This window comes from Vicugna pacos, unplaced genomic scaffold (assembly GCF_048564905.1).
Source record: "Vicugna pacos unplaced genomic scaffold, VicPac4 scaffold_20, whole genome shotgun sequence".
In the NCBI taxonomy this organism is placed as follows: Eukaryota; Metazoa; Chordata; class Mammalia; order Artiodactyla; family Camelidae; genus Vicugna; species Vicugna pacos.
In genome coordinates this window covers 20,325,058-20,469,236 of record NW_027328741.1, presented here as the reverse complement: position 1 = coordinate 20,469,236, position 144,179 = coordinate 20,325,058, and positions in this window count along the sequence as shown.

The window sequence follows — 144,179 nt, the reverse complement described above, 5'->3', positions numbered from 1 at the left end:
ATTTACTCTGACTTTATAGGTTTTTCCTATCACCAGGTTCTAAAATCGGACATTTGGCACCAGAAAACACTCTTTGAGCGAATTCTCACAAATACACATATAATTTACATTGTTTACATAACCATTACATTCCGTACTACGAGCATGTTTCATGCATCTCGGATTCCTCAAACATGCATTTCTGAATAGTGAACATGCGCATGACTGATGTTTCAACCACCAAACAAGTTACCTATGCACTCTGAAATATTTTCTTTGACTTTGTAGCTTCTTCCTATCACCAGTTTCAAGAATCACACTTTGATCCCACAAAAACCCTCTTGGAGCGAATTCTTCCCTAGACATATGTAATTTGCATAGATTCCATCTACATGATATTCCGTGTTCCGTACATGCTACATACATGACGGCTTTGACAAACATGCATTCCTGAGTTGAGATCATGAGGATACTAATCTTTCATCCTCTATAAAAGTACTATATTCATCTAGACACGTGTACACATTTTCACAATCTTTCCCTAACACCAGGTTCGAATTCGTTCATTTTTCACAGAAAAATAGTTCTGGAGCATTTTCCACCTAACAGATATGTAATTTACATGTATTCCAACAACATGGCATTCCGGGTTCCGTACATGCTACATGCATGACGGATTCGGCAATCATGCAGTTCTGACTTGTGAGCATGTGGATTACTGACCTTTCATCCACCAAACAATGCGTATATACACTTAGAATTATTTACTCTGACTTCATAGATTTTTCTATCACCAGGATCTAAAATCGGACATCTGGCACCAGAAAACACTCTTTGAGCGAATTCTCACCAATACACATGTAATTTACATTGTTTACATAACCATGGCATTCCGTATTACGAGCATGTTTCATGCATCACGGATTCCTCAAACTTGAATTTCTGAGTTATGAACATGTGCTTGACAGATGTTTCAACCACCAAACAAGTTACTATTGCACTATGAAATATTTATTTTGACTTCGTAGCTTCTTCCTATCACCAGTTTCAAGAATCACACTTTGATCCCAGAAAAACCCTCTTGGAGCGAATTCTTCCCTAGACATATGTAATTTGAATAGAATCCATCTACATGATATTCCGTGTTCCTTACATGCTACATACATGACGGCTTTGACAAACATGCATTCCTGAGTTGAGAGCATGTGGATTACTAATCTTTCATCCTCTATAAAAGTACTATTTTCATCTAGACACGTGTACACATTTTCACAAGCTTTCCCTAAAACCAGGTTCGAATTCGTTCATTTTTCACAGAAAAATATTTCTGGAACGATTTCCACCTTACAGATATGTAATTTAAATGTATTCCAACAACATGGCATTCCGGGTTCCGTACATGCTACATGTATGATAGATTTGGCAGTCATGCGTTTCTGACTTGTGAGCATGTTGATACAGACCTTTCAACCTCCGAACAAAGTGTATATAGACTTAGAAATATTTACTCTGTCTTCATATGTTTTTCCTATCACCAGGTTCTAAAATCGGACATCTGGCACCAGAAAACACTCTTTGAGCGAATTCTCACCAATACACATGTAATTTACATTGTTTACATAAGCATGGCATTCCGTATTACGAGCATGTTTCATGCATCTCGGATTCCTCAAACATGCATTTCTGAATAGTGAACATGCGCATGACTGATGTTTCAATCACCAAACATGTTACCTATGCACTCTGAAATAATTACTTTGACTTTGTAGCTTCTTCCTATCACCAGTTTCAAGAATCACACTTTGATCCCACAAAAACCCTCTTGGAGCGAATTCTTCCCTAGACATATGTAATTTGCATAGATTCCATCTACATGTTATTCCTTGTTCCGTACATGCTACATACATGACGGCTTTGACAAACATGCATTCCTGAGTTGAGAGCATGTGGATTACTAATCTTTCATCCTCTATAAAAGTACTATTTTCATCTAGACACGTGTACACATTTTCACAAGCTTTCCCTAACACCAGGTTCGAATTCGTTCATTTTTCACAGAAAAATAGTTCTGGAGCGTTTTCCACCTAACAGATATGTAATTTACATGTATTCCAACAACATGGCATTCCGGGTTCCGTACATGCTACATGCATGACGGCTTCGGCAATCATGCAGTTCTGACTTGTGAGCATGTGGATTACTGACCTTTCATCCACCAAACAATGCGTATATACACTTAGAATTATTTACTCTGACTTCATAGATTTTTCTATCACCAGGTTTCTAAATTGGACATTTGGCACCAGAAAACACTCTTTGAGCGAATTCTCAAAAATACACATGTAATTTACATTGTTTACATAACCATGGCATTCCGTATTACGAGCATGTTTCATGCATCTCGGATTCTTCAAACATGCATTTCTGAATAGTGATCATGCGCATGACTGATGTTTCAACCACCAAACAAGTTACCTATGCACTCTGAAATATTTTCTTTGACTTTGTATCTTCTTCCTATCACCAGTTTCAAGAATCACACTTTGATCCCACAAAAACCCTCTTGGAGCGAATTCTTCCCTAGACATATGTAATTTGCATAGATTCCATCTACATGATATTCCGTGTTCCGTACATGCTACATACATGACGGCTTTGACAAACATGCATTCCTGAGTTGAGATCATGTGGATACTAATCTTTCATCCTCTATAAAAGTACTATATTCATCTAGACACGTGTACACATTTTCACAATCTTTCCCTAACACCAGGTTCGAATTCGTTCATTTTTCACAGAAAAATAGTTCTGGAGCATTTTCCACCTAACAGATATGTAATTTACATGTATTCCAACAACATGGCATTCCGGGTTCCGTACATGCTACATGCATGACGGATTCGGCAATCATGCAGTTCTGACTTGTGAGCATGTGGATTACTGACCTTTCATCCACCAAACAATGCGTATATACACTTAGAATTATTTACTCTGACTTCATAGATTTTTCTATCACCAGGATCTAAAATCGGACATCTGGCCCCAGAAAACACTCTTTGAGCGAATTCTCACCAATACACATGTAATTTACATTGTTTACATAACCATGGCATTCCGTATTACGAGCATGTTTCATGCATCACGGATTCCTCAAACTTGAATTTCTGAGTTATGAACATGTGCATGACAGATGTTTCAACCACCAAACAAGTTACCTATGCACTATGAAATATTTATTTTGACTTCGTAGCTTCTTCCTATCACCAGTTTCAAGAATCACACTTTGATCCCAGAAAAACCCTCTTGGAGCGAATTCTTCCCTAGACATATGTAATTTGAATAGAATCCATCTACATGATATTCCGTGTTCCTTACATGCTACATACATGACGGCTTTGACAAACATGCTTTCCTGAGTTGAGAGCATGTGGATTATTAATCTTTCATCCTCTATAAAAGTACTATTTTCATCTAGACACGTGTACACATTTTCACAAGCTTTCCCTAAAACCAGGTTCGAATTCGTTCATTTTTCACAGAAAAATAGTTCTGGAACGATTTCCACCTTACAGATATGTAATTTAAATGTATTCCAACAACATGGCATTCCGGGTTCCGTACATGCTACATGTATGATAGATTTGGCAGTCATGCGTTTCTGACTTGTGAGCATGTTGATACAGACCTTTCAACCTCCGAACAATGTGTATATAGACTTAGAAATATTTACTCTGTCTTCATATGTTTTTCCTATCACCAGGTTCTAAAATCGGACATTTGGCACCAGAAAACACTCTTTGAGCGAATTCTCACAAATACACATGTAATTTACATTGTTTACATAACCATGGCATTCCGTATTACGAGCATGTTTCATGCATCTCGGATTCCTCAAACATGCATTTCTGAATAGTGAACATGCGCATGACTGATGTTTCAACCACCAAACAAGTTACCTATGCACTCTGAAATATTTACTTTGACTTTGTAGCTTCTTCCTATCACCAGTTTCAAGAATCACACTTTGATCCCACAAAAACCCTCTTGGAGCGAATTCTTCCCTAGACATATGTAATTTGCATAGATTCCATCTACATGATATTCCGTGTTCCGTACATGCTACATACATGACGGAATCGACAAATATACATTCCTGAGTTGAGGGCATCTGGATTACTAATCTTTCCTCCTCTATAAAAGTACTATTTTCATCAAGACACGTGTACACATTTTCACAAGCTTTCCCTAAAACCAGGTTCGAATTCGTGCATTTTTCACAAAAAAATAGTTCTGGAGCGATTTCCACCTAATAGGTATGTAATTTACATGAATTCCATCAACATGGCATTCCGGGTTCCGTACATGCTACATGCATGACGGATTCGGCAATCATTCAGTTCTGACTTGTGAGCATGTGGATTACTGACCTTTCCTCCACCAAACAATGCGTATATACACTTAGAATTATTTACTCTGACTTCATAGATTTTTCTATCACCAGGTTCTAAAATCGGACATCTGGCACCAGAAAACACTCTTTGAGCGAATTCTCACCAATACACATGTAATTTACATTGTTTACATAACCATGGCATTCCGTATTACGAACATGTTTCATGCATCACGGATTCCTCAAACTTGAATTTCTGAGTTGTGAACATGCGCATGACTGATATTTCAAACACCAAGCAAGTTACTTATGCACTATGAAATATTAATTTTGACTTCGTAGCTTCTTCCTATCACCAGTTTCAAGAATCACACTTTGATCCCAGAATAACCCTCTTGGAGCGAATTCTTCCCTAGATATATGTAATTTGAATAGTTTCCATCTAAATGATATTCCGTGTACCTTACATGCTACATACATGACGGCTTTGACAAACATGCATTCCTGAGTTGAGAGCATGTGGATTACTAATCTTTCATCCTCTATAAAAGTACTATATTCATCTAGACACGTGTACACATTTTCAAAAGCTTTCCCTAACACCAGGTTCGAATTCGTGCATTTTTCACAAAAAAATATTTCTGGAGCGATTTCCACCTAATAGGTATGTAATTTACATGAATTCCATCAACATGGCATTCCGGGTTCCGTACATGCTACATGCATGACGGATTCGGCAATCATGAAGTTCTGACTTGTGAGCATGTGGATTACAGACCTTTCACCCTCCGAACAAGGCGTATATAGACTTAGAAATATTTACTCTGACTTTATAGGTTTTTCCTATCACCAGGTTCTAAAATCGGACATTTGGCACCAGAAAACACTCTTTGAGCGAATTCTCACAAATACACATATAATTTACATTGTTTACATAACCATTACATTCCGTACTACGAGCATGTTTCATGCATCTCGGATTCCTCAAACATGCATTTCTGAATAGTGAACATGCGCATGACTGATGTTTCAACCACCAAACAAGTTACCTATACACTCTGAAATATTTTCTTTGACTTTGTAGATTCTTCCTATCACCAGTTTCAAGAATCACACTTTGATCCCACAAAAACCCTCTTGGAGCGAATTCTTCCCTAGACATATGTAATTTGCATAGATTCCATCTACATGATATTCCGTGTTCCGTACATGCTACATACATGACGGCTTTGACAAACATGCATTCCTGAGTTGAGATCATGTGGATACTAATCTTTCATCCTCTATAAAAGTACTATATTCATCTAGACACGTGTACACATTTTCACAATCTTTCCCTAACACCAGGTTCGAATTCGTTCATTTTTCACAGAAAAATAGTTCTGGAGCATTTTCCACCTAACAGATATGTAATTTACATGTATTCCAACAACATGGCATTCCGGGTTCCGTACATGCTACATGCATGACGGATTCGGCAATCATGCAGTTCTGACTTGTGAGCATGTGGATTACTGACCTTTCATCCACCAAACAATGCGTATATACACTTAGAATTATTTACTCTGACTTCATAGATTTTTCTATCACCAGGATCTAAAATCGGACATCTGGCACCAGAAAACACTCTTTGAGCGAATTCTCACCAATACACATGTAATTTACATTGTTTACATAACCATGGCATTCCGTATTACGAGCATGTTTCATGCATCACGGATTCCTCAAACTTGAATTTCTGAGTTATGAACATGTGCATGACAGATGTTTCAACCACCAAACAAGTTACCTATGCACTATGAAATATTTATTTTGACTTCGTAGCTTCTTCCTATCACCAGTTTCAAGAATCACACTTTGATCCCAGAAAAACCCTCTTGGAGCGAATTCTTCCCTAGACATATGTAATTTGAATAGAATCCATCTACATGATATTCCGTGTTCCTTACATGCTACATACATGACGGCTTTGACAAACATGCATTCCTGAGTTGAGAGCATGTGGATTACTAATCTTTCATCCTCTATAAAACTACTATTTTCATCTAGACACGTGTACACATTTTCACAAGCTTTCCCTAAAACCAGGTTCGAATTCGTTCATTTTTCACAGAAAAATAGTTCTGGAACGATTTCCACCTTACAGATATGTGATTTAAATGTATTCCAACAACATGGCATTCCGGGTTCCGTACATGCTACATGTATGATAGATTTGGCAGTCATGCGTTTCTGACTTGTGAGCATGTTGATACAGACCTTTCAACCTCCGAACAAAGTGTATATAGACTTAGAAATATTTACTCTGTCTTCATATGTTTTTCCTATCACCAGGTTCTAAAATCGGACATTTGGCACCAGAAAACACTCTTTGAGCGAATTCTCACAAATACACATGTAATTTACATTGTTTACATAACCATGGCATTCCGTATTACGAGCATGTTTCATGCATCTCGGATTCCTCAAACATGCATTTCTGAATAGTGAACATGCGCATGACTGATGTTTCAACCACCAAACAAGTTACCTATGCACTCTGAAATATTTACTTTGACTTTGTAGCTTCTTCCTATCACCAGTTTCAAGAATCACACTTTGATCCCACAAAAACCCTCTTGGAGCGAATTCTTCCCTAGACATATGTAATTTGCATAGATTTCATCTACATGATATTCCGTGTTCCGTACATGCTACATACATGACTGCTTTGACAAACATGCATTCCTGAGTTGAGAGCATGTGGATTACTAATCTTTCATCCTCTATAAAAGTACTATATTCATCTAGACACGTGTACACATTTTCACAAGCTTTCCCTAACACCAGGTTCGAATTCGTTCATTTTTCACAGAAAAATAGTTCTGGAGCGTTTTCCACCTAACAGATGTGTAATTTACATGTATTCCAACAACATGGCATTCCGGGTTCCGTACATGATACATGCATGACGGATTTGGCAATCATGCAGTTCTGACTTGTGAGCATGTGCATTACTGACCTTTCCTCCACCAAACAATGCGTATGTACACTTAGAATTATTTACTCTGACTTCATAGATTTTTCTATCACCAGGTTCTAAAATCGGACATCTGGCACCAGAAAACACTCTTTGAGCGAATTCTCACCAATACACATGTAATTTACATTGTTTACATAAGCATGGCATTCCGTATTACGAGCATGTTTCATGCATCACGGATTCTTCAAACTTGAATTTCTGAGTTATGAACATGTGCTTGACAGATGTTTCAACCACCAAACAAGTTACTATTGCACTATGAAATATTTATTTTGACTTCGTAGCTTCTTCCTATCACCAGTTTCAAGAATCACACTTTGATCCCAGAAAAACCCTCTTGGAGCGAATTCTTCCCTAGACATATGTAATTTGAATAGAATCCATCTACATGATATTCCGTGTTCCTTACATGCTACATACATGACGGCTTTGACAAACATGCATTCCTGAGTTGAGAGCATGTGGATTATTAATCTTTCATCCTGTATAAAAGGAATATTTTCATCTAGACACGTGTACACATTTTCACAAGCTTTCCCTAACACCATGTTCGAATTCGTTCATTTTTCACAGAAAAATAGTTCTGGAGCGTTTTCCACCTAACAGATATGTAATTTACATGTATTCCAACAACATGGCATTCCGGGTTCCGTACATGCTACATGTATGACGGATTTGGCAATCATGCGTTTCTGACTTGTGAGCATGTGGATTACAGACCTTTCACCCTCCGAACAAGGCGTATATAGACTTAGAAATATTTACTCTGACTTTATAGGTTTTTCCTATCACCAGGTTCAAAAATCGGACATTTGGCACCAGAAAACACTCTTTGAGCGTATTCTCACAAATACACATGTAATTTACATTGTTTACATAACCATGGCATTCCGTATTACGAGCATGTTTCATGCATCTCGGATTCCTCAAACATGCATTTCTGAATAGTGAACATGCGCATGACTGATGTTTCAATCACCAAACATGTTACCTATGCACTCTGAAATAATTACTTTGACTTTGTAGCTTCTTCCTATCACCAGTTTCAAGAATCACACTTTGATCCCACAAAAACCCTCTTGGAGCGAATTCTTCCCTAGACATATGTAATTTGCATAGATTCCATCTACATGTTATTCCTTGTTCCGTACATGCTACATACATGACGGCTTTGACAAACATGCATTCCTGAGTTGAGAGCATGTGGATTACTAATCTTTCATCCTCTATAAAAGTACTATTTTCATCTAGACACGTGTACACATTTTCACAAGCTTTCCCTAACACCAGGTTCGAATTCGTTCATTTTTCACAGAAAAATAGTTCTGGAGCGTTTTCCACCTAACAGATATGTAATTTACATGTATTCCAACAACATGGCATTCCGGGTTCCGTACATGCTACATGCATGACGGCTTCGGCAATCATGCAGTTCTGACTTGTGAGCATGTGGATTACTGACCTTTCATCCACCAAACAATGCGTATATACACTTAGAATTATTTACTCTGACTTCATAGATTTTTCTATCACCAGGTTTCTAAATTGGACATTTGGCACCAGAAAACACTCTTTGAGCGAATTCTCAAAAATACACATGAAATTTACATTGTTTACATAACCATGGCATTCCGTATTACGAGCATGTTTCATGCATCTCGGATTCTTCAAACATGCATTTCTGAATAGTGATCATGCGCATGACTGATGTTTCAACCACCAAACAAGTTACCTATGCACTCTGAAATATTTTCTTTGACTTTGTATCTTCTTCCTATCACCAGTTTCAAGAATCACACTTTGATCCCACAAAAACCCTCTTGGAGCGAATTCTTCCCTAGACATATGTAATTTGCATAGATTCCATCTACATGATATTCCGTGTTCCGTACATGCTACATACATGACGGCTTTGACAAACATGCATTCCTGAGTTGAGATCATGTGGATACTAATCTTTCATCCTCTATAAAAGTACTATATTCATCTAGACACGTGTACACATTTTCACAATCTTTCCCTAACACCAGGTTCGAATTCGTTCATTTTTCACAGAAAAATAGTTCTGGAGCATTTTCCACCTAACAGATATGTAATTTACATGTATTCCAACAACATGGCATTCCGGGTTCCGTACATGCTACATGCATGACGGATTCGGCAATCATGCAGTTCTGACTTGTGAGCATGTGGATTACTGACCTTTCATCCACCAAACAATGCGTATATACACTTAGAATTATTTACTCTGACTTCATAGATTTTTCTATCACCAGGATCTAAAATCGGACATCTGGCCCCAGAAAACACTCTTTGAGCGAATTCTCACCAATACACATGTAATTTACATTGTTTACATAACCATGGCATTCCGTATTACGAGCATGTTTCATGCATCACGGATTCCTCAAACTTGAATTTCTGAGTTATGAACATGTGCATGACAGATGTTTCAACCACCAAACAAGTTACCTATGCACTATGAAATATTTATTTTGACTTCGTAGCTTCTTCCTATCACCAGTTTCAAGAATCACACTTTGATCCCAGAAAAACCCTCTTGGAGCGAATTCTTCCCTAGACATATGTAATTTGAATAGAATCCATCTAAATGATATTCCGTGTTCCTTACATGCTACATACATGACGGCTTTGACAAACATGCTTTCCTGAGTTGAGAGCATGTGGATTATTAATCTTTCATCCTCTATAAAAGTACTATTTTCATCTAGACACGTGTACACATTTTCACAAGCTTTCCCTAAAACCAGGTTCGAATTCGTTCATTTTTCACAGAAAAATAGTTCTGGAACGATTTCCACCTTACAGATATGTAATTTAAATGTATTCCAACAACATGGCATTCCGGGTTCCGTACATGCTACATGTATGATAGATTTGGCAGTCATGCGTTTCTGACTTGTGAGCATGTTGATACAGACCTTTCAACCTCCGAACAATGTGTATATAGACTTAGAAATATTTACTCTGTCTTCATATGTTTTTCCTATCACCAGGTTCTAAAATCGGACATTTGGCACCAGAAAACACTCTTTGAGCGAATTCTCACAAATACACATGTAATTTACATTGTTTACATAACCATGGCATTCCGTATTACGAGCATGTTTCATGCATCTCGGATTCCTCAAACATGCATTTCTGAATAGTGAACATGCGCATGACTGATGTTTCAACCACCAAACAAGTTACCTATGCACTCTGAAATATTTACTTTGACTTTGTAGCTTCTTCCTATCACCAGTTTCAAGAATCACACTTTGATCCCACAAAAACCCTCTTGGAGCGAATTCTTCCCTAGACATATGTAATTTGCATAGATTCCATCTACATGATATTCCGTGTTCCGTACATGCTACATACATGACGGAATCGACAAATATACATTCCTGAGTTGAGGGCATCTGGATTACTAATCTTTCCTCCTCTATAAAAGTACTATTTTCATCAAGACACGTGTACACATTTTCACAAGCTTTCCCTAAAACCAGGTTCGAATTCGTGCATTTTTCACAAAAAAATAGTTCTGGAGCGATTTCCACCTAATAGGTATGTAATTTACATGAATTCCATCAACATGGCATTCCGGGTTCCGTACATGCTACATGCATGACGGATTCGGCAATCATTCAGTTCTGACTTGTGAGCATGTGGATTACTGACCTTTCCTCCACCAAACAATGCGTATATACACTTAGAATTATTTACTCTGACTTCATAGATTTTTCTATCACCAGGTTCTAAAATCGGACATCTGGCACCAGAAAACACTCTTTGAGCGAATTCTCACCAATACACATGTAATTTACATTGTTTACATAACCATGGCATTCCGTATTACGAACATGTTTCATGCATCACGGATTCCTCAAACTTGAATTTCTGAGTTGTGAACATGCGCATGACTGATATTTCAAACACCAAGCAAGTTACTTATGCACTATGAAATATTAATTTTGACTTCGTAGCTTCTTCCTATCACCAGTTTCAAGAATCACACTTTGATCCCAGAATAACCCTCTTGGAGCGAATTCTTCCCTAGATATATGTAATTTGAATAGTTTCCATCTACATGATATTCCGTGTACCTTACATGCTACATACATGACGGCTTTGACAAACATGCATTCCTGAGTTGAGAGCATGTGGATTACTAATCTTTCATCCTCTATAAAAGTACTATATTCATCTAGACACGTGTACACATTTTCAAAAGCTTTCCCTAACACCAGGTTCGAATTCGTGCATTTTTCACAAAAAAATATTTCTGGAGCGATTTCCACCTAATAGGTATGTAATTTACATGAATTCCATCAACATGGCATTCCGGGTTCCGTACATGCTACATGCATGACGGATTCGGCAATCATGAAGTTCTGACTTGTGAGCATGTGGATTACAGACCTTTCACCCTCCGAACAAGGCGTATATAGACTTAGAAATATTTACTCTGACTTTATAGGTTTTTCCTATCACCAGGTTCTAAAATCGGACATTTGGCACCAGAAAACACTCTTTGAGCGAATTCTCACAAATACACATATAATTTACATTGTTTACATAACCATTACATTCCGTACTACGAGCATGTTTCATGCATCTCGGATTCCTCAAACATGCATTTCTGAATAGTGAACATGCGCATGACTGATGTTTCAACCACCAAACAAGTTACCTATGCACTCTGAAATATTTTCTTTGACTTTGTAGCTTCTTCATATCACCAGTTTCAAGAATCACACTTTGATCCCACAAAAACACTCTTGGAGCGAATTCTTCCCTAGACATATGTAATTTGCATAGATTCCATCTACATGATATTCCGTGTTCCGTACATGCTACATACATGACGGCTTTGACAAACATGCATTCCTGAGTTGAGATCATGTGGATACTAATCTTTCATCCTCTATAAAAGTACTATATTCATCTAGACACGTGTACACATTTTCACAATCTTTCCCTAACACCAGGTTCGAATTCGTTCATTTTTCATAGAAAAATAGTTCTGGAGCATTTTCCACCTAACAGATATGTAATTTACATGTATTCCAACAACATGGCATTCCGGGTTCCGTACATGCTACATGCATGACGGATTCGGCAATCATGCAGTTCTGACTTGTGAGCATGTGGATTACTGACCTTTCATCCACCAAACAATGCGTATATACACTTAGAATTATTTACTCTGACTTCATAGATTTTTCTATCACCAGGATCTAAAATCGGACATCTGGCACCAGAAAACACTCTTTGAGCGAATTCTCACCAATACACATGTAATTTACATTGTTTACATAACCATGGCATTCCGTATTACGAGCATGTTTCATGCATCACGGATTACTCAAACTTGAATTTCTGAGTTATGAACATGTGCATGACAGATGTTTCAACCACCAAACAAGTTACCTATGCACTATGAAATATTTATTTTGACTTCGTAGCTTCTTCCTATCACCAGTTTCAAGAATCACACTTTGATCCCAGAAAAACCCTCTTGGAGCGAATTCTTCCCTAGACATATGTAATTTGAATAGAATCCATCTACATGATATTCCGTGTTCCTTACATGCTACATACATGACGGCTTTGACAAACATGCATTCCTGAGTTGAGAGCATGTGGATTACTAATCTTTCATCCTCTATAAAAGTACTATTTTCATCTAGACACGTGTACACATTTTCACAAGCTTTCCCTAAAACCAGGTTCGAATTCGTTCATTTTTCACAGAAAAATAGTTCTGGAACGATTTCCACCTTACAGATATGTAATTTAAATGTATTCCAACAACATGGCATTCCGGGTTCCGTACATGCTACATGTATGATAGATTTGGCAGTCATGCGTTTCTGACTTGTGAGCATGTTGATACAGACCTTTCAACCTCCGAACAAAGTGTATATAGACTTAGAAATATTTACTCTGTCTTCATATGTTTTTCCTATCACCAGGTTCTAAAATCGGACATTTGGCACCAGAAAACACTCTTTGAGCGAATTCTCACAAATACACATGTAATTTACATTGTTTACATAACCATGGCATTCCGTATTACGAGCATGTTTCATGCATCTCGGATTCCTCAAACATGCATTTCTGAATAGTGAACATGCGCATGACTGATGTTTCAACCACCAAACAAGTTACCTATGCACTCTGAAATATTTACTTTGACTTTGTAGCTTCTTCCTATCACCAGTTTCAAGAATCACACTTTGATCCCACAAAAACCCTCTTGGAGCGAATTCTTCCCTAGACATATGTAATTTGCATAGATTCCATCTACATGATATTCCGTGTTCCGTACATGCTACATACATGACTGCTTTGACAAACATGCATTCCTGAGTTGAGAGCATGTGGATTACTAATCTTTCATCCTCTATAAAAGTACTATATTCATCTAGACACGTGTACACATTTTCACAAGCTTTCCCTAACACCAGGTTCGAATTCGTTCATTTTTCACAGAAAAATAGTTCTGGAGCGTTTTCCACCTAACAGATATGTAATTTACATGTATTCCAACAACATGGCATTCCGGGTTCCGTACATGATACATGCATGACGGATTCGGCAATCATGCAGTTCTGACTTGTGAGCATGTGGATTACTGACCTTTCATCCACCAAACAATGCGTATATACACTTAGAATTATTTATTCTGACTTCATAGATTTTTCTATCACCAGGTTCTAAAATCGGACATCTGGCACCAGAAAACACTCTTTGAGCGAATTCTCACCAATACACATGTAATTTACATTGTTTACATAACCAAGGCATTCCGTATTACGAGCATGTTTCATGCATCACGGTTTCCTCAAACTTGAATTTCTGAGTTATGAACATGTGCATGACAGATGTTTCAACCACCAAACAAGTTACTATTGCACTATGAAATATTTATTTTGACTTTGTATCTTCTTCCTATCACCAGTTTCAAGAATCACACTTTGATCCCAGAAAAACCCTCTTGGAGCGAATTCTTCCCTAGACATATGTAATTTGAATAGAATCCATCTACATGATATTCCGTGTTCCTTACATGCTACATACATGACGGCTTTGACAAACATACATTCCTGAGTTGAGAGCATGTGGATTATTAATCTTTCATCCTGTATAAAAGGAATATTTTCATCTAGACACGTGTACACATTTTCACAAGCTTTCCCTAACACCATGTTCGAATTCGTTCATTTTTCACAGAAAAATAGTTCTGGAGCGTTTTCCACCTAACAGATATGTAATTTACATGTATTCCAACAACATGGCATTCCGGGTTCCGTACATGCTACATGTATGACGGATTTGGCAATCATGCGTTTCTGACTTGTGAGCATGTGGATTACAGACCTTTCACCCTCCGAACAAGGCGTATATAGACTTAGAAATATTTACTCTGTCTTCATAGGTTTTTCCTATCACCAGGTTCATAAATCGGACATTTGGCACCAGAAAACACTCTTTGAGCGAATTCTCACAAATACACATGTAATTTACATTGTTTACATAACCATGGCATTCCGTATTACGAGCATGTTTCATGCATCTCGGATTCCTCAAACATGCATTTCTGAATAGTGAACATGCGCATGACTGATGTTTCAATCACCAAACAAGTTACCTATGCACTCTTAAATAATTACTTTGACTTTGTAGCTTCTTCCTATCACCAGTTTCAAGAATCACACTTTGATCCCACAAAAACCCTCTTGGAGCGAATTCTTCCCTAGACATATGTAATTTGCATAGATTCCATCTAAATGAAATTCCGTGTTCCGTACATGCTACATACATTGCGGATTTGACAAACATGCATTCCTGAGTTGAGAGCATGTGGATTACTAATCTTTCATCCTCTATAAAAGTACTATTTTCATCTAGACACGTGTACACATTTTCACAAGCTTTCCCTAACACCAGGTTCGAATTCGTTCATTTTTCACAGAAAAATAGTTCTGGAGCGTTTTCCACCTAACAGATATGTAATTTACATGTATTCCAACAACATGGCATTCCGGGTTCCGTACATGCTACATGCATGACGGATTCGGCAATCATGCAGTTCTGACTTGTGAGCATGTGGATTACTGACCTTTCATCCACCAAACATTGCGTATATACACTTAGAATTATTTACTCTGACTTCATAGATTTTTCTATCACCAGGTTTCTAAATTGGACATCTGGCACCAGAAAACACTCTTTGAGCGAATTCTCAAAAATACACATGTAATTTACATTGTTTACATAACCATGGCATTCCGTATTACGAGCATGTTTCATGCATCACGGATTCTTCAAACATGCATTTCTGAGTTGTGAACATGCGCATGACTGATGTTTCAACCACCAAACAAGTTACCTATGCACTATGAAATATTTATTTTGACTTCGTAGCTTCTTCCTATCACCAGTTTCAAGAATCACACTTTGATCCCAGAAAAACCCTCTTGGAGCGAATTCTTCCCTAGACATATGTAATTTGAATAGAATCCATCTACATGATATTCCGTGTTCCTTACATGCTACATACATGACGGCTTTGACAAACATGCATTCCTGAGTTGAGAGCATGTGGATTACTAGTCTTTCATCCTCTATAAAAGGAATATTTTCATCTAGACACGTGTACACATTTTCACAAGCTTTCCCTAACACCAGGTTCGAATTCGTTCATTTTTCACAGAAAAATAGTTCTGGAGCGTTTTCCACCTAACAGATATGTAATTTAAATCTATTCCAACAACATGGCATTCCGGGTTCCGTACATGTTACATGTATGACGGATTTGGAAATCATGCGTTTCTGACTTGTGAGCATGTGGATTACAGACCTTTCACCCTCCGAACAAGGCGTATATAGACTTAGAAATATTTACTCTGACTTTATAGGTTTTTCCTATCACCAGGTTCTAAAATCGGACATTTGGCACCAGAAAACACTCTTTGAGCGAATTCTCACCAATAGACATGTAATTTACATTGTTTACATAACCATGGCATTCCGTATTACGAGCATGTTTCATGCATCTCGGATTCCTCAAACATGCATTTCTGAATAGTGAACATGCGCATGACTGATGTTTCAACCACCAAACATGTTACCTATGCACTCTGAAATATTTACTTTGACTTTGTAGTTTCTTCCTATCACCAGTTTCAAGAATCACACTTTGATCCCACAAAAACCCTCTTGGAGCGAATTCTTCCCTAGACATATGTAATTTGCATAGATTCCATCTACATGATATTCCGTGTTCCGTACATGCTACATACAAGACGGCTTTGACAAACATGCATTCCTGAGTTGAGAGCATGTGGATTACTAATCTTTCATCCTCTATAAAAGTACTATATTCATCTAGACACGTGTACACATTTTCACAAGCTTTCCCTAACACCAGGTTCGAATTCGTTCATTTTTCACAGAAAAATAGTTCTGGAGCGTTTTCCACCTAACAGATGTGTAATTTACATGTATTCCAACAACATGGCATTCCGGGTTCCGTACATGCTACATGCATGACGGATTCGGCAATCATGCAGTTCTGACTTGTGCGCATGTGGATTACTGACCTTTCATCCACCAAACAATGCGTATATACACTTAGAATTATTTACTCTGACTTCATAGATTTTTCTATCACCAGGTTCTAAAATCGGACATCTGGCACCAGAAAACACTCTTTGAGCGAATTCTCACCAATACACATGTAATTTACATTGTTTACATAACCATGGCATTCCGTATTACGAGCATGTTTCATGCATCACGGATTCCTCAAACATGCATTTCTGAGTTGTGAACATGCGCATGACTGATGTTTCAACCACCAAACAAGTTACCTATGCACTATGAAATATTTATTTTGACTTCGTAGCTTCTTCCTATCACCAGTTTCAAGAATCACACTTTGATCCCAGAAAAACCCTCTTGGAGCGAATTCTTCCCTAGACATATGTAATTTGAATAGAATCCATCTACATGATATTCCGTGTTCCTTACATGCTACATACATGACGGCTTTGACAAACATGCATTCCTGAGTTGAGAGCATGTGGATTATTAATCTTTCATCCTGTATAAAAGGAATATTTTCATCTAGACACGTGTACATATTTTCACAATCTTTCCCTAACACCATGTTCGAATTCGTTCATTTTTCACAGAAAAATAGTTCTGGAGCGTTTTTCACCTAACAGATATGTAATTTATATGTATTCCAACAACATGGCATTCCGGGTTCCGTACATGCTACATGTATGACGGATTTGGCAATCATGCGTTTCTGACTTGTGAGCATGTGGATTACAGACCTTTCACCCTCCGAACAAGGCGTATATAGACTTAGAAATATTTACTCTGACTTTATAGGTTTTTCCTATCACCAGGTTCAAAAATCGGACATTTGGCACCAGAAAACACTCTTTGAGCGAATTCTCACAAATACACATGTAATTTACATTGTTTACATAACCATGGCATTCCGTATTACGAGCATGTTTCATGCATCTCGGATTCCTCAAACATGCATTTCTGAATAGTGAACATGCGCATGACTGATGTTTCAATCACCAAACAAGTTACCTATGCACTCTGAAATAATTACATTGACTTTGTAGCTTCTTCCTATCACCAGTTTCAAGAATCACACTTTGATCCCACAAAAACCCTCTTGGAGCGAATTCTTCCCTAGACATATGTAATTTGCATAGATTCCATCTACATGATATTCCGTGTTCCGTACATGCTACATACATGACGGCTTTGACAAACATGCATTCCTGAGTTGAGAGCATGTGGATTAATAATCTTTCATCCTCTATAAAAGTACTATATTCATCTAGACACGTGTACACATTTTCACAAGCTTTCCCTAACACCAGGTTCGAATTCGTTCATTTTTCACAGAAAAATAGTTCTGGAGCGTTTTCCACCTAACAGATATGTAATTTACATGTATTCCAACAACATGGCATTCCGGGTTCCGTACATGCTACATGCATGACGGATTCGGCAATCATGCAGTTCTGACTTGTGAGCATGTGGATTACTGACCTTTCATCCACCAAACAATTCGTATATACACTTAGAATTATTTACTCTGACTTCATAGATTTTTCTATCACCAGGTTTCTAAATTGGACATCTGGCACCAGAAAACACTCTTTGAGCGAATTCTCAAAAATACACATGTAATTTACATTGTTTACATAACCATGGCATTCCGTATTACGAGCATGTTTCATGCATCACGGATTCCTCAAACATGCATTTCTGAGTTGTGAACATGCGCATGACTGATGTTTCAACCACCAAACAAGTTACCTATGCACTATGAAATATTTATTTTGACTTCGTAGCTTCTTCCTATCACCAGTTTCAAGAATCACACTTTGATCCCAGAAAAACCCTCTTGGAGCGAATTCTTCCCTAGACATATGTAATTTGAATAGAATCCATCTACATGATATTCCGTGTTCCTTACATGCTACATACATGACGGCTTTGACAAACATGCATTCCTGAGTTGAGAGCATGTGGATTACTAATCTTTCATCCTCTATAAAAGGAATATTTTCATCTAGACACGTGTACACATTTTCACAAGCTTTCCCTAACACCAGGTTCGAATTCGTTCATTTTTCACAGAAAAATAGTTCTGGAGCGGTTTCCACCTAACAGATATGTAATTTACATGTATTCCAACAACATGGCATTCCGGGTTCCGTACATGCTACATGTATGACGGATTTGGCAATCATGCGTTTCTGACTTGTGAGAATGTGGATTACAGACCTTTCACCCTCCGAACAAGGCGTATATAGACTTAGAAATATTTACTCTGACTTTATAGGTTTTTCCTATCACCAGGTTCAAAAATCGGACATTTGGCACCAGAAAACACTCTTTGAGCGAATTCTCACAAATACACATGTAATTTACATTGTTTACATAACCATGGCATTCCGTATTACGAGCATGTTTCATGCATCTCGGATTCCTCAAACATGCATTTCTGAATAGTGAACATGCGCATGACTGATGTTTCAATCACCAAACAAGTTACCTATGCACTCTGAAATAATTACTTTGACTTTGTAGCTTCTTCCTATCACCAGTTTCAAGAATCACACTTTGATCCCAGAAAAACCCTCTTGGAGCGAATTCTTCCCTAGACATATGTAATTTGCATAGATTCCATCTACATGATATTCCGTGTTCCGTACATGCTACATACATGACGGCTTTGACAAACATGCATTCCTGAGTTGAGAGCATGTGGATTAATAATCTTTCATCCTTTATAAAAGTACTATATTCATCTAGACACGTGTACACATTTTCACAAGCTTTCCCTAACACCAGGTTCGAATTCGTTCATTTTTCACAGAAAAATAGTTCTGGAGCGTTTTCCACCTAACAGATATGTAATTTACATGTATTCCAACAACATGGCATTCCGGGTTCCGTACATGCTACATGCATGACGGATTCGGCAATCATGCAGTTCTGACTTGTGAGCATGTGGATTACTGACCTTTCATCCACCAAACAATGCGTATATACACTTAGAATTATTTACTCTGACTTCATAGATTTTTCTATCACCAGGTTTCTAAATTGGACATCTGGCACCAGAAAACACTCTTTGAGCGAATTCTCAAAAATACACATGTAATTTACATTGTTTACATAACCATGGCATTCCGTATTACGAGCATGTTTCATGCATCACGGATTCCTCAAACATGCATTTCTGAGTTGTGAACATGCGCATGACTGATGTTTCAACCACCAAACAAGTTACCTATGCACTCTGAAATATTTATTTTGACTTCGTAGCTTCTTCCTATCACCAGTTTCAAGAATCACACTTTGATCCCAGAAAAACCCTCTTGGAGCGAATTCTTCCCTAGACATATGTAATTTGAATAGAATCCATCTACATGATATTCCATGTTCCTTACATGCTACATACATGACGGCTTTGACAAACATGCATTCCTGAGTTGAGAGCATGTGGATTACTAATCTTTCATCCTCTATAAAAGGAATATTTTCATCTAGACACGTGTACACATTTTCACAAGCTTTCCCTAACACCAGGTTCGAATTCGTTCATTTTTCACAGAAAAATAGTTCTGGAGCGTTTTCCACCTAACAGATATGTAATTTACATGTATTCCAACAACATGGCATTCCGGGTTCCGTACATGCTACATGTATGACGGATTTGGAAATCATGCGTTTCTGACTTGTGAGCATGTGGATTACAGACCTTTCACCCTCCGAACAAGGCGTATATAGACTTAGAAATATTTACTCTGACTTTATAGGTTTTTCCTATCACCAGGTTCTAAAATCGGACATTTGGCACCAGAAAACACTCTTTGAGCGAATTCTCACAAATACACATGTAATTTACATTGTTTACATAACCATGGCATTCCGTATTATGAGCATGTTTCATGCATCTCGGATTCCTCAAACATGCATTTCTGAATAGTGAACATGCGCATGACTGATGTTTCAACCACCAAACAAGTTACCTATGCACTCTGAAATATTTACTTTGACTTTGTAGCTTCTTCCTATCACCAGTTTCAAGAATCACACTTTGATCCCACAAAAACACTCTTGGAGCGAATTCTTCCCTAGACATATGTAATTTGCATAGATTCCATCTACATGATATTCCGTGTTCCGTACATGCTACATACAAGACGGCTTTGACAAACATGCATTCCTGAGTTGAGAGCATGTGGATTACTAATCTTTCATCCTCTATAAAAGTACTATATTCATCTAGACACGTGTACACATTTTCACAAGCTTTCCCTAACACCAGGTTCGAATTCGTTCATTTTTCACAGAAAAATAGTTCTGGAGCGTTTTCCACCTAACAGATGTGTAATTTACATGTATTCCAACAACATGGCATTCCGGGTTCCGTACATGCTACATGCATGACGGATTCGGCAATCATGCAGTCCTGACTTGTGCGCATGTGGATTACTGACCTTTCATCCACCAAACAATGCGTATATACACTTAGAATTATTTACTCTGACTTCATAGATTTTTCTATCACCAGGTTCTAAAATCGGACATCTGGCACCAGAAAACACTCTTTGAGCGAATTCTCACCAATACACATGTAATTTACATTGTTTACATAACCATGGCATTCCGTATTTCGAGCATGTTTCATGCATCACGGATTCCTCAAACATGCATTTCTGAGTTGTGAACATGCGCATGACTGATGTTTCAACCACCAAACAAGTTACCTATGCACTATGAAATATTTATTTTGACTTCGTAGCTTCTTCCTATCACCAGTTTCAAGAATCACACTTTGATCCCAGAAAAACCCTCTTGGAGCGAATTCTTCCCTAGACATATGTAATTTGAATAGAATCCATCTACATGATATTCCGTGTTCCTTACATGCTACATACATGACGGCTTTGACAAACATGCATTCCTGAGTTGAGAGCATGTGGATTACTAATCTTTCATCCTCTATAAAAGTACTATATTCATCTAGACACGTGTACACATTTTCACAAGCTTTCCCTAACACCAGGTTCGAATTCGTTCATGTTTCACAGAAAAATAGTTCTGGAGCGTTTTGCACCTAACAGATGTGTAATTTACATGTATTCCAACAACATGGCATTCCGGGTTCCGTACATGCTACATGCATGACGGATTTGGCAATCATGCGTTTCTGACTTGTGAGCATGGGGATTACAGACCTTTACCCTCCGAACAAGGCGTATATAGACTTAGAAATATTTACTCTGACTTTATAGGTTTTTCCTATCACCAGGTTCTAAAATCGGACATTTGGCACCAGAAAACACTCTTTGAGCGAATTCTCACCAATACACATGTAATTTACATTGTTTACATAACCATGGCATTCCGTATTACGAGCATGTTTCATGCATCACGGATTCCTCAAACATGCATTTCTGAGTTGTGAACATGCGCATGACTGATGTTTCAACCACCAAACAAGTTACCTATGCACTATGAAATATTTACTTTGACTTTGTAGCTTCTTCCTATCACCAGTTTCAAGAATCACACTTTGATCCCAGAAAAACCCTCTTGGAGCGAATTCTTCCCTAGACATATGTAATTTGCATTGATTCCATCTACATGATATTCCGTGTTCCTTACATGCTACATACATGACGGCTTTGACAAACGTGCATTCCTGAGTTGAGAACATGTGGATTACTAATCTTTCATCCTCTATAAAAGTACTATTTTCATCTAGACATGTGTACACATTTTCACAAGCTTTCCCTAACACCAGGTTCGAATTCGTTCATTTTTCACAGAAAAATAGTTCTGGAGCGTTTTCCACCTAACAGATATGTAATTTACATGTATTCCAACAACATGGCATTCCGGGTTCCGTACATGCTACATGTATGACGGATTTGGAAATCATGCGTTTTTGACTTGTGAGCATGTGGATAACAGACCTTTAACCCTCCAAACAAGGCGTATATAGACTTAGAAATATTTACTCTGACTTTATAGGTTTTTCCTATCACCAGGTTCTAAAATCGGACATTTGGCACCAGAAAACACTCTTTGAGCGAATTCTCACAAATACACATGTAATTTACATTGTTTACATAACCATGGCATTCCGTATTACGAGCATGTTTCATGCATCTCGGATTCCTCAAACATGCATTTCTGAATAGTGAACATGCGCATGACTGATGTTTCAACCACCAAACAAGTTACCTATGCACTCTGAAATATTTATTTGACTTTGTAGCTTCTTCCTATCACCAGTTTCAAGAATCACACTTTGATCCCACAAAAACCCTCTTGGAGCGAATTCTTCCCTAGACATATGTAATTTGCATAGATTCCATCTACATGATATTCCGTGTTCCGTACATGCTACATACCTGACGGCTTTGACAAACATGCATTCCTGAGTTGAGAGCATGTGGATTACTAATCTTTCATCCTCTATAAAAGGAATATTTTCATCTAGACACGTGTACACATTTTCATAAGCTTTCCCTAACACCAGGTTCGAATTCGTTCATTTTTCACAGAAAAATAGTTCTGGAGCGTTTTCCACCTAACAGATGTGAAATTTACATGTATTCCAACAACATGGCATTCCGGGTTCCGTACATGCTACATGCATGACGGATTCGGCACTCATGCAGTTCTGACTTGTGAGCATGTGGATTACTGACCTTTCATCCACCAAACTATGCGTATATACACTTAGAATTATTTACTCTGACTTCATAGATTTTTCTATCACCAGGTTCTAAAATCGGACATCTGGCACCAGAAAACACTCTTTGAGCGAATTCTCACCAATACACATGTAATTTACATTGTTTACATAACCATGGCATTCCGTATTACGAGCATGATTCATGCATCACGGATTCCTCAAACATGCATTTCTGAGTTGTGAACATGCGCATGACTGATGTTTCAACCACCAAACAAGTTACCTATGCACTATGAAATATTTATTTTGACTTCGTAGCTTCTTCCTATCACCAGTTTCAAGAATCACACTTTGATCCCAGAAAAACCCTCTTGGAGCGAATTCTTCCCTAGACATATGTAATTTGAATAGAATCCATCTACATGATATTCCGTGTTCCTTACATGCTACATACATGACGGCTTTGACAAACATGCATTCCTGAGTTGAGAGCATGTGGATTACTAATCTTTCATCCTCTATAAAAGGAATATTTTCATCTAGACACGTGAACACATTTTCACAAGCTTTCCCTAACACCAGGTTCGAATTCGTTCATTTTTCACAGAAAAATAGTTCTGGAGCGTTTTCCACCTAACAGATGTGTAATTTACATGTATTCCAACAACATGGCATTCCGGGTTCCGTACATGTTACATGCATGACGGATTTGGCAATCATGCGTTTCTGACTTGTGAGCATGTGGATTACAGACCTTTCACCCTCCGAACAAGGCGTATATAGACTTAGAAATATTTACTCTGACTTTATAGGTTTTTCCTATCACCAGGTTCTAAAATCGGACATTTGGCACCAGAAAACACTCTTTGAGCGAATTCTCACCAATACACATGTAATTTACATTGTTTACATAACCATGGCATTCCGTATTACGAGCATGTTTCATGCATCTCGGATTCCTCAAACATGCATTTCTGAATAGTGAACATGCGCATGACTTATGTTTCAACTACCGAAAAAGTTACCTATGCACTCTGAAATATTTACTTTGGCTTTGTAGCTTCTTCCTATCACCAGTTTCAAGAATCACACTTTGATCCCACAAAGCCCTCTTGGAGCGAATTCTTCCCTAGACATATGTAATTTGCATTGATTCCGTCTACATGATATTCCGTGTTCCTTACATGCTACATACATGACGGCTTTGACAAACGTGCATTCCTGAGTTGAGAACATGTGGATTACTAATCTTTCATCCTCTATAAAAGTACTATTTTCATCTAGACACGTGTACACATTTTCACAAGCTTTCCCTAACACCAGGTTCGAATTCGTTCATTTTTCACAGAAAAATAGTTCTGGAGCGTTATCCACCTAACAGATATGTAATTTACATGTATTCCAACAACATGGCATTCCGGGTTCCGTACATGCTACATGTATGACGGATTTGGAAATCATGCGTTTCTGACTTGTGAGCATATGGATTACAGACCTTTCACCCTCCGAACAAGGCGTATATAGACTTAGAAATATTTACTCTGACTTTATAGGTTTTTCCTATCACCAGGTTCTAAAATCGGACATTTGGCACCAGAAAACACTCTTTGAGCGAATTCTCACAAATACACATGTAATTTACATTGTTTACATAACCATGGCATTCCGTATTACGAGCATGTTTCATGCATCTCGGATTCCTCAAACATGCATTTCTGAATAGTGAACATGCGCATGACTGATGTTTCAACCACCAAAAAAGTTACTTATGCACTCTGAAATATTTACTTTGACTTTGTAGCTTCTTCCTATCACCAGTTTCAAGAATCACACTTTGATCACACAAAAACTCTCTTGGAGCGAATTCTTCCCTAGACATATGTAATTTGCATAGATTCCATCTACATGATATTCCGTGTTCCGTACATGCTACATACATGACGGCTTTGACAAACATGCATTCCTGAGTTGAGAGCATGTGGATTACTAATCTTTCATCCTCTATAAAAGGAATATTTTCATCTAGACACGTGTAAACATTTTCATAAGCTTTCCCTAACACCAGGTTCGAATTCGTTCATTTTTCACAGAAAAATATTTCTGGAGCGTTTTCCACCTAACAGATGTGAAATTTACATGTATTCCAACAACATGGCATTCCGGGTTCCGTACATGCTACATGCATGACGGATTCGGCAATCATGCAGTTCTGACTTGTGAGCATGTGGATTACTGACCTTTCATCCACCAAACAATGCGTATATACACTTAGAATTATTTACTCTGACTTCATAGATTTTTCTATCACCAGGTTCTAAAATCGGACATCTGGCACCAGAAAACACTCTTTGAGCGAATTCTCACCAATACACATGTAATTTACATTGTTTACATAACCATGGCATTCCGTATTACGAGCATGTTTCATGCATCACGGATTCCTCAAACATGCATTTCTGAGTTGTGAACATGCGCATGACTGATGTTTCAACCACCAAACAAGTTACCTATGCACTATGAAATATTTATTTTGACTTCGTAGCTTCTTCCTATCACCAGTTTCAAGAATCACACTTTGATCCCAGAAAAACCCTCTTGGAGCGAATTCTTCCCTAAACATATGTAATTTGAATAGAATCCATCTACATGATATTCCGTGTTCCTTACATGCTACATACATGACGGCTTTGACAAACATGCATTCCTGAGTTGAGAGCATGTGGATTACTAATCTTTCATCCTCTATAAAAGGAATATTTTCATCTAGACACGTGTACACATTTTCACAAGCTTTCCCTAACACCAGGTTCGAATTCGTTCATTTTTCACAGAAAAATATTTCTGGAGCTTTTTCCACCTAACAGATATGTAATTTACATGTATTCCAACAACATGGCATTCCGGGTTCCGTACATGCTACATGTATGACGGATTTGGCAATCATGCGTTTCTGACTTGTGAGCATGTGGATTACAGACCTTTCACCCTCCGAACATGGCGTATATAGACTTAGAAATATTTACTCTGACTTTATAGGTTTTTCCTATCACCAGGTTCTAAAATCGGACATCTGGCACCAGAAAACACTCTTTGAGCGAATTCTCACAAATACACATGTAATTTACATTGTTTACATAACCATGGCATTCCGTATTACAAGCATGTTTCATGCATCTCGGATTCCTCAAACATGCATTTCTGAATAGTGAACATGCGCATGACTTATGTTTCAAACACCCAACAAGTTACCTATGCACTCTGAAATATTTACTTTGACTTTGTAGCTTCTTCCTATCACCAGTTTCAAGAATCACACTTTGATCCCACAAAAACCCTCTTGGAGTGAATTCTTCCCTAGACATATGTAATTTGCATTGATTCCATCTACATGATATTCCGTGTTCCTTACATGCTACATACATGACGGCTTTGACAAACATGCATTCCTGAGTTGAGAGCATGTGGATTACTAATCTTTCATCCTCTATAAAAGTACTATTTTCATCTAGACACGTGTACACATTTTCACAAGCTTTCCCTAACACCAGGTACGAATTCGTTCATTTTTCACAGAAAAATATTTCTGCAGCGTTTTCCACCTAACAGATGTGTAATTTACATGTATTCCAACAACATGGCATTCCGGCTTCCGTACATGCTACATGCATGACGGATTCGACAATCATGCATTTCTGACTTGTGAGCATGTGGATTACTGACCTTTCATCCACCAAACAATGCGTATATACACTTAGAATTATTTACTCTTACTTCGTAGATTTTTCTATCACCAGGTTCTAAAATCGGACATCTGGCAACAGAAAACACTCTTTGAGCGAATTCTCACCAATACACATGTAATTTACATTGTTTACATAACCATGGCATTCCGTATTACGAACATTTTTCATGCATCATGGATTCCTTAATCTTGAATATCTGAGTTGTGAACATGTGCATGACTGATGTTTCAACCACCAAACAAGTTACTTATGCACTCTGAAATATTTATTTTGACTTCGTAGCTTCTTCCTATCACCAGTTTCAAGAATCACACTTTGATCCCAGAAAAACCCTCTTGGAGCGAATTCTTCCCTAGACATATGTAATTTGAATAAATTCCATCTACATGATATTCCGTTTTCCGTACATGCTACATACATGACGGCTTTGACAAACATGCATTCCTAAGTTGAGAGCATGTTGATTACAAATCTTTCATCCTCTATTAAAGGAATATTTTCATCTAGACACGTGTACACATTTTCACAAGCTTTCCCTAACACCACGTTCGAATTCGAGCATTTTTCACAGAAAAATAGTTCTGGAGCGATTTGCACCTAATAGGTATGTAATTTACATGAATTCCATCAACATGGCTTTCCGGGTTCCGTATATGCTACATGTATGACGTATTTGACAAACATGCATTCCTGAGTTGAGAGCATGTGGATTTCTAATCTTTCATTCTCTACAAAAGGAATATTTTCATCTAGACACGTGTAGAAATTTTCACAAGCTTTCCCAAACACCAGATTCAATTCGTGAATTTTTCACAGAAAAATAATTCTGAAACGATTTCCACCTCACAGATATGTAATTTACATGTATTCCAACACCATGGCATTCCAGGTTCCGTACATTTTACATGTATGACGGATTTGACAATCATGCGTTTCTGACTTGTGAGCATGTGGATTAAAGATCTTTCACCCTCCGAACAAGGCGTATAAAAACGTAGAAATATTTACTCTGACTTCATAGGTTTTTCCTATCACCAGGTTCTAAAATCGGACATTTGGCACCAGAAAAAACTATTTGAGCGAATACTCACCAATATACATGTAATTTACATTGTTTACATAACCATGGAATTCCGTATTACGAGCATGTTTCATACATCACGGATTCCTCAAACATGCATTTCTGAGTTGTGAACATGCGCATGACTGATGTTTCAACCACCAAACAAGTTACCTATGCACTCTGAAATATTTACTTTGACTTTGTAGCTTCTTCCTGTCACCAGTTTCAAGAATCACACTTTGATCCCACAAAAACCCTCTTGGAGCGAATTCTTCCCTAGACATATGTAATTTGCATAGATTCCATCTACATGATATTCCGTGTTACGTACATGCTACATACATGACGGATTCGACAAATATACATTCCTGAGTTGAGGGCATCTGGATTACTAATCTTTCCTCCTCTATAAAAGTACTATTTTCATCTAGACACGTGTACACATTTTCACAAGCTTTCCCTAACACCAGGTTCGAATTCGTTCATTTTTCACAGAAAAATAGTTCTGGAGCGTTTTCCACCTAACAGATATGTAATTTACATGTATTCCAACAACATGGCATTCCGGGTTCCGTACATGCTACATGCATGACGGATTCGGCAATCATGCAGTTCTGACTTGTGAGCATGTGGATTACTGACCTTTCATCCACCAAACAATGCGTATATACACTTAGAATTATTTACTCTGACTTCATAGATTTTTCTATCACCAGGTTTTAAAATCGGACATTTGGCACCAGAAAACACTCTTTGAGCGAATTCTCACCAATACACATGTAATTTACATTGTTTACATAACCATGGCATTCCGTATTACGAGCATGTTTCATGCATCACGGATTCCTCAAACATGCATTTCTGAGTTGTGAACATGCGCATGACTGATATTTCAACCACCAAACAAGTTACTTATGCACTCTGAAATATTTACTTTGACTTCGTAGCTTCTTCCTATCACCAGTTTAAAGAATCACACTTTGATCCCAGAAAAACCCTCTTGTTGCGAATTCTACCCTAGAGATATGTAATTTGAGTAGATTCCATCTACATGATATTCCGTGTTCCTTACATGCTACATACGTGACGGCTTTGACAAACATGCATTCCTGAGTTGAGAGCATGTGGATTAAAAATCTTTCATCCTCTATAAAAGGAATATTTTCATCTAGACCCGTGTACACATTTTCACATGCTTTCCCTAACACCAGATTCGAATTCGTGCATTTTTCACAGAAAAATAGTTCTGGAGCGATTTCCACCTAATAGGTATGTAATTTAAATGAATTCCATCAACATGGCTTTCCGGGTTCTGTACATGCTACATGTATGACGGATTTGACAAACATGCATTCCTGAGTTGAGAGCATGTGGATTACTAATATTTCATCCTCTATAAAAGGAATATTTTCATCTAGACACGTGTACAAATTTTCACAAGCTTTCCCTTACCCCAGGTTCATATTCGTGAATTTTTCACAGAAAAATAGTTCTGGAGCGATTTCCACCTAATAGGTATGTAATTTACATGAATTCCATCAATATGGCATTCCGGGTTCCGTACATGCTACATGCATGACGGATTCGGCAATCATGCAGTTCTGACTTGTGAGCATGTGGATTACTGACCTTTCATCCACCAAACAATGCGTATATACACTTAGAATTATTTACTCTTATTTCGTAGATTTTTCTATCACCAGGTTCTAAAATCGGACATCTGGCAACAGAAAACACTCTTTGAGCGAATTTCCACCAATACACATGTAATTTACATTGTTTACATAACCATGGCATTCCGTATTACGAACATGTTTAATGCATCATGGATTCCTCAATCTTGAATATCTGAGTTGTGAACATGCGCATGACTGATGTTTCAACCACCAAACAAGTTACTTATGCACTCTGAAATATTTATTTTGACTTCGTAGCTTCTTCCTATCACCAGTTTCAAGAATCACACTTTGATCCCAGAAAAACCCTCTTGGAGCGAATTCTTCCCTAGACATATGTAATTTGAATAGATTCCATCTACATGATATTCCGTGTTCCGTACATGCTACATACATGACGGCTTTGACAAACATGCATTCCTAAGTTGAGAGCATGTTTATTACTAATCTTTCATCCTCTATTAAAGGAATATTTTCATCTAGACACGTGTACACATTTTCACAAGCTTTCCCTAACACCACGTTCGAATTCGAGCATTTTTCACAGAAAAATAGTTCTGGAGCGATTTACACCTAATAGGTATGTAATTTACATGAATTCCATCAACATGGCTTTCCGGGTTCCGTATATGATACATGTATGACGTATTTGACAAAAATGCATTCCTGAGTTGAGAGCATGTGGATTTCTAATCTTTCATTCTCTACAAAAGGAATATTTTCATCTAGACACGTGTAGAAATTTTCACAAGCTTTCCCAAACACCAGGTTCAATTCGTGAATTTTTCACAGAAAAATAGTTTTGAAACGATTTCCACCTAACAGATATGTAATTTACATGTATTCCAACAACATGGCATTCCGGGTTCCGTACATTCTACATGTATGACGGATTTGACAATCATGCGTTTCTGACTTGTGAGCATGTGGATTAAAGACCTTTCACCCTCCGAACAAGGCGTATATAAACGTAGAAATATTTACTCTGACTTCATATGTTTTTCCTATCACCAGGTTCTAAAATCGGACATTTGGCACCAGAAAAAACTATTTGAGCGAATACTCACCAATATACATGTAATTTACATTGTTTACATAACCATGGAATTCCGTATTACGAGCATGTTTCATACATCACGGATTCCTCAAACATGCATTTCTGAGTTGTGAACATGCGCATGACTGATGTTTCAACCACCAAACAAGTTACTTATGCACTCTGAAATATTTACTTTGACTTTGTAGCTTCTTCCTATCACCAGTTTCAAGAATCACACTTTGATCCCACAAAAACCCTCTTGGAGCGAATTCTTCCCTAGACATATGCAATTTGCATAGATTCCATCTACATGATATTCCGTGTTACGTACATGCTACATACATGACGGATTCGACAAATATACATTCCTGAGTTGAGGGCATCTGGATTACTAATCTTTCCTCCTCTATAAAAGTACTATTTTCATCTAGACACGTGTACACATTTTCACAAGCTTTCCCTAAAACCAGGTTCGAATTCGTGCATTTTTCACAAAAAAATATTTCTGGAGCGATTTCCACCTAATAGGTATGTAATTTACATGAATTCCATCAACATGGCATTCCGGGTTCCGTACATGCTACATGCATGACGGATTCGGCAATCATGCAGTTCTGACTTGTGAGCATGTGGATTACTGACCTTTCATCCACCAAACAATGCGTATATACACTTAGAATTATTTACTCTGACTTCAAAGATTTTTCTATCACCAGGTTCTAAAATCGGACATCTGGCACCAGAAAACACTCTTTGAGCGATTTCTCACCAATACACATGTAATTTACATTGTTTACATAACCAAGGCATTCCGTATTACGAACATGTTTCATGCATCACGGATTCCTCAAACATGCATTTCTGAATAGTGAACATGCGCATGACTGATGTTTCAACCACCAAACAAGTTACCTATGCACTCTGAAATATTTTCTTTGACTTTGTAGCTTCTTCCTATCACCAGTTTCAAGAATCACACTTTGATCCCACAAAAACCCTCTTGGAGCGAATTCTTCCCTAGACATATGTAATTTGCATAGATTCCATCTACATGATATTCCGTGTTCCGTACATGCTACATACATTACGGCTTTGACAAACATGCATTCCTGAGTTGAGATCATGTGGATACTAATCTTTCATCCTCTATAAAAGTACTATATTCATCTAGACACGTGTACACATTTTCACAATCTTTCCCTAACACCAGGTTCGAATTCGTTCATTTTTCACAGAAAAATAGTTCTGGAGCGTTTTCCACCTAACAGATATGTAATTTACATGTATTCCAACAACATGGCATTCCGGGTTCCGTACATGCTACATGCATGACGGATTCGGCAATCATGCAGTTCTGACTTGTGAGCATGTGGATTACTGACCTTTCATCCACCAAACAATGCGTATATACACTTAGAATTATTTACTCTGACTTCATAGATTTTTCTATCACCAGGATCTAAAATCGGACATCTGGCACCAGAAAACACTCTTTGAGCGAATTCTCACCAATACACATGTAATTTACATTGTTTACATAACCATGGCATTCCGTATTACGAGCATGTTTCATGCATCACGGATTCCTCAAACTTGAATTTCTGAGTTATGAACATGTGCATGACAGATATTTCAACCACCAAACAAGTTACCTATGCACTATGAAATATTTATTTTGACTTCGTAGCTTCTTCCTATCACCAGTTTCAAGAATCACACTTTGATCCCAGAAAAACCCTCTTGGAGCGAATTCTTCCCTAGACATATGTAATTTGAATAGAATCCATCTACATGATATTCCGTGTTCCTTACATGCTACATACATGACGGCTTTGACAAACATGCATTCCTGAGTTGAGAGCATGTGGATTATTAATCTTTCATCCTCTATAAAAGTACTATTTTCATCTAGACACGTGTACACATTTTCACAAGCTTTCCCTAACACCAGGTTCGAATTCGTTCATTTTTCACAGAAAAATAGTTCTGGAACGATTTCCACCTTACAGATATTTAATTTAAATGTATTCCAACAACATGGCATTCCGGGTTCCGTACATGCTACATGTATGATAGATTTGGCAGTCATGCGTTTCTGACTTGTGAGCATGTTGATACAGACCTTTCAACCTCCGAACAATGTGTATATAGACTTAGAAATATTTACTCTGTCTTCATATGTTTTTCCTATCACCAGGTTCTAAAATCGGACATTTGGCACCAGAAAACACTCTTTGAGCGAATTCTCACAAATACACATGTAATTTAAATTGTTTACATAACCATGGCATTCCGTATTACGAGCATGTTTCATGCATCTCGGATTCCTCAAACATGCATTTCTGAATAGTGTACATGCGCATGACTGATGTTTCAACCACCAAACAAGTTACCTATGCACTCTGAAATATTTACTTTGACTTTGTAGCTTCTTCCTATCACCAGTTTCAAGAATCACACTTTGATCCCACAAAAAACCTCTTGGAGCGAATTCTTCCCTAGACATATGTAATTTGCATAGATTCCATCTACATGATATTCCGTGTTCCGTACATGCTACATACATGACGGAATCGACAAATATACATTCCTGAGTTGAGGGCATCTGGATTACTAATCTTTCCTCCTCTATAAAAGTACTATTTTCATCAAGACACGTGTACACATTTTCACAAGCTTTCCCTAAAACCAGGTTCGAATTCGTGCATTTTTCACAAAAAAATATTTCTGGAGCGATTTCCACCTAATAGGTATGTAATTTACATGAATTCCATCAACATGGCATTCCGGGTTCCGTACATGCTACATGCATGACGGATTCGGCAATCATGAAGTTCTGACTTGTGAGCATGTGTATTACAGACCTTTCACCCTCCGAACAAGGCGTATATAGACTTAGAAATATTTACTCTGACTTTATAGGTTTTTCCTATCACCAGGTTCTAAAATCGGACATTTGGCACCAGAAAACACTCTTTGAGCGAATTCTCACAAATACACATATAATTTACATTGTTTACATAACCATTGCATTCCGTACTACGAGCATGTTTCATGCATCTCGGATTCCTCAAACATGCATTTCTGAATAGTGAACATGCGCATGACTGATGTTTCAACCACCAAACAAGTTACCTATGCACTCTGAAATATTTTCTTTGACTTTGTAGCTTCTTCTTATCACCAGTTTCAAGAATCACACTTTGATCCCACAAAAACCCTCTTGGAGCGAATTCTTCCCTAGACATATGTAATTTGCATAGATTCCATCTACATGATATTCCGTGTTCCGTACATGCTACATATATGACGGCTTTGACAAACATGCATTCCTGAGTTGAGAGCATGTGGATTACTAATCTTTCATCCTCTATAAAAGGAATATTTTCATCTAGACACGTGTACACATTTTCACAAGCTTTCCCTAACACCAGGTTCGAATTCGTTCATTTTTCACAGAAAAATAGTTCTGGAGCGTTTTCCACCTAACAGATGTGAAATTTACATGTATTCCAACAACATGGCATTCCGGGTTCCGTACATGCTACATGCATGACGGATTCGGCAATCATGCAGTTCTGACTTGTGAGCATGTGGATTACTGACCTTTCATCCACCAAACAATGCGTATATACACTTAGAATTATTTACTCTGACTTCATAGATTTTTCTATCACCAGGTTCTAAAATCGGACATCTGGCACCAGAAAACACTCTTTGAGCGAATTCTCACCAATACACATGTAATTTACATTGTTTACATAACCATGGCATTCCGTATTACGAGCATGTTTCATGCATCACGGATTCCTCAAACATGCATTTCTGAGTTGTGAACATGCGCATGACTGATGTTTCAACCACCAAACAAGTTACCTATGCACTATGAAATATTTATTTTGACTTCGTAGCTTCTTCCTATCACCAGTTTCAAGAATCACACTTTGATCCCAGAAAAACCCTCTTGGAGCGAATTCTTCCCTAGACATATGCAATTTGAATAGAATCCATCTACATGATATTCCGTGTTCCTTACATGCTACATACATGACGGCTTTGACAAACATGCATTCCTGAGTTGAGAGCATGTGGATTACTAATCTTTCATCCTCTATAAAAGGAATATTTTCATCTAGAAACGTGAACACATTTTCACAAGCTTTCCCTAACACCAGGTTCGAATTCGTTCATTTTTCACAGAAAAATAGTTCTGGAGCGTTTTCCACCTAACAGATGTGTAATTTACATGTATTCCAACAACATGGCATTCCGGGTTCCGTACATGCTACATGTATGACGGATTTGGCAATCATGCGTTTCTGACTTGTGAGCATGTGGATTACAGACCTTTCACCCTCCGAACAAGGCGTATATAGACTTAGAAATATTTACTCTGACTTTATAGGTTTTTCCTATCACCAGGTTCTAAAATCGGACATTTGGCACCAGAAAACACTCTTTGAGCGAATTCTCACAAATACACATGTAATTTACATTGTTTACATAACCATGGCATTCCGTATTACGAGCATGTTTCATGCATCTCGGATTCCTCAAACATGCATTTCTGAATAGTGAACATGCGCATGACTGATGTTTCAACCACCAAAAAAGTTACCTATGCACTCTGAAATATTTATATGACTTTGTAGCTTCTTCCTATCACCAGTTTCAAGAATCACACTTTGATCCCACAAAAACCCTCTTGGAGCGAATTCTTCCCTAGACATATGTAATTTGCATAGATTCCATCTACATGATATTCCGTGTTCCGTACATGCTACATACATTACGGCTTTGACAAACATGCATTCCTGAGTTGAGATCATGTGGATACTAATCTTTCATCCTCTATAAAAGTACTATATTCATCTAGACACGTGTACACATTTTCACAATCTTTCCCTAACACCAGGTTCGAATTCGTTCATTTTTCACAGAAAAATAGTTCTGGAGCGTTTTCCACCTAACAGATATGTAATTTACATGTATTCCAACAACATGGCATTCCGGGTTCCGTACATGCTACATGCATGACGGATTCGGCAATCATGCAGTTCTGACTTGTGAGCATGTGGATTACTGACCTTTCATCCACCAAACAATGCGTATATACACTTAGAATTATTTACTCTGACTTCATAGATTTTTCTATCACCAGGATCTAAAATCGGACATCTGGCACCAGAAAACACTCTTTGAGCGAATTCTCACCAATACACATGTAATTTACATTGTTTACATAACCATGGCATTCCGTATTACGAGCATGTTTCATGCATCACGGATTCCTCAAACTTGAATTTCTGAGTTATGAACATGTGCATGACAGATATTTCAACCACCAAACAAGTTACCTATGCACTATGAAATATTTATTTTGACTTCGTAGCTTCTTCCTATCACCAGTTTCAAGAATCACACTTTGATCCCAGAAAAACCCTCTTGGAGCGAATTCTTCCCTAGACATATGTAATTTGAATAGAATCCATCTACATGATATTCCGTGTTCCTTACATGCTACATACATGACGGCTTTGACAAACATGCATTCCTGAGTTGAGAGCATGTGGATTATTAATCTTTCATCCTCTATAAAAGTACTATTTTCATCTAGACACGTGTACACATTTTCACAAGCTTTCCCTAAAACCAGGTTCGAATTCGTTCATTTTTCACAGAAAAATAGTTCTGGAACGATTTCCACCTTACAGATATGTAATTTAAATGTATTCCAACAACATGGCATTCCGGGTTCCGTACATGCTACATGTATGATAGATTTGGCAGTCATGCGTTTCTGACTTGTGAGCATGTTGATACAGACCTTTCAACCTCCGAACAATGTGTATATAGACTTAGAAATATTTACTCTGTCTTCATATGTTTTTCCTATCACCAGGTTCTAAAATCGGACATTTGGCACCAGAAAACACTCTTTGAGCGAATTCTCACAAATACACATGTAATTTAAATTGTTTACATAACCATGGCATTCCGTATTACGAGCATGTTTCATGCATCTCGGATTCCTCAAACATGCATTTCTGAATAGTGTACATGCGCATGACTGATGTTTCAACCACCAAACAAGTTACCTATGCACTCTGAAATATTTACTTTGACTTTGTAGCTTCTTCCTATCACCAGTTTCAAGAATCACACTTTGATCCCACAAAAAACCTCTTGGAGCGAATTCTTCCCTAGACATATGTAATTTGCATAGATTCCATCTACATGATATTCCGTGTTCCGTACATGCTACATACATGACGGAATCGACAAATATACATTCCTGAGTTGAGGGCATCTGGATTACTAATCTTTCCTCCTCTATAAAAGTACTATTTTCATCAAGACACGTGTACACATTTTCACAAGCTTTCCCTAAAACCAGGTTCGAATTCGTGCATTTTTCACAAAAAAATAGTTCTGGAGCGATTTCCACCTAATAGGTATGTAATTTACATGAATTCCATCAACATGGCATTCCGGGTTCCGTACATGCTACATGCATGACGGATTCGGCAATCATGCAGTTCTGACTTGTGAGCATGTGGATTACTGACCTTTCATCCACCAAACAATGCGTATATACACTTAGAATTATTTACTCTGACTTCATAGATTTTTCTATCACCAGGTTCTAAAATCGGACATCTGGCACCAGAAAACACTCTTTGAGCGAATTCTCACCAATACACATGTAATTTACATTGTTTACATAACCATGGCATTCCGTATTACGAACATGTTTCATGCATCACGGATTCCTCAAACTTGAATTTCTGAGTTGTGAAAATGCGCATGACTGATATTTCAAACACCAAGCAAGTTACTTATGCACTATGAAATATTAATTTTGACTTCGTAGCTTCTTCCTATCACCAATTTCAAGAATCACACTTTGATACCAGAATAACCCTCTTGGAGCGAATTCTTCCCTAGACATATGTAATTTGAATAGTTTCCATCTACATGATATTCCGTGTACCTTACATGCTACATACATGACGGCTTTGACAAACATGCATTCCTGAGTTGAGAGCATGTGGATTACTAATCTTTCATCCTCTATAAAAGGAATATTTTCATCTAGACACGTGTACACATTTTCACAAGCTTTCCCTTAACACCAGGTTCGAATTCGTGCATTTTTCACAAAAAAATATTTCTGGAGCGATTTCCACCTAATAGGTATGTAATTTACATGAATTCCATCAACATGGCATTCCGGGTTCCGTACATGCTACATGCATGACGGATTCGGCAATCATGAAGTTCTGACTTGTGAGCATGTGTATTACAGACCTTTCACCCTCCGAACAAGGCGTATATAGACTTAGAAATATTTACTCTGACTTTATAGGTTTTTCCTATCACCAGGTTCTAAAATCGGACATTTGGCACCAGAAAACACTCTTTGAGCGAATTCTCACAAATACACATATAATTTACATTGTTTACATAACCATTGCATTCCGTACTACGAGCATGTTTCATGCATCTCGGATTCCTCAAACATGCATTTCTGAATAGTGAACATGCGCATGACTGATGTTTCAACCACCAAACAAGTTACCTATGCACTCTGAAATATTTTCTTTGACTTTGTAGCTTCTTCTTATCACCAGTTTCAAGAATCACACTTTGATCCCACAAAAACCCTCTTGGAGCGAATTCTTCCCTAGACATATGTAATTTGCATAGATTCCATCTACATGATATTCCGTGTTCCGTACATGCTACATATATGACGGCTTTGACAAACATGCATTCCTGAGTTGAGAGCATGTGGATTACTAATCTTTCATCCTCTATAAAAGTACTATTTTCATCTAGACACGTGTACACATTTTCACAATCTTTCCCTAACACCAGGTTCGAATTCGTTCATTTTTCACCGAAAAATAGTTCTGGAGCGTTTTCCACCTAACAGATATGTAATTTACATGTATTCCAACAACATGGCATTCCGGGTTCCGTACATGCTACATGCATGACGGATTTGGCAATCATGCAGTTCTGACTTGTGAGCATGTGCATTACTGACCTTTCCTCCACCAAACAATGCGTATGTACACTTAGAATTATTTACTCTGACTTCATAGATTTTTCTATCACCAGGTTCTAAAATCGGACATCTGGCACCAGAAAACACTCTTTGAGCGAATTCTCACCAATACACATGTAATTTACATTGTTTACATAAGCATGGCATTCCGTATTACGAGCATGTTTCATGCATCACGGATTCTTCAAACTTGAATTTCTGAGTTATGAACATGTGCTTGACAGATGTTTCAACCACCAAACAAGTTACTATTGCACTATGAAATATTTATTTTGACTTCGTAGCTTCTTCCTATCACCAGTTTCAAGAATCACACTTTGATCCCAGAAAAACCCTCTTGGAGCGAATTCTTCCCTAGACATATGTAATTTGAATAGAATCCATCTACATGATATTCCGTGTTCCTTACATGCTACATACATGACGGCTTTGACAAACATGCATTCCTGAGTTGAGAGCATGTGGATTATTAATCTTTCATCCTCTATAAAAGTACTATTTTCATCTAGACACGTGTACACATTTTCATAAGCTTTCCCTAACACCAGGTTCGAATTCGTTCATTTTTCACAGAAAAATAGTTCTGGAGCGTTTTCCACCTAACAGATGTGAAATTTACATGTATTCCAACAACATGGCATTCCGGGTTCCGTACATGCTACATGCATGACGGATTCGGCACTCATGCAGTTCTGACTTGTGAGCATGTGGATTACTGACCTTTCATCCACCAAACTATGCGTATATACACTTAGAATTATTTACTCTGACTTCATAGATTTTTCTATCACCAGGTTCTAAAATCGGACATCTGGCACCAGAAAACACTCTTTGAGTGGATTCTCACCAATACACATGTAATTTACATTGTTTACATAACCATGGCATTCCGTATTACGAGCATGATTCATGCATCACGGATTCCTCAAACATGCATTTCTGAGTTGTGAACATGCGCATGACTGATGTTTCAACCACCAAACAAGTTACCTATGCACTATGAAATATTTATTTTGACTTCGTAGCTTCTTCCTATCACCCGTTTCAAGAATCACACTTTGATCCCAGAAAAACCCTCTTGGAGCGAATTCTTCACTAGACATATGTAATTTGAATAGAATCCATCTACATGATATTCCGTGTTCCTTACATGCTACATACATGACGGCTTTGACAAACATGCATTCCTGAGTTGAGAGCATGTGGATTACTAATCTTTCATCCTCTATAAAAGTACTATTTTCATCTAGACACGTGAACACATTTTCACAAGCTTTCCCTAACACCAGGTTCGAATTCGTTCATTTTTCACAGAAAAATAGTTCTGGAGCGTTTTCCACCTAACAGATGTGTAATTTACATGTATTCCAACAACATGGCATTCCGGGTTCCGTACATGTTACATGCATGACGGATTTGGCAATCATGCGTTTCTGACTTGTGAGCATGTGGATTACAGACCTTTCACCCTCCGAACAAGACGTATATAGACTTAGAAATATTTACTCTGACTTTATAGGTTTTTCCTATCACCAGGTTCTAAAATCGGACATTTGGCACCAGAAAACACTCTTTGAGCGAATTCTCACAAATACACATGTAATTTACATTGTTTACATAACCATGGCATTCCGTATTACGAGCATGTTTCATGCATCTCGGATTCCTCAAACATGCATTTCTGAATAGTGAACATGCGCATGACTTATGTTTCAACTACCGAAAAAGTTACCTATGCACTCTGAAATAATTACTTTGGCTTTGTAGCTTCTTCCTATCACCAGTTTCAAGAATCACACTTTGATCCCACAAAGCCCTCTTGGAGCGAATTCTTCCCTAGACATATGTAATTTGCATTGATTCCGTCTACATGATATTCCGTGTTCCTTACATGCTACATACATGACGGCTTTGACAAACGTGCATTCCTGAGTTGAGAACATGTGGATTACTAATCTTTCATCCTCTATAAAAGTACTATTTTCATCTAGACACGTGTACACATTTTCACAAGCTTTCCCTAACACCAGGTTCGAATTCGTTCATTTTTCACAGAAAAATAGTTCTGGAGCGTTTTCCACCTAACAGATATGTAATTTACATGTATTCCAACAACATGGCATTCCGGGTTCCGTACATGCTACATGTATGACGGATTTGGAAATCATGCGTTTCTGACTTGTGAGCATATGGATTACAGACCTTTCACCCTCCGAACAAGGCGTATATAGACTTAGAAATATTTACTCTGACTTTATAGGTTTTTCCTATCACCAGGTTCTAAAATCGGACATTTGGCACCAGAAAACACTCTTTGAGCGAATTCTCACAAATACACATGTAATTTACATTGTTTACATAACCATGGCATTCCGTATTACGAGCATGTTTCATGCATCTCGGATTCCTCAAACATGCATTTCTGAATAGTGAACATGCGCATGACTGATGTTTCAACCACCAAAAAAGTTACTTATGCACTCTGAAATATTTACTTTGACTTTGTAGCTTCTTCCTATCATCAGTTTCAAGAATCACACTTTGATCACACAAAAACTCTCTTGGAGCGAATTCTTCCCTAGACATATGTAATTTGCATAGATTCCATCTACATGATATTCCGTGTTCCGTACATGCTACATACATGACGGCTTTGACAAACATGCATTCCTGAGTTGAGAGCATGTGGATTACTAATCTTTCATCCTCTATAAAAGGAATGTTTTCATCTAGACACGTGTAAACATTTTCATAAGCTTTCCCTAACACCAGGTTCGAATTCGTTCATTTTTCACAGAAAAATAGTTCTGGAGCGTTTTCCACCTAACAGATGTGAAATTTACATGTATTCCAACAACATGGCATTCCGGGTTCCGTACATGCTACATGCATGACGGATTCGGCAATCATGCAGTTCTGACTTGTGAGCATGTGGATTACTGACCTTTCATCCACCAAACAATGCGTATATACACTTAGAATTATTTACTCTGACTTCATAGATTTTTCTATCACCAGGTTCTAAAATCGGACATCTGGCACCAGAAAACACTCTTTGAGCGAATTCTCACCAATACACATGTAATTTACATTGTTTACATAACCATGGCATTCCGTATTACGAGCATGTTTCATGCATCACGGATTCCTCAAACATGCATTTCTGAGTTGTGAACATGCGCATGACTGATGTTTCAACCACCAAACAAGTTACCTATGCACTATGAAATATTTATTTTGACTTCGTAGCTTCTTCCTATCACCAGTTTCAAGAATCACACTTTGATCCCAGAAAAACCCTCTTGGAGCGAATTCTTCCCTAGACATATGCAATTTGAATAGAATCCATCTACATGATATTCCGTGTTCCTTACATGCTACATACATGACGGCTTTGACAAACATGCATTCCTGAGTTGAGAGCATGTGGATTACTAATCTTTCATCCTCTATAAAAGGAATATTTTCATCTAGACACGTGAACACATTTTCACAAGCTTTCCCTAACACCAGGTTCGAATTCATTCATTTTTCACAGAAAAATAGTTCTGGAGCGTTTTCCACCTAACAGATGTGTAATTTACATGTATTCCAACAACATGGCATTCCGGGTTCCGTACATGCTACATGTATGACGGATTTGGCAATCATGCGTTTCTGACTTGTGAGCATGTGGATTACAGACCTTTCACCCTCCGAACAAGGCGTATATAGACTTAGAAATATTTACTCTGACTTTATAGGTTTTTCCTATCACCAGGTTCTAAAATCGGACATTTGGCACCAGAAAACACTCTTTGAGCGAATTCTCACAAATACACATGTAATTTACATTGTTTACATAACCATGGCATTCCGTATTACGAGCATGTTTCATGCATCTCGGATTCTTCAAACATGCATTTCTGAATAGTGAACATGCGCATGACTGATGTTTCAACCACCAAAAAAGTTACCTATGCACTCTGAAATATTTATTTGACTTTGTAGCTTCTTCCTATCACCAGTTTCAAGAATCACACTTTGATCCCACAAAAACCCTCTTGGAGCGAATTCTTCCCTAGACATATGTAATTTGCATTGATTCCATCTACATGATATTCCGTGTTCCGTACATGCTACATACATGACGGCTTTGACAAACATGCATTCCTGAGTTGAGAGCATGTGGATTATTAATCTTTCATCCTCTATAAAAGTACTATTTTCATCTAGACACGTGTACACATTTTCATAAGCTTTCCCTAACACCAGGTTCGAATTCGTTCATTTTTCACAGAAAAATAGTTCTGGAGCGTTTTCCACCTAACAGATGTGAAATTTACATGTATTCCAACAACATGGCATTCCGGGTTCCGTACATGCTACATGCATGACGGATTCGGCACTCATGCAGTTCTGACTTGTGAGCATGTGGATTACTGACCTTTCATCCACCAAACTATGCGTATATACACTTAGAATTATTTACTCTGACTTCATAGATTTTTCTATCACCAGGTTCTAAAATCGGACATCTGGCACCAGAAAACACTCTTTGAGTGAATTCTCACCAATACACATGTAATTTACATTGTTTACATAACCATGGCATTCCGTATTACGAGCATGATTCATGCATCACGGATTCCTCAAACATGCATTTCTGAGTTGTGAACATGCGCATGACTGATGTTTCAACCACCAAACAAGTTACCTATGCACTATGAAATATTTATTTTGACTTCGTAGCTTCTTCCTATCACCAGTTTCAAGAATCACACTTTGATCCCAGAAAAACCCTCTTGGAGCGAATTCTTCCCTAGACATATGTAATTTGAATAGAATCCATCTACATGATATTCCGTGTTCCTTACATGCTACATACATGACGGCTTTGACAAACATGCATTCCTGAGTTGAGAGCATGTGGATTACTAATCTTTCCTCCTCTATAAAAGTACTATTTTCATCTAGACACGTGAACACATTTTCACAAGCTTTCCCTAACACCAGGTTCGAATTCGTTCATTTTTCACAGAAAAATAGTTCTGGAGCGTTTTCCACCTAACAGATGTGTAATTTACATGTATTCCAACAACATGGCATTCCGGGTTCCGTACATGTTACATGCATGACGGATTTGGCAATCATGCGTTTCTGACTTGTGAGCATGTGGATTACAGACCTTTCACCCTCCGAACAAGACGTATATAGACTTAGAAATATTTACTCTGACTTTATAGGTTTTTCCTATCACCAGGTTCTAAAATCGGACATTTGGCACCAGAAAACACTCTTTGAGCGAATTCTCACAAATACACATGTAATTTACATTGTTTACATAACCATGGCATTCCGTATTACGAGCATGTTTCATGCATCTCGGATTCCTCAAACATGCATTTCTGAATAGTGAACATGCGCATGACTTATGTTTCAACTACCGAAAAAGTTACCTATGCACTCTGAAATAATTACTTTGGCTTTGTAGCTTCTTCCTATCACCAGTTTCAAGAATCACACTTTGATCCCACAAAGCCCTCTTGGAGCGAATTCTTCCCTAGACATATGTAATTTGCATTGATTCCGTCTACATGATATTCCGTGTTCCTTACATGCTACATACATGACGGCTTTGACAAACGTGCATTCCTGAGTTGAGAACATGTGGATTACTAATCTTTCATCCTCTATAAAAGTACTATTTTCATCTAGACACGTGTACACATTTTCACAAGCTTTCCCTAACACCAGGTTCGAATTCGTTCATTTTTCACAGAAAAATAGTTCTGGAGCGTTTTCCACCTAACAGATATGTAATTTACATGTATTCCAACAACATGGCATTCCGGGTTCCGTACATGCTACATGTATGACGGATTTGGAAATCATGCGTTTCTGACTTGTGAGCATATGGATTACAGACCTTTCACCCTCCGAACAAGGCGTATATAGACTTAGAAATATTTACTCTGACTTTATAGGTTTTTCCTATCACCAGGTTCTAAAATCGGACATTTGGCACCAGAAAACACTCTTTGAGCGAATTCTCACAAATACACATGTAATTTACATTGTTTACATAACCATGGCATTCCGTATTACGAGCATGTTTCATGCATCTCGGATTCCTCAAACATGCATTTCTGAATAGTGAACATGCGCATGACTGATGTTTCAACCACCAAAAAAGTTACTTATGCACTCTGAAATATTTACTTTGACTTTGTAGCTTCTTCCTATCATCAGTTTCAAGAATCACACTTTGATCACACAAAAACTCTCTTGGAGCGAATTCTTCCCTAGACATATGTAATTTGCATAGATTCCATCTACATGATATTCCGTGTTCCGTACATGCTACATACATGACGGCTTTGACAAACATGCATTCCTGAGTTGAGAGCATGTGGATTACTAATCTTTCATCCTCTATAAAAGGAATGTTTTCATCTAGACACGTGTAAACATTTTCATAAGCTTTCCCTAACACCAGGTTCGAATTCGTTCATTTTTCACAGAAAAATAGTTCTGGAGCGTTTTCCACCTAACAGATGTGAAATTTACATGTATTCCAACAACATGGCATTCCGGGTTCCGTACATGCTACATGCATGACGGATTCGGCAATCATGCAGTTCTGACTTGTGAGCATGTGGATTACTGACCTTTCATCCACCAAACAATGCGTATATACACTTAGAATTATTTACTCTGACTTCATAGATTTTTCTATCACCAGGTTCTAAAATCGGACATCTGGCACCAGAAAACACTCTTTGAGCGAATTCTCACCAATACACATGTAATTTACATTGTTTACATAACCATGGCATTCCGTATTACGAGCATGTTTCATGCATCACGGATTCCTCAAACATGCATTTCTGAGTTGTGAACATGCGCATGACTGATGTTTCAACCACCAAACAAGTTACCTATGCACTATGAAATATTTATTTTGACTTCGTAGCTTCTTCCTATCACCAGTTTCAAGAATCACACTTTGATCCCAGAAAAACCCTCTTGGAGCGAATTCTTCCCTAGACATATGCAATTTGAATAGAATCCATCTACATGATATTCCGTGTTCCTTACATGCTACATACATGACGGCTTTGACAAACATGCATTCCTGAGTTGAGAGCATGTGGATTACTAATCTTTCATCCTCTATAAAAGGAATATTTTCATCTAGACACGTGAACACATTTTCACAAGCTTTCCCTAACACCAGGTTCGAATTCGTTCATTTTTCACAGAAAAATAGTTCTGGAGCGTTTTCCACCTAACAGATGTGTAATTTACATGTATTCCAACAACATGGCATTCCGGGTTCCGTACATGCTACATGTATGACGGATTTGGCAATCATGCGTTTCTGACTTGTGAGCATGTGGATTACAGACCTTTCACCCTCCGAACAAGGCGTATATAGACTTAGAAATATTTACTCTGACTTTATAGGTTTTTCCTATCACCAGGTTCTAAAATCGGACATTTGGCACCAGAAAACACTCTTTGAGCGAATTCTCACAAATACACATGTAATTTACATTGTTTACATAACCATGGCATTCCGTATTACGAGCATGTTTCATGCATCTCGGATTCTTCAAACATGCATTTCTGAATAGTGAACATGCGCATGACTGATGTTTCAACCACCAAAAAAGTTACCTATGCACTCTGAAATATTTATTTGACTTTGTAGCTTCTTCCTATCACCAGTTTCAAGAATCACACTTTGATCCCACAAAAACCCTCTTGGAGCGAATTCTTCCCTAGACATATGTAATTTGCATTGATTCCATCTACATGATATTCCGTGTTCCGTACATGCTACATACATGACGGCTTTGACAAACATGCATTCCTGAGTTGAGAGCATGTGGATTACTAATCTTTCATCCTCTATAAAAGTACTATTTTCATCTAGACACGTGTACACATTTTCACAAGCTTTCCCTAACACCAGGTTCGAATTCGTTCATTTTTCACAGAAAAATAGTTCTGGAGCGTTTTCCACCTAACAGATGTGTAATTTACATGTATTCCAACAACATGGCATTCCGGGTTCCGTACATGCTACATGTATGACGGATTCGGCAATCATGCAGTTCTGACTTGTGAGCATGTGGATTACAGACCTTTCATCCACCAAACAATGCGTATATACACATAGAATTATTTACTCTGACTTCATAGATTTTTCTATCACCAGGTTCTAAAATCGGACATCTGGCACCAGAAAACACTCTTTGAGCGAATTCTCACCAATACACATGTAATTTACATTGTTTACATAACCATGGCATTCCGTATTACGAGCATGTTTCATGCATCACGGATTCCTCAAACATGCATTTCTGAGTTGTGAACATGCGCATGACTGATGTTTCAACCACCAAACAAGTTACCTATGCACTATGAAATATTTATTTTGACTTCGTAGCTTCTTCCTATCACCAGTTTCAAGAATCACACTTTGATCCCAGAAAAACCCTCTTGGAGCGAATTCTTCCCTAGACATATGCAATTTGAATAGAATCCATCTACATGATATTCCGTGTTCCTTACATGCTACATACATGACGGCTTTGACAAACATGCATTCCTGAGTTGAGAGCATGTGGATTACTAATCTTTCATCCTCTATAAAAGGAATATTTTCATCTAGACACGTGAACACATTTTCACAAGCTTTCCCTAACACCAGGTTCGAATTCGTTCATTTTTCACAGAAAAATAGTTCTGGAGCGTTTTCCACCTAACAGATGTGTAATTTACATGTATTCCAACAACATGGCATTCCGGGTTCCGTACATGCTACATGTATGACGGATTTGGCAATCATGCGTTTCTGACTTGTGAGCATGTGGATTACAGACCTTTCACCCTCCGAACAAGGCGTATATAGACTTAGAAATATTTACTCTGACTTTATAGGTTTTTCCTATCACCAGGTTCTAAAATCGGACATTTGGCACCAGAAAACACTCTTTGAGCGAATTCTCACAAATACACATGTAATTTACATTGTTTACATAACCATGGCATTCCGTATTACGAGCATGTTTCATGCATCTCGGATTCTTCAAACATGCATTTCTGAATAGTGAACATGCGCATGACTGATGTTTCAACCACCAAAAAAGTTACCTATGCACTCTGAAATATTTATTTGACTTTGTAGCTTCTTCCTATCACCAGTTTCAAGAATCACACTTTGATCCCACAAAAACCCTCTTGGAGCGAATTCTTCCCTAGACATATGTAATTTGCATTGATTCCATCTACATGATATTCCGTGTTCCGTACATGCTACATACATGACGGCTTTGACAAACATGCATTCCTGAGTTGAGAGCATGTGGATTACTAATCTTTCATCCTCTATAAAAGTACTATTTTCATCTAGACACGTGTACACATTTTCACAAGCTTTCCCTAACACCAGGTTCGAATTCGTTCATTTTTCACAGAAAAATAGTTCTGGAGCGTTTTCCACCTAACAGATGTGTAATTTACATGTATTCCAACAACATGGCATTCCGGGTTCCGTACATGCTACATGTATGACGGATTCGGCAATCATGCAGTTCTGACTTGTGAGCATGTGGATTACAGACCTTTCATCCACCAAACAATGCGTATATACACATAGAATTATTTACTCTGACTTCATAGATTTTTCTATCACCAGCTTCTAAAATCGGACATCTGGCACCAGAAAACACTCTTTGAGCGAATTCTCACCAATACACATGTAATTTATATTGTTTACATAACCATGGCATTCCGTATTACGAGCATGTTTCATGCATCACGGATTCCTCAAACATGAATTTCTGAGTTGTGAACATGCGCATGACTGATGTTTCAACCACCAAACAAGTTACCTATGCACTATGGAATATTTATTTTGACTTCGTAGCTTCTTCCTATCACCAGTTTCAAGAATCACACTTTGATCCCAGAAAAACCCTCTTGGAGCGAATTCTTCCCTAGACATATGTAATTTGAATAGAATCCATCTACATAATATTCCGTGTTCCTTACATGCTACATAAATGACGGCTTTGACAAACATGCATTCCTGAGTTGAGAGCATGTGGATTACTAATCTTTCATCCTCTATAATAGGAATATTTTCATCTAGACACGTGTACACATTTTCACAAGCTTTCCCTAACACCATGTTCGAATTCGTTCATTTTTCACAGAAAAATATTTCTGGAGCTTTTTCCACCTAACAGATATGTAATTTACATGTATTCCAACAACATGGCATTCCGGGTTCCGTACATGCTACATGTATGACGGATTTGGCAATCATGCGTTTCTGACTTGTGAGCATGTGGATTACAGACCTTTCACCCTCCGAACATGGCGTATATAGACTTAGAAATATTTACTCTGACTTTATAGGTTTTTCCTATCACCAGGTTCTAAAATCGGACATTTGGCACCAGAAAACACTCTTTGAGCGAATTCTCACAAATACACATGTAATTTACATTGTTTACATAACCATGGCATTCCGTATTACGAGCATGTTTCATGCATCTCGGATTCCTCAAACATGCATTTCTGAATAGTGAACATGCGCATGACTTATGTTTCAACTACCGAAAAAGTTACCTATGCACTCTGAAATAATTACTTTGGCTTTGTAGCTTCTTCCTATCACCAGTTTCAAGAATCACACTTTGATCCCACAAAGCCCTCTTGGAGCGAATTCTTCCCTAGACATATGTAATTTGCATTGATTCCGTCTACATGATATTCCGTGTTCCTTACATGCTACATACATGACGGCTTTGACAAACGTGCATTCCTGAGTTGAGAACATGTGGATTACTAATCTTTCATCCTCTATAAAAGTACTATTTTCATCTAGACACGTGTACACATTTTCACAAGCTTTCCCTAACACCAGGTTCGAATTCGTTCATTTTTCACAGAAAAATAGTTCTGGAGCGTTTTCCACCTAACAGATATGTAATTTACATGTATTCCAACAACATGGCATTCCGGGTTCCGTACATGCTACATGTATGACGGATTTGGAAATCATGCGTTTCTGACTTGTGAGCATATGGATTACAGACCTTTCACCCTCCGAACAAGGCGTATATAGACTTAGAAATATTTACTCTGACTTTATAGGTTTTTCCTATCACCAGGTTCTAAAATCGGACATTTGGCACCAGAAAACACTCTTTGAGCGAATTCTCACAAATACACATGTAATTTACATTGTTTACATAACCATGGCATTCCGTATTACGAGCATGTTTCATGCATCTCGGATTCCTCAAACATGCATTTCTGAATAGTGAACATGCGCATGACTGATGTTTCAACCACCAAAAAAGTTACTTATGCACTCTGAAATATTTACTTTGACTTTGTAGCTTCTTCCTATCATCAGTTTCAAGAATCACACTTTGATCACACAAAAACTCTCTTGGAGCGAATTCTTCCCTAGACATATGTAATTTGCATAGATTCCATCTACATGATATTCCGTGTTCCGTACATGCTACATACATGACGGCTTTGACAAACATGCATTCCTGAGTTGAGAGCATGTGGATTACTAATCTTTCATCCTCTATAAAAGGAATGTTTTCATCTAGACACGTGTAAACATTTTCATAAGCTTTCCCTAACACCAGGTTCGAATTCGTTCATTTTTCACAGAAAAATAGTTCTGGAGCGTTTTCCACCTAACAGATGTGAAATTTACATGTATTCCAACAACATGGCATTCCGGGTTCCGTACATGCTACATGCATGACGGATTCGGCAATCATGCAGTTCTGACTTGTGAGCATGTGGATTACTGACCTTTCATCCACCAAACAATGCGTATATACACTTAGAATTATTTACTCTGACTTCATAGATTTTTCTATCACCAGGTTCTAAAATCGGACATCTGGCACCAGAAAACACTCTTTGAGCGAATTCTCACCAATACACATGTAATTTACATTGTTTACATAACCATGGCATTCCGTATTACGAGCATGTTTCATGCATCACGGATTCCTCAAACATGCATTTCTGAGTTGTGAACATGCGCATGACTGATGTTTCAACCACCAAACAAGTTACCTATGCACTATGAAATATTTATTTTGACTTCGTAGCTTCTTCCTATCACCAGTTTCAAGAATCACACTTTGATCCCAGAAAAACCCTCTTGGAGCGAATTCTTCCCTAGACATATGCAATTTGAATAGAATCCATCTACATGATATTCCGTGTTCCTTACATGCTACATACATGACGGCTTTGACAAACATGCATTCCTGAGTTGAGAGCATGTGGATTACTAATCTTTCATCCTCTATAAAAGTACTATTTTCATCTAGACACGTGTACACATTTTCACAAGCTTTCCCTAACACCAGGTTCGAATTCGTTCATTTTTCACAGAAAAATAGTTCTGGAGCGTTTTCCACCTAACAGATGTGTAATTTACATGTATTCCAACAACATGGCATTCCGGGTTCCGTACATGCTACATGTATGACGGATTTGGCAATCATGCGTTTCTGACTTGTGAGCATGTGGATTACAGACCTTTCACCCTCCGAACAAGGCGTATATAGACTTAGAAATATTTACTCTGACTTTATAGGTTTTTCCTATCACCAGGTTCTAAAATCGGACATTTGGCACCAGAAAACACTCTTTGAGCGAATTCTCACAAATACACATGTAATTTACATTGTTTACATAACCATGGCATTCCGTATTACGAGCATGTTTCATGCATCTCGGATTCTTCAAACATGCATTTCTGAATAGTGAACATGCGCATGACTGATGTTTCAACCACCAAAAAAGTTACCTATGCACTCTGAAATATTTATTTGACTTTGTAGCTTCTTCCTATCACCAGTTTCAAGAATCACACTTTGATCCCACAAAAACCCTCTTGGAGCGAATTCTTCCCTAGACATATGTAATTTGCATTGATTCCATCTACATGATATTCCGTGTTCCGTACATGCTACATACATGACGGCTTTGACAAACATGCATTCCTGAGTTGAGAGCATGTGGATTACTAATCTTTCATCCTCTATAAAAGTACTATTTTCATCTAGACACGTGTACACATTTTCACAAGCTTTCCCTAACACCAGGTTCGAATTCGTTCATTTTTCACAGAAAAATAGTTCTGGAGCGTTTTCCACCTAACAGATGTGTAATTTACATGTATTCCAACAACATGGCATTCCGGGTTCCGTACATGCTACATGTATGACGGATTCGGCAATCATGCAGTTCTGACTTGTGAGCATGTGGATTACAGACCTTTCATCCACCAAACAATGCGTATATACACATAGAATTATTTACTCTGACTTCATAGATTTTTCTATCACCAGCTTCTAAAATCGGACATCTGGCACCAGAAAACACTCTTTGAGCGAATTCTCACCAATACACATGTAATTTACATTGTTTACATAACCATGGCATTCCGTATTACGAGCATGTTTCATGCATCACGGATTCCTCAAACATGAATTTCTGAGTTGTGAACATGCGCATGACTGATGTTTCAACCACCAAACAAGTTACCTATGCACTATGGAATATTTATTTTGACTTCGTAGCTTCTTCCTATCACCAGTTTCAAGAATCACACTTTGATCCCAGAAAAACCCTCTTGGAGCGAATTCTTCCCTAGACATATGTAATTTGAATAGAATCCATCTACATAATATTCCGTGTTCCTTACATGCTACATAAATGACGGCTTTGACAAACATGCATTCCTGAGTTGAGAGCATGTGGATTACTAATCTTTCATCCTCTATAATAGGAATATTTTCATCTAGACACGTGTACACATTTTCACAAGCTTTCCCTAACACCAGGTTCGAATTCGTTCATTTTTCACAGAAAAATATTTCTGGAGCTTTTTCCACCTAACAGATATGTAATTTACATGTATTCCAACAACATGGCATTCCGGGTTCCGTACATGCTACATGTATGACGGATTTGGCAATCATGCGTTTCTGACTTGTGAGCATGTGGATTACAGACCTTTCACCCTCCGAACATGGCGTATATAGACTTAGAAATATTTACTCTGACTTTATAGGTTTTTCCTATCACCAGGTTCTAAAATCGGACATTTGGCACCAGAAAACACTCTTTGAGCGAATTCTCACAAATACACATGTAATTTACATTGTTTACATAACCATGGCATTCCGTATTACAAGCATGTTTCATGCATCTCGGATTCCTCAAACATGCATTTCTGAATAGTGAACATGCGCATGACTTATGTTTCAACCACCCAACAAGTTACCTATGCACTCTGAAATATTTACTTTGACTTTGTAGCTTCTTCCTATCACCAGTTTCAAGAATCACACTTTGATCCCACAAAAACCCTCTTGGATTGAATTCTTCCCTAGACATATGTAATTTGCATTGATTCCATCTACATGATATTCCGTGTTCCTTACATGCTACATACATGACGGCTTTGACAAACATGCATTCCTGAGTTGAGAGCATGTGGATTACTAATCTTTCATCCTGTATATAAGTACTATTTTCATCTAGACACGTGTACACATTTTCACAAGCTTTCCCTAACACCAGGTTCGAATTCGTTCATTTTTCACAGAAAAATATTTCTGCAGCGTTTTCCACCTAACAGATGTGTAATTTACATGTATTCCAACAACATGGCATTCCGGGTTCCGTACATGCTACATGCATGACGGATTCGACAATCATGCATTTCTGACTTGTGAGCATGTGGATTACTGACCTTTCATCCACCAAACAATGCGTATATACACTTAGAATTATTTACTCTTACTTCGTAGATTTTTCTATCACCAGGTTCTAAAATCGGACATCTGGCAACAGAAAACACTCTTTGAGCGAATTCTCACCAATACACATGTAATTTACATTGTTTACATAACCATGGCATTCCGTATTACGAACATTTTTCATGCATCATGGATTCCTCAATCTTGAATATCTGAGTTGTGAACATGCGCATGACTGATGTTTCAACCACCAAACAAGTTACTTATGCACTCTGAAATATTTATTTTGACTTCGTAGCTTCTTCCTATCACCAGTTTCAAGAATCACACTTTGATCCCAGAAAAACCCTCTTGGAGCGAATTCTTCCCTAGACATATGTAATTTGAATAGATTCCATCTACATGATATTCCGTGTTCCGTACATGCTACATACATGACGGCTTTGACAAACATGCATTCCTAAGTTGAGAGCATGTTGATTACAAATCTTTCATCCTCTATTAAAGGAATATTTTCATCTAGACACGTGTACACATTTTCACAAGCTTTCCCTAACACCACGTTCGAATTCGAGCATTTTTCACAGAAAAATAGTTCTGGAGCGATTTGCACCTAATAGGTATGTAATTTACATGAATTCCATCAACATGGCTTTCCGGGTTCCGTATATGCTACATGTATGACGTATTTGACAAACATGCATTCCTGAGTTGATAGCATGTGGATTTCTAATCTTTCATTCTCTACAAAAGGAATATTTTCATCTAGACACGTGTAGAAATTTTCACAAGCTTTCCCAAACACCAGATTCAATTCGTGAATTTTTCACAGAAAAATAGTTCTGAAACGATTTCCACCTAACAGATATGTAATTTACATGTATTCCAACACCATGGCATTCCGGGTTCCGTACATTCTACATGTATGACGGATTTGACAATCATGCGTTTCTGACTTGTGAGCATGTGGATTAAAGATCTTTCACCCTCCGAACAAGGCGTATAAAAACGTAGAAATATTTACTCTGACTTCATAGGTTTTTCCTATCACCAGGTTCTAAAATCGGACATTTGGCACCAGAAAAAACTATTTGAGCGAATACTCACCAATATACATGTAATTTACATTGTTTACATAACCATGGAATTCCGTATTACGAGCATGTTTCATACATCACGGATTCCTCAAACATGCATTTCTGAGTTGTGAACATGCGCATGACTGATGTTTCAACCACCAAACAAGTTACCTATGCACTCTGAAATATTTACTTTGACTTTGTAGCTTCTTCCTGTCACCAGTTTCAAGAATCACACTTTGATCCCACAAAAACCCTCTTGGAGCGAATTCTTCCCTAGACATATGTAATTTGCATAGATTCCATCTACATGATATTCCGTGTTACGTACATGCTACATACATGACGGATTCGACAAATATACATTCCTGAGTTGAGGGCATCTGGATTACTAATCTTTCCTCCTCTATAAAAGTACTATATTCATCTAGACACGTGTACACATTTTCACAAGCTTTCCCTAACACCAGGTTCGAATTCGTTCATTTTTCACAGAAAAATAGTTCTGGAGCGTTTTCCACCTAACAGATATGTAATTTACATGTATTCCAACAACATGGCATTCCGGGTTCCGTACATGCTACATGTATGACGGATTTGGAAATCATGCGTTTCTGACTTGTGAGCATATGGATTACAGACCTTTCACCCTCCGAACAAGGCGTATATAGACTTAGAAATATTTACTCTGACTTTATAGGTTTTTCCTATCACCAGGTTCTAAAATCGGACATTTGGCACCAGAAAACACTCTTTGAGCGAATTCTCACAAATACACATGTAATTTACATTGTTTACATAACCATGGCATTCCGTATTACGAGCATGTTTCATGCATCTCGGATTCCTCAAACATGCATTTCTGAATAGTGAACATGCGCATGACTGATGTTTCAACCACCAAAAAACTTACTTATGCACTCTGAAATATTTACTTTGACTTTGTAGCTTCTTCCTATCACCAGTTTCAAGAATCACACTTTGATCCCAGAAAAACCCTCTTGGAGCGAATTCTTCCCTAGACATATGTAATTTGCATAGATTCCATCTACATGATATTCCGTGTTCCGTACATGCTACATACATGACGGCTTTGACAAACATGCATTCCTGAGTTGAGAGCATGTGGATTACTAATCTTTCATCCTCTATAAAAGGAATGTTTTCATCTAGACACGTGTAAACATTTTCATAAGCTTTCCCTAACACCAGGTTCGAATTCGTTCATTTTTCACAGAAAAATAGTTCTGGAGCGTTTTCCACCTAACAGATGTGAAATTTACATGTATTCCAACAACATGGCATTCCGGGTTCCGTACATGCTACATGCATGACGGATTCGGCAATCATGCAGTTCTGACTTGTGAGCATGTGGATTACTGACCTTTCATCCACCAAACAATGCGTATATACACTTAGAATTATTTACTCTGACTTCATAGATTTTTCTATCACCAGGTTCTAAAATCGGACATCTGGCACCAGAAAACACTCTTTGAGCGAATTCTCACCAATACACATGTAATTTACATTGTTTACATAACCATGGCATTCCGTATTACGAGCATGTTTCATGCATCACGGATTCCTCAAACATGCATTTCTGAGTTGTGAACATGCGCATGACTGATGTTTCAACCACCAAACAAGTTACCTATGCACTATGAAATATTTATTTTGACTTCGTAGCTTCTTCCTATCACCAGTTTCAAGAATCACACTTTGATCCCAGAAAAACCCTCTTGGAGCGAATTCTTCCCTAGACATATGTAATTTGAATAGAATCCATCTACATGATATTCCGTGTTCCTTACATGCTACATACATGACGGCTTTGACAAACATGCATTCCTGAGTTGAGAACATGTGGATTACTAATCTTTCATCCTCTGTAAAAGGAATATTTTCATCTAGACCCGTGAACACATTTTCACAAGCTTTCCCTAACACCAGGTTCGAATTCGTTCATTTTTCACAGAAAAATAGTTCTGGAGCGTTTTCCACCTAACAGATGTGTAATTTACATGTATTCCAACAACATGGCATTCCGGGTTCCGTACATGCTACATGTATGACGGATTTGGCAATCATGCGTTTCTGACTTGTGAGCATGTGGATTACAGACCATTCACCCTCCGAACAAGGCGTATATAGACTTAGAAATATTTACTCTGACTTTATAGGTTTTTCCTATCACCAGGTTCTAAAATCGGACATTTGGCACCAGAAAACACTCTTTGAGCGAATTCTCACAAATACACATGTAATTTACATTGTTTACATAACCATGGCATTCCGTATTACGAGCATGTTTCATGCATCTCGGATTCCTCAAACATGCATTTCTGAATAGTGAACATGCGCATGACTGATGTTTCAACCACCAAAAAAGTTACCTATGCACTCTGAAATATTTATTTGACTTTGTAGCTTCTTCCTATCACCAGTTTCAAGACTCACACTTTGATCCCACAAAAACCCTCTTGGAGCGAATTCTTCCCTAGACATATGTAATTTGCATAGATTCCATCTACATGATATTCCGTGTTCCGTACATGCTACATACATGACGGCTTTGACAAACATGCATTCCTGAGTTGAGAGCATGTGGATTACTAATCTTTCATCCTCTATAAAAGTACTATTTTCATCTAGACACGTGTACACATTTTCACAAGCTTTCCCTAACACCAGGTTCGAATTCGTTCATTTTTCACAGAAAAATAGTTCTGGAGCGTTTTCCACCTAACAGATGTGTAATTTACATGTATTCCAACAACATGGCATTCCGGGTTCCGTACATGCTACATGCATGACGGATTCGGCAATCATGCAGTTCTGACTTGTGAGCATGTGGATTACAGACCTTTCATCCACCAAACAATGCGTATATACACATAGAATTATTTACTCTGACTTCATAGATTTTTCTATCACCAGCTTCTAAAATCGGACATCTGGCACCAGAAAACACTCTTTGAGCGAATTCTCACCAATACACATGTAATTTACATTTTTTACATAACCATGGCATTCCGTATTACGAGCATGTTTCATGCATCACGGATTCCTCAAACATGAATTTCTGAGTTGTGAACATGCGCATGACTGATGTTTCAACCACCAAACAAGTTACCTATGCACTATGGAATATTTATTTTGACTTCGTAGCTTCTTCCTATCACCAGTTTCAAGAATCACACTTTGATCCCAGAAAAACACTCTTGGAGCGAATTCTTCCCTAGACATATGTAATTTGAATAGAATCCATCTACATAATATTCCGTGTTCCTTACATGCTACATAAATGACGGCTTTGACAAACATGCATTCCTGAGTTGAGAGCATGTGGATTACTAATCTTTCATCCTCTATAAAAGGAATATTTTCATCTAGACACGTGTACACATTTTCACAAGCTTTCCCTAACACCAGGTTCGAATTCGTTCATTTTTCACAGAAAAATATTTCTGGAGCGTTTTCCACCTAACAGATATGTAATTTACACGTATTCCAACAACATGGCATTCCGGGTTCCGTACATGCTACATGTATGACGGATTTGGCAATCATGCGTTTCTGACTTGTGAGCATGTGGATTACAGACCTTTCACCCTCCGAACATGGCGTATATAGACTTAGAAATATTTACTCTGACTTTATAGTTTTTTCCTATCACCAGGTTCTAAAATCGGACATTTGGCACCAGAAAACACTCTTTGAGCGAATTCTCACAAATACACATGTAATTTACATTGTTTACATAACCATGGCATTCCGTATTACAAGCATGTTTCATGCATCTCGGATTCCTCAATCTTGAATATCTGAGTTGTGAACATGCGCATGACTGATGTTTCAACCACCAAACAAGTTACTTATGCACTCTGAAATATTTATTTTGACTTCGTAGCTTCTTCCTATCACCAGTTTCAAGAATCACACTTTGATCCCAGAAAAACCCTCTTGGAGCGAATTCTTCCCTAGACATATGTAATTTGAATAGATTCCATCTACATGATATTCCGTGTTCCGAACATGCTACATACATGACGGCTTTGACAAACATGCATTCCTAAGTTGAGAGCATGTTGATTACAAATCTTTCATTCTCTATTAAAGGAATATTTTCATCTAGACACGTGTACACATTTTCACAAGCTTTCCCTAACACCACGTTCGAATTCGAGCATTTTTCACAGAAAAATAGTTCTGGAGCGATTTGCACCTAATAGGTATGTAATTTACATGAATTCCATCAACATGGCTTTCCGGGTTCCGTATATGCTACATGTATGACGTATTTGACAAACATGCATTCCTGAGTTGATAGCATGTGGATTTCTAATCTTTCATTCTCTACAAAAGGAATATTTTCATCTAGACACGTGTAGAAATTTTCACAAGCTTTCCCAAACACCAGATTCAATTCGTGAATTTTTCACAGAAAAATAGTTCTGAAACGATTTCCACCTAACAGATATGTAATTTACATGTATTCCAACACCATGGCATTCCGGGTTCCGTACATTCTACATGTATGACGGATTTGACAATCATGCGTTTCTGACTTGTGAGCATGTGGATTAAAGATCTTTCACCCTCCGAACAAGGCGTATAAAAACGTAGAAATATTTACTCTGACTTCATAGGTTTTTCCTATCACCAGGTTCTAAAATCGGACATTTGGCACCAGAAAAAACTATTTGAGCGAATACTCACCAATATACATGTAATTTACATTGTTTACATAACCATGGCATTCCGTATTACGAGCATGTTTCATACATCACGGATTCCTCAAACATGCATTTCTGAGTTGTGAACATGCGCATGACTGATGTTTCAACCACCAAACAAGTTACCTATGCACTCTGAAATATTTACTTTGACTTTGTAGCTTCTTCCTGTCACCAGTTTCAAGAATCACACTTTGATCCCACAAAAACCCTCTTGGAGCGAATTCTTCCCTAGACATATGTAATTTGCATAGATTCCATCTAAATGATATTCCGTGTTACGTACATGCTACATACATGACGGATTCGACAAATATACATTCCTGAGTTGAGGGCATCTGGATTACTAATCTTTCCTCCTCTATAAAAGTACTATTTTCATCTAGACACGTGTACACATTTTCACAAGCTTTCCCTAACACCAGGTTCGAATTCGTTCATTTTTCACAGAAAAATAGTTCTGGAGCGTTTTCCACCTAACAGATATGTAATTTACATGTATTCCAACAACATGGCATTCCGGGTTCCGTACATGCTACATGTATGACGGATTTGGAAATCATGCGTTTCTGACTTGTGAGCATATGGATTACAGACCTTTCACCCTCCGAACAAGGCGTATATAGACTTAGAAATATTTACTCTGACTTTATAGGTTTTTCCTATCACCAGGTTCTAAAATCGGACATTTGGCACCAGAAAACACTCTTTGAGCGAATTCTCACAAATACACATGTAATTTACATTGTTTACATAACCATGGCATTCCGTATTACGAGCATGTTTCATGCATCTCGGATTCCTCAAACATGCATTTCTGAATAGTGAACATGCGCATGACTGATGTTTCAACCACCAAAAAAATTACTTATGCACTCTGAAATATTTACTTTGACTTTGTAGCTTCTTCCTATCACCAGTTTCAAGAATCACACTTTGATCACACAAAAACCCTCTTGGAGCGAATTCTTCCCTAGACATATGTAATTTGCATAGATTCCATCTACATGATATTCCGTGTTCCGTACATGCTACATACATGACGGCTTTGACAAACATGCATTCCTGAGTTGAGAGCATGTGGATTACTAATCTTTCATCCTCTATAAAAGGAATATTTTCATCTAGACACGTGTAAACATTTTCATAAGCTTTCCCTAACACCAGGTTCGAATTCGTTCATTTTTCACAGAAAAATAGTTCTGGAGCGTTTTCCACCTAACAGATGTGAAATTTACATGTATTCCAACAACATGGCATTCCGGGTTCCGTACATGCTACATGCATGACGGATTCGGCAATCATGCAGTTCTGACTTGTGAGCATGTGGATTACTGACCTTTCATCCACCAAACAATGCGTATATACACTTAGAATTATTTACTCTGACTTCATAGATTTTTCTATCACCAGGTTCTAAAATCGGACATCTGGCACCAGAAAACACTCTTTGAGCGAATTCTCACCAATACACATGTAATTTACATTGTTTACATAACCATGGCATTCCGTATTACGAGCATGTTTCATGCATCACGGATTCCTCAAACATGCATTTCTGAGTTGTGAACATGCGCATGACTGATGTTTCAACCACCAAACAAGTTACCTATGCACTATGAAATATTTATTTTGACTTCGTAGCTTCTTCCTATCACCAGTTTCAAGAATCACACTTTGATCCCAGAAAAACCCTCTTGGAGCGAATTCTTCCCTAGACATATGTAATTTGAATAGAATCCATCTACATGATATTCCGTGTTCCTTACATGCTACATACATGACGGCTTTGACAAACATGCATTCCTGAGTTGAGAGCATGTGGATTACTAATCTTTCATCCTCTATAAAAGGAATATTTTCATCTAGACACGTGAACACATTTTCACAAGCTTTCCCTAACACCAGGTTCGAATTCGTTCATTTTTCACAGAAAAATAGTTCTGGAGCGTTTTCCACCTAACAGATGTGTAATTTACATGTATTCCAACAACATGGCATTCCGGGTTCCGTACATGCTACATGTATGACGGATTTGGCAATCATGCGTTTCTGACTTGTGAGCATGTGGATTACAGACCTTTCACCCTCCGAACAAGGCGTATATAGACTTAGAAATATTTACTCTGACTTTATAGGTTTTTCCTATCACCAGGTTCTAAAATCGGACATTTGGCACCAGAAAACACTCTTTGAGCGAATTCTCACAAATACACATGTAATTTACATTGTTTACATAACCATGGCATTCCGTATTACGAGCATGTTTCATGCATCTCGGATTCCTCAAACATGCATTTCTGAATAGTGAACATGCGCATGACTGATGTTTCAACCACCAAAAAAGTTACCTATGCACTCTGAAATATTTATTTGACTTTGTAGCTTCTTCCTATCACCAGTTTCAAGAATCACACTTTGATCCCACAAAAACCCTCTTGGAGCGAATTCTTCCCTAGACATATGTAATTTGCATAGATTCCATCTACATGATATTCCGTGTTCCGTACATGCTACATACATGACGGCTTTGACAAACATGCATTCCTGAGTTGAGAGCATGTGGATTACTAATCTTTCATCCTCTATAAAAGTACTATTTTCATCTAGACACGTGTACACATTTTCACAAGCTTTCCCTAACACCAGGTTCGAATTCGTTCATTTTTCACAGAAAAATAGTTCTGGAGCGTTTTCCACCTAACAGATGTGTAATTTACATGTATTCCAACAACATGGCATTCCGGGTTCCGTACATGCTACATGCATGACGGATTCGGCAATCATGCAGTTCTTACTTGTGAGCATGTGGATTACAGACCTTTCATCCACCAAACAATGCGTATATACACATAGAATTATTTACTCTGTCTTCATAGATTTTTCTATCACCAGCTTCTAAAATCGGACATCTGGCACCAGAAAACACTCTTTGAGCGAATTCTCACCAATACACATGTAATTTACATTGTTTACATAACCATGGCATTCCGTATTACGAGCATGTTTCATGCATCACGGATTCCTCAAACATGAATTTATGAGTTGTGAACATGCGCATGACTGATGTTTCAACCACCAAACAAGTTACCTATGCACTATGGAATATTTATTTTGACTTCGTAGCTTCTTCCTATCACCAGTTTCAAGAATCACACTTTGATCCCAGAAAAACCCTCTTGGAGCGAATTCTTCCCTAGACATATGTAATTTGAATAGAATCCATCTACATAATATTCCGTGTTCCTTACATGCTACATAAATGACGGCTTTGACAAACATGCATTCCTGAGTTGAGAGCATGTGGATTACTAATCTTTCATCCTCTATAAAAGGAATATTTTCATCTAGACACGTGTACACATTTTCACAAGCTTTCCCTAACACCAGGTTCGAATTCGTTCATTTTTCACAGAAAAATATTTCTGGAGCGTTTTCCACCTAACAGATATGTAATTTACATGTATTCCAACAACATGGCATTCCGGGTTCCATACATGCTACATGTATGACGGATTTGGCAATCATGCGTTTCTGACTTGTGAGCATGTGGATTACAGACCTTTCACCCTCCGAACATGGCGTATATAGACTTAGAAATATTTACTCTGACTTTATAGGTTTTTCCTATCACCAGGTTCTAAAATCGGACATTTGGCACCAGAAAACACTCTTTGAGCGAATTCTCACAAATACACATGTAATTTACATTGTTTACATAACCATGGCATTCCGTATTACAAGCATGTTTCATGCATCTCGGATTCCTCAATCTTGAATATCTGAGTTGTGAACATGCGCATGACTGATGTTTCAACCACCAAACAAGTTACTTATGCACTCTGAAATATTTATTTTGACTTCGTAGCTTCTTCCTATCACCAGTTTCAAGAATCACACTTTGATCCCAGAAAAACCCTCTTGGAGCGAATTCTTCCCTAGACATATGTAATTTGAATAGATTCCATCTACATGATATTCCGTGTTCCGTACATGCTACATACATGACGACTTTGACAAACATGCATTCCTAAGTTGAGAGCATGTTGATTACAAATCTTTCATCCTCTATTAAAGGAATATTTTCATCTAGACACGTGTACACATTTTCACAAGCTTTCCCTAACACCACGTTCGAATTCGAGCATTTTTCACAGAAAAATAGTTCTGGAGCGATTTGCACCTAATAGGTATGTAATTTACATGAATTCCATCAACATGGCTTTCCGGGTTCCGTATATGCTACATGTATGACGTATTTGACAAACATGCATTCCTGAGTTGATAGCATGTGGATTTCTAATCTTTCATTCTCTACAAAAGGAATATTTTCATCTAGACACGTGTAGAAATTTTCACAAGCTTTCCCAAACACCAGATTCAATTCGTGAATTTTTCACAGAAAAATAGTTCTGAAACGATTTCCACCTAACAGATATGTAATTTACATGTATTCCAACACCATGGCATTCCGGGTTCCGTACATTCTACATGTATGACGGATTTGACAATCATGCGTTTCTGACTTGTGAGCATGTGGATTAAAGATCTTTCACCCTCCGAACAAGGCGTATAAAAACGTAGAAATATTTACTCTGACTTCATAGGTTTTTCCTATCACCAGGTTCTAAAATCGGACATTTGGCACCAGAAAAAACTATTTGAGCGAATACTCACCAATATACATGTAATTTACATTGTTTACATAACCATGGAATTCCGTATTACGAGCATGTTTCATACATCACGGATTCCTCAAACATGCATTTCTGAGTTGTGAACATGCGCATGACTGATGTTTCAACCACCAAACAAGTTACCTATGCACTCTGAAATATTTACTTTGACTTTGTAGCTTCTTCCTGTCACCAGTTTCAAGAATCACACTTTGATCCCACAAAAACCCTCTTGGAGCGAATTCTTCCCTAGACATATGTAATTTGCATAGATTCCATCTACATGATATTCCGTGTTACGTACATGCTACATACATGACGGATTCTACAAATATACATTCCTGAGTTGAGGGCATCTGGATTACTAATCTTTCCTCCTCTATAAAAGTACTATTTTCATCTAGACACGTGTACACATTTTCACAAGCTTTCCCTAAAACCAGGTTCGAATTCGTGCATTTTTCACAAAAAAATATTTCTGGAGCGATTTCCACCTAATAGGTATGTAATTTACATGAATTCCATCAACATGGCATTCCGGGTTCCGTACATGCTACATGCATGACGGATTCGGCAATCATGCAGTTCTGACTTGTGAGCATGTGGATTACTGACCTTTCATCCACCAAACAATGCGTATATACACTTAGAATTATTTACTCTGACTTCATAGATTTTTCTATCACCAGGTTTTCAAATCGGACATCTGGCACCAGAAAACACTCTTTGAGCGAATTCTCACCAATACACATGTAATTTACATTGTTTACATAACCATGGCATTCCTTATTACGAACATGTTTCATGCATCACGGATTCCTCAAACTTGAATTTCTGAGTTGTGAACATGCGCATGACTGATGTTTCAACCACCAAACAAGTTACCTATGCACTATGAAATATTTATTTTGACTTCGTAGCTTCTTCCTATCACCAGTTTCAAGAATCACACTTTGATCCCAGAAAAACCATCTAGGAGCGAATTCTTCCCTAGACATATGTAATTTGAATAGATTCCATCTACATGATATTCCGTGTTCCTTACATGCTACATATATTACGGCTTTGACAAACATGCATTCCTGAGTTGAGAGCATGTGGATTACTAATCTTTCATCCTCTATAAAAGGAATATTTTCATCTAGACACGTGTACACATTTTCACAAGCTTTTCCTATCACCAGGTTCGAATTCGTTCATTTTTCACAGAAAAATAGTTCTGGAGCGTTTTCCACCTTACAAATATGTAATTAACATGTATTCCAACAACATGGCATTCCGGGTTCCGTACATGCTACATGTATGACGGATTTGGCAATCATGCGTTTCTGACTTGTGAGCATGTTGATACAGACCTTTCACCCTCCGAACAAGGTGTATATATACTTAGAAATATTTACTGTGTCTTCATATGTTTTTCCTATCACCAGGTTCTAAAATCGGACATTTGGCACCAGAAAACACTCTTTGTGCGAATTCTCACAAATACACATGTAATTTACATTGTTTACATAACCATGGCATTCCGTATTACGAGCATGTTTCATGCATCTCGGATTCCTCAAACATGCATTTCTGAATTGTGAACATGCGCATGACTGAAGTTTCAACCACCCAACAAGTTACCTATGCACTCTGAAATGTTTACTTTGACTTTGTAGCTTCTTCCTATCACCAGGTTCAAGAATCACACTTTGATCCCAGAAAAAACCTCTTGGTGCGAATACTTCCCTAGACATATGTAATTTGCATAGATTCCATCTACATGATATTCCGTGTTCCGTACATGCTACATACATGACGGATTCGACAAATATACATTCCTGAGTTGAGGCCATCTGGATTACTAATCTTTCCTCCTCTATAAAAGTACTATTTTCATCTAGACACGTGTACACAATTTCACAAGCTTTCCCTAAAACCAGGTTCGAATTTGTGCATTTTTCACAAAAAAATATTTCTGGAGCGATTTCCACCTAATAGGTATGTAATTTACATGAATTCCATCAACATGGCATTCCGGGTTCCGTACATGCTACATGCATGACGGATTCGGCAATCATGCAGTTCTGACTTGTGAGCATGTGGATTACTGACCTTTCATCCACCAAACAATGCGTATATACACTTAGACTTATTTACACTGACTTCATAGATTTTTCTATCACCAGGTTCTAAAATCGGACATTTGACACCAGAAAACACTCTTTGAGCGATTTCTCACCAATACACATGTAATTTACATTGTTTACATAACCAAGGCATTCCGTATTACGAACATGTTTCATGCATCACGGATTCCTCAAACTTGAAATTCTGAGTTGTGAACATGCGCATGACTGATTTTTCAAACACCAAACAACTTACCAATGCACTATGAAATATTGATTTTGACTTCGTAGCTTCTTCCTATCACCAGTTTCAAGAATCACACTTTGATCCCAGAAAAACCATCTAGGAGCGAATTCTTCCCTAGACATATGTAATTTGAATAGATTCCATCTACATGATATTCCGTGTTCCTTACATGCTACATATATTACGGCTTTGACAAACATGCATTCCTGAGTTGAGAGCATGTGGATTACTAATCTTTCATCCTCTATAAAAGGAATATTTTCATCTAGACACGTGTACACATTTTCACAAGCTTTTCCTATCACCAGGTTCGAATTCGTTCATTTTTCACAGAAAAATAGTTCTGGAGCGTTTTCCACCTTACAAATATGTAATTAACATGTATTCCAACAACATGGCATTCCGGGTTCCGTACATGCTACATGTATGACGGATTTGGCAATCATGCGTTTCTGACTTGTGAGCATGTTGATACAGACCTTTCACCCTCCGAACAAGGTGTATATATACTTAGAAATATTTACTGTGTCTTCATATGTTTTTCCTATCACCAGGTTCTAAAATCGGACATTTGGCACCAGAAAACACTCTTTGTGCGAATTCTCACAAATACACATGTAATTTACATTGTTTACATAACCATGGCATTCCGTATTACGAGCATGTTTCATGCATCTCGGATTCCTCAAACATGCATTTCTGAATTGTGAACATGCGCATGACTGAAGTTTCAACCACCCAACAAGTTACCTATGCACTCTGAAATGTTTACTTTGACTTTGTAGCTTCTTCCTATCACCAGGTTCAAGAATCACACTTTGATCCCAGAAAAAACCTCTTGGTGCGAATACTTCCCTAGACATATGTAATTTGCATAGATTCCATCTACATGATATTCCGTGTTCCGTACATGCTACATACATGACGGATTCGACAAATATACATTCCTGAGTTGAGGCCATCTGGATTACTAATCTTTCCTCCTCTATAAAAGTACTATTTTCATCTAGACACGTGTACACAATTTCACAAGCTTTCCCTAAAACCAGGTTCGAATTTGTGCATTTTTCACAAAAAAATATTTCTGGAGCGATTTCCACCTAATAGGTATGTAATTTACATGAATTCCATCAACATGGCATTCCGGGTTCCGTACATGCTACATGCATGACGGATTCGGCAATCATGCAGTTCTGACTTGTGAGCATGTGGATTACTGACCTTTCATCCACCAAACAATGCGTATATACACTTAGACTTATTTACACTGACTTCATAGATTTTTCTATCACCAGGTTCTAAAATCGGACATTTGACACCAGAAAACACTCTTTGAGCGATTTCTCACCAATACACATGTAATTTACATTGTTTACATAACCAAGGCATTCCGTATTACGAACATGTTTCATGCATCACGGATTCCTCAAACTTGAAATTCTGAGTTGTGAACATGCGCATGACTGATTTTTCAAACACCAAACAACTTACCAATGCACTATGAAATATTGATTTTGACTTCGTAGCTTCTTCCTATCACCAGTTTCAAGAATCACACTTTGATCCCAGAAAAACCATCTAGGAGCGAATTCTTCCCTAGACATATGTAATTTGAATAGATTCCATCTACATGATATTCCGTGTTCCTTACATGCTACATATATTACGGCTTTGACAAACATGCATTCCTGAGTTGAGAGCATGTGGATTACTAATCTTTCATCCTCTATAAAAGGAATATTTTCATCTAGACACGTGTACACATTTTCACAAGCTTTTCCTATCACCAGGTTCGAATTCGTTCATTTTTCACAGAAAAATAGTTCTGGAGCGTTTTCCACCTTACAAATATGTAATTAACATGTATTCCAACAACATGGCATTCCGGGTTCCGTACATGCTACATGTATGACGGATTTGGCAATCATGCGTTTCTGACTTGTGAGCATGTTGATACAGACCTTTCACCCTCCGAACAAGGTGTATATATACTTAGAAATATTTACTGTGTCTTCATATGTTTTTCCTATCACCAGGTTCTAAAATCGGACATTTGGCACCAGAAAACACTCTTTGTGCGAATTCTCACAAATACACATGTAATTTACATTGTTTACATAACCATGGCATTCCGTATTACGAGCATGTTTCATGCATCTCGGATTCCTCAAACATGCATTTCTGAATTGTGAACATGCGCATGACTGAAGTTTCAACCACCCAACAAGTTACCTATGCACTCTGAAATGTTTACTTTGACTTTGTAGCTTCTTCCTATCACCAGGTTCAAGAATCACACTTTGATCCCAGAAAAAACCTCTTGGTGCGAATACTTCCCTAGACATATGTAATTTGCATAGATTCCATCTACATGATATTCCGTGTTCCGTACATGCTACATACATGACGGATTCGACAAATATACATTCCTGAGTTGAGGCCATCTGGATTACTAATCTTTCCTCCTCTATAAAAGTACTATTTTCATCTAGACACGTGTACACAATTTCACAAGCTTTCCCTAAAACCAGGTTCGAATTTGTGCATTTTTCACAAAAAAATATTTCTGGAGCGATTTCCACCTAATAGGTATGTAATTTACATGAATTCCATCAACATGGCATTCCGGGTTCCGTACATGCTACATGCATGACGGATTCGGCAATCATGCAGTTCTGACTTGTGAGCATGTGGATTACTGACCTTTCATCCACCAAACAATGCGTATATACACTTAGACTTATTTACACTGACTTCATAGATTTTTCTATCACCAGGTTCTAAAATCGGACATTTGACACCAGAAAACACTCTTTGAGCGATTTCTCACCAATACACATGTAATTTACATTGTTTACATAACCAAGGCATTCCGTATTACGAACATGTTTCATGCATCACGGATTCCTCAAACTTGAAATTCTGAGTTGTGAACATGCGCATGACTGATTTTTCAAACACCAAACAACTTACCAATGCACTATGAAATATTGATTTTGACTTCGTAGCTTCTTCCTATCACCAGTTTCAAGAATCACACTTTGATCCCAGAAAAATCCTCTTGGAGCGAATTCTTCCCTAGACATATGTAATTTGCATAGATTCCATCTACATGATATTCCGTGTTCCGTACATGCTACATACATGACCGATTCGACAAATATACATTCCTGAGTTGAGGTCATCTGGATTACTAATCTTTCCTCCTCTTTAAAAGTAATATTTACATCTAGACACGTGTATACATTTTCACAAGCTTTCCCTAAAACCAGGTTCTAATTCGTGCATTTTTCACAAAAAAATATTTCTGGAGCGATTTCCACCTAATAGGTATGTAATTTACATGAATTCCATCAACATGGCATTCCGGGTTCCGTACATGCTACATGCATGACGGATTCGGCAATCATGAAGCTCTGACTTGTGAGCATGTGGATTACTGACCTTTCCTCCACCAAACAATGTGTATATACACTTAGAATTATTTACTCTGACTTCATAGATTTATCTATCACCAGGTTATAAAATCAGACAAGTGGCTCCATAAACAACTCTTTGAGCGAATTCTCACCAATACTCATGTAATTTACATTGTTTACATAACCATGGCATTCCGAATTACGAACATGTTTCATGCATCACGGATTCCTCAAACTTGAATTTCTGAGTTAGAACATGCGCATGACTGATATTTCAACCACCAAACAAGTTACCTATGCTCTATGAAATATTTATTTTGACTTCGTAGCTTTTTCCTATCACCAGTTTCAAGAATCACACTTTGATCCCAGAAAAAACCTCTTGGAGCGAATTCTTCCCTAGACATATGTAATTTGAATAGATTCCATCTACATGATATTCCGTGTTCTTACATTCTACATACAAGACAGCTTTCACAAACATGCATTCCTGAGTTGAGTGCATGTGGATTTATAATCTTTCATCCTCTATAAAAGGAATATTTTCATCTAGACACGTGTACACATTTTCACAAGCTTTCCCTAAAACCAGGTTCGAATTCATTCATTTTTCACAGAAAAATAGTTCTGGAACGATTTCCACTTTACAGATATGTAATTTAAATATATTCCAACAACATGGCATTCCGGGTTCCGTACATGCTACATGTATGATAGATTTGGCAGTCATGCGTTTCTGACTTGTGAGCATGTTGATACAGACCTTTCACCCTCCGAAAAAGGTGTATATAGACTTAGAAATATTTACTCTGTCTTCATATGTTTTTCCTATCACCAGGTTCTAAAATCGGACATTTGGCACCAGAAAACACTCTTTGAGCGAATTCTCACAAATACACATGTAATTTACATTGTTTACATAACCATGGCATTCCGTATTACGAGCATGTTTCATGCATCTCGGATTCCTCAAACATGCATTTCTGAGTTGTGAACATGCGCATGACTGATGTTTCAACCACCAAACAAGTTACCTATGCACTATGAAATATTTATTTTGACTTCGTAGCTTCTTCCTATCACCAGTTTCAAGAATCACACTTTGATCCCAGAAAAACCCTCTTGGAGCGAATTCTTCCCTAGACATATGTAATTTGAATAGATTCCATCTACATGATATTCCGTGTTCCTTACATGCTTCATACATGACGGCTTTGACAGACATGCATTCCTGAGTTGAGAGCATGTGGATTACTAATCTTTCATCCTCTATAAAAGGAATATTTTCATCTAGACACGTGTACACATTTTCACAAGCTTTCCCTAACACCAGGTTCGAATTCGTTCATTTTTCACAGAAAAATAGTTCTGGAGCGTTTTCCACCTAACAGATATGTAATTTACATGTATTCCAACAACATGGCATTCCGGGTTCCGTACATGCTACATGTATGACGGATTTGGCAATCATGCGTTTCTGACTTGTGAGCATGTGGATTACAGACCTTTCACCCTCCGAACAAGGCGTATAAAACTTAGAAATATTTACTCTGACTTTATAGGTTTTTCCTATCACCAGGTTCTAAAATCGGACATTTGGCACCAGAAAACACTCTTTGAGCGAATTCTCACAAATACACATGTAATTTACATTGTTTACATAACCATGGCATTCCGTATTACGAGCATGTTTCATGCATCTCGGATTCCTCAAACATGCATTTCTGAATACTGAACATGCGCATGACTTATGTTTCAACCACCCAACAAGTTACCAATGCACACTGAAATATTTACTTTGACTTTGTAGCTTCTTCCTATCACCAGTTTCAAGAATCACACTTTGATCCCACAAAAACCCTCTTGGAGCGAATTCTTCCCTAGACATATGTAATTTGCATTGATTCCATCTACATGATATTCCGTGTTCCTTACATGCTACATACATGACGGCTTTGACAAACGTGCATTCCTGAGTTGAGAACATGTGGATTACTAATCTTTCATCCTCTATAAAAGGAATATTTTCATCTAGACACGTGTACACATTTTCACAAGCTTTCCCTAACACCAGGTTCGAATTCGTTCATTTTTCACAGAAAAATAGTTCTGGAGCGTTTTCCACCTAACAGATGTGTAATTTACATGTATTCCAACAACATGGCATTCCGGGTTCCGTACATGCTACATGCATGACGGATTCGGCAATCATGCAGTTCTGACTTGTGAGCATGTGGATTACTGACCTTTCATCCACCAAACAATGCGTATATACACTTAGAATTATTTACTCTGACTTCATAGATTTTTCTATCACCAGGTTCTAAAATCGGACATCTGGCACCAGAAAACACTCTTTGAGCGAATTCTCACCAATACACATGTAATTTACATTGTTTACATAACCATGGCATTCCGTATTACGAGCATGTTTCATGCATCTCGGATTCCTCAAACATGCATTTCTGAATAGTGAACATGCGCATGACTGATGTTTCAACCACCAAACAAGTTACCTATGCACTATGAAATATTTATTTTGACTTCGTAGCTTCTTCCTATCACCAGTTTCAGGAATCACACTTTGATCCCAGAAAAACCCTCTTGGAGCGAATTCTTCCCTAGACATATGTAATTTGAATAGAATCCATCTACATGATATTCCGTGTTCCTTACATGCTACATACATGACGGCTTTGACAAACATGCATTCCTGAGTTGAGAGCATGTGGATTACTAATCTTTCCTCCTCTATAAAAGGAATATTTTCATCTAGACACGTGTACACATTTTCACAAGCTTTCCCTAACACCAGGTTCGAATTCGTTCATTTTTCACAGAAAAATAGTTCTGGAGCGTTTTCCACCTAACAGATGTGTAATTTACATGTATTCCAACAACATGGCATTCCGGGTTCCGTACATGTTACATGCATGACGGATTTGGCAATCATGCGTTTCTGACTTGTGAGCATGTGGATTACAGACCTTTCACCCTCCGAACAAGACGTATATAGACTTAGAAATATTTACTCTGACTTTATAGGTTTTTCCTATCACCAGGTTCTAAAATCGGACATTTGGCACCAGAAAACACTCTTTGAGCGAATTCTCACAAATACACATGTAATTTACATTGTTTACATAACCATGGCATTCCGTATTACGAGCATGTTTCATGCATCTCGGATTCCTCAAACATGCATTTCTGAATAGTGAACATGCGCATGACTTATGTTTCAACTACCGAAAAAGTTACCTATGCACTCTGAAATAATTACTTTGGCTTTGTAGCTTCTTCCTATCACCAGTTTCAAGAATCACACTTTGATCCCACAAAGCCCTCTTGGAGCGAATTCTTCCCTAGACATATGTAATTTGCATTGATTCCGTCTACATGATATTCCGTGTTCCTTACATGCTACATACATGACGGCTTTGACAAACGTGCATTCCTGAGTTGAGAACATGTGGATTACTAATCTTTCATCCTCTGTAAAAGGAATATTTTCATCTAGACACGTGTACACATTTTCACAAGCTTTCCCTAACACCAGGTTCGAATTCGTTCATTTTTCACAGAAAAATAGTTCTGGAGCGTTTTCCACCTAACAGATATGTAATTTACATGTATTCCAACAACATGGCATTCCGGGTTCCGTACATGCTACATGTATGACGGATTTGGAAATCATGCGTTTCTGACTTGTGAGCATATGGATTACAGACCTTTCACCCTCCGAACAAGGTGTATATAGACTTAGAAATATTTACTCTGACTTTATAGGTTTTTCCTATCACCAGGTTCTAAAATCGGACATTTGGCACCAGAAAACACTCTTTGAGCGAATTCTCACAAATACACATGTAATTTACATTGTTTACATAACCATGGCATTCCGTATTACGAGCATGTTTCATGCATCTCGGATTCCTCAAACATGCATTTCTGAATAGTGAACATGCGCATGACTGATGTTTCAACCACCAAAAAAGTTACTTATGCACTCTGAAATATTTACTTTGACTTTGTAGCTTCTTCCTATCATCAGTTTCAAGAATCACACTTTGATCACACAAAAACTCTCTTGGAGCGAATTCTTCCCTAGACATATGTAATTTGCATAGATTCCATCTACATGATATTCCGTGTTCCGTACATGCTACATACATGACGGCTTTGACAAACATGCATTCCTGAGTTGAGAGCATGTGGATTACTAATCTTTCATCCTCTATAAAAGGAATGTTTTCATCTAGACACGTGTAAACATTTTCATAAGCTTTCCCTAACACCAGGTTCGAATTCGTTCATTTTTCACAGAAAAATAGTTCTGGAGCGTTTTCCACCTAACAGATGTGAAATTTACATGTATTCCAACAACATGGCATTCCGGGTTCCGTACATGCTACATGCATGACGGATTCGGCAATCATGCAGTTCTGACTTGTGAGCATGTGGATTACTGACCTTTCATCCACCAAACAATGCGTATATACACTTAGAATTATTTACTCTGACTTCATAGATTTTTCTATCACCAGGTTCTAAAATCGGACATCTGGCACCAGAAAACACTCTTTGAGCGAATTCTCACCAATACACATGTAATTTACATTGTTTACATAACCATGGCATTCCGTATTACGAGCATGTTTCATGCATCACGGATTCCTCAAACATGCATTTCTGAGTTGTGAACATGCGCATGACTGATGTTTCAACCACCAAACAAGTTACCTATGCACTATGAAATATTTATTTTGACTTCGTAGCTTCTTCCTATCACCAGTTTCAAGAATCACACTTTGATCCCAGAAAAACCCTCTTGGAGCGAATTCTTCCCTAGACATATGCAATTTGAATAGAATCCATCTACATGATATTCCGTGTTCCTTACATGCTACATACATGACGGCTTTGACAAACATGCATTCCTGAGTTGAGAGCATGTGGATTACTAATCTTTCATCCTCTATAAAAGGAATATTTTCATCTAGACACGTGAACACATTTTCACAAGCTTTCCCTAACACCAGGTTCGAATTCGTTCATTTTTCACAGAAAAATAGTTCTGGAGCGTTTTCCACCTAACAGATGTGTAATTTACATGTATTCCAACAACATGGCATTCCGGGTTCCGTACATGCTACATGTATGACGGATTTGGCAATCATGCGTTTCTGACTTGTGAGCATGTGGATTACAGACCTTTCACCCTCCGAACAAGGCGTATATAGACTTAGAAATATTTACTCTGACTTTATAGGTTTTTCCTATCACCAGGTTCTAAAATCGGACATTTGGCACCAGAAAACACTCTTTGAGCGAATTCTCACAAATACACATGTAATTTACATTGTTTACATAACCATGGCATTCCGTATTACGAGCATGTTTCATGCATCTCGGATTCTTCAAACATGCATTTCTGAATAGTGAACATGCGCATGACTGATGTTTCAACCACCAAAAAAGTTACCTATGCACTCTGAAATATTTATTTGACTTTGTAGCTTCTTCCTATCACCAGTTTCAAGAATCACACTTTGATCCCACAAAAACCCTCTTGGAGCGAATTCTTCCCTAGACATATGTAATTTGCATTGATTCCATCTACATGATATTCCGTGTTCCGTACATGCTACATACATGACGGCTTTGACAAACATGCATTCCTGAGTTGAGAGCATGTGGATTACTAATCTTTCATCCTCTATAATAGTACTATTTTCATCTAGACACGTGTACACATTTTCACAAGCTTTCCCTAACACCAGGTTCGAATTCGTTCATTTTTCACAGAAAAATAGTTCTGGAGCGTTTTCCACCTAACAGATGTGTAATTTACATGTATTCCAACAACATGGCATTCCGGGTTCCGTACATGCTACATGTATGACGGATTCGGCAATCATGCAGTTCTGACTTGTGAGCATGTGGATTACAGACCTTTCATCCACCAAACAATGCGTATATACACATAGAATTATTTACTCTGACTTCATAGATTTTTCTATCACCAGGTTCTAAAATCGGACATCTGGCACCAGAAAACACTCTTTGAGCGAATTCTCACCAATACACATGTAATTTACATTGTTTACATAACCATGGCATTCCGTATTACGAGCATGTTTCATGCATCACGGATTCCTCAAACATGCATTTCTGAGTTGTGAACATGCGCATGACTGATGTTTCAACCACCAAACAAGTTACCTATGCACTATGAAATATTTATTTTGACTTCGTAGCTTCTTCCTATCACCAGTTTCAAGAATCACACTTTGATCCCAGAAAAACCCTCTTGGAGCGAATTCTTCCCTAGACATATGCAATTTGAATAGAATCCATCTACATGATATTCCGTGTTCCTTACATGCTACATACATGACGGCTTTGACAAACATGCATTCCTGAGTTGAGAGCATGTGGATTACTAATCTTTCATCCTCTATAAAAGGAATATTTTCATCTAGACACGTGAACACATTTTCACAAGCTTTCCCTAACACCAGGTTCGAATTCGTTCATTTTTCACAGAAAAATAGTTCTGGAGCGTTTTCCACCTAACAGATGTGTAATTTACATGTATTCCAACAACATGGCATTCCGGGTTCCGTACATGCTACATGTATGACGGATTTGGCAATCATGCGTTTCTGACTTGTGAGCATGTGGATTACAGACCTTTCACCCTCCGAACAAGGCGTATATAGACTTAGAAATATTTACTCTGACTTTATAGGTTTTTCCTATCACCAGGTTCTAAAATCGGACATTTGGCACCAGAAAACACTCTTTGAGCGAATTCTCACAAATACACATGTAATTTACATTGTTTACATAACCATGGCATTCCGTATTACGAGCATGTTTCATGCATCTCGGATTCTTCAAACATGCATTTCTGAATAGTGAACATGCGCATGACTGATGTTTCAACCACCAAAAAAGTTACCTATGCACTCTGAAATATTTATTTGACTTTGTAGCTTCTTCCTATCACCAGTTTCAAGAATCACACTTTGATCCCACAAAAACCCTCTTGGAGCGAATTCTTCCCTAGACATATGTAATTTGCATTGATTCCATCTACATGATATTCCGTGTTCCGTACATGCTACATACATGACGGCTTTGACAAACATGCATTCCTGAGTTGAGAGCATGTGGATTACTAATCTTTCATCCTCTATAAAAGTACTATTTTCATCTAGACACGTGTACACATTTTCACAAGCTTTCCCTAACACCAGGTTCGAATTCGTTCATTTTTCACAGAAAAATAGTTCTGGAGCGTTTTCCACCTAACAGATGTGTAATTTACATGTATTCCAACAACATGGCATTCCGGGTTCCGTACATGCTACATGTATGACGGATTCGGCAATCATGCAGTTCTGACTTGTGAGCATGTGGATTACAGACCTTTCATCCACCAAACAATGCGTATATACACATAGAATTATTTACTCTGACTTCATAGATTTTTCTATCACCAGCTTCTAAAATCGGACATCTGGCACCAGAAAACACTCTTTGAGCGAATTCTCACCAATACACATGTAATTTATATTGTTTACATAACCATGGCATTCCGTATTACGAGCATGTTTCATGCATCACGGATTCCTCAAACATGAATTTCTGAGTTGTGAACATGCGCATGACTGATGTTTCAACCACCAAACAAGTTACCTATGCACTATGGAATATTTATTTTGACTTCGTAGCTTCTTCCTATCACCAGTTTCAAGAATCACACTTTGATCCCAGAAAAACCCTCTTGGAGCGAATTCTTCCCTAGACATATGTAATTTGAATAGAATCCATCTACATAATATTCCGTGTTCCTTACATGCTACATAAATGACGGCTTTGACAAACATGCATTCCTGAGTTGAGAGCATGTGGATTACTAATCTTTCATCCTCTATAATAGGAATATTTTCATCTAGACACGTGTACACATTTTCACAAGCTTTCCCTAACACCATGTTCGAATTCGTTCATTTTTCACAGAAAAATATTTCTGGAGCTTTTTCCACCTAACAGATATGTAATTTACATGTATTCCAACAACATGGCATTCCGGGTTCCGTACATGCTACATGTATGACGGATTTGGCAATCATGCGTTTCTGACTTGTGAGCATGTGGATTACAGACCTTTCACCCTCCGAACATGGCGTATATAGACTTAGAAATATTTACTCTGACTTTATAGGTTTTTCCTATCACCAGGTTCTAAAATCGGACATTTGGCACCAGAAAACACTCTTTGAGCGAATTCTCACAAATACACATGTAATTTACATTGTTTACATAACCATGGCATTCCGTATTACGAGCATGTTTCATGCATCTCGGATTCCTCAAACATGCATTTCTGAATAGTGAACATGCGCATGACTTATGTTTCAACTACCGAAAAAGTTACCTATGCACTCTGAAATAATTACTTTGGCTTTGTAGCTTCTTCCTATCACCAGTTTCAAGAATCACACTTTGATCCCACAAAGCCCTCTTGGAGCGAATTCTTCCCTAGACATATGTAATTTGCATTGATTCCGTCTACATGATATTCCGTGTTCCTTACATGCTACATACATGACGGCTTTGACAAACGTGCATTCCTGAGTTGAGAACATGTGGATTACTAATCTTTCATCCTCTATAAAAGTACTATTTTCATCTAGACACGTGTACACATTTTCACAAGCTTTCCCTAACACCAGGTTCGAATTCGTTCATTTTTCACAGAAAAATAGTTCTGGAGCGTTTTCCACCTAACAGATATGTAATTTACATGTATTCCAACAACATGGCATTCCGGGTTCCGTACATGCTACATGTATGACGGATTTGGAAATCATGCGTTTCTGACTTGTGAGCATATGGATTACAGACCTTTCACCCTCCGAACAAGGCGTATATAGACTTAGAAATATTTACTCTGACTTTATAGGTTTTTCCTATCACCAGGTTCTAAAATCGGACATTTGGCACCAGAAAACACTCTTTGAGCGAATTCTCACAAATACACATGTAATTTACATTGTTTACATAACCATGGCATTCCGTATTACGAGCATGTTTCATGCATCTCGGATTCCTCAAACATGCATTTCTGAATAGTGAACATGCGCATGACTGATGTTTCAACCACCAAAAAAGTTACTTATGCACTCTGAAATATTTACTTTGACTTTGTAGCTTCTTCCTATCATCAGTTTCAAGAATCACACTTTGATCACACAAAAACTCTCTTGGAGCGAATTCTTCCCTAGACATATGTAATTTGCATAGATTCCATCTACATGATATTCCGTGTTCCGTACATGCTACATACATGACGGCTTTGACAAACATGCATTCCTGAGTTGAGAGCATGTGGATTACTAATCTTTCATCCTCTATAAAAGGAATGTTTTCATCTAGACACGTGTAAACATTTTCATAAGCTTTCCCTAACACCAGGTTCGAATTCGTTCATTTTTCACAGAAAAATAGTTCTGGAGCGTTTTCCACCTAACAGATGTGAAATTTACATGTATTCCAACAACATGGCATTCCGGGTTCCGTACATGCTACATGCATGACGGATTCGGCAATCATGCAGTTCTGACTTGTGAGCATGTGGATTACTGACCTTTCATCCACCAAACAATGCGTATATACACTTAGAATTATTTACTCTGACTTCATAGATTTTTCTATCACCAGGTTCTAAAATCGGACATCTGGCACCAGAAAACACTCTTTGAGCGAATTCTCACCAATACACATGTAATTTACATTGTTTACATAACCATGGCATTCCGTATTACGAGCATGTTTCATGCATCACGGATTCCTCAAACATGCATTTCTGAGTTGTGAACATGCGCATGACTGATGTTTCAACCACCAAACAAGTTACCTATGCACTATGAAATATTTATTTTGACTTCGTAGCTTCTTCCTATCACCAGTTTCAAGAATCACACTTTGATCCCAGAAAAACCCTCTTGGAGCGAATTCTTCCCTAGACATATGCAATTTGAATAGAATCCATCTACATGATATTCCGTGTTCCTTACATGCTACATACATGACGGCTTTGACAAACATGCATTCCTGAGTTGAGAGCATGTGGATTACTAATCTTTCATCCTCTATAAAAGGAATATTTTCATCTAGACACGTGAACACATTTTCACAAGCTTTCCCTAACACCAGGTTCGAATTCGTTCATTTTTCACAGAAAAATAGTTCTGGAGCGTTTTCCACCTAACAGATGTGTAATTTACATGTATTCCAACAACATGGCATTCCGGGTTCCGTACATGCTACATGTATGACGGATTTGGCAATCATGCGTTTCTGACTTGTGAGCATGTGGATTACAGACCTTTCACCCTCCGAACAAGGCGTATATAGACTTAGAAATATTTACTCTGACTTTATAGGTTTTTCCTATCACCAGGTTCTAAAATCGGACATTTGGCACCAGAAAACACTCTTTGAGCGAATTCTCACAAATACACATGTAATTTACATTGTTTACATAACCATGGCATTCCGTATTACGAGCATGTTTCATGCATCTCGGATTCTTCAAACATGCATTTCTGAATAGTGAACATGCGCATGACTGATGTTTCAACCACCAAAAAAGTTACCTATGCACTCTGAAATATTTATTTGACTTTGTAGCTTCTTCCTATCACCAGTTTCAAGAATCACACTTTGATCCCACAAAAACCCTCTTGGAGCGAATTCTTCCCTAGACATATGTAATTTGCATTGATTCCATCTACATGATATTCCGTGTTCCGTACATGCTACATACATGACGGCTTTGACAAACATGCATTCCTGAGTTGAGAGCATGTGGATTACTAATCTTTCATCCTCTATAAAAGTACTATTTTCATCTAGACACGTGTACACATTTTCACAAGCTTTCCCTAACACCAGGTTCGAATTCGTTCATTTTTCACAGAAAAATAGTTCTGGAGCGTTTTCCACCTAACAGATGTGTAATTTACATGTATTCCAACAACATGGCATTCCGGGTTCCGTACATGCTACATGTATGACGGATTCGGCAATCATGCAGTTCTGACTTGTGAGCATGTGGATTACAGACCTTTCATCCACCAAACAATGCGTATATACACATAGAATTATTTACTCTGACTTCATAGATTTTTCTATCACCAGCTTCTAAAATCGGACATCTGGCACCAGAAAACACTCTTTGAGCGAATTCTCACCAATACACATGTAATTTATATTGTTTACATAACCATGGCATTCCGTATTACGAGCATGTTTCATGCATCACGGATTCCTCAAACATGAATTTCTGAGTTGTGAACATGCGCATGACTGATGTTTCAACCACCAAACAAGTTACCTATGCACTATGGAATATTTATTTTGACTTCGTAGCTTCTTCCTATCACCAGTTTCAAGAATCACACTTTGATCCCAGAAAAACCCTCTTGGAGCGAATTCTTCCCTAGACATATGTAATTTGAATAGAATCCATCTACATAATATTCCGTGTTCCTTACATGCTACATAAATGACGGCTTTGACAAACATGCATTCCTGAGTTGAGAGCATGTGGATTACTAATCTTTCATCCTCTATAATAGGAATATTTTCATCTAGACACGTGTACACATTTTCACAAGCTTTCCCTAACACCAGGTTCGAATTCGTTCATTTTTCACAGAAAAATATTTCTGGAGCTTTTTCCACCTAACAGATATGTAATTTACATGTATTCCAACAACATGGCATTCCGGGTTCCGTACATGCTACATGTATGACGGATTTGGCAATCATGCGTTTCTGACTTGTGAGCATGTGGATTACAGACCTTTCACCCTCCGAACATGGCGTATATAGACTTAGAAATATTTACTCTGACTTTATAGGTTTTTCCTATCACCAGGTTCTAAAATCGGACATTTGGCACCAGAAAACACTCTTTGAGCGAATTCTCACAAATACACATGTAATTTACATTGTTTACATAACCATGGCATTCCGTATTACAAGCATGTTTCATGCATCTCGGATTCCTCAAACATGCATTTCTGAATAGTGAACATGCGCATGACTTATGTTTCAACCACCCAACAAGTTACCTATGCACTCTGAAATATTTACTTTGACTTTGTAGCTTCTTCCTATCACCAGTTTCAAGAATCACACTTTGATCCCACAAAAACCCTCTTGGATTGAATTCTTCCCTAGACATATGTAATTTGCATTGATTCCATCTACATGATATTCCGTGTTCCTTACATGCTACATACATGACGGCTTTGACAAACATGCATTCCTGAGTTGAGAGCATGTGGATTACTAATCTTTCATCCTGTATATAAGTACTATTTTCATCTAGACACGTGTACACATTTTCACAAGCTTTCCCTAACACCAGGTTCGAATTCGTTCATTTTTCACAGAAAAATATTTCTGCAGCGTTTTCCACCTAACAGATGTGTAATTTACATGTATTCCAACAACATGGCATTCCGGGTTCCGTACATGCTACATGCATGACGGATTCGACAATCATGCATTTCTGACTTGTGAGCATGTGGATTACTGACCTTTCATCCACCAAACAATGCGTATATACACTTAGAATTATTTACTCTTACTTCGTAGATTTTTCTATCACCAGGTTCTAAAATCGGACATCTGGCAACAGAAAACACTCTTTGAGCGAATTCTCACCAATACACATGTAATTTACATTGTTTACATAACCATGGCATTCCGTATTACGAACATTTTTCATGCATCATGGATTCCTCAATCTTGAATATCTGAGTTGTGAACATGCGCATGACTGATGTTTCAACCACCAAACAAGTTACCTATGCACTATGAAATATTTATTTTGACTTCGTAGCTTCTTCCTATCACCAGTTTCAGGAATCACACTTTGATCCCAGAAAAACCCTCTTGGAGCGAATTCTTCCCTAGACATATGTAATTTGAATAGATTCCATCTACATGATATTCCGTGTTCCGTACATGCTACATACATGACGGCTTTGACAAACATGCATTCCTAAGTTGAGAGCATGTTGATTACAAATCTTTCATCCTCTATTAAAGGAATATTTTCATCTAGACACGTGTACACATTTTCACAAGCTTTCCCTAACACCACGTTCGAATTCGAGCATTTTTCACAGAAAAATAGTTCTGGAGCGATTTGCACCTAATAGGTATGTAATTTACATGAATTCCATCAACATGGCTTTCCGGGTTCCGTATATGCTACATGTATGACGTATTTGACAAACATGCATTCCTGAGTTGATAGCATGTGGATTTCTAATCTTTCATTCTCTACAAAAGGAATATTTTCATCTAGACACGTGTAGAAATTTTCACAAGCTTTCCCAAACACCAGATTCAATTCGTGAATTTTTCACAGAAAAATAGTTCTGAAACGATTTCCACCTAACAGATATGTAATTTACATGTATTCCAACACCATGGCATTCCGGGTTCCGTACATTCTACATGTATGACGGATTTGACAATCATGCGTTTCTGACTTGTGAGCATGTGGATTAAAGATCTTTCACCCTCCGAACAAGGCGTATAAAAACGTAGAAATATTTACTCTGACTTCATAGGTTTTTCCTATCACCAGGTTCTAAAATCGGACATTTGGCACCAGAAAAAACTATTTGAGCGAATACTCACCAATATACATGTAATTTACATTGTTTACATAACCATGGAATTCCGTATTACGAGCATGTTTCATACATCACGGATTCCTCAAACATGCATTTCTGAGTTGTGAACATGCGCATGACTGATGTTTCAACCACCAAACAAGTTACCTATGCACTCTGAAATATTTACTTTGACTTTGTAGCTTCTTCCTGTCACCAGTTTCAAGAATCACACTTTGATCCCACAAAAACCCTCTTGGAGCGAATTCTTCCCTAGACATATGTAATTTGCATAGATTCCATCTACATGATATTCCGTGTTACGTACATGCTACATACATGACGGATTCGACAAATATACATTCCTGAGTTGAGGGCATCTGGATTACTAATCTTTCCTCCTCTATAAAAGTACTATATTCATCTAGACACGTGTACACATTTTCACAAGCTTTCCCTAACACCAGGTTCGAATTCGTTCATTTTTCACAGAAAAATAGTTCTGGAGCGTTTTCCACCTAACAGATATGTAATTTACATGTATTCCAACAACATGGCATTCCGGGTTCCGTACATGCTACATGTATGACGGATTTGGAAATCATGCGTTTCTGACTTGTGAGCATATGGATTACAGACCTTTCACCCTCCGAACAAGGCGTATATAGACTTAGAAATATTTACTCTGACTTTATAGGTTTTTCCTATCACCAGGTTCTAAAATCGGACATTTGGCACCAGAAAACACTCTTTGAGCGAATTCTCACAAATACACATGTAATTTACATTGTTTACATAACCATGGCATTCCGTATTACGAGCATGTTTCATGCATCTCGGATTCCTCAAACATGCATTTCTGAATAGTGAACATGCGCATGACTGATGTTTCAACCACCAAAAAACTTACTTATGCACTCTGAAATATTTACTTTGACTTTGTAGCTTCTTCCTATCACCAGTTTCAAGAATCACACTTTGATCCCAGAAAAACCCTCTTGGAGCGAATTCTTCCCTAGACATATGTAATTTGCATAGATTCCATCTACATGATATTCCGTGTTCCGTACATGCTACATACATGACGGCTTTGACAAACATGCATTCCTGAGTTGAGAGCATGTGGATTACTAATCTTTCATCCTCTATAAAAGGAATGTTTTCATCTAGACACGTGTAAACATTTTCATAAGCTTTCCCTAACACCAGGTTCGAATTCGTTCATTTTTCACAGAAAAATAGTTCTGGAGCGTTTTCCACCTAACAGATGTGAAATTTACATGTATTCCAACAACATGGCATTCCGGGTTCCGTACATGCTACATGCATGACGGATTCGGCAATCATGCAGTTCTGACTTGTGAGCATGTGGATTACTGACCTTTCATCCACCAAACAATGCGTATATACACTTAGAATTATTTACTCTGACTTCATAGATTTTTCTATCACCAGGTTCTAAAATCGGACATCTGGCACCAGAAAACACTCTTTGAGCGAATTCTCACCAATACACATGTAATTTACATTGTTTACATAACCATGGCATTCCGTATTACGAGCATGTTTCATGCATCACGGATTCCTCAAACATGCATTTCTGAGTTGTGAACATGCGCATGACTGATGTTTCAACCACCAAACAAGTTACCTATGCACTATGAAATATTTATTTTGACTTCGTAGCTTCTTCCTATCACCAGTTTCAAGAATCACACTTTGATCCCAGAAAAACCCTCTTGGAGCGAATTCTTCCCTAGACATATGTAATTTGAATAGAATCCATCTACATGATATTCCGTGTTCCTTACATGCTACATACATGACGGCTTTGACAAACATGCATTCCTGAGTTGAGAACATGTGGATTACTAATCTTTCATCCTCTGTAAAAGGAATATTTTCATCTAGACCCGTGAACACATTTTCACAAGCTTTCCCTAACACCAGGTTCGAATTCGTTCATTTTTCACAGAAAAATAGTTCTGGAGCGTTTTCCACCTAACAGATGTGTAATTTACATGTATTCCAACAACATGGCATTCCGGGTTCCGTACATGCTACATGTATGACGGATTTGGCAATCATGCGTTTCTGACTTGTGAGCATGTGGATTACAGACCTTTCACCCTCCGAACAAGGCGTATATAGACTTAGAAATATTTACTCTGACTTTATAGGTTTTTCCTATCACCAGGTTCTAAAATCGGACATTTGGCACCAGAAAACACTCTTTGAGCGAATTCTCACAAATACACATGTAATTTACATTGTTTACATAACCATGGCATTCCGTATTACGAGCATGTTTCATGCATCTCGGATTCCTCAAACATGCATTTCTGAATAGTGAACATGCGCATGACTGATGTTTCAACCACCAAAAAAGTTACCTATGCACTCTGAAATATTTATTTGACTTTGTAGCTTCTTCCTATCACCAGTTTCAAGACTCACACTTTGATCCCACAAAAACCCTCTTGGAGCGAATTCTTCCCTAGACATATGTAATTTGCATAGATTCCATCTACATGATATTCCGTGTTCCGTACATGCTACATACATGACGGCTTTGACAAACATGCATTCCTGAGTTGAGAGCATGTGGATTACTAATCTTTCATCCTCTATAAAAGTACTATTTTCATCTAGACACGTGTACACATTTTCACAAGCTTTCCCTAACACCAGGTTCGAATTCGTTCATTTTTCACAGAAAAATAGTTCTGGAGCGTTTTCCACCTAACAGATGTGTAATTTACATGTATTCCAACAACATGGCATTCCGGGTTCCGTACATGCTACATGCATGACGGATTCGGCAATCATGCAGTTCTGACTTGTGAGCATGTGGATTACAGACCTTTCATCCACCAAACAATGCGTATATACACATAGAATTATTTACTCTGACTTCATAGATTTTTCTATCACCAGCTTCTAAAATCGGACATCTGGCACCAGAAAACACTCTTTGAGCGAATTCTCACCAATACACATGTAATTTACATTTTTTACATAACCATGGCATTCCGTATTACGAGCATGTTTCATGCATCACGGATTCCTCAAACATGAATTTCTGAGTTGTGAACATGCGCATGACTGATGTTTCAACCACCAAACAAGTTACCTATGCACTATGGAATATTTATTTTGACTTCGTAGCTTCTTCCTATCACCAGTTTCAAGAATCACACTTTGATCCCAGAAAAACACTCTTGGAGCGAATTCTTCCCTAGACATATGTAATTTGAATAGAATCCATCTACATAATATTCCGTGTTCCTTACATGCTACATAAATGACGGCTTTGACAAACATGCATTCCTGAGTTGAGAGCATGTGGATTACTAATCTTTCATCCTCTATAAAAGGAATATTTTCATCTAGACACGTGTACACATTTTCACAAGCTTTCCCTAACACCAGGTTCGAATTCGTTCATTTTTCACAGAAAAATATTTCTGGAGCGTTTTCCACCTAACAGATATGTAATTTACACGTATTCCAACAACATGGCATTCCGGGTTCCGTACATGCTACATGTATGACGGATTTGGCAATCATGCGTTTCTGACTTGTGAGCATGTGGATTACAGACCTTTCACCCTCCGAACATGGCGTATATAGACTTAGAAATATTTACTCTGACTTTATAGTTTTTTCCTATCACCAGGTTCTAAAATCGGACATTTGGCACCAGAAAACACTCTTTGAGCGAATTCTCACAAATACACATGTAATTTACATTGTTTACATAACCATGGCATTCCGTATTACAAGCATGTTTCATGCATCTCGGATTCCTCAATCTTGAATATCTGAGTTGTGAACATGCGCATGACTGATGTTTCAACCACCAAACAAGTTACTTATGCACTCTGAAATATTTATTTTGACTTCGTAGCTTCTTCCTATCACCAGTTTCAAGAATCACACTTTGATCCCAGAAAAACCCTCTTGGAGCGAATTCTTCCCTAGACATATGTAATTTGAATAGATTCCATCTACATGATATTCCGTGTTCCGTACATGCTACATACATGACGGCTTTGACAAACATGCATTCCTAAGTTGAGAGCATGTTGATTACAAATCTTTCATTCTCTATTAAAGGAATATTTTCATCTAGACACGTGTACACATTTTCACAAGCTTTCCCTAACACCACGTTCGAATTCGAGCATTTTTCACAGAAAAATAGTTCTGGAGCGATTTGCACCTAATAGGTATGTAATTTACATGAATTCCATCAACATGGCTTTCCGGGTTCCGTATATGCTACATGTATGACGTATTTGACAAACATGCATTCCTGAGTTGATAGCATGTGGATTTCTAATCTTTCATTCTCTACAAAAGGAATATTTTCATCTAGACACGTGTAGAAATTTTCACAAGCTTTCCCAAACACCAGATTCAATTCGTGAATTTTTCACAGAAAAATAGTTCTGAAACGATTTCCACCTAACAGATATGTAATTTACATGTATTCCAACACCATGGCATTCCGGGTTCCGTACATTCTACATGTATGACGGATTTGACAATCATGCGTTTCTGACTTGTGAGCATGTGGATTAAAGATCTTTCACCCTCCGAACAAGGCGTATAAAAACGTAGAAATATTTACTCTGACTTCATAGGTTTTTCCTATCACCAGGTTCTAAAATCGGACATTTGGCACCAGAAAAAACTATTTGAGCGAATACTCACCAATATACATGTAATTTACATTGTTTACATAACCATGGCATTCCGTATTACGAGCATGTTTCATACATCACGGATTCCTCAAACATGCATTTCTGAGTTGTGAACATGCGCATGACTGATGTTTCAACCACCAAACAAGTTACCTATGCACTCTGAAATATTTACTTTGACTTTGTAGCTTCTTCCTGTCACCAGTTTCAAGAATCACACTTTGATCCCACAAAAACCCTCTTGGAGCGAATTCTTCCCTAGACATATGTAATTTGCATAGATTCCATCTAAATGATATTCCGTGTTACGTACATGCTACATACATGACGGATTCGACAAATATACATTCCTGAGTTGAGGGCATCTGGATTACTAATCTTTCCTCCTCTATAAAAGTACTATTTTCATCTAGACACGTGTACACATTTTCACAAGCTTTCCCTAACACGAGGTTCGAATTCGTTCATTTTTCACAGAAAAATAGTTCTGGAGCGTTTTCCACCTAACAGATATGTAATTTACATGTATTCCAACAACATGGCATTCCGGGTTCCGTACATGCTACATGTATGACGGATTTGGAAATCATGCGTTTCTGACTTGTGAGCATATGGATTACAGACCTTTCACCCTCCGAACAAGGCGTATATAGACTTAGAAATATTTACTCTGACTTTATAGGTTTTTCCTATCACCAGGTTCTAAAATCGGACATTTGGCACCAGAAAACACTCTTTGAGCGAATTCTCACAAATACACATGTAATTTACATTGTTTACATAACCATGGCATTCCGTATTACGAGCAGGTTTCATGCATCTCGGATTCCTCAAACATGCATTTCTGAATAGTGAACATGCGCATGACTGATGTTTCAACCACCAAAAAACTTACTTATGCACTCTGAAATATTTACTTTGACTTTGTAGCTTCTTCCTATCACCAGTTTCAAGAATCACACTTTGATCACACAAAAACCCTCTTGGAGCGAATTCTTCCCTAGACATATGTAATTTGCATAGATTCCATCTACATGATATTCCGTGTTCCGTACATGCTACATACATGACGGCTTTGACAAACATGCATTCCTGAGTTGAGAGCATGTGGATTACTAATCTTTCATCCTCTATAAAAGGAATATTTTCATCTAGACACGTGTAAACATTTTCATAAGCTTTCCCTAACACCAGGTTCGAATTCGTTCATTTTTCACAGAAAAATAGTTCTGGAGCGTTTTCCACCTAACAGATGTGAAATTTACATGTATTCCAACAACATGGCATTCCGGGTTCCGTACATGCTACATGCATGACGGATTCGGCAATCATGCAGTTCTGACTTGTGAGCATGTGGATTACTGACCTTTCATCCACCAAACAATGCGTATATACACTTAGAATTATTTACTCTGACTTCATAGATTTTTCTATCACCAGGTTCTAAAATCGGACATCTGGCACCAGAAAACACTCTTTGAGCGAATTCTCACCAATACACATGTAATTTACATTGTTTACATAACCATGGCATTCCGTATTACGAGCATGTTTCATGCATCACGGATTCCTCAAACATGCATTTCTGAGTTGTGAACATGCGCATGACTGATGTTTCAACCACCAAACAAGTTACCTATGCACTATGAAATATTTATTTTGACTTCGTAGCTTCTTCCTATCACCAGTTTCAAGAATCACACTTTGATCCCAGAAAAACCCTCTTGGAGCGAATTCTTCCCTAGACATATGTAATTTGAATAGAATCCATCTACATGATATTCCGTGTTCCTTACATGCTACATACATGACGGCTTTGACAAACATGCATTCCTGAGTTGAGAGCATGTGGATTACTAATCTTTCATCCTCTATAAAAGGAATATTTTCATCTAGACACGTGAACACATTTTCACAAGCTTTCCCTAACACCAGGTTCGAATTCGTTCATTTTTCACAGAAAAATAGTTCTGGAGCGTTTTCCACCTAACAGATGTGTAATTTACATGTATTCCAACAACATGGCATTCCGGGTTCCGTACATGCTACATGTATGACGGATTTGGCAATCATGCGTTTCTGACTTGTGAGCATGTGGATTACAGACCTTTCACCCTCCGAACAAGGCGTATATAGACTTAGAAATATTTACTCTGACTTTATAGGTTTTTCCTATCACCAGGTTCTAAAATCGGACATTTGGCACCAGAAAACACTCTTTGAGCGAATTCTCACAAATACACATGTAATTTACATTGTTTACATAACCATGGCATTCCGTATTACGAGCATGTTTCATGCATCTCGGATTCCTCAAACATGCATTTCTGAATAGTGAACATGCGCATGACTGATGTTTCAACCACCAAAAAAGTTACCTATGCACTCTGAAATATTTATTTGACTTTGTAGCTTCTTCCTATCACCAGTTTCAAGAATCACACTTTGATCCCACAAAAACCCTCTTGGAGCGAATTCTTCCCTAGACATATGTAATTTGCATAGATTCCATCTACATGATATTCCGTGTTCCGTACATGCTACATACATGACGGCTTTGACAAACATGCATTCCTGAGTTGAGAGCATGTGGATTACTAATCTTTCATCCTCTATAAAAGTACTATTTTCATCTAGACACGTGTACACATTTTCACAAGCTTTCCCTAACACCAGGTTCGAATTCGTTCATTTTTCACAGAAAAATAGTTCTGGAGCGTTTTCCACCTAACAGATGTGTAATTTACATGTATTCCAACAACATGGCATTCCGGGTTCCGTACATGCTACATGCATGACGGATTCGGCAATCATGCAGTTCTTACTTGTGAGCATGTGGATTACAGACCTTTCATCCACCAAACAATGCGTATATACACATAGAATTATTTACTCTGTCTTCATAGATTTTTCTATCACCAGCTTCTAAAATCGGACATCTGGCACCAGAAAACACTCTTTGAGCGAATTCTCACCAATACACATGTAATTTACATTGTTTACATAGCCATGGCATTCCGTATTACGAGCATGTTTCATGCATCACGGATTCCTCAAACATGAATTTCTGAGTTGTGAACATGCGCATGACTGATGTTTCAACCACCAAACAAGTTACCTATGCACTATGGAATATTTATTTTGACTTCGTAGCTTCTTCCTATCACCAGTTTCAAGAATCACACTTTGATCCCAGAAAAACCCTCTTGGAGCGAATTCTTCCCTAGACATATGTAATTTGAATAGAATCCATCTACATAATATTCCGTGTTCCTTACATGCTACATAAATGACGGCTTTGACAAACATGCATTCCTGAGTTGAGAGCATGTGGATTACTAATCTTTCATCCTCTATAAAAGGAATATTTTCATCTAGACACGTGTACACATTTTCACAAGCTTTCCCTAACACCAGGTTCGAATTCGTTCATTTTTCACAGAAAAATATTTCTGGAGCGTTTTCCACCTAACAGATATGTAATTTACATGTATTCCAACAACATGGCATTCCGGGTTCCATACATGCTACATGTATGACGGATTTGGCAATCATGCGTTTCTGACTTGTGAGCATGTGGATTACAGACCTTTCACCCTCCGAACATGGCGTATATAGACTTAGAAATATTTACTCTGACTTTATAGGTTTTTCCTATCACCAGGTTCTAAAATCGGACATTTGGCACCAGAAAACACTCTTTGAGCGAATTCTCACAAATACACATGTAATTTACATTGTTTACATAACCATGGCATTCCGTATTACAAGCATGTTTCATGCATCTCGGATTCCTCAATCTTGAATATCTGAGTTGTGAACATGCGCATGACTGATGTTTCAACCACCAAACAAGTTACTTATGCACTCTGAAATATTTATTTTGACTTCGTAGCTTCTTCCTATCACCAGTTTCAAGAATCACACTTTGATCCCAGAAAAACCCTCTTGGAGCGAATTCTTCCCTAGACATATGTAATTTGAATAGATTCCATCTACATGATATTCCGTGTTCCGTACATGCTACATACATGACGACTTTGACAAACATGCATTCCTAAGTTGAGAGCATGTTGATTACAAATCTTTCATCCTCTATTAAAGGAATATTTTCATCTAGACACGTGTACACATTTTCACAAGCTTTCCCTAACACCACGTTCGAATTCGAGCATTTTTCACAGAAAAATAGTTCTGGAGCGATTTGCACCTAATAGGTATGTAATTTACATGAATTCCATCAACATGGCTTTCCGGGTTCCGTATATGCTACATGTATGACGTATTTGACAAACATGCATTCCTGAGTTGATAGCATGTGGATTTCTAATCTTTCATTCTCTACAAAAGGAATATTTTCATCTAGACACGTGTAGAAATTTTCACAAGCTTTCCCAAACACCAGATTCAATTCGTGAATTTTTCACAGAAAAATAGTTCTGAAACGATTTCCACCTAACAGATATGTAATTTACATGTATTCCAACACCATGGCATTCCGGGTTCCGTACATTCTACATGTATGACGGATTTGACAATCATGCGTTTCTGACTTGTGAGCATGTGGATTAAAGATCTTTCACCCTCCGAACAAGGCGTATAAAAACGTAGAAATATTTACTCTGACTTCATAGGTTTTTCCTATCACCAGGTTCTAAAATCGGACATTTGGCACCAGAAAAAACTATTTGAGCGAATACTCACCAATATACATGTAATTTACATTGTTTACATAACCATGGAATTCCGTATTACGAGCATGTTTCATACATCACGGATTCCTCAAACATGCATTTCTGAGTTGTGAACATGCGCATGACTGATGTTTCAACCACCAAACAAGTTACCTATGCACTCTGAAATATTTACTTTGACTTTGTAGCTTCTTCCTGTCACCAGTTTCAAGAATCACACTTTGATCCCACAAAAACCCTCTTGGAGCGAATTCTTCCCTAGACATATGTAATTTGCATAGATTCCATCTACATGATATTCCGTGTTACGTACATGCTACATACATGACGGATTCTACAAATATACATTCCTGAGTTGAGGGCATCTGGATTACTAATCTTTCCTCCTCTATAAAAGTACTATTTTCATCTAGACACGTGTACACATTTTCACAAGCTTTCCCTAAAACCAGGTTCGAATTCGTGCATTTTTCACAAAAAAATATTTCTGGAGCGATTTCCACCTAATAGGTATGTAATTTACATGAATTCCATCAACATGGCATTCCGGGTTCCGTACATGCTACATGCATGACAGATTCGGCAATCATGCAGTTCTGACTTGTGAGCATGTGGATTACTGACCTTTCATCCACCAAACAATGCGTATATACACTTAGAATTATTTACTCTGACTTCATAGATTTTTCTATCACCAGGTTTTCAAATCGGACATCTGGCACCAGAAAACACTCTTTGAGCGAATTCTCACCAATACACATGTAATTTACATTGTTTACATAACCATGGCATTCCTTATTACGAACATGTTTCATGCATCACGGATTCCTCAAACTTGAATTTCTGAGTTGTGAACATGCGCATGACTGATGTTTCAACCACCAAACAAGTTACCTATGCACTATGAAATATTTATTTTGACTTCGTAGCTTCTTCCTATCACCAGTTTCAAGAATCACACTTTGATCCCAGAAAAACCATCTAGGAGCGAATTCTTCCCTAGACATATGTAATTTGAATAGATTCCATCTACATGATATTCCGTGTTCCTTACATGCTACATATATTACGGCTTTGACAAACATGCATTCCTGAGTTGAGAGCATGTGGATTACTAATCTTTCATCCTCTATAAAAGGAATATTTTCATCTAGACACGTGTACACATTTTCACAAGCTTTTCCTATCACCAGGTTCGAATTCGTTCATTTTTCACAGAAAAATAGTTCTGGAGCGTTTTCCACCTTACAAATATGTAATTAACATGTATTCCAACAACATGGCATTCCGGGTTCCGTACATGCTACATGTATGACGGATTTGGCAATCATGCGTTTCTGACTTGTGAGCATGTTGATACAGACCTTTCACCCTCCGAACAAGGTGTATATATACTTAGAAATATTTACTGTGTCTTCATATGTTTTTCCTATCACCAGGTTCTAAAATCGGACATTTGGCACCAGAAAACACTCTTTGTGCGAATTCTCACAAATACACATGTAATTTACATTGTTTACATAACCATGGCATTCCGTATTACGAGCATGTTTCATGCATCTCGGATTCCTCAAACATGCATTTCTGAATTGTGAACATGCGCATGACTGAAGTTTCAACCACCCAACAAGTTACCTATGCACTCTGAAATGTTTACTTTGACTTTGTAGCTTCTTCCTATCACCAGGTTCAAGAATCACACTTTGATCCCAGAAAAAACCTCTTGGTGCGAATACTTCCCTAGACATATGTAATTTGCATAGATTCCATCTATATGATATTCCGTGTTCCGTACATGCTACATACATGACGGATTCGACAAATATACATTCCTGAGTTGAGGCCATCTGGATTACTAATCTTTCCTCCTCTATAAAAGTACTATTTTCATCTAGACACGTGTACACAATTTCACAAGCTTTCCCTAAAACCAGGTTCGAATTTGTGCATTTTTCACAAAAAAATATTTCTGGAGCGATTTCCACCTAATAGGTATGTAATTTACATGAATTCCATCAACATGGCATTCCGGGTTCCGTACATGCTACATGCATGACGGATTCGGCAATCATGCAGTTCTGACTTGTGAGCATGTGGATTACTGACCTTTCATCCACCAAACAATGCGTATATACACTTAGACTTATTTACACTGACTTCATAGATTTTTCTATCACCAGGTTCTAAAATCGGACATTTGACACCAGAAAACACTCTTTGAGCGATTTCTCACCAATACACATGTAATTTACATTGTTTACATAACCAAGGCATTCCGTATTACGAACATGTTTCATGCATCACGGATTCCTCAAACTTGAAATTCTGAGTTGTGAACATGCGCATGACTGATTTTTCAAACACCAAACAACTTACCAATGCACTATGAAATATTGATTTTGACTTCGTAGCTTCTTCCTATCACCAGTTTCAAGAATCACACTTTGATCCCAGAAAAACCATCTAGGAGCGAATTCTTCCCTAGACATATGTAATTTGAATAGATTCCATCTACATGATATTCCGTGTTCCTTACATGCTACATATATTACGGCTTTGACAAACATGCATTCCTGAGTTGAGAGCATGTGGATTACTAATCTTTCATCCTCTATAAAAGGAATATTTTCATCTAGACACGTGTACACATTTTCACAAGCTTTTCCTATCACCAGGTTCGAATTCGTTCATTTTTCACAGAAAAATAGTTCTGGAGCGTTTTCCACCTTACAAATATGTAATTAACATGTATTCCAACAACATGGCATTCCGGGTTCCGTACATGCTACATGTATGACGGATTTGGCAATCATGCGTTTCTGACTTGTGAGCATGTTGATACAGACCTTTCACCCTCCGAACAAGGTGTATATATACTTAGAAATATTTACTGTGTCTTCATATGTTTTTCCTATCACCAGGTTCTAAAATCGGACATTTGGCACCAGAAAACACTCTTTGTGCGAATTCTCACAAATACACATGTAATTTACATTGTTTACATAACCATGGCATTCCGTATTACGAGCATGTTTCATGCATCTCGGATTCCTCAAACATGCATTTCTGAATTGTGAACATGCGCATGACTGAAGTTTCAACCACCCAACAAGTTACCTATGCACTCTGAAATGTTTACTTTGACTTTGTAGCTTCTTCCTATCACCAGGTTCAAGAATCACACTTTGATCCCAGAAAAAACCTCTTGGTGCGAATACTTCCCTAGACATATGTAATTTGCATAGATTCCATCTACATGATATTCCGTGTTCCGTACATGCTACATACATGACGGATTCGACAAATATACATTCCTGAGTTGAGGCCATCTGGATTACTAATCTTTCCTCCTCTATAAAAGTACTATTTTCATCTAGACACGTGTACACAATTTCACAAGCTTTCCCTAAAACCAGGTTCGAATTTGTGCATTTTTCACAAAAAAATATTTCTGGAGCGATTTCCACCTAATAGGTATGTAATTTACATGAATTCCATCAACATGGCATTCCGGGTTCCGTACATGCTACATGCATGACGGATTCGGCAATCATGCAGTTCTGACTTGTGAGCATGTGGATTACTGACCTTTCATCCACCAAACAATGCGTATATACACTTAGACTTATTTACACTGACTTCATAGATTTTTCTATCACCAGGTTCTAAAATCGGACATTTGACACCAGAAAACACTCTTTGAGCGATTTCTCACCAATACACATGTAATTTACATTGTTTACATAACCAAGGCATTCCGTATTACGAACATGTTTCATGCATCACGGATTCCTCAAACTTGAAATTCTGAGTTGTGAACATGCGCATGACTGATTTTTCAAACACCAAACAACTTACCAATGCACTATGAAATATTGATTTTGACTTCGTAGCTTCTTCCTATCACCAGTTTCAAGAATCACACTTTGATCCCAGAAAAATCCTCTTGGAGCGAATTCTTCCCTAGACATATGTAATTTGCATAGATTCCATCTACATGATATTCCGTGTTCCGTACATGCTACATACATGACCGATTCGACAAATATACATTCCTGAGTTGAGGTCATCTGGATTACTAATCTTTCCTCCTCTTTAAAAGTAATATTTACATCTAGACACGTGTATACATTTTCACAAGCTTTCCCTAAAACCAGGTTCTAATTCGTGCATTTTTCACAAAAAAATATTTCTGGAGCGATTTCCACCTAATAGGTATGTAATTTACATGAATTCCATCAACATGGCATTCCGGGTTCCGTACATGCTACATGCATGACGGATTCGGCAATCATGAAGCTCTGACTTGTGAGCATGTGGATTACTGACCTTTCCTCCACCAAACAATGTGTATATATACTTAGAATTATTTACTCTGACTTCATAGATTTATCTATCACCAGGTTATAAAATCAGACAAGTGGCTCCATAAACAACTCTTTGAGCGAATTCTCACCAATACACATGTAATTTACATTGTTTACATAACCATGGCATTCCGAATTACGAACATGTTTCATGCATCACGGATTCCTCAAACTTGAATTTCTGAGTTAGAACATGCGCATGACTGATATTTCAACCACCAAACAAGTTACCTATGCTCTATGAAATATTTATTTTGACTTCGTAGCTTTTTCCTATCACCAGTTTCAAGAATCACACTTTGATCCCAGAAAAAACCTCTTGGAGCGAATTCTTCCCTAGACATATGTAATTTGAATAGATTCCATCTACATGATATTCCGTGTTCTTACATTCTACATACAAGACAGCTTTCACAAACATGCATTCCTGAGTTGAGTGCATGTGGATTTATAATCTTTCATCCTCTATAAAAGGAATATTTTCATCTAGACACGTGTACACATTTTCACAAGCTTTCCCTAAAACCAGGTTCGAATTCATTCATTTTTCACAGAAAAATAGTTCTGGAACGATTTCCACTTTACAGATATGTAATTTAAATATATTCCAACAACATGGCATTCCGGGTTCCGTACATGCTACATGTATGATAGATTTGGCAGTCATGCGTTTCTGACTTGTGAGCATGTTGATACAGACCTTTCACCCTCCGAAAAAGGTGTATATAGACTTAGAAATATTTACTCTGTCTTCATATGTTTTTCCTATCACCAGGTTCTAAAATCGGACATTTGGCACCAGAAAACACTCTTTGAGCGAATTCTCACAAATACACATGTAATTTACATTGTTTACATAACCATGGCATTCCGTATTACGAGCATGTTTCATGCATCTCGGATTCCTCAAACATGCATTTCTGAGTTGTGAACATGCGCATGACTGATGTTTCAACCACCAAACAAGTTACCTATGCACTATGAAATATTTATTTTGACTTCGTAGCTTCTTCCTGTCACCAGTTTCAAGAATCACACTTTGATCCCAGAAAAACCCTCTTGGAGCGAATTCTTCCCTAGACATATGTAATTTGAATAGATTCCATCTACATGATATTCCGTGTTCCTTACATGCTTCATACATGACGGCTTTGACAGACATGCATTCCTGAGTTGAGAGCATGTGGATTACTAATCTTTCATCCTCTATAAAAGGAATATTTTCATCTAGACACGTGTACACATTTTCACAAGCTTTCCCTAACACCAGGTTCGAATTCGTTCATTTTTCACAGAAAAATAGTTCTGGAGCGTTTTCCACCTAACAGATATGTAATTTACATGTATTCCAACAACATGGCATTCCGGGTTCCGTACATGCTACATGTATGACGGATTTGGCAATCATGCGTTTCTGACTTGTGAGCATGTGGATTACAGACCTTTCACCCTCCGAACAAGGCGTATAAAACTTAGAAATATTTACTCTGACTTTATAGGTTTTTCCTATCACCAGGTTCTAAAATCGGACATTTGGCACCAGAAAACACTCTTTGAGCGAATTCTCACAAATACACATGTAATTTACATTGTTTACATAACCATGGCATTCCGTATTACGAGCATGTTTCATGCATCTCGGATTCCTCAAACATGCATTTCTGAATACTGAACATGCGCATGACTTATGTTTCAACCACCCAACAAGTTACCAATGCACACTGAAATATTTACTTTGACTTTGTAGCTTCTTCCTATCACCAGTTTCAAGAATCACACTTTGATCCCACAAAAACCCTCTTGGAGCGAATTCTTCCCTAGACATATGTAATTTGCATTGATTCCATCTACATGATATTCCGTGTTCCTTACATGCTACATACATGACGGCTTTGACAAACGTGCATTCCTGAGTTGAGAACATGTGGATTACTAATCTTTCATCCTCTATAAAAGGAATATTTTCATCTAGACACGTGTACACATTTTCACAAGCTTTCCCTAACACCAGGTTCGAATTCGTTCATTTTTCACAGAAAAATAGTTCTGGAGCGTTTTCCACCTAACAGATGTGTAATTTACATGTATTCCAACAACATGGCATTCCGGGTTCCGTACATGCTACATGCATGACGGATTCGGCAATCATGCAGTTCTGACTTGTGAGCATGTGGATTACTGACCTTTCATCCACCAAACAATGCGTATATACACTTAGAATTATTTACTCTGACTTCATAGATTTTTCTATCACCAGGATCTAAAATCGGACATCTGGCACCAGAAAACACTCTTTGAGCGAATTCTCACCAATACACATGTAATTTACATTGTTTACATAACCATGGCATTCCGTATTACGAGCATGTTTCATGCATCACGGATTAATCAAACATGCATTTCTGAGTTGTGAACATGCGCATGACTGATGTTTCAACCACCAAACAAGTTACCTATGCACTATGAAATATTTATTTTGACTTCGTAGCTTCTTCCTATCACCAGTTTCAGGAATCACACTTTGATCCCAGAAAAACCCTCTTGGAGCGAATTCTTCCCTAGACATATGTAATTTGAATAGAATCCATCTACATGATATTCCGTGTTCCTTACATGCTACATACATGACGGCTTTGACAAACATGCATTCCTGAGTTGAGAGCATGTGGATTACTAATCTTTCATCCTCTATAAAAGGAATATTTTCATCTAGACACGTGTACACATTTTCACAAGCTTTCCCTAACACCAGGTTCAAATTCGTTCATTTTTCACAGAAAAATAGTTCTGGAGCTTTTTCCACCTAACAGATATGTAATTTACATGTATTCCAACAACATGGCATTCCGGGTTCCGTACATGCTACATGTATGACGGATTTGGCAATCATGCGTTTCTGACTTGTGAGCATGTGGATTACAGACCTTTCACCCTCCGAACAAGGCGTATATAAACTTAGAAATATTTACTCTGACTTTATAGGTTTTTCCTATCACCAGGTTCTAAAATCGGACATTTGGCACCAGAAAACACTCTTTGAGCGAATTCTCACAAATACACATGTAATTTACATTATTTACATAACCATGGCATTCCGTATTACGAGCATGTTTCATGCATCTCGGATTCTTCAAACATGCATTTCTGAATACTGAACATGCGCATGACTTATGTTTCAACCACCCAACAAGTTACCAATGCACACTGAAATATTTACTTTGACTTTGTAGCTTCTTCCTATCACCAGTTTCAAGAATCACACTTTGATCCCACAAAAACCCTCTTGGAGCGAATTCTTCCCTAGACATATGTAATTTGCATTGATTCCATCTACATGATATTCCGTGTTCCTTACATGCTACATACATGACGGCTTTGACAAACGTGCATTCCTGAGTTGAGAACATGTGGATTACTAATCTTTCATCCTCTATAAAAGTACTATTTTCATCTAGACACGTGTACACATTTTCACAAGCTTTCCCTAACACCAGGTTCGAATTCATGCATTTTTCACAGAAAAATAGTTCTGGAGCGTTTTCCACCTAACAGATATGTAATTTACATGTATTCCAACAACATGGCATTCCGGGTTCCGTACATGCTACATGCATGACGGATTCGGCAATCATGCAGTTCTGACTTGTGAGCATGTGGATTACTGACCTTTCATCCACCAAACTATGCGTATATACACTTAGAATTATTTACTCTGACTTCATAGATTTTTCTATCACCAGGTTCTAAAATCGGACATCTGGCACCAGAAAACACTCTTTGAGCGAATTCTCACCAATACAAATGTAATTTACATTGTTTACATAACCATGGCATTCCGTATTACGAACATGTTTCATGCATCACGGATTCCTCAACATGCATTTCTGAGTTGTGAACATGCGCATGACTGATGTTTCAACCACCAAACATGTTACCTATGCACTATGAAATATTTATTTTGACTTCGTAGCTTCTTCCTTTCACCAGTTTCAAGAATCACACTTTGATCCCAGAAAAACCCTCTTGGAGCGAATTCTGTCCTAGACATATGTAATTTGAATAGAATCCATCTACATGATATTCCGTGTTCCTTACATGCTACATACATGACGGCTTTGACAAACATGCATTCCTGAGTTGAGAGCATGTGGATTACTAATCTTTCATCCTCTATAAAAGGAATATTTTCATCTAGACACTTGTACACATTTTCACAAGCTTTCCCTAACACCAGGTTCGAATTCGTTCATTTTTCACAGAAAAATAGTTCTGGAGCGGTTTCCACCTAAAAGATATGTAATTTACATGTATTCCAACAACATGGCATTCCGGGTTCCGTACATGCTACATGTATGACGGATTTGGAAATCATGCGTTTCTGACTTGTGAGCATGTGGATTACAGACCTTTCACCCTCCGAACAAGGCGTATATAGACTTAGAAATATTTACTCTGACTTTATAGGTTTTTCCTATCACCAGGTTCTAAAATCGGACATTTGGCACCAGAAAACACTCTTTGAGCGAATTCTCACAAATACACACGTAATTTACATTGTTTACATAACCATGGCATTCCGTATTACGAGCATGTTTCATGCATCTCGGATTCCTCAAACATGCATTTCTGAATTGTGAACATGCGCATGACTGATGTTTCAACCACCAAACAAGTTACCAATGCACTCTGAAATATTTACTTTGACTTTGTAGCTTCTTCCTATCACCAGTTTCAAGAATCACACTTTGATCCCACAAAAACCCTCTTGGAGCGAATTCTTCCCTAGACATATGTAATTTGCTTAGATTCCATCTACATGATATTCCGTGTTCCGTACATGCTACATACATGACGGCTTTGACAAACATGCATTCCTGAGTTGAGAGCATGTGGATTACTAATCTTTCATCCTCTATAAAAGTACTATTTTCATCTAGACACGTGTACACATTTTCACAAGCTTTCCCTAACACCAGGTTCGAATTCATGCATTTTTCACAGAAAAATAGTTCTGGAGCGTTTTCCACCTAACAGATATGTAATTTACATGTATTCCAACAACATGGCATTCCGGGTTCCGTACATGCTACATGCATGACGGATTCGGCAATCATGCAGTTCTGACTTGTGAGCATGTGGATTACTGACCTTTCATCCACCAAACTATGCGTATATACACTTAGAATTATTTACTCTGACTTCATAGATTTTTCTATCACCAGGTTCTAAAATCGGACATCTGGCACCAGAAAACACTCTTTGAGCGAATTCTCACCAATACAAATGTAATTTACATTGTTTACATAACCATGGCATTCCGTATTACGAGCATGTTTCATGCATCACGGATTCCTCAACATGCATTTCTGAGTTGTGAATATGCGCATGACTGATATTTCAACCACCAAACATGTTACCTATGCACTATGAAATATTTATTTTGACTTCGTAGCTTCTTCCTTTCACCAGTTTCAAGAATCACACTTTGATCCCAGAAAAACCCTCTTGGAGCGAATTCTTCCCTAGACATATGTTATTTGAATAGAATCCATCTACATGATATTCCGTGTTCCTTACATGCTACATACATGACGGCTTTGACAAACATGCATTCCTGAGTTGAGAGCATGTGGATTACTAATCTTTCATCCTCTATAAAAGGAATATTTTCATCTAGACACTTGTACACATTTTCACAAGCTTTCCCTAACACCAGGTTCGAATTCATTCATTTTTCACAGAAAAATAGTTCTGGAGCGGTTTCCACCTAACAGATATGTAATTTACATGTATTCCAACAACATGGCATTCCGGGTTCCGTACATGCTACATGTATGACGGATTTGGAAATCATGCGTTTCTGACTTGTGAGCATGTGGATTACAGACCTTTCACCCTCCGAACAAGGCGTATATAGACTTAGAAATATTTACTCTGACTTTATAGGTTTTTCCTATCACCAGGTTCTAAAATCGGACATTTGGCACCAGAAAACACTCTTTGAGCGAATTCTCACAAATACACATGTAATTTACATTGTTTACATAACCATGGCATTCCGTATTACGAGCATGTTTCATGCATCTCGGATTCCTCAAACATGCATTTCTGAATTGTGAACATGCGCATGACTGATGTTTCAACCACCAAACAAGTTACCTATGCACTCTGAAATATTTACTTTGACTTTCTAGCTTCTTCCTATCACCAGTTTCAAGAATCACACTTTGATCCCACAAAAACCCTCTTGGAGCGAATTCTTCCCTAGACATATTTAATTTGCATAGATTCCATCTACATGATATTCCGTGTTCCGTACATGCTACATACATGACGGCTTTGACAAACATGCATTCCTGAGTTGAGAGCATGTGGATTACTAATCTTTCATCCTCTATAAAAGGAATATTTTCATCTAGACACGTGTACACATTTTCACAAGCTTTCCCTAACACCAGGTTCGAATTCGTTCATTTTTCACAGAAAAATAGTTCTGGAGCGTTTTCCACCTAACAGATGTGTAATTTACATGTATTCCAACAACATGGCATTCCGGGTTCCGTACATGCTACATGCATGACGGATTCGGCAATCATGCAGTTCTGACTTGTGAGCATGTGGATTACTGACCTTTCATCCACCAAACAATGCGTATATACACTTAGAATTATTTACTCTGACTTCATAGATTTTTCTATCACCAGGTTCTAAAATCGGACATCTGGCACCAGAAAACACTCTTTGAGCGAATTCTCACCAATACACATGTAATTTACATTGTTTACATAACCATGGCATTTCGTATTACGAACATGTTTCATGCATCACGGATTCCTCCAACTTGAATTTCTGAGTTGTGAACATGCGCATGACTGATGTTTCAATCACCAAACAAGTTACCTATGCACTCTGAAATATTAATTTTGAATTCGTAGCTTCTTCCTATCACCAGTGTCAAGAATCACACTTTGATCCCAGAAAAACCCTCTTGGAGCGAATTCTTCCCTAGACATATGTAATTTGAATAGATTCCATCTACATGATAATCCGTGTTCCTTACATGCTACATACATGACGGCTTTGACAAACATGCATTCCTGAGTTGAGAGCATGTGGATTACTAATCTTTCATCCTCTATAAAAGGAATATTTTCATCTAGACACGTGTACACATTTTCACAAGCTTTCCCTAACACCAGGTTCAAATTCGTGCATTTTTCACAGAAAAATATTTCTGGAGCGTTTTCCACCTAACAGATATGTAATTTACATGTATTCCAACAACATGGCATTTCGGGTTCCGTACATGCTACATGTATGAAGAATTTGGCAATCATGCGTTTCTGACTTGTGAGCATGTGGATTACACACCTTTCACCCTCCAAAAAAGGCGTATATAGACTTACAAATATTTCTTCTGACTTCATAGGTTTGTCCTATCACCATGTTCTAAAATCGGACATTTGGCACCAGAAAACACTCTTTGAGTGAGTTCTCACCAATACACATGTAATTTACATTGTTTACATAACCATAGAATTCCGTATTACGAGCATGTTTCATTCATCACGGATTCCTCAAACATGCATTTCTGAGTTGTGAACATGCGCATGACTGATGTTTCAACCACCAAACAAGTTACTTATGCACTCTGAAATATTTATTTTGACTTCGTAGCTTCTTCCTAACACCAGTTTCAAGAATCACACTTTGATCCCAGAAAAACAATCTTGTTGCGAATTCTACCCTAGAGATATGTAATTTGATTAGATTCCATCTACATGATATTCCGTGTTCCTTACATGCTACATACGTGACGGCTTTGATAAACATGCATTCCTGAGTTGAGAGCATGTGGATTAATAATCTTTCATCCTCTATTAAAGGAATATTTTCATCTAGACCCTTGTACACATTTTCAAAAGCTTTCCCTAACACCAGGTTCGAATTCGTGCATTTTTTACAGAAAAATAGTTCTGGAGCGATTTCCACCTAATAGGTATGTAATTTACATGAATTCCATCAACATGGCTTTCCGGGTTCCGTACAAGCTACATGTATGACGGATTTGACAAACATGCATTCCTGAGTTGAGAGCATGTGGATTAGTAATCTTTCATCCTCTATAAAGGAATATTTTCATCTAGACACGTGTACAAATTTTCACAAGCTTTCCCTAACACCAGATTCGAATTCGTTCATTTTTCACAGAAAAATAGTTCTGGAGCGTTTTCCACCTTACAAATATGTAATTTACATGTATTCCAACAACATGGCATTCCGGGTTCCGTACATGCTACATGTATGATTGATTTGGCAATCATGCGTTTCTGACTTGTGAGCATGTGGATTACAGACCTTTCAACCTCCGAACAAGGCATATATAGACTTAGAAATATTTAATCGGACTTTATAGGTTTTTCCTATCACCAGGTTCTAAAATCGGACATTTGGCACCAGAAAACACTCTTTGAGCGAATTCTCACAAATACACATGTAATTTACATTGTTTATATAACCATGGCATTCCGTATTACGAGCATGTTTCATGCATCTCGGATTCCTCAAACATGCATTTCTGAATTGTGAACATGCGCATGACTGATGTTTCAACCACCAAACATGTTACCTATGCACTATGAAATATTTATTTTCACTTCGTAGCTTCTTCCTTTCACCAGTTTCAAGAATCACACTTTGATCCCAGAAAAACCCTCTTGGAGCGAATTCTTCCCTAGACATATGTAATTTGAATAGAATCCATCTACATGATATTCCGTGTTCCTTACATGCTACATACATGACGGCTTTGACAAACATGCATTCCTGAGTTGAGAGCATGTGGATTACTAATCTTTCATCCTCTATAAAAGGAATATTTTCATCTAGACACTTGTACACATTTTCACAAGCTTTCCCTAACACCAGGTTCGAATTCGTTCATTTTTCACAGAAAAATAGTTCTGGAGCGGTTTCCACCTAACAGATATGTAATTTACATGTATTCCAACAACATGGCATTCCGGGTTCCGTACATGCTACATGTATGACGGATTTGGAAATCATGCGTTTCTGACTTGTGAGCATGTGGATTACAGACCTTTCACCCTCCGAACAAGGCGTATATAGACTTAGAAATATTTACTCTGACTTTATAGGTTTTTCCTATCACCAGGTTCTAAAATCGGACATTTGGCACCAGAAAACACTATTTGTGCGAATTCTCACAAATACACATGTAATTTACATTGTTTACATAACCATGGCATTCCGTATTACGAGCATGTTTCATGCATCTCGGATTCCTCAAACATGCATTTCTGAATTGTGAACATGCGCATGACTGATGTTTCAACCACCAAACAAGTTACCTATGCACTCTGAAATATTTACTTTGACTTTCTAGCTTCTTCCTATCACCAGTTTCAAGAATCACACTTTGATCCCACAAAAACCCTCTTGGAGCGAATTCTTCCCTAGACATATTTAATTTGCATAGATTCCATCTACATGATATTCCGTGTTCCGTACATGCTACATACATGACGGCTTTGACAAACATGCATTCCTGAGTTGAGAGCATGTGGATTACTAATCTTTCATCCTCTATAAAAGGAATATTTTCATCTAGACACGTGTACACATTTTCACAAGCTTTCCCTAACACCAGGTTCGAATTCGTTCATTTTTCACAGAAAAATAGTTCTGGAGCGTTTTCCACCTAACAGATGTGTAATTTACATGTATTCCAACAACATGGCATTCCGGGTTCCGTACATGCTACATGCATGACGGATTCGGCAATCATGCAGTTCTGACTTGTGAGCATGTGGATTACTGACCTTTCATCCACCAAACAATGCGTATATACACTTAGAATTATTTACTCTGACTTCATAGATTTTTCTATCACCAGGTTCTAAAATCGGACATCTGGCACCAGAAAACACTCTTTGAGCGAATTCTCACCAATACACATGTAATTTACATTGTTTACATAACCATGGCATTCCGTATTACGAGCATGTTTCATGCATCTCGGATTCCTCAAACATGCATTTCTGAATTGTGTACATGCGCATGACTGATGTTTCAACCACCAAACCAGTAACCTATGCACTCTGAAATATTTACTTTGACTTTGTAGCTTCTTCCTATCACCAGTTTCAAGAATCACACTTTGATCCCACAAAAACCCTCTTGGAGCGAATTCTTCCCTAGACATATGTAATTTGAATAGAATCCATCTACATGATATTCCGTGTTCCGTACATGCTACATACATGACGGATTCGACAAATATACATTCCTGAGTTGAGGGCATCTGGATTACTAATCTTTCCTCCTCTATAAAAGTACTATTTTCATCTAGACCCGTGTACACATTTTCACAAGCTTTCCCTAAAACCAGGTTCGAATTCGTGCATTTTTCACAAAAAAATATTTCTGGAGCGATTTCCACCTAATAGGTATGTAATTTACATGAATTCCATCAATATGGCATTCCGGGTTCCGTACATGCTACATGCATGACGGATTCGGCAATCATGCAGTTCTGACTTGTGAGCATGTGGATTACTGACCTTTCATCCACCAAACAATTCGTACATACACTTAGAATTATTTACTCTTACTTCGTAGATTTTTCTATCACCAGGTTCTAAAATCGGACATTTGACACCAGAAAACAGTTTTTGAGCGAAATCTCTCCAATACACATGTAATTTACATTGTTTACAAAACCATGGCATTTCGTATTACGAACATGTTTCATGCATCACGGATTCCTCCAACTTGAATTTCTGAGTTGTGAACATGCGCATGACTGATGTTTCAATCACCAAACAAGTTACCTATGCACTCTGAAATATTAATTTTGAATTCGTAGCTTCTTCCTATCACCAGTGTCAAGAATCACACTTTGATCCCAGAAAAACCCTCTTGGAGCGAATTCTTCCCTAGACATATGTAATTTGAATAGATTCCATCTACATGATAATCCGTGTTCCTTACATGCTACATACATGACGGCTTTGACAAACATGCATTCCTGAGTTGAGAGCATGTGGATTACTAATCTTTCATCCTCTATAAAAGGAATATTTTCATCTAGACACGTGTACACATTTTCACAAGCTTTCCCTAACACCAGGTTCAAATTCGTGCATTTTTCACAGAAAAATATTTCTGGAGCGTTTTCCACCTAACAGATATGTAATTTACATGTATTCCAACAACATGGCATTTCGGGTTCCGTACATGCTACATGTATGAAGAATTTGGCAATCATGCATTTCTGACTTGTGAGCATGTGGATTACACACCTTTCACCCTCCAAAAAAGGCGTATATAGACTTACAAATATTTCTTCTGACTTCATAGGTTTGTCCTATCACCATGTTCTAAAATCGGACATTTGGCACCAGAAAACACTCTTTGAGTGAATTCTCACCAATACACATGTAATTTACATTGTTTACATAACCATAGAATTCCGTATTACGAGCATGTTTCATTCATCACGGATTCCTCAAACATGCATTTCTGAGTTGTGAACATGCGCATGACTGATGTTTCAACCACCAAACAAGTTACTTATGCACTCTGAAATATTTATTTTGACTTCGTAGCTTCTTCCTAACACCAGTTTCAAGAATCACACTTTGATCCCAGAAAAACAATCTTGTTGCGAATTCTACCCTAGAGATATGTAATTTGATTAGATTCCATCTACATGATATTCCGTGTTCCTTACATGCTACATACGTGACGGCTTTGATAAACATGCATTCCTGAGTTGAGAGCATGTGGATTAATAATCTTTCATCCTCTATTAAAGGAATATTTTCATCTAGACCCTTGTACACATTTTCAAAAGCTTTCCCTAACACCAGGTTCGAATTCGTGCATTTTTTACAGAAAAATAGTTCTGGAGCGATTTCCACCTAATAGGTATGTAATTTACATGAATTCCATAAACATGGCTTTCCGGGTTCCGTACAAGCTACATGTATGACGGATTTGACAAACATGCATTCCTGAGTTGAGAGCATGTGGATTACTAATCTTTCATCCTCTATAAAGGAATATTTTCATCTAGACACGTGTACAAATTTTCACAAGCTTTCCCTAACACCAGATTCGAATTCGTTCATTTTTCACAGAAAAATAGTTCTGGAGCGTTTTCCACCTTACAAATATGTAATTTACATGTATTCCAACAACATGGCATTCCGGGTTCCGTACATGCTACATGTATGATTGATTTGGCAATCATGCGTTTCTGACTTGTGAGCATGTGGATTACAGACCTTTCAACCTCCGAACAAGGCATATATAGACTTAGAAATATTTAATCGGACTTTATAGGTTTTTCCTATCACCAGGTTCTAAAATCGGACATTTGGCACCAGAAAACACTCTTTGAGCGAATTCTCACAAATACACATGTAATTTACATTGTTTATATAACCATGGCATTCCGTATTACGAGCATGTTTCATGCATCTCGGATTCCTCAAACATGCATTTCTGAATTGTGAACATGCGCATGACTGATGTTTCAACCACCAAACAAGTTACCTATGCACTCTGAAATATTTATTTTGACTTTGTAGCTTCTTCCTATCACCAGTTTCAAGAATCACACTTTGATCCCACAAAAACCCTCTTGGAGCGAATTCTTCCCTAGACATATGTAATTTGCATAGATTCCATCTACATGATATTCCGTGTTCCGTAAATGCTACATACATGACGGATTAGACAAATATACATTCTTGAGTTGAGGGCATCTGGATTACTAATCTTTCCTCCTCTATATAAGTACTAATTTCATCTAGACACATGTACACATTTTCACAAGCTTTCCCTAAAACTAGGATCGAATTCGTGCATTTTTCACAAAAAAACATTTCTGGAGCGATTTCCACCTAATAGGTATGTAATTTACATGAATTCCATCAACATGGCATTCCAGGTTCCGTACATGCTACATGCATGACGGATTCGGCAATCATGCAGTTCTGACTTGTGAGCATGTGGATTACTGACCTTTCATCCACCAAACAATTTGTATATACACTTAGAATTATTTACTCTGACTTCATAGATTTTTCTATCACCAGGTTATAAAATCAGACAAGTGGCACCAGAAAACACTCTTTGCGCGAATTCTCACAAATACACATGTAATTTACATTGTTTACATAACCATGGCATTCCGTATTACGAACATGTTTCATGCATCACGGATTCCTCAAACATGCATTTCTGAGTTGTGAACATGCGCATGACTGATGTTTCAACCACCAAACAAGTTAACTATGCACTATGAAATATTTATTTTGACTTCGTAGCTTCTTCCTATCACCAGTTTCAAGAATCACACTTTGATCCCAGAAAAACCCTCTTGGAGCGAATTCTTCCCTAGACATATGTAATTTGAATAGATTCCATCTACATAATATTCCGTGTTCCTTACATGCTACATACATGTCGGCTTTGACAAACATGCATTTCTGAGTTGCGAGCATGTGGATTACTAATCTTTCATCCTCTATAAAAGGAATATTTTCATCTAGACACGTGTACACATTTTCACAAGCTTTCCCTAACACCAGGTTCGAATTCGTTCATTTTTCACAGAAAAATAGTTCTGGAGCGTTTTCCACCTTACAGATATGTAATTTACATGTATTCCAACAACATGGCATTCCGGGTTCCGTACATGCTACATGTATGACGGATTTGGCAATCATGCGTTTCTGACTTGTGAGCATGTGGATTACAGACCTTTCACCCTCCGAACAAGGCGTATATAGACTTAGAAATATTTACTCTGAGTTGATAGGTTTTTCCTATCACCAGGTTCTAAAATCGGACATTTGGCACCAGAAAACACTCTTTGAGCGAATTCTCACAAATACACATGTGATTTATATTGTTTACATAACCATGGCATTCCGTATTACGAGCATGTTTCATGCATCTCGGATTCCTCAAACATGCATTTCTGAATTGTGAACATGCGCATGACTGATGTTTCAACCACCAAACAAGTTACCTATGCACTCTGAAATATTTACTATGACTTTGTAGCTTCTTCCTATCACCAGTTTCAAGAATCACACTTTGATCCCACAAAAACCCTCTTGGAGCGAATTCTTCCCTAGACATATGTAATTTGCATAGATTCCATTTACATGATATTCCGTGTTCCGTACATGCTACATACATGACGGATTCGACAAATATACATTCCTGAATTGAGGGCATCTGGATTACTAATCTTTCCTCCTCTATAAAAGTACTATTTTCATCTAGACACGTGTACACATTTTCACAAGCTTTCCCTAACACCTGGTTCGAATTCGTGCATTTTTCACAAAAAAATATTTCTGGAGCGATTTCCACCTAATAGGTATGTAATTTACATGAATTCCATCAACATGGCATTCCGGGTTCCGTACATGCTACATGCATGACGGATTCGGCAATCATGCAGTTCTGACTTGTGAGCATGTGGATTACTGACCTTTCATCCACCAAACAATGCGTATATACACTTAGAATTATTTACTCTGACTTCATAGATTTTTCTATCACCAGGTTCTAAAATCGGACATCTGGCACCAGAAAACACTCTTTGAGCGAATTCTCACCAATACACATGTAATTTACATTGTTTACATAACCATGGCATTCCTTATTACGAACATGTTTCATGCATCACGGATTCCTCAAACTTGAATTTCTGAGTTGTGAACATGCGCATGACTGATGTTTCAACCACCATACAAGTTACCTATGCACTATGAAATATTTATTTTGACTTCGTAGCTTCTTCCTATCACCAGTTTCAAGAATCACACTTTGATCCCAGAAAAACATCTAGGAGCGAATTCTTCCCTAGACATATGTAATTTGAATAGATTCCATCTACATGATATTCCGTGTTCCTTACATGCTACATACATGACGGCTTTGACAAACATGCATTCCTGAGGTTAGAGCATGTGGATTACTAATCTTTCATCCTCTATAAAAGGAATATTTTCATCTAGACACGTGTACACATTTTCACAAGCTTTCCCTAACACCAGGTTCGAATTCGTTCATTTTTCACAGAAAAATATTTCTGGAGCGTTTTCCACCTTACAAATATGTAATTTACATGTATTCCAACAACATGGCATTCCGGGTTCCGTACATGCTACATGTATGACGGATTTGGCAATCATGCGTTTCTGACTTGTGAGCATGTTGATACAGACCTTTCACCCTCTGAACAAGGTGTATATAGACTTAGAAATATTTACTCTGTCTTCATATGTTTTTCATATCACCAGGTTCTAAAATCGGACATTTGGCACCAGAAAACACTCTTTGAGCGAATTCTCACAAATACACATGTAATTTACATTGTTTACATAACCATGGCATTCCGTATTACGAGCATGTTTCATGCATCTCGGATTCCTCAAACATGCATTTCTGAATTGTGAACATGCGCATGACTGAAGTTTCAACCACCCAACAAGTTACCTATGCACTCTGAAATGTTTACTTTGACTTTGTAGCTTCTTCCTATCACCAGGTTCAAGAATCACACTTTGATCCCAGAAAAACACTCTTGAAGCGAACACTTCCCTAGACATATGTAATTTGCATAGATTCCATCTACATGATATTCCGTGTTCCGTACATGCTACATACATGACGGATTCGACAAATATACATTCCTGAGTTGAGGGCATCTGGATTACTAATCTTTCCTCCTCTATAAATGTACTATTTTCATCTAGACACGTGTACACAATTTCACAAGCTTTCCCTAAAACCAGGTTCGAATTCGTGCATTTTTCACAAAAAAATATTTCTGGAGCGATTTCCACCTAATAGGTATGTAATTTACATGAATTCCATCAACATGGCATTCCAGGTTCCGTACATGCTACATGCATGACGGATTCGTCAATCATGCAGTTCTGACTTGTGAGCATGTGGATTACTGACCTTTCATCCACCAAACAATTTGTGTATACACTTAGAATTATTTACTCTGACTTCATAGATTTTTCTATCACCAGGTTATAAAATCAGACAAGTGGCACCAGAAAACACTCTTTGAGCGAATTCTCACAAATACACATGTAATTTGCATTGTTTACATAACCATGGCATTCCGTATTACGAACATGTTTCATGCATCACGGATTCCTCAAACTTGAATTTCTGAGTTGTGAACATTCGCATGACTGATATTTCAACCACCAAACAAGTTACCTATGCACTCTGAAATATTTATTTTGACTTCGTAGCTTCTTCCTATCACCAGTTTCAAGAATCACACTTTGATCCCAGAAAAACCCTCTTGGAGCGAATTCTTCCCTAGACATATGTAATTTGAATAGATTCCATCTACATGATATTCCGTGTTCCTTACATGCTACATACATGTCGGCTTTGACAAACATGCATTCCTGATTTGCGAGCATGTGGATTACTAATCTTTCATCCTCTATAAAAGGAATATTTTCATCTAGACACGTGTACACATTTTCACAAGCTTTCCCTAACACCAGGTTCGAATTCGTTCATTTTTCACAGAAAAATAGTTCTGGAGCGTTTTCCACCTTACAGATATGTAATTTACATGTATTCCAACAACATGGCATTCCGGGTTCCGTACATGCTACATGTATGACGGATTTGGCAATCATGCGTTTCTGACTTGTGAGCATGTGGATTACAGACCTTTCACCCTCCGAACAAGGCGTATATAGACTTAGAAATATTTACTCTGACTTTATAGGTTTTTCCTATCACCAGGTTCTAAAATCGGACATTTGGCACCAGAAAACACTATTTGTGCGAATTCTCACAAATACACATGTAATTTACATTGTTTACATAACCATGGCATTCCGTATTACGAGCATGTTTCATGCATCTCGGATTCCTCAAACATGCATTTCTGAATTGTGAACATGCGCATGACTGATGTTTCAACCACCAAACAAGTTACCTATGCACTCTGAAATATTTACTTTGACTTTGTAGCTTCTTCCTATCACCAGTTTCAAGAATCACACTTTGATCCCACAAAAACCCTCTTGGAGCGAATTCTTCCCTAGACATATTTAATTTGCATAGATTCCATCTACATGATATTCCGTGTTCCGTACATGCTACATACATGACGGCTTTGACAAACATGCATTCCTGAGTTGAGAGCATGTGGATTACTAATCTTTCATCCTCTATAAAAGGAATATTTTCATCTAGACACGTGTACACATTTTCACAAGCTTTCCCTAACACCAGGTTCGAATTCGTTCATTTTTCACAGAAAAATAGTTCTGGAGCGTTTTCCACCTAACAGATGTGTAATTTACATGTATTCCAACAACATGGCATTCCGGGTTCCGTACATGCTACATGCATGACGGATTCGGCAATCATGCAGTTCTGACTTGTGAGCATGTGGATTACTGACCTTTCATCCACCAAACAATGCGTATATACACTTAGAATTATTTACTCTGACTTCATAGATTTTTCTATCACCAGGTTCTAAAATCGGACATCTGGCACCAGAAAACACTCTTTGAGCGAATTCTCACCAATACACATGTAATTTACATTGTTTACATAACCATGGCATTCCGTATTACGAGCATGTTTCATGCATCTCGGATTCCTCAAACATGCATTTCTGAATTGTGTACATGCGCATGACTGATGTTTCAACCACCAAACCAGTAACCTATGCACTCTGAAATATTTACTTTGACTTTGTAGCTTCTTCCTATCACCAGTTTCAAGAATCACACTTTGATCCCACAAAAACCCTCTTGGAGCGAATTCTTCCCTAGACATATGTAATTTGCATAGATTCCATCTACATGATATTCCGTGTTCCGTACATGCTACATACATGACGGATTCGACAAATATACATTCCTGAGTTGAGGGCATCTGGATTACTAATCTTTCCTCCTCTATAAAAGTACTATTTTCATCTAGACCCGTGTACACATTTTCACAAGCTTTCCCTAAAACCAGGTTCGAATTCGTGCATTTTTCACAAAAAAATATTTCTGGAGCGATTTCCACCTAATAGGTATGTAATTTACATGAATTCCATCAATATGGCATTCCGGGTTCCGTACATGCTACATGCATGACGGATTCGGCAATCATGCAGTTCTGACTTGTGAGCATGTGGATTACTGACCTTTCATCCACCAAACAATTCGTACATACACTTAGAATTATTTACTCTTACTTCGTAGATTTTTCTATCACCAGGTTCTAAAATCGGACATTTGACACCAGAAAACACTTTTTGAGCGAATTCTCACCAATACACATGTAATTTACATTGTTTACAAAACCATGGCTTTTCGTATTACGAACATGTTTCATGCATCACGGATTCCTCCAACTTGAATTTCTGAGTTGTGAACATGCGCATGACTGATGTTTCAATCACCAAACAAGTTACCTATGCACTCTGAAATATTAATTTTGAATTCGTAGCTTCTTCCTATCATCAGTGTCAAGAATCACACTTTGATCCCAGAAAAACCCTCTTGGAGCGAATTCTTCCCTAGACATATGTAATTTGAATAGATTCCATCTACATGATAATCCGTGTTCCTTACATGCTACATACATGACGGCTTTGACAAACATGCATTCCTGAGTTGAGAGCATGTGGATTACTAATCTTTCATCCTCTATAAAAGGAATATTTTCATCTAGACACGTGTACACATTTTCACAAGCTTTCCCTAACACCAGGTTCAAATTCGTGCATTTTTCACAGAAAAATATTTCTGGAGCGTTTTCCACCTAACAGATATGTAATTTACATGTATTCCAACAACATGGCATTTCGGGTTCCGTACATGCTACATGTATGAAAAATTTGGCAATCATGCGTTTCTGACTTGTGAGCATGTGGATTACACACCTTTCACCCTCCAAAAAAGGCGTATATAGACTTACAAATATTTCTTCTGACTTCATAGGTTTGTCCTATCACCATGTTCTAAAATCGGACATTTGGCACCAGAAAACACTCTTTGAGTGAATTCTCACCAATACACATGTAATTTACATTGTTTACATAACCATAGAATTCCGTATTACGAGCATGTTTCATTCATCACGGATTCCTCAAACATGCATTTCTGAGTTGTGAACATGCGCATGACTGATGTTTCAACCACCAAACAAGTTACTTATGCACTCTGAAATATTTATTTTGACTTCGAAGCTTCTTCCTAACACCAGTTTCAAGAATCACACTTTGATCCCAGAAAAACACTCTTGTTGCGAATTCTACCCTAGAGATTTGTAATTTGATTAGATCCCATCTACATGATATTCCGTGTTCCTTACATGCTACATACGTGACGGCTTTGATAAACATGCATTCCTGAGTTGAGAGCATGTGGATTAATAATCTTTCATTCTCTATTAAAGGAATATTTTCATCTAGACCCTTGTACACATTTTCAAAAGCTTTCCCTAACACCAGGTTCGAATTCGTGCATTTTTTACAGAAAAATAGTTCTGGAGCGATTTCCACCTAATAGGTATGTAATTTACATGAATTCCATCAACATGGCTTTCCGGGTTCCGTACAAGCTACATGTATGACGGATTTGACAAACATGCATTCCTGAGTTGAGAGCATGTGGATTACTAATCTTTCATCCTCTATAAAGGAATATTTTCATCTAGACACGTGTACAAATTTTCACAAGCTTTCCCTAACACCAGATTCGAATTCGTTCATTTTTCACAGAAAAATAGTTCTGGAGCGTTTTCCACCTTACAAATATGTAATTTACATGTATTCCAACAACATGGCATTCCGGGTTCCGTACATGCTACATGTATGATTGATTTGGCAATCATGCGTTTCTGACTTGTGAGCATGTGGATTACAGACCTTTCAACCTCCGAACAAGGCATATATAGACTTAGAAATATTTAATCGGACTTTATAGGTTTTTCCTATCACCAGGTTCTAAAATCGGACATTTGGCACCAGAAAACACTCTTTGAGCGAATTCTCACAAATACACATGTAATTTACATTGTTTATATAACCATGGCATTCCGTATTACGAGCATGTTTCATGCATCTCGGATTCCTCAAACATGCATTTCTGAATTGTGAACATGCGCATGACTGATGTTTCTACCACCAAACAAGTTACCTATGCACTCTGAAATATTTATTTTGACTTTGTAGCTTCTTCCTATCACCAGTTTCAAGAATCACACTTTGATCCCACAAAAACCCTCTTGGAGCGAATACTTCCCTAGACATATGTAATTTGCATAGATTCCATCTACATGATATTCCGTGTTCCGTAAATGCTACATACATGACGGATTCGACAAATATACATTCTTGAGTTGAGGGCATCTGGATTACTAATCTTTCCTCCTCTATATAAGTACTATTTTCATCTAGACACATGTACACATTTTCACAAGCTTTCCCTAAAACTAGGTTCGAATTCGTGCATTTTTCACAAAAAAATATTTCTGGAGCGATTTCCACCTAATAGGTATGTAATTTACATGAATTCCATCAACATGGCATTCCAGGTTCCGTACATGCTACATGCATGACGGATTCGGCAATCATGCAGTTCTGACTTGTGAGCATGTGGATTACTGACCTTTCATCCACCAAACAATTTGTGTATACACTTAGAATTATTTACTCTGACTTCATAGATTTTTCTATCACCAGGTTATAAAATCAGACAAGTGGCACCAGAAAACACTCTTTGAGCGAATTCTCACAAATACACATGTAATTTGCATTGTTTACATAACCATGGCATTCCGTATTACGAACATGTTTCATGCATCACGGATTCCTCAAACTTGAATTTCTGAGTTGTGAACATGCGCATGACTGATATTTCAACCACCAAACAAGTTACCTATGCACTCTGAAATATTTATTTTGACTTCGTAGCTTCTTCCTATCACCAGTTTCAAGAATCACACTTTGATCCCAGAAAAACCCTCTTGGAGCGAATTCTTCCCTAGACATATGTAATTTGAATAGATTCCATCTACATGATATTCCGTGTTCCTTACATGCTACATACATGTCGGCTTTGAGAAACATGCATTCCTGATTTGCGAGCATGTGGATTACTAATCTTTCATCCTCTATAAAAGGAATATTTTCATCTAGACACGTGTACACATTTTCACAAGCTTTCCCTAACACCAGGTTCGAATTCGTTCATTTTTCACAGAAAAATAGTTCTGGAGCGTTTTCCACCTTACAGATATGTAATTTACATGTATTCCAACAACATGGCATTCCGGGTTCCGTACATGCTACATGTATGACGGATTTGGCAATCATGCGTTTCTGACTTGTGAGCATGTGGATTACAGACCTTTCACCCTCCGAACAAGGCGTATATAGACTTAGAAATATTTACTCTGACTTTATAGGTTTTTCCTATCACCAGGTTCTAAAATCGGACATTTGGCACCAGAAAACACTATTTGTGCGAATTCTCACAAATACACATGTAATTTACATTGTTTACATAACCATGGCATTCCGTATTACGAGCATGTTTCATGCATCTCGGATTCCTCAAACATGCATTTCTGAATTGTGAACATGCGCATGACTGATGTTTCAACCACCAAACAAGTTACCTATGCACTCTGAAATATTTACTTTGACTTTGTAGCTTCTTCCTATCACCAGTTTCAAGAATCACACTTTGATCCCACAAAAACCCTCTTGGAGCGAATTCTTCCCTAGACATATTTAATTTGCATAGATTCCATCTACATGATATTCCGTGTTCCGTACATGCTACATACATGACGGCTTTGACAAACATGCATTCCTGAGTTGAGAGCATGTGGATTACTAATCTTTCATCCTCTATAAAAGGAATATTTTCATCTAGACACGTGTACACATTTTCACAAGCTTTCCCTAACACCAGGTTCGAATTCGTTCATTTTTCACAGAAAAATAGTTCTGGAGCGTTTTCCACCTAACAGATGTGTAATTTACATGTATTCCAACAACATGGCATTCCGGGTTCCGTACATGCTACATGCATGACGGATTCGGCAATCATGCAGTTCTGACTTGTGAGCATGTGGATTACTGACCTTTCATCCACCAAACAATGCGTATATACACTTAGAATTATTTACTCTGACTTCATAGATTTTTCTATCACCAGGTTCTAAAATCGGACATCTGGCACCAGAAAACACTCTTTGAGCGAATTCTCACCAATACACATGTAATTTACATTGTTTACATAACCATGGCATTCCGTATTACGAGCATGTTTCATGCATCTCGGATTCCTCAAACATGCATTTCTGAATTGTGTACATGCGCATGACTGATGTTTCAACCACCAAACCAGTAACCTATGCACTCTGAAATATTTACTTTGACTTTGTAGCTTCTTCCTATCACCAGTTTCAAGAATCACACTTTGATCCCACAAAAACCCTCTTGGAGCGAATTCTTCCCTAGACATATGTAATTTGCATAGATTCCATCTACATGATATTCCGTGTTCCGTACATGCTACATACATGACGGATTCGACAAATATACATTCCTGAGTTGAGGGCATCTGGATTACTAATCTTTCCTCCTCTATAAAAGTACTATTTTCATCTAGACCCGTGTACACATTTTCACAAGCTTTCCCTAAAACCAGGTTCGAATTCGTGCATTTTTCACAAAAAAATATTTCTGGAGCGATTTCCACCTAATAGGTATGTAATTTACATGAATTCCATCAATATGGCATTCCGGGTTCCGTACATGCTACATGCATGACGGATTCGGCAATCATGCAGTTCTGACTTGTGAGCATGTGGATTACTGACCTTTCATCCACCAAACAATTCGTACATACACTTAGAATTATTTACTCTTACTTCGTAGATTTTTCTATCACCAGGTTCTAAAATCGGACATTTGACACCAGAAAACACTTTTTGAGCGAATTCTCACCAATACACATGTAATTTACATTGTTTACAAAACCATGGCTTTTCGTATTACGAACATGTTTCATGCATCACGGATTCCTCCAACTTGAATTTCTGAGTTGTGAACATGCGCATGACTGATGTTTCAATCACCAAACAAGTTACCTATGCACTCTGAAATATTAATTTTGAATTCGTAGCTTTTCCTATCATCAGTGTCAAGAATCACACTTTGATCCCAGAAAAACCCTCTTGGAGCGAATTCTTCCCTAGACATATGTAATTTGAATAGATTCCATCTACATGATAATCCGTGTTCCTTACATGCTACATACATGACGGCTTTGACAAACATGCATTCCTGAGTTGAGAGCATGTGGATTACTAATCTTTCATCCTCTATAAAAGGAATATTTTCATCTAGACACGTGTACACATTTTCACAAGCTTTCCCTAACACCAGGTTCAAATTCGTGCATTTTTCACAGAAAAATATTTCTGGAGCGTTTTCCACCTAACAGATATGTAATTTACATGTATTCCAACAACATGGCATTTCGGGTTCCGTACATGCTACATGTATGAAGAATTTGGCAATCATGCGTTTCTGACTTGTGAGCATGTGGATTACACACCTTTCACCCTCCAAAAAAGGCGTATATAGACTTACAAATATTTCTTCTGACTTCATAGGTTTGTCCTATCACCATGTTCTAAAATCGGACATTTGGCACCAGAAAACACTCTTTGAGTGAATTCTCACCAATACACATGTAATTTACATTGTTTACATAACCATAGAATTCCGTATTACGAGCATGTTTCATTCATCACGGATTCCTCAAACATGCATTTCTGAGTTGTGAACATGCGCATGACTGATGTTTCAACCACCAAACAAGTTACTTATGCACTCTGAAATATTTATTTTGACTTCGAAGCTTCTTCCTAACACCAGTTTCAAGAATCACACTTTGATCCCAGAAAAACACTCTTGTTGCGAATTCTACCCTAGAGATTTGTAATTTGATTAGATCCCATCTACATGATATTCCGTGTTCCTTACATGCTACATACGTGACGGCTTTGATAAACATGCATTCCTGAGTTGAGAGCATGTGGATTAATAATCTTTCATTCTCTATTAAAGGAATATTTTCATCTAGACCCTTGTACACATTTTCAAAAGCTTTCCCTAACACCAGGTTCGAATTCGTGCATTTTTTACAGAAAAATAGTTCTGGAGCGATTTCCACCTAATAGGTATGTAATTTACATGAATTCCATCAACATGGCTTTCCGGGTTCCGTACAAGCTACATGTATGACGGATTTGACAAACATGCATTCCTGAGTTGAGAGCATGTGGATTACTAATCTTTCATCCTCTATAAAGGAATATTTTCATCTAGACACGTGTACAAATTTTCACAAGCTTTCCCTAACACCAGATTCGAATTCGTTCATTTTTCACAGAAAAATAGTTCTGGAGCGTTTTCCACCTTACAAATATGTAATTTACATGTATTCCAACAACATGGCATTCCGGGTTCCGTACATGCTACATGTATGATTGATTTGGCAATCATGCGTTTCTGACTTGTGAGCATGTGGATTACAGACCTTTCAACCTCCGAACAAGGCATATATAGACTTAGAAATATTTAATCGGACTTTATAGGTTTTTCCTATCACCAGGTTCTAAAATCGGACATTTGGCACCAGAAAACACTCTTTGAGCGAATTCTCACAAATACACATGTAATTTACATTGTTTATATAACCATGGCATTCCGTATTACGAGCATGTTTCATGCATCTCGGATTCCTCAAACATGCATTTCTGAATTGTGAACATGCGCATGACTGATGTTTCTACCACCAAACAAGTTACCTATGCACTCTGAAATATTTATTTTGACTTTGTAGCTTCTTCCTATCACCAGTTTCAAGAATCACACTTTGATCCCACAAAAACCCTCTTGGAGCGAATACTTCCCTAGACATATGTAATTTGCATAGATTCCATCTACATGATATTCCGTGTTCCGTAAATGCTACATACATGACGGATTCGACAAATATACATTCTTGAGTTGAGGGCATCTGGATTACTAATCTTTCCTCCTCTATATAAGTACTATTTTCATCTAGACACATGTACACATTTTCACAAGCTTTCCCTAAAACTAGGTTCGAATTCGTGCATTTTTCACAAAAAAATATTTCTGGAGCGATTTCCACCTAATAGGTATGTAATTTACATGAATTCCATCAACATGGCATTCCAGGTTCCGTACATGCTACATGCATGACGGATTCGGCAATCATGCAGTTCTGACTTGTGAGCATGTGGATTACTGACCTTTCATCCACCAAACAATTTGCATATACACTTAGAATTATTTACTCTGACTTCATAGATTTTTCTATCACCAGGTTATAAAATCAGACAAGTGGCACCAGAAAACACTCTTTGAGCGAATTCTCACAAATACACATGTAATTTACATTGTTTACATAACCATGGCATTCCGTATTACGAACATGTTTCATGCATCACGGATTCCTCAAACATGCATTTCTGAGTTGTGAACATGCGCATGACTGATGTTTCAACCACCAAACAAGTTAACTATGCACTATGAAATATTTATTTTGACTTCGTAGCTTCTTCCTATCACCAGTTTCAAGAATCACACTTTGATCCCAGAAAAACCCTCTAGGAGCCAATTCTTCCCTAGACATATGTAATTTGAATAGATTCCATCTACATAATATTCCGTGTTCCTTACATGCTACATACATGTCGGCTTTGACAAACATGCATTTCTGAGTTGCGAGCATGTGGATTACTAATCTTTCATCCTCTATAAAAGGAATATTTTCATCTAGACACGTGTACACATTTTCACAAGCTTTCCCTAACACCAGGTTCGAATTCGTTCATTTTTCACAGAAAAATAGTTCTGGAGCGTTTTCCACCTTACAGATATGTAATTTACATGTATTCCAACAACATGGCATTCCGGGTTCCGTACATGCTACATGTATGACGGATTTGGCAATCATGCGTTTCTGACTTGTGAGCATGTGGATTACAGACCTTTCACCCTCCGAACAAGGCGTATATAGACTTAGAAATATTTACTCTGAGTTGATAGGTTTTTCCTATCACCAGGTTCTAAAATCGGACATTTGGCACCAGAAAACACTCTTTGAGCGAATTCTCACAAATACACATGTGATTTATATTGTTTACATAACCATGGCATTCCGTATTACGAGCATGTTTCATGCATCTCGGATTCCTCAAACATGCATTTCTGAATTGTGAACATGCGCATGACTGATGTTTCAACCACCAAACAAGTTACCTATGCACTCTGAAATATTTACTTTGACTTTGTAGCTTCTTCCTATCACCAGTTTCAAGAATCACACTTTGATCCCACAAAAACCCTCTTGGAGCGAATTCTTCCCTAGACATATGTAATTTGCATAGATTCCATCTACATGATATTCCGTGTTCCGTACATGCTACATACATGACGGATTCGACAAATATACATTCCTGAATTGAGGGCATCTGGATTACTAATCTTTCCTCCTCTATAAAAGTACTATTTTCATCTAGACACGTGTACACATTTTCACAAGCTTTCCCTAACACCTGGTTCGAATTCGTGCATTTTTCACAAAAAAATATTTCTGGAGCGATTTCCACCTAATAGGTATGTAATTTACATGAATTCCATCAACATGGCATTCCGGGTTCCGTACATGCTACATGCATGACGGATTCGGCAATCATGCAGTTCTGACTTGTGAGCATGTGGATTACTGACCTTTCATCCACCAAACAATGCGTATATACACTTAGAATTATTTACTCTGACTTCATAGATTTTTCTATCACCAGGTTCTAAAATCGGACATCTGGCACCAGAAAACACTCTTTGAGCGAATTCTCACCAATACACATGTAATTTACATTGTTTACATAACCATGGCATTCCTTATTACGAACATGTTTCATGCATCTCGGATTCCTCAAACTTGAATTTCTGAGTTCTGAACATGCGCATGACTGATGTTTCAACCACCAAACAAGTTACCTATGCACTATGAAATATTTATTTTGACTTCGTAGCTTCTTCCTATCACCAGTTTCAAGAATCACACTTTGATCCCAGAAAAACATCTAGGAGCGAATTCTTCCCTAGACATATGTAATTTGAATAGATTCCATCTACATGATATTCCGTGTTCCTTACATGCTACATACATGACGGCTTTGACAAACATGCATTCCTGAGTTTAGAGCATGTGGATTACTAATCTTTCATCCTCTATAAAAGGAATATTTTCATCTAGACACGTGTACACATTTTCACAAGCTTTCCCTAACACCAGGTTCGAATTCGTTCATTTTTCACAGAAAAATATTTCTGGAGCGTTTTCCACCTTACAAATATGTAATTTACATGTATTCCAACAACATGGCATTCCGGGTTCCGTACATGCTACATGTATGACGGATTTGGCAATCATGCGTTTCTGACTTGTGAGCATGTGGATTACACACCTTTCACCCTCCAAAAAAGGCGTATATAGACTTACAAATACTTCTTCTGACTTCATAGTTTGTCCTATCACCATGTTCTAAAATCGGACATTTGGCACCAGAAAACACTCTTTGAGTGAATTCTCACCAATACACATGTAATTTACATTGTTTACATAACCATAGAATTCCGTATTACGAGCATGTTTCATTCATCACGGATTCCTCAAACATGCATTTCTGAGTTGTGAACATGCGCATGACTGATGTTTCAACCACCAAACAAGTTACTTATGCACTCTGAAATATTTATTTTGACTTCGTAGCTTCTTCCTTACACCTGTTTCAAGAATCACACTTTGATCCCAGAAAAACACTCTTGTTGCGAATTCTACCCTAGAGATATGTAATTTGATTAAATTCCATCTACATGATATTCCGTGTTCCTTACATGCTACATACGTGACGGCTTTGACAAACATGCATTCCTGAGTTGAGAGCATGTGGATTAATAATCTTTCATCCTCTATTAAAGGAATATTTTCATCTAGACCCGTGTACACATTTTCACAAGCTTTCCCTAACACCAGGTTCGAATTCGTGCATTTTTTACAGAAAAATAGTTCTGGAGCGATTTCCACCTAATAGGTATGTAATTTACATGAATTCCATCAACATGGCTTTCCGGGTTCCGTACAAGCTACATGTATGACGGATTTGACAAACATGCATTCCTGAGTTGAGAGCATGTGGATTACTAATCTTTCATCCTCTATAAAGGAATATTTTCATCTAGACACGTGTACAAATTTTCACAAGCTTTCCCTAACACCAGATTCGAATTCGTTCATTTTTCACAGAAAAATAGTTCTGGAGCCTTTTCCACCTTACAAATATGTAATTTACATGTATTCCAACAACATGGCATTCCGGGTTCCGTACATGCTACATGTATGATTGATTTGGCAATCATGCGTTTCTGACTTGTGAGCATGTGGATTACAGACCTTTCAACCTCCGAACAAGGCATATATAGACTTAGAAATATTTAATCTGACTTTATAGGTTTTTCCTATCACCAGGTTCTAAAATCGGACATTTGGCACCAGAAAACACTCTTTGAGCGAATTCTCACAAATACACATGTAATTTACATTGTTTATATAACCATGGCATTCCGTATTACGAGCATGTTTCATGCATCTCGGATTCCTCAAACATGCATTTCTGAATTGTGAACATGCGCATGACTGATGTTTCAACCACCAAACAAGTTACCTATGCACTCTGAAATATTTACTTTGACTTTGTAGCTTCTTCCTATCACCAGTTTCAAGAATCACACTTTGATCCCACAAAAACCCTCTTGGAGCGAATTCTTCCCTAGACATATCTAATTTGCATAGATTCCATCTACATGATATTCCGTGTTCCGTACATGCTACATACATGACGGATTCGACAAATATACATTCTTGAGTTGAGGGCATCTGGATTACTAATCTTTCCTCCTCTATATAAGTACTATTTTCATCTAGACACGTGTACACATTTTCACAAGCTTTCCCTAAAACTAGGTTCGAATTCGTGCATTTTTCACAAAAAAATATTTCTGGAGCGATTTCCACCTAATAGGTATGTAATTTACATGAATTCCATCAACATGGCATTCCAGGTTCCGTACATGCTACATGCATGACGGATTCGGCAATCATGCAGTTCTGACTTGTGAGCATGTGGATTACTGACCTTTCATCCACCAAACAATTTGTGTATACACTTAGAATTATTTACTCTGACTTCATAGATTTTTCTATCACCAGGTTATAAAATCAGACAAGTGGCACCAGAAAACACTCTTTGAGCGAATTCTCACAAATACACATGTAATTTACATTGTTTACATAACCATGGCATTCCGTATTACGAACATGTTTCATGCATCACGGATTCCTCAAACTTGAATTTCTGAGTTGTGAACATTCGCATGACTGATATTTCAACCACCAAACAAGTTACCTATGCACTCTGAAATATTTATTTTGACTTCGTAGCTTCTTCCTATCACCAGTTTCAAGAATCACACTTTGATCCCAGAAAAACCCTCTTGGAGCGAATTCTTCCCTAGACATATGTAATTTGAATAGATTCCATCTACATGATATTCCGTGTTCCTTACATGCTACATACATGTCGGCTTTGACAAACATGCATTCCTGAGTTGCGAGCATGTGGATTACTAATCTTTCATCCTCTATAAAAGGAATATTTTCATCTAGACACGTGTACACATTTTCACAAGCTTTCCCTAACACCAGGTTCGAATTCGTTCATTTTTCACAGAAAAATAGTTCTGGAGCGTTTTCCACCTTACAGATATGTAATTTACATGTATTCCAACAACATGGCATTCCGGGTTCCGTACATGCTACATGTATGACGGATTTGGCAATCATGCGTTTCTGACTTGTGAGCATGTGGATTACAGACCTTTCACCCTCCGAACAAGGCGTATATAGACTTAGAAATATTTACTCTGAGTTGATAGGTTTTTCCTATCACCAGGTTCTAAAATCGGACATTTGGCACCAGAAAACACTCTTTGAGCGAATTCTCACAAATACACATGTAATTTATATTGTTTACATAACCATGGCATTCCGTATTACGAGCATGTTTCATGCATCTCGGATTCCTCAAACATGCATTTCTGAATAGTGACCATGCGCATGACTTATGTTTCAACCACCCAACAAGTTACCTATGCACTCTGAAATATTTACTTTGACTTTGTAGCTTCTTCCTATCACCAGTTTCAGGAATCACACTTTGATCCCACAAAAACCCTCTTGGAGCGAATTCTTCCCTAGACATATGTAATTTGCATTGATTCCATCTAAATGATATTCCGTGTTCCTTACATGCTACATACATGACGGCTTTGACAAACGTGCATTCCTGAGTTGAGAACATGTGGATTACTAATCTTTCATCCTCTATAAGAGTACTATTTTCATCTAGACACGTGTACACATTTTCACAAGTTTTCCCTAACACCAGGTTCGAATTCGTTCATTTTTCACAGAAAAATAGTTCTGGAGCGGTTTCCACCTAACAGATATGTAATTTACATGTATTCCAACAACATGGCATTCCGGGTTCCGTACATGCTACATGTATGACGGATTTGGAAATCATGCGTTTCTGACTTGTGAGCATGTGGATTACAGACCTTTCACCCTCCGAACAAGGCGTATATAGACTTAGAAATATTTACTCTGACTTTATAGGTTTTTCCTATCACCAGGTTCTAAAATCGGACATTTGGCACCAGAAAACACTCTTTGAGCGAATTCTCACAAATACACATGTAATTTACATTGTTTACATAACCATGGCATTCCGTATTACGAGCATGTTTCATGCATCTCGGATTCCTCAAACATGCATTTCTGAATTGTGAACATGCGCATGACTGATGTTTCAACCACCAAACAAGTTACATATGCACTCTGAAATATTTACTTTGACTTTGTAGCTTCTTCCTATCACTAGTTTCAAGAATCACACATTGATCCCACAAAAAACCTCTTGGAGCGAATTCTTCCCTAGACATATTTAATTTGCATAGATTCCATCTACATGATATTCCGTGTTCCGTACATGCTACATACATGACGGCTTTGACAAACATGCATTCCTGAGTTGAGAGCATGTGGATTACTAATCTTTCATCCTCTATAAAAGGAATATTTTCATCTAGACACGTGTACACATTTTCACAAGCTTTCCCTAACACCAGGTTCGAATTCGTTCATTTTTCACAGAAAAATAGTTCTGCAGCGTTTTCCACCTAACAGATGTGTAATTTACATGTATTCCAACAACATGGCATTCCGGGTTCCGTACATGCTACATGCATGACGGATTCGGCAATCATGCAGTTCTGACTTGTGAGCATGTGGATTACTGACCTTTCATCCACCAAACAATGCGTATATACACTTAGAATTATTTACTCTGACTTCATAGATTTTTCTATCACCAGGTTCTAAAATCGGACATCTGGCACCAGAAAACACTCTTTGAGCGAATTCTCACAAATACACATGTAATTTATATTGTTTACATAACCATGGCATTCCGTATTACGAGCATGTTTCATGCATCTCGGATTCCTCAAACATGCATTTCTGAATAGTGAACATGCGCATGACTGATGTTTCAACCACCCAACAAGTTACCTATGCACTCTGAAATATTTACTTTGACTTTGTAGCTTCTTCCTATCACCAGTTTCAGGAATCACACTTTGATCCCACAAAAACCCTCTTGGAGCGAATTCTTCCCTAGACATATGTAATTTGCATTGATTCCATCTACATGATATTCCGTGTTCCTTACATGCTACATACATGACGGCTTTGACAAACGTGCATTCCTGAGTTGAGAACATGTGGATTACTAATCTTTCATCCTCTATAAAAGTACTATTTTCATCTAGACACGTGTACACATTTTCACAAGTTTTCCCTAACACCAGGTTCGAATTCGTTCATTTTTCACAGAAAAATAGTTCTGGAGCGGTTTCCACCTAACAGATATGTAATTTACATGTATTCCAACAACATGGCATTCCGGGTTCCGTACATGCTACATGTATGACGGATTTGGAAATCATGCGTTTCTGACTTGTGAGCATGTGGATTACAGACCTTTCACCCTCCGAACAAGGCGTATATAGACTTAGAAATATTTACTCTGACTTTATAGGTTTTTCCTATCACCAGGTTCTAAAATCGGACATTTGGCACCAGAAAACACTCTTTGAGCGAATTCTCACAAATACACATGTAATTTACATTGTTTACATAACCATGGCATTCCGTATTACGAGCATGTTTCATGCATCTCGGATTCCTCAAACATGCATTTCTGAATTGTGAACATGCGCATGACTGATGTTTCAACCACCAAACAAGTTACCTATGCACTCTGAAATATTTACTTTGACTTTGTAGCTTCTTCCTATCACCAGTTTCAAGAATCACACTTTGATCCCACAAAAACCCTCTTGGAGCGAATTCTTCCCTAGACATATTTAATTTGCATAGATTCCATCTACATGATATTCCGTGTTCCGTACATGCTACATACATGACGGCTTTGACAAACATGCATTCCTGAGTTGAGAGCATGTGGATTACTAATCTTTCATCCTCTATAAAAGGAATATTTTCATCTAGACACGTGTACACATTTTCACAAGCTTTCCCTAACACCAGGTTCGAATTCGTTCATTTTTCACAGAAAAAAAGTTCTGCAGCGTTTTCCACCTAACAGATGTGTAATTTACATGTATTCCAACAACATGGCATTCCGGGTTCCGTACATGCTACATGCATGACGGATTCGGCAATCATGCAGTTCTGACTTGTGAGCATGTGGATTACTGACCTTTCATCCACCAAACAATGCGTATATACACTTAGAATTATTTACTCTGACTTCATAGATTTTTCTATCACCAGGTTCTAAAATCGGACATCTGGCACCAGAAAACACTCTTTGAGCGAATTCTCACCAATCCACATGTAATTTACATTGTTTACATAACCATGGCATTCCGTATTACGAGCATGTTTCATGCATCTCGGATTCCTCAAACATGCATTTCTGAATAGTGAACATGCGCATGACTTATGTTTCAACCACCCAACAAGTTACCTATGCACTCTGAAATATTTACTTTGACTTTGTAGCTTCTTCCTATCACCAGTTTCAGGAATCACACTTTGATCCCACAAAAACCCTCTTGGAGCGAATTCTTCCCTAGACATATGTAATTTGCATTGATTCCATCTACATGATATTCCGTGTTCCTTACATGCTACATACATGACGGCTTTGACAAACGTGCATTCCTGAGTTGAGAACATGTGGATTACTAATCTTTCATCCTCTATAAAAGTACTATTTTCATCTAGACACGTGTACACATTTTCACAAGTTTTCCCTAACACCAGGTTCGAATTCGTTCATTTTTCACAGAAAAATAGTTCTGGAGCGGTTTCCACCTAACAGATATGTAATTTACATGTATTCCAACAACATGGCATTCCGGGTTCCGTACATGCTACATGTATGACGGATTTGGAAATCATGCGTTTCTGACTTGTGAGCATGTGGATTACAGACCTTTCACCCTCCGAACAAGGCGTATATAGACTTAGAAATATTTACTCTGACTTTATAGGTTTTTCCTATCACCAGGTTCTAAAATCGGACATTTGGCACCAGAAAACACTCTTTGAGCGAATTCTCACAAATACACATGTAATTTACATTGTTTACATAACCATGGCATTCCGTATTACGAGCATGTTTCATGCATCTCGGATTCCTCAAACATGCATTTCTGAATTGTGAACATGCGCATGACTGATGTTTCAACCACCAAACAAGTTACCTATGCACTCTGAAATATTTACTTTGACTTTGTAGCTTCTTCCTATCACCAGTTTCAAGAATCACACTTTGATCCCACAAAAACCCTCTTGGAGCGAATTCTTCCCTAGACATATTTAATTTGCATAGATTCCATCTACATGATATTCCGTGTTCCGTACATGCTACATACATGACGGCTTTGACAAACATGCATTCCTGAGTTGAGAGCATGTGGATTACTAATCTTTCATCCTCTATAAAAGGAATATTTTCATCTAGACACGTGTACACATTTTCACAAGCTTTCCCTAACACCAGGTTCGAATTCGTTCATTTTTCACAGAAAAAAAGTTCTGCAGCGTTTTCCACCTAACAGATGTGTAATTTACATGTATTCCAACAACATGGCATTCCGGGTTCCGTACATGCTACATGCATGACGGATTCGGCAATCATGCAGTTCTGACTTGTGAGCATGTGGATTACTGACCTTTCATCCACCAAACAATGCGTATATACACTTAGAATTATTTACTCTGACTTCATAGATTTTTCTATCACCAGGTTCTAAAATCGGACATCTGGCACCAGAAAACACTCTTTGAGCGAATTCTCACCAATCCACATGTAATTTACATTGTTTACATAACCATGGCATTCCGTATTACGAGCATGTTTCATGCATCACGGATTCCTCAAACATGCATTTCTGAGTTGTGAACATGCGCATGACTGATGTTTCAACCACCAAACAAGTTACCTATGCACTATGAAATATTTATTTTGACTTCGTAGCTTCTTCCTATCACCAGTTTCAAGAATCACACTTTGATCCCAGAAAAACACTCTTGGAGCGAATTCTTCCCTAGACATATGTAATTTGAATAGAATCCATCTACATGATATTCCGTGTTCCTTACATGCTACATACATGACGGCTTTGACAAACATGCATTCCTGAGTTGAGAGCATGTGGATTACTAATCTTTCATCCTCTATAAAAGGAATATTTTCATCTAGACACGTGTACACATTTTCACAAGCTTTCCCTAACACCAGGTTCGAATTCGTTCATTTTTCACAGAAAAATAGTTCTGGAGCGTTTTCCACCTAACAGATATGTAATTTACATGTATTCCAACAACATGGCATTCCGGGTTCCGTACATGCTACATGTATGACGCATTTGGCAATCATGCGTTTCTGACTTGTGAGTATGTGGATTACAGACCTTTCACCCTCCGAACAAGGCGTATATAAACTTAGAAATATTTACTCTGACTTTATAGGTTTTTCCTATCACCAGGTTCTAAAATCGGACATTTGGCACCAGAAAACACTCTTTGAGCGAATTCTCACAAATACACATGTAATTTATATTGTTTACATAACCATGGCATTCCGTATTACGAGCATGTTTCATGCATCTCGGATTCCTCAAACATGCATTTCTGAATAGTGAACATGCGCATGACTTATGTTTCAACCACCCAACAAGTTACCTATGCACTCTGAAATATTTACTTTGACTTTGTAGCTTCTTCCTATCACCAGTTTCAGGAATCACACTTTGATCCCACAAAAACCCTCTTGGAGCGAATTCTTCCCTAGACATATGTAATTTGCATTGATTCCATCTACATGATATTCCGTGTTCCTTACATGCTACATACATGACGGCTTTGACAAACGTGCATTCCTGAGTTGAGAACATGTGGATTACTAATCTTTCATCCTCTATAAAAGTACTATTTTCATCTAGACACGTGTACACATTTTCACAAGTTTTCCCTAACACCAGGTTCGAATTCGTTCATTTTTCACAGAAAAATAGTTCTGGAGCGGTTTCCACCTAACAGATATGTAATTTACATGTATTCCAACAACATGGCATTCCGGGTTCCGTACATGCTACATGTATGACGGATTTGGAAATCATGCGTTTCTGACTTGTGAGCATGTGGATTACAGACCTTTCACCCTCCGAACAAGGCGTATATAGACTTAGAAATATTTACTCTGACTTTATAGGTTTTTCCTATCACCAGGTTCTAAAATCGGACATTTGGCACCAGAAAACACTCTTTGAGCGAATTCTCACAAATACACATGTAATTTACATTGTTTACATAACCATGGCATTCCGTATTACGAGCATGTTTCATGCATCTCGGATTCCTCAAACATGCATTTCTGAATTGTGAACATGCGCATGACTGATGTTTCAACCACCAAACAAGTTACCTATGCACTCTGAAATATTTACTTTGACTTTGTAGCTTCTTCCTATCACCAGTTTCAAGAATCACACTTTGATCCCACAAAAACCCTCTTGGAGCGAATTCTTCCCTAGACATATTTAATTTGCATAGATTCCATCTACATGATATTCCGTGTTCCGTACATGCTACATACATGACGGCTTTGACAAACATGCATTCCTGAGTTGAGAGCATGTGGATTACTAATCTTTCATCCTCTATAAAAGGAATATTTTCATCTAGACACGTGTACACATTTTCACAAGCTTTCCCTAACACCAGGTTCGAATTCGTTCATTTTTCACAGAAAAATAGTTCTGCAGCGTTTTCCACCTAACAGATGTGTAATTTACATGTATTCCAACAACATGGCATTCCGGGTTCTGTACATGCTACATGCATGACGGATTCGGCAATCATGCAGTTCTGACTTGTGAGCATGTGGATTACTGACCTTTCATCCACCAAACAATTTGTGTATACACTTAGAATTATTTACTCTGACTTCATAGATTTTTCTATCACCAGGTTCTAAAATCGGACATCTGGCACCAGAAAACACTCTTTGAGCGAATTCTCACCAATCCACATGTAATTTACATTGTTTACATAACCATGGCATTCCGTATTACGAGCATGTTTCATGCATCACGGATTCCTCAAACATGCATTTCTGAGTTGTGAACATGCGCATGACTGATGTTTCAACCACCAAACAAGTTACCTATGCACTATGAAATATTTATTTTGACTTCGTAGCTTCTCCCTATCACCAGTTTCAAGAATCACACTTTGATCCCAGAAAAACACTCTTGGAGCGAATTCTTCCCTAGACATATGTAATTTGAATAGAATCCATCTACATGATATTCCGTGTTCCTTACATGCTACATACATGACGGCTTTGACAAACATGCATTCCTGAGTTGAGAGCATGTGGATTACTAATCTTTCATCCTCTATAAAAGGAATATTTTCATCTAGACACGTGTACACATTTTCACAAGCTTTCCCTAACACCAGGTTCGAATTCGTTCATTTTTCACAGAAAAATAGTTCTGGAGCGTTTTCCACCTAACAGATATGTAATTTACATGTATTCCAACAACATGGCATTCCGGGTTCCGTACATGCTACATGTATGACGCATTTGGCAATCATGCGTTTCTGACTTGTGAGCATGTGGATTACAGACCTTTCACCCTCCGAACAAGGCGTATATAAACTTAGAAATATTTACTCTGACTTTATAGGTTTTTCCTATCACCAGGTTCTAAAATCGGACATTTGGCACCAGAAAACACTCTTTGAGCGAATTCTCACAAATACACATGTAATTTACATTGTTTACATAACCATGGCATTCCGTATTACGAGCATGTTTCATGCATCTCGGATTCCTCAAACATGCATTTCAGAATAGTGAACATGCGCATGACTGATGTTTCAACCACCCAACAAGTTACCAATGCACACTGAAATATTTACTTTGACTTTTAACTTCTTCCTATCACCAGTTTCAAGAATCACACTTTGATCCCACAAAAACCCTCTTGGAGCGAATTCTTCCCTAGACATATGTAATTTGCATTGATTCCATCTACATGATATTCCGTGTTCCTTACATGCTACATACATGACGGCTTTGACAAACGTGCATTCCTGAGTTGAGAACATGTGGATTACTAATCTTTCATCCTCTATAAAAGGAATATTTTCATCTAGACACGTGTACACATTTTCACAAGCTTTCCCTAACACCAGGTTCGAATTCGTTCATTTTTCACAGAAAAATAGTTCTGGAGCGTTTTCCACCTAACAGATGTGTAATTTACATGTATTCCAACAACATGGCATTCCGGGTTCCGTACATGCTACATGCATGACGGATTCGGCAATCATGCAGTTCTGACTTGTGAGCATGTGGATTACTGACCTTTCATCCACCAAACAATGCGTATATACACTTAGAATTATTTACTCTGACTTCATAGATTTTTCTATCACCAGGTTCTAAAATCGGACATCTGGCACCAGAAAACACTCTTTGAGCGAATTCTCACCAATCCACATGTAATTTACATTGTTTACATAACCATGGCATTCCGTATTACGAGCATGTTTCATGCATCACGGATTCCTCAAACATGCATTTCTGAGTTGTGAACATGCGCATGACTGATGTTTCAACCACCAAACAAGTTAATTATGCACTATGAAATATTTATTTTGACTTCGTAGCTTCTTCCTATCACCAGTTTCAAGAATCACACTTTGATCCCAGAAAAACACTCTTGGAGCGAATTCTTCCCTAGACATATGTAATTTGAATAGAATCCATCTACATGATATTCCGTGTTCCTTACATGCTACATACATGACGGCTTTGACAAACATGCATTCCTGAGTTGAGAGCATGTGGATTACTAATCTTTCATCCTCTATAAAAGGAATATTTTCATCTAGACACGTGTACACATTTTCACAAGCTTTCCCTAACACCAGGTTCGAATTCGTTCATTTTTCACAGAAAAATAGTTCTGGAGCGTTTTCCAACTAACAGATATGTAATTTACATGTATTCCAACAACATGGCATTCCGGGTTCCGTACATGCTACATGTATGACGCATTTGGCAATCATGCGTTTCTGACTTGTGAGCATGTGGATTACAGACCTTTCACCCTCCGAACAAGGCGTATATAAACTTAGAATTATTTACTCTGACTTTATAGGTTTTTCCTATCACCAGGTTCTAAAATCGGACATTTGGCACCAGAAAACACTCTTTGAGCGAATTCTCACAAATACACATGTAATTTACATTGTTTACATAACCATGGCATTCCGTATTACGAGCATGTTTCATGCATCTCGGATTCCTCAAACATGCATTTCAGAATAGTGAACATGCGCATGACTGATGTTTCAACCACCCAACAAGTTACCAATGCACACTGAAATATTTACTTTGACTTTTAGCTTCTTCCTATCACCAGTTTCAAGAATCACACGTTGATCCCACAAAAACCCTCTTGGAGCGAATTCTTCCCTAGACATATGTAATTTGCATTGATTCCATCTACATGATATTCCGTGTTCCTTACATGCTACATACATGACGGCTTTGACAAACGTGCATTCCTGAGTTGAGAACATGTGGATTACTAATCTTTCATCCTCTATAAAAGGAATATTTTCATCTAGACACGTGTACACATTTTCACAAGCTTTCCCTAACACCAGGTTCGAATTCGTTCATTTTTCACAGAAAAATAGTTCTGGAGCGTTTTCCACCTAACAGATGTGTAATTTACATGTATTCCAACAACATGGCATTCCGGGTTCCGTACATGCTACATGCATGACGGATTCGGCAATCATGCAGTTCTGACTTGTGAGCATGTGGATTACTGACCTTTCATCCACCAAACAATGCGTATATACACTTAGAATTATTTACTCTGACTTCATAGTTTTTTCTATCACCAGGTTCTAAAATCGGACATTTGGCACCAGAAAACACTCTTTGAGCGAATTCTCACCAATACACATGTAATTTACATTGTTTACATAACCATGGCATTCCGTATTACGAGCATGTTTCATGCATCACGGATTCCTCAAACTTGAATTTCTGAGCTGTGAACATGCGCATGACTGATGTTTCAACCACCAAACAAGTTACCTATGCACTATGAAATATTTATTTTGACTTCGTAGCTTCTTCCTATCACCAGTTTCAAGAATCACACTTTGATCCCACAAAAACCCTCTTGGAGCGAATTCTTCCCTAGACATATGTAATTTGCATAGATTCCATCTACATGATATTCCGTGTTCCGTACATGCTACATACATGACGGATTCGACAAATATACATTCCTGAGTTGAGGGCATCTGGATTACTAATCTTTCCTCCTCTATAAAAGTACTATTTTCATCTAGACCCGTGTACACCTTTTCACAAGCTTTCCCTAAAACCAGGTTCGAATTCGTGCATTTTTCACAAAAAAATATTTCTGGAGCGATTTCCACCTAATAGGTATGTAATTTACATGAATTTCATCAATATGGCATTCCGGGTTCCGTACATGCAACATGCATGACGGATTCGGCAATCATGCAGTTCTGACTTGTGAGCATGTGGATTACTGACCTTTCATCCACCAAACAATGCGTATATACACTTAGAATTATTTACTCTTACTTCGTAGATTTTTCTATCACCAGGTTCTAAAATCGGACATTTGACACCAGAAAACACTCTTTGAGCGAATTCTCACCAATACACATGTAATTTACATTGTTTACAAAACCATGGCATTCCGTATTACGAACATGTTTCATGCATCACGGATTCCTCCAACTTGAATTTCTGAGTTGTGAACATGCGCATGACTGATGTTTCAATCACCAAACAAGTTACCTATGCACTCTGAAATATTAATTTTGAATTCGTAGCTTCTTCCTATCACCAATGTCAAGAATCACACTTTGATCCCAGAAAAACCCTCTTGGAGCGAATTCTTCCCTAGACATATGTAATTTGAATAGATTCCATCTACATTATATTCCGTGTTCCTTACATGCTACATACATGACGGCTTTGACAAACATGCATTCCTGAGTTGAGAGCATGTGGATTACTAATCTTTCATCCTCTATAAAAGGAATATTTTCATCTAGACACGTGTACACATTTTCACAAGCTTTCCCTAACACCAGGTTCAAATTCGTGCATTTTTCACAGAAAAATAGTTCTGGAGCGTTTTCCACCTAACAGATATGTAATTTACATGTATTCCAACAACATGGCATTTCGGGTTCCGTACATGCTACATGTATGAAGAATTTGGCAATCATGCGTTTCTGACTTGTGAGCATGTGGATTACACACCTTTCACCCTCCAAAAAAGGCGTAAATAGACTTACAAATATTTCCTCTGACTTCATAGGTTTGTCCTATCACCATGTTCTAAAATCGGACATTTGGCACCAGAAAACACTCTTTGAGCGAATTCTCACAAATACACATGTAATTTACATTGTTTACATAACCATAGAATTCCGTATTACGAGCATGTTTCATTCATCACGGTTTCCTCAAACATGCATTTCTGAGTTGTGAACATGCGCATGACTGATCTTTCAACCACCAAACAAGTTACTTATGCACTCTGAAATATTTATTTTGACTTCGTAGCTTCTTCCTAACACCAGTTTCAAGAATCACACTTTGATCCCAGAAAAACACTCTTGTTGCGAATTCTACCCTAGAGATATGTAATTTGTGTAGATTCCATCTACATGATATTCCGTGTTCCTTACATGCTACATACGTGACGGCTTTGACAAACATGCATTCCTGAGTTGAGAGCATGTGGATTAATAATCTTTCATCCTCTATTAAAGGAATATTTTCATCTAGACCCGTGTACACATTTTCACAAGCTTTCCCTAACACCAGGTTCGAATTCGTGCATTTTTTACAGAAAAATAGTTCTGGAGCGATTTCCACCTAATAGGTATGTAATTTACATGAATTCCATCAACATGGCTTTCCGGGTTCCGTACAAGCTACATGTATGACGGATTTGACAAACATGCATTCCTGAGTTGAGAGCATGTGGATTACTAATCTTTCATCCTCTATAAAGGAATATTTTCATCTAGACACGTGTACAAATTTTCACAAGCTTTCCCTAACACCAGATTCGAATTCGTTCATTTTTCACAGAAAAATAGTTCTGGAGCGTTTTCCACCTTACAAATATGTTATTTACATGTATTCCAACAACATGGCATTCCGGGTTCCGTACATGCTACATGTATGATTGATTTGGCAATTATGCGTTTCTGACTTGTGAGCATGTGGATTACAGACTTTTCAACCTCCGAACAAGGCATATATAGACTTAGAAATATTTAATCTGACTTTATAGGTTTTTCCTATCAACAGGTTCTAAAATCGGACATTTGGCACCAGAAAACACTCTTTGAGCGAATTCTCACAAATACACATGTAATTTACATTGTTTACATAACCATGGCATTCCGTATTACGATCATGTTTCATGCATCTCGGATTCCTCAAACATGCATTTCTGAATTGTGAACATGCGCATGACTGATGTTTCAACCACCAAACAAGTTACCTATGCACTCTGAAATATTTACTTTGACTTTCTAGCTTCTTCGTATCACCAGTTTCAAGAATCACACTTTGATCCCACAAAAACCCTCTTGGAGCGAATTCTTCCCTAGACATATGTAATTTGCATAGATTCCATCTACATGATATTTCGTGTTCCGTACATGCTACATAAATGACGGATTCGACAAATATACATTCCTGAATTGAGGGCATCTGGATTACTAATCTTTCCTCCTCTATAAAAGTACTATTTTCATCTAGACACGTGTACACATTTTCACAAGCTTTCCCTAACACCAGGTTCGAATTCGTGCATTTTTTAACAAAAAAATATTTCTGGAGCGATTTCCACCTAATAGGTATGTAATTTACATGAATTCCATCAACATGGCATTCCGGGTTCCGTACATGCTACATGCATGACGGATTCGGCAATCATGCAGTTCTGACTTGTGAGCATGTGGATTACAGACCTTTCATCCACCAAACAATGCGTATATACACTTAGAATTATTTACTCTGACTTCATAGATTTTTCTATCACCAGGTTCTAAAATCGGACATCTGGCACCAGAAAACACTCTTTGAGCGAATTCTCACCAATACACATGTAATTTACATTGTTTACATAACCATGGCATTCCGTATTACGAACTTGTTTCATGCATCACGGATTCCTCAAACTTGAATTTCTGAGTTGTGAACATGCGCATGACTGATGTTTCAACCACCAAACAAGTTACCTATGCACTATGAAATATTTATTTTGACTTCGTAGCTTCTTCCTATCACCAGTTTCAAGAATCACACTTTGATCCCAGAAAAACCCTCTTGGAGCGAATTCTTCCCTAGACATATGTAATTTGAATAGATTCCATCTACATGATATTCCGTGTTCCTTACATGCTACATACATGACGGCTTTGACAAACATGCCTTCCTGAGTTGAGAGCATGTGGATTACTAATCTTTCATCCTCTATAAAAGGAATATTTTCATCTAGACACGTGTACACATTTTCACAAGCTTTCCCTAACACCAGGTTCGAATTCGTTCATTTTTCACAGAAAAATAGTTCTGGAGCGTTTACCACCTTACAGATATGTAATTTACATGTATTCCAACAACATAGCATTCCGGGTTCCGTACATGCTACATGTATGACGGATTCGGCAATCATGCGTTTCTGACTTGTGAGCATGTGGATTACAGACCTTTCACCCTCCGAACAAGGCGTATATAGACTGAGAAATATTTACTCTGACTTTATAGGTTTTTCCTATCACCAGGTTCTAAAATCGGACATTTGGCACCAGAAAACACTCTTTAAGCGAATTCTCACAAATACACATGTAATTTACATTGTTTACATAACCATGGCATTCCGTATTACGAGCATGTTTCATGCATCTCGGATTCCTCAAACATGCATTTCTGAATTGTGAACATGCGCATGACTGATGTTTCAATCACCAAACAAGTTACCTATGCACTCTGAAATATTTACTTTGACTTTGTAGCTTCTTCCTATCTCCAGTTTCAAGAATCACACTTTGATCCCACAAAAACCCTCTTGGAGCGAATTCTTCCCTAGACATATGTAATTTGCATAGATTCCATCTACATGATATTCCGTGTTCCGTACATGCTACATAAATGACGGATTCGACAAATATACATTCCTGAATTGAGGGCATCTGGATTACTAATCTTTCCTCCTCTATAAAAGTACTATTTTCATCTAGACACGTGTACACATTTTCACAAGCTTTCCCTAACACCAGGTTCGAATTCGTTCATTTTTCACAGAAAAATAGTTCTGGAGCGTTTTCCACCTTACAAATATGTAATTTAAATGTATTCCAACAACATGGCATTCCGGGTTCCGTACATGCTACATGTATGACGGATTCGGCAATCATGCGTTTCTGACTTGTGAGCATGTGGATTACAGACCTTTCACCCTCCGAACAAGGCGTATATAGACTTAGAAATATTTACTCTGACTTTATAGGTTTTTCCTATCACCAGGTTCTAAAATCGGACATTTGGCAACAGAAAACACTCTTTGAGCGAATTCTCACAAATAAACATGTAATTTACATTGTTCACATAACCATGGCATTCCGTATTACGAGCATGTTTCATGCATCTCGGATTCCTCAAACATGAATTTCTGAATTGTGAACATGCGCATGACTGAAGTTTCAACCAACCAACAAGTTACCTATGCACTCTGAAATATTTACTTTGACTTTGTAGCTTCTTCCTATCACCAGGCTCAAGAATCACACTTTGATCCCAGAAAAACCCTCTTGGAGCGAATACTACCCTAGACATATGTAATTTGCATAGATTCCATCTACATGATATTCCGTGTTCGGTACATGCTACATACATGACGGATTCGACAAATATACATTCCTGAGTTGAGGGCATCTGGATTACTAATCTTTCCTCCTCTATAAAAGTACTATTTTCATCTAGACACGTGTACACAATTTCACAAGCTTTCCCTAAAACCAGGTTGGAATTCGTGCATTTTTCACAAAAAAATATTTCTGGAGCGATTTCCACCTAATAGGTATGTAATTTACATGAATTCCATCAACATGGCATTCCGGGTTCCGTACATGCTACATGCATGACGGATTCAGCAATCATGCAGTTCTGACTTGTGAGCATGTGGATTACTGACCTTTCATCCACCAAACAATGCGTATATACAGTTAGACTTATTTACTCTGACTTCATAGATTTTTCTATCACCAGGTTCAAAAATCGGACATCTGGCACCAGAAAACACTCTTTGAGCGATTTCTCACCAATACACATGTAATTTACATTGTTTACATAACCAAGGCATTCCGTATTACGAACATGTTTCATGCATCACGGATTCCTCAAACTTGAATTTCTGAGTTGTGAACATGCGCATGAGTGATTTTTCAAACAACAAGCAAGTTACTTATGCACTATGAAATATTAATTTTGACTTCGTAGCTTCTCCCTATCACCAGTTTCAAGAATCACACTTTGATACCAGAATAACCCTCTTGGAGCGAATTCTTCCCTAGACATATGTAATTTGAATAGTTTCCATCTACATGATATTCCGTGTACCTTACATGCTACATACATGACGGCTTTGACAAACATGCATTCCTGAGTTGAGAGCATGTGGATTACTAATCTTTCATCCTCTATAAAAGGAATATTTTCATCTAGACACGTGTACACATTTTCACAAGCTTTCCCTAACACCAGGTTCGAATTCGTGCATTTTTCACAAAAAAATATTTCTGGAGCGATTTCCACCTAATAGGTATGTAATTTACATGAATTCCATCAACATGGCATTCCGGGTTCCGTACATGCTACATGCATGACGGATTCGGCAATCATGAAGTTCTGACTTGTGAGCATGTGCATTACTGACCTTTCCTCCACCAAACAATGCGTATGTACACTTAGAATTATTTACTCTGACTTCATAGATTTTTCTATCACCAGGTTCTAAAATCGGACATCTGGCACCAGAAAACACTCTTTGAGCGAATTCTCACCAATACACATGTAATTTACATTGTTTACATAAGCATGGCATTCCGTATTACGAGCATGTTTCATGCATCACGGATTCTTCAAACTTGAATTTCTGAGTTATGAACATGTGCTTGACAGATGTTTCAACCACCAAACAAGTTACTATTGCACTATGAAATATTTATTTTGACTTCGTAGCTTCTTCCTATCACCAGTTTCAAGAATCACACTTTGATCCCAGAAAAACCCTCTTGGAGCGAATTCTTCCCTAGACATATGTAATTTGAATAGAATCCATCTACATGATATTCCGTGTTCCTTACATGCTACATACATG